The sequence below is a fragment of the Podarcis vaucheri genome (genome assembly GCF_965113315.1).
Source record: "Podarcis vaucheri genome assembly, chromosome: 5".
Taxonomy (NCBI): domain Eukaryota; kingdom Metazoa; phylum Chordata; class Lepidosauria; order Squamata; family Lacertidae; genus Podarcis; species Podarcis vaucheri.
This window is the reverse complement of record NC_138763.1, coordinates 26,040,393-26,184,571: the sequence shown is the minus strand read 5'-3', so window position 1 is coordinate 26,184,571 and position 144,179 is coordinate 26,040,393. Positions and strand designations below refer to the sequence as shown.

Genomic DNA, 144,179 nt, shown 5'->3' with positions numbered 1-144,179 from the left:
TGTCCTTGCTCTCTTTCCATCCTCCCCACTCCTGAAAGCCTGCTTTTTGCTGCTGTGCTTTGACTTTATATGGATTTATTTATTTTCCTAGCTGTTCCATGATTTTGCCTTCTGATGTTAATGGCTAACTGCGATCTACCTTAAGTTTCAGAAAGGTGATGTAGAAATAGTTTACATAAACAAATGGAACCCTATGCAGATAGTATGGGCAGGAGGTGGGGCTCAATAGCAACTGATGCTCTTCGGTGACTGCAGCGGTCTTATCATCTGGACCACCTGGGGTTGGATGCTGTACATGCCACATCTTGGCATAGAAAAGAAGGAGGATCAGGCAAGTTAGTGGCAAATCCAGAATATGGTCCATTGAAATAGGCAACTCCTCAGCCCCAAATTCTTGGGAGTGTGCTACTCATTGTTCAATAAGATATTATTGAGGTCAAAAACATAAGCAAGAAGTAATTATAATAACAGGTCAAATGAATAAGCAGCTCTCTCTAGTTCATAGAGAGAGCCTATACCCCCTATAAAAAAGGGAAGAAGCTAAATATAACCAATTCAGCAATTGACTAATTATTCCACAATTGCCCATCATAATACCAGCCTTTTAAGCATCTTTAAGTATGGACTAGCACCTATAAAACAATGATAGGATAATGATCGTGGGACTCAGTTGCTGACAGCTTGCAGTGGCTGGATGAATTTTGATCCTGAAAAAGTAATTGATGCAGCCTAGGTGTAAACAGAAACAGAAAACAGAAACCAATACTGTGCAGAGAAGCCAATAAATCTAACTCCCTATAAACCTGATGCACTCACCTTTATTATTGATCGTTTTTCACCACTGGCCTGCCCAATGGGAGTTAAGGCTGCATTTCCGCGTACACGTATTTGGTGTACGCATAATTACAGTGAAACATATTTCCATGTAAACAAACATAGGACCAGTTTGCAGATGTGTTTAGGAGGGTTCCCCCACCGCACCCTACCAGGATCTGTTTCCTAAAAAGCTCCTAATGAAAATGTTAAAATGACTGGCTTGTACTATGTGGTAAAAAAGGAGATCCTGTTGCATCTGCAGGCTAGCTACCTCAGTCAAGAGCTGAAATGCCACAATAATGGCCACAAAGGGCTCTGAAACCAGATTGACTTTCCCATATACAGTGGTACCTCGGCTTACAGATGCTTCAGGTTACAGACACTTCGGGTTACAAACTCCACTAACCAGAAAGTGGTTGCTCCAGGTTAAGAACTTTGCCCCAGGATAAGAATGGAAATCACACGACAGCAGTGCAGCAGCAGCGGGAGGCCCCATTAGCGAAAGCGCGCCTCAGGTTAAGAACCGTTTCAGGTTAAGAATGGACCTCTGGAACAAATTAAGTTCTTAACCCATGGTACCACTGTATATTCAAATAATCTCCATTATGGATCCATTAGATCACTGAGATATTGGAGCAAGCCTTCTTAGTTGTGCCATGAGACCAGCAAAAAGCTACCAGTTAAATGTGCACTAATAACATTTTACACCTGTATCCAGAGACATTCATTTTTGCACACTTGTGGAGAAGTTATACATCACATTAAACGGTTGTTATCCCACACTTTCCAGCTAATTGTCCCATCACTTTCCTTGATGGAAAAAGTCCCATTTTTTGAGGGACTTAAATTTATTGTACAAGTGCAAGTGCACCAAATCAACTGTAATTTCACAACCTGAATTTGTCAGGTGACTGAATACCACTCAAAAGTACTGACAATCTGGAAGCACCCTCTGATATAGTGTAGCAGAGAGAGAGAGAGAGAGAGAGAGAGAGAGAGAGAGAGAGAGAGATTCTTTCAGGCTAATGCAACACTGTATTTTTTCCATGCACTTACACCGATTTAAATAAATCTGTTCTTTTAATTCAATGTTTTTGTCTAGCCACAGTATCTGCAACCTAGCCATTTTCCCAGGCTCACAACTAAAAAGGAAATGACAGCTTGGACAGCTATAAACAAGTGGTTGTTTACAAAGACTCTTTCCACTCTTGTATATTGCAAAGGCAAAAATGAAATAAATAAATGTACAAATAAGGTGCTTTTAAAAGGGGAAGTGGTGGTGTCACTACCTAGGTGTAAATCATTTGAAAGGTTCCCTCCCAGCTTCAGCTTCCTCAAAAGCAGCCCACAGTTGTTGATTTTAAAAATAAATAAAACTGGATTTTAACCCTACTGGTGCTGTTCACCAAAAGGCAGATAATTTCTGTGTCCATTAGTTTATTAAATTTATATCTCACCTTTTGTGGAGCTCTAGGGGGCATACATAAAGTTCCCAGGCAATTTCCCATCTTGACACTGCTTAGTTTCAACAAAATTGTTGCACCGTGTGCCTTCAGACATGGGAATACTTAATTATATTATTATTATTATGGTTTGGGGGAAGGTTCCTACTGTGGATGGTTGCTGCTCGAGAATTTCAGGCCCCACACTCCTGTGGGTGCACAAAGCTGGTTAAGCCGTTCCGTTGTCGTCATCCACACAAGGCCAACAAACTGCTTATTGCAATAATAACTAGATACACGCAGCACTATTAATAGAATGTTCTTTATTAGGAAACAATTGTACCAAAATATGCTATGAAACAGAAAGGTTACGTTAAGAATCATGGACAAATCAATGCAGAAAGGTTTTGTAGCAGATTCATTAGTATTATTTTTTGACTGATTGGATGTTCCTTAGATATTAAAATTCATTAAATTCATTAGGTTAAAGCAGAACAAAACAAGGAGGGCTGTGTAATAATCAACAATACCAAAATTGTCTCAAAATGCAATAGAAGTGCATGAGCTGTTCAACCATGTAATGGACTCGCTCAGGAGGTTGTGGACTGTCCTTCAATGGAGAGGCTGAATGGCCATCTGTCATGGACGCTTTAACTGAGATCCCTGCATTGCAGGGGGTTGAACTAGATGACCCTTGGGGTCCCTTTCCAACTCTGATTCTATGAAATACATACAAGCTGTAAACATGATTTTTAAAAGTTTAAGAGGTCAGGGGAAGAAATTGCCAGTCAGTATTAATAATGTTGGTATCAGTTGCCCTTCCTCCTGTCTTTATTAAAAAGTTTACACATTCGCCACGATGGCAAAAACTCGGGACTATTGTAAAAAATAATAATTAAACTTTCTGCCCTAATTTTAGGCATCCTTTTTAGCTGCCAGAACAAACCGTGCCAGAACAGGCACTTTCATAGCCTGCCTGCCCAAAGTGCTTTGTTCTGCAGGAAGGTCAATCTTTTGGCCCTTCCTGGAGCTAGGGAGAAGGTGGGCAGGCAGCAGAAAAGTCGGGTGATGGGAGGGCTGGGGGGGGGGGTGTCAGCAATTCACTGCCACCCATGCTAACCATCGGACTGCCTCTGTTTGCCTAATGGTAGAAGCAGCCCTGGTTGCAGAGCTGTGTGACTGAGAGCCGGAATATAGACACCTGTAGTTGTCCCATCCATAGCACCTTCACCTCTGGCCAATCAGCTCCCCTGGAAGGCTGCCTATAAGGGAATGCAGACCTTGGCTACATCCCCCACCCTTCATCCAACTTGATTGGCAGCTGAACCCTCTTCCACAGTCACAGGTATAGATGCCTCTGACTATCCCTGAGAGAAGAAGAGGAGGAGGAGAAGGAGGAGGAGGAAGAGGAGGAAGAGGAGTTTGGATTTGATATCCTGCTTTATCACTACCTGAAGGAGTCTCAAAGCAGCTAACATTCTCCTTTCCCTTCCTCCCCGACAACAAACACTCTGTGAGTTGAGTGGGGCTGAGAGGCTTCAGAGAAGTATGACTAGCCCAAGGTCACCCAGCAGCTGCATGTGGAGGAGCGGAGACGCGAACCTGCCTATAAGGGAATGCAGACCTTGGCTACATCCCCCACCTTTCATCCAACTTGATTGGCAGCTGAACCCTCTTCCACAGTCACAGGTATAGATGCCTCTGACTATCCCTGAGATTCACCAGATTACAAATCTGGTTCACCAGATTACACCAGATTACAAATTCACCAGATTACAAGTCTACCACTCCTAACCACCACACCACACTGGCTCTCTACATGCAAAGAATTTGCTCTATTACCAAGCTATGGCTCAAGCAGATTTTGATCCGTTTCCCCCTTACCCATATTGTCATTGTTTATACCCTTTCAGATTTGAGTTTCGATTTGGACATTGATTTTTTTTAACCCACTTGAAACACAGCCAATTCTTTCTTCCGTGCTAATATCCTAATGCACAGCCATCAGCTCGGGGATCAGACCCTGCCCAGAATACATTGCTAGAAGAAGGCAGGATTCTCCAGTGCCTCCACCAGTCTCCTTTGGTGATAATTTGGCCCCGTCCAAACATGCTCCTGTTGTGCCCAGTTACGGGTGCCACCACCCTATGACCCTTGGCTATCAGTGCTTCCGTGATGTGCTGAGGGATGCCATCTTCCAAGGACACGAGCCATGCGTCCACTGTATAAAAGAAATGCATTCAAGGATTAACTGGACAAGCAATACTGCAGGAATACTAATCGATTTCACAAATGCCATTCAACCCAAAAGACTTGGATTGAACGAAAGCATTAATTCATAGCTCTAAATCAGGCTTCCTCAACCTCGGCCCTCCAGATGTTTTTGGCCTACAACTCCCATCATCCCTAGCTAGCAGGACCAGTGGTCAGGGATGATGGGAACTGTAGTCTCAAAACATCTGGAGGGCCAAGTTTGAGGGAGCCTGCTCTAAGTCATGATCCCTTGAAAGGCAAAGAGAATATTCCAACCCATTTCCACAGGATGCAAAAAATAAATAAATGTATCTATGTGTGAGAAAGAAAGAAAGAAAGAAAGAAAGAAAGAAAGACCTTAGTGTGGCATTTGTTATTTGTTGCATCTCTGTCAATGTGTGTACCAAACTAGAATAAGGCACTTCCCTGTGTTCCTGCATCTAATGAACTACATATTTTAGATTTCCCACAGCTATTAAAATAAGATGAGGTTGTACGGTGTCTGTATGCTCATTATGTGCGTTTAAAAACATGTCTTACCCTTTTTGTCATATTCGACACAAAAACGAGGCACATCCAAAGCCTGTTGTGGATTCATTCCAAATTCCAACATGTTGAGCAGTACCTACAAGGGGTACAGAATAGGGTAAGATGAACAAGGAAAGACAAGTTTCTTACATACATGTGATACATCCTTAGGAAGTCATCAATTCACAGAGCAGCAACAGCCTGGGCAAAATAGGGTTTTTTTTTAATGTCTTCGCATAAATGGTGGAAATCACAACATGACTGACAAAGCAACTGAAGATGAGTAATATTTTAGCTTCATTATGAAAAACAAAGACGGTTTCACCGTACCGAAGCAGCACTGCAAGCTGGATCAGATGATACAACACGTACCCAATCATGGGGGAAGACAGCAACAGAACACTTGCCCTCTTCAACAAGACAGATGCCCATTCATTGGCATAACATTTCAGTAGGGCACAATTGCATGAAATCAAACATGAGTACACCCAATTCGTGCAGCTGACTTCATCTAGGATGTCGATTGTGAAGTTCACTGGATTTTATGCCAGATATGCTGTATTCAGGTATTACTGCATACCCATGTACGGGTCTCAGAGGTGAGACAGGTGTGCCAAGTGGAGAGGAAGGCATGCAGTCCGGCAAGCCGACAACAACAACCAAGCAAATCCCAAACCCTGAAACAGCCTCAAACACATGAATTCTAAATGTTTGCAAACACGCGTCTTAAGACTGCAAAGGATCTTCTGTAGGGTTTGCAAATGACACGCTTACAGAGAAGTAGTTGAAAGATGCAGAGGCTCACCTGAACATGCCCTTGTGGCTGCATGAATCCACCCATTACTCCAAAGGAGCAGAGAAGCTCCCCTGAATCAGCATCAGTAGCCAGAGCGGGTATAATTGTGTGATATGGCCTCTTCCTAGGTGCCAAGCAGTTTGGGTGACCAGGCTGTAGTGAAAAATTGGCTCCTCTGTTCTAAAAAACAAGTCAGTACAGTAAAAGGCAGAGGTTGGCAAAACTACCCTGTGGGCATTAACAGGACAATTCCCTAACAATTTATGTAGTTACCTAAGGCTGTTAATAAAGGCAACGAAAGTAATTTCGTTGTCCCCGAGAGGAGGCAATGACAATAAAGATATTATTATTATTATTATTATTATTATTATTATTATTATTATTATTATTAAGGCAATAGCAAAACAAACCCACATACACTGCTAAAATAGCAGCCAGTTACAAATTATGAAGACACTACTGCAAAATGTACCAAATAGACAGTTTTAAAATTAAGGTGAAAAATTGCCAAACTCTGAACCACCTCCCTAGTGTAACCTCCTAGGTAAATATACCTCCCCAAACTACTGCACAGCAAATAAATAAATGACTCCCTCCATTAATGTAGGGACAACCCTTCCCTTATTCAACTTATTGTAACAAGATCTGATCTGATTTGATTTAATTTAATGTAAATAACATTTTAAAGGATATGAAATAGCATACTGGATAGCACTGTGTGCCAATTAATATTAAAGCAATCTTCTCTCTCTCTCTCCACTATGGATGGAGGAGAAATTCATTTCAATATGTATCTCAAGATGAATCTATCTACTTTGTACTTTCTGAAACAATGTGCAAACCGAAACATAGCTATTGTTTGATATTTGTACTCATCTCTATTTTTCAATGCAGCTCTCCAATCAAACAATATTTAAAATGCATATACAGTGGTACCTTACAAACGTTTTGGGTTACGAACTCCACAAACCCATAAGTAAGTGTCCCGGGTTGCGAACTTTGCCCCGGGATACGAACGCAATGTGCTTCCGGGGCCACGGGAGGCCAGTGTAGGCAATGCGCGCCTCAGGTTAAGAACGCTTCAGGTTAAGAACAGACTTCCGGAACGAATTAAGTTCATAACCCGAGGTATCACTGCATCAGGGGCAAATGTGTATTAGTAAAAATTACATACAAAGTGCATGGTATTAGGGGAAACTGCTTGTAAACATGTGTACATTAGACAAAACAGCATATAAAAATGTGTTTATTACGAGAAATTCACGTTAAAATGCTCATGAACTTTCATGAGGATCGTTAAAAAAAATATTTGCAGTTTGCTGCAAAATGTGGAGAACTGAATTTAAGAGGGGGAGAAGCAAAAGTGACAGATCTTTCTATTCCTGCTCTCCACACGTGTGTACATGCATGCACACACGCTTGAAAGTATTTTCTCACTTGTAATGTAAATCCACAGCCATCTGGTACCAGCCCTGTGCCAAATCCCATATAGTTGCTGTTAATGAAAGAGCAGGCATTGCCTTGGGTATCCACCACTGTGAAGTAAACAGTGTCACTTCCAACCGGGAAAGGATTTCCTTGATTATATTTGGCAGTTGCCCTGAAGGAAACAATAACAACTCAATAACTTCACACAGAAAAAAGTCATAAACCCAAATATCTGATTTCATAGGGGGTTTTTTTCTGAGAAGACCCTCCCCAGAGCCCAAAGAGGATGTCAGTGAGGGTGGAGGAAGCCCCAAAAAGACGGGAGGCGCAGCGGGGCTTTGTTTCAGTTGCTCAGCCTCCCCACCTAACAGCTGACACGTCGGGTAGCGCAGCCGCAGCCGCCACTTCCTTGTGCTGCCTCCAGCTGGCCACAGAGCTTCCATTTTGGTTTGGATTGAAGACACAGCAGCAGGGGACGTGTTTAGAGGGTTCTCCCCATTTCACATAATTTTACTTATGCGTACGGGGGCCAGAACATTAACCCCTGCACAAGTGGGGAGTTTGCCTGTAAGCCGGGTTAAACAAGGTGTGCTTATTTATAAAGTGTACATTGCATCCCGTTGTGCTCATGTCGTATTTGTGGGCTTCACTTTCGAGCATCTTGTTGGCTTTTGTGAGAACAGAGGATGCTTCTCCTAACTTTCTTAATGAGCCCAGATGCAGTAACGCCTGCGACCGTGCAAGTTTTACGTTAGTAGGATAGAGATTGTAGCTTCACCCACAAGCAGCCTTGCATCAAGTTCTTAGTAAAGTTCCCTGCTCCCTCCCCCTGGAAACAGCAAATAGCATGTCACAGAAAGATAAGGCAAAAGCAACACAGGAAAGGAACAGTGCCTGTAAGTCTTTTTATGGTCAGGTAATACCCGATCAAATAAGGGGCTACCGCATTATTTTATGAGGTGAAACCCAAACACAACGCTGCCAACAAATTTAAACAAACATTTTTATCTAAAGTACACAATAGGAGGCTAACACACATGGGTACTTTAAAAATGCCACATACATATAATCAGGTGTGCCCTACTCTAGGTACCTAGTCCCTTGGGTTTTCAAGGCCTGTTGTTTTCTAAGTATATGATTGAAGACATGGCGGGACTTAGCTATACAGCTGCAAATAAAACGTTTTAAGTGTGTTTTAAGTGCAATATACAATGTGACACTAGACGGCAATGGTGAGCCTTATGGAAAATTCAATGTATTTTTTAAATCACACTATATCTATCTATCTATCTATCTATCTATCTAAGCATTTTCTGAACTTTTTTTATATGTGTGTAGATTCCACCTTGGTGTTGTGGGCATGAAGGCTCACCAATTTACAACTATGAGAAGTTTGTTTATCTAACATTAATCTCAGGGTCGTGGGTTTGAGCCCTGTGTTGGAATACCATCCTAGCAACATTTTTTGCATGGATTTCTCAATAGGCATTCCTGCCTGCAACAGCATACTCAAGTGGTGAGTGCCAATATTTATGTAGCCAGGGTCACTGAGAAGCAAGAAGTAGGTTTTAGTATGCTTCATGGAAGAAGTAAAGAAAACGAAAAGAAATGACCTAGAAGAGGCATAAAACCCCAAACAGCCCAATGAAGATAGTGCATGTGCAATAACTCTGTGAAATAACCACAGAATGTTGAGTGTTGGTTGGAAAGGGAAAATGGTGGTATTTAGAGTGTAATGCACCAGTTGGGAGGTAATAAATAGCAGGCTTGAACCCTGATCAGAAGCAATTCTCCCCTCACACGTACATACACACTTCCACTTGCTTCCATACAAATAAACAAATGCGCACAAGCATTCTGCAGTTTTTGTCAGGCTCTCCTATAATAATTTATCTTTCGCCTGAATGCCTCACCCAAACTAGGTAATGCATTGCCGTGACTTCATAGGCTGGGGTCCAAAGAACTGTGCAACTATTTCTGGATGCTTACAAAAGTTTGGGCTTCAGTTCCCCATTCCACAAAAGCCACTTTCAAACTGAACGGGTTTTCAAAAGCAAGCTTTTGATATTGTGTTGCAGCCTGCTGTTTAAAGAAAAATGTCAAAAATCCCATTGGGCATGCCCAAATGCCTGAACTAACTCTTTGGATCCTGGCCACTGCAAATAAAAGAGGGCTATAATCTGATGTGTAAACATCAAGAAGACAGCAGCTACTTTGAAAGAAAGCCAAGGCCAAAGAAAACAACTGTTCCATATTTCAGGATCAGAACAGTATAGAAGTATACAGATTAGAGCTTCGGTTTCTGACCGTGGAGACCAATGTTCAAATCCCCGCTCAGTCATGAAGCTCACTGGATAACACTGGGCCAGTCACCAACCCTCAGCTGAAGTTACCTCACTGAGTAGTTGTGAGGGTAGAGCCATTTAAGTCATCTTGAATGCCTTGGAGGGGAGGTGGAAGATCAGTGCAATAAGAAATAAATACAAGCAGTGAAGAGATGAACCCTTACCTCTGTAAATCTATCAGTTTCGAACGGTTTCTGGCATAAGGTTTGGAAAGGAGCTTTGCTGTGGGTACAGCTACCTTTTCTGGATCTGCACAGAACCATAAAGTATCGGCAAAGCTAACTTTGACAGCTTCGATGAGGATGTGCAAATAGTGAGCAGTATTATGGCCCATTTCTAGAAAAGTAAATCAGGTCAAAAGAATCACTCACCCATGAAAACTACAATTGACTACACAAGTAATAATTGCACTGAATTCATTCACAGATTATGTTCTAGATATAGGGGCCTAAGAGAAATTGCAGTATGTGGAGTGCGCCAAAGGGAGAAATATAACTTTTTTCCCCTCCCTCTGTTCTCTTCCTCCTTCATCATCCACATTTGGCTATGAACACATTATTGGTTTAAAGCGCAGTGAGGCCATTTTTTCACCTATGTTTCCAATCACTTTTGCACATTGTTGTGCATATCAGTTTGGCTGGATGTGCCTCCAAGTCGTCCACTGTCTGTTCATGTGGGTTTTGAAATCTAATAGAACACATCAAAACGCAGTATTCCTCAAGAAACTGCAGGATAGATGTGGATTGTGGCAAATGTCATGTGGAAAGTAAATGTGGGTGTGTACACAACCGCTGCCTTGCCCTCCCTCCCCCTGCCCCCCCCACTCATTTTCCTCCCCTAGCCAGTCTCCTTTCTGCACCCTGAACATGTTTCATCTCATGTGCTCCTGAGCAATGCCACCTCCAAGGCACTGCCAGCAGCCAGGGCTTCAAGCTAGAGGGCATGCACTGGAACAATTGTTTGAGGGCTATTGTGTGACAAGTTTGCAGAGTTTGGATTGCTTGGCTAAAAGTGTCTTGAGACAAAATGGTGATGCAGAGTGAACAGAAAACATTCACACTTCCTACCCTGTTATTTATTTTGGTACATAAAAAGGTAAAGTCACCTGCAATTTAAAAAACAACAACAATTAACAGTTAGTGCAGTGACTAACAGTAGCTTTAGTTTCGAATGGAGGCTTTTCTTCACCTAAAGCTGAAACAACTGGAAAGTTTCTTCCCTATTCTTTCTCTCCCCCCCCCCCAATAAGTAATAGGACTTTTTAAGATGCTGGTCATACCTTTCAAGTTGAAATTTTCTAAAATGTTCAGGGCTAATAGCGCTGTTATTCCTTGCCCATTTGGAGGGATCTCCCATACATTCAGACCCTGGAGAAGAAATAGTGGTCACTTCTCACACACTGTACCCCAGAAAAGGAACAATAAAGAAAAGGAAAACTTTCCACGCAAGACACTGATGATTTTCAGTATAAAAGTCTTTCCTGCGTTGCTGAATCAAGACCAAGACTGTGTACACACAAAACATTTAAAGCACCGTACATTTAAAGTTTGTTAAGGGCGCTGGGAGTTGTAGCTCTGTGAGGGATCAGTGACTGTTCTCAGAATTCTTTTTGGGGGGGTATGATTTAAAAGTTAAAGGGACCCCTGACCATTAGGTCCAGTTGTGGCCGACTCTGGGGTTGCGGCGCTCATCTCGCTTTATTGGCTGAGGAAGCCGGCGTACAGCTTCCGGGTCATGTGACCAGCATGACTCAGCCGCTTCTGGCGAACCAGAGCAGAGCACGGAAACGCCCTTTACCTTCCCGCTGGAGTAGTACCTATTTATCTACTTGCACTTTGATGTGCTTTCGAACTGCTAGGTTGGCAGGAGCAGGGACTGAGCAACAGGAGCTCACCCCGTTGCGGGGATTCAAACTGCCTACCTTCTGATCGGCAAGTCCTAGGCTCTGTGGTTTAACCCACAGCGCCACCTGCGTCCCTTGGGGTATGATTTCAATGCATGTAAATGCAGTAGCATATAGCAGAGGTGACTTCTGTAATTTGGCAAGCAACTTCACTTAAGTATGCAGTCGTTCAAACCTCGATTCCCGAATGCCTTCGTTATTGTATGTTTCGGCTCCCGAATGCTGGAAACCCAGAAGTAAATGCTCCGGTTTTCAACCATTTTTCGGAACCCGAACATCTGACGCGGCTTCCGCTTGAGTGCAAGAAGCTCTTGCAACCAATGAGAAGCTGTGCCTCAGTTGTCAAACATTTTGGAAGCTGAATGGCCTTCCAGAACAGATTATGTTCGGCAACCGAGGTTTGACTATATACTATTTTAAATAAGTTTGATTTGCTCCCATATCTTCACCACACAAATGCTTTCTTATAACAACTGCCCTCATCTACATCCAATTCTTAAAGCTAAAAAAACAACTCCAGACCATTTCATACGCATAGTATATTTGCTGGTGGGAAACAATAAGGGAAAAGTCATAGTTCAGTGATCAGGCATCTGTTTTGCATAAAGAAGAGACCCAGGTTCAAATCCTGCCCCAGAACTGAAATCTACTGCTGCCAGTCACGGTTGACAAAGGCAGATCAATGGCCTGAATCAGCATATGGCAGCTTCCTACATTCCTAATATATCTTTCAAAAAACATTTCAGAAATACTTAACTAGAGTGAAAGCAATGACACAAGATTTTCGAAGGACTATGGGTCTGAGTGAAGATACATAAATAACGCATGTATATTTAACTTTTGCTTCTTTGTTTAAACACATTACTCATTGTTCTCTCTCTGTGTGTGTACACATCCAACATGACTAATAGGTTTATTAGTAAGTATGGGCTTAGAAAGGTACTATTATTGGCAGTACTGGAATGGCACGAGTGCAAAACATGACACACCTTCACTAATAATATGGTATCTGAGCTTCTCCTTTTCTTGTGTGGGAACTCAAGAACTCAAGACACTCTCAGAACTGCCCTGAGATTATTTGACACTCATGAGTGTCACACAGGTATCCATACCTGATGACGTTTTACTTGCAGTGTGATGAGCTTTGACCAGGCTATATAAATGCTGGATTGAAATCTCTCTCCTTTCCCTGCTACCCAGTCACAAAGGGGTTCCAGAGGTTTTGCCACTCAGTGATGTATGTCTATGTGCAAACATCTCTTGTTTGATTCATGCTCTCTTCCCATACCGCCGCTCACCTGTGCTGTGTGTTAAGAGATGGACTTCTTAACAACCAGGTGGAGGCTTGATGAGGGTTAAACACCAGCTTCTGAATACTATAGGAGTTTTAGACTGCAATCATCTGCTACAAACCTATCGGGGAGTAAAGACCCATTGAACTCAACATTTCACTTAAGTGGGTTGCCTTGGACTATACCAATTTTCTGAGCCCTGGGTCATGTGGCAGAGCTCTATTTACAGTGGTACCTCGGGTTAAGTACTTAATTAGTCCCAGAGGTCCGTTATTAACCTGAAACTGTTTTTAACCTGAAGCACCACTTTAGCTAATGGGACCTCCTGCTGCTGCCGCGCTGCCAGAGCATGATTTCTGTTCTCAGCCTGAAGCAAAGTTCTTAACCCGAGGTACTATTTCTGGGTTAGCGGAGTCTGTAACCTGAAGCATATGTAACCTGAAGCGTATGTAACCCGAGGTACCACTGTATTTCAATTTCAACAGCAAGCATCAACCAGTTTTCCACATTTCTGCAGCAATTTGGTGTTTGTTTGTTTTTTAAAAAATTCATTGGCATTTTGGTGCATTTTTCTCATAATAAACACATTTCTGTCTGCAGTTTTAACTAATATACATTTAGTATATCTGTCTGCAGTTTTAACTAATATACAACTAATTTCACATTTTTGGAAGCAATTTTCCAAATACTGTAGAATGCTTTTTTGTATATTATTTCCCCCAATATTTACATTTTATGTGCATTTCCCTTTAATATATGATTTTTTTGTAAACACTGCTTGGTTGGAGAACTGCATCGCAAAATCTGAATAAGTGAAAATTTCAAAGGATAGCTTTGCATCTTCTTTTGGAAAGTGTGGGTTTGACTTTAAATGTGAACAGAACTGAAATTCTCCCTCCCTCCTAGTGCAGAGTATCTAAAGAACTAACTAATTAAGCTTGTATTGGGGAAGCACATGTTTCTATTGGTAGCTGCTACTGAAATTTGGCAATCTCCCAAATCAAGCAGCTAGCAAGGGGTTTTTTTTGGGGGGGGGATGATAATTGCCAGAGGAAAAGTTAAGCATTGGTTTCCTTTCTCTATTCCAATTCAGCTTGTCTTCTCCTTCCCACCCTCTCTCCAGTGCAAATGGCTCCCTTTCAAAGGAGTTTTGCAATAGTGAAAGGGCTTCGGTATAATGTGAACTTGTTTCCTTTGCATTTTAGGATGTACAGATGTAAAATAATCCAAACCTTTCTTTTTTTGTAATTGGGGTGCCTTGGACCATGATCGCTTCCAGACAGTATTTTGTGGCAAGGATTCACACAAGTACTGGAAATTTAGGTTTGTGCAACTTAAGTGGTTCTGTTGCCCTTGCACAGCAGCAAATCCCCTTTTTAAAAAATGAACTCTTTGCAGTTAGGAAAGTGATGGGAAAATGCGCTGAAAAGCAGGAGATGAACAGATGATTAACAGGGGGGTGTATAACTACTGCACAAGCAAATCAAGATGTATTCAAGATGAACATTCTTATCATATAACTCCCTGAAAACAAATCAGAACAAATGCTTAATAAGGACAGGACATAGTCCACATAAGCAAATCGAGAAAAAGGTTGCCTGTATGAACCAAATTTCAGAGGCCTAGCTCTCTGGGAAATATCATGAATTTTAATAGACCTGTGATTCAGTCAACAAGTCCTAGGTGCCTTCATATTACCTACTGACTAGAAAAAAGAGAGGCAAAATTCAGATGGTATGCCACCAGATTATACGGCACTTAAATTGAATTTGTTGAGGGTACACATAAAGAAAGTAACCACCTCATCAGATATTTCAATCGTGAGCCCAATATGTTAGAAACACAAATTAGTGTTTAAGTCCACCTCTCACGAACACTTCAATTGACCTCTTCTCTCTCACTCTCTGCACACATTCCCTCAAAAAACTGGACACCCCTCAATGTATTTCCCATTATTTTCAAAGGAAACAACCACAGCCAAGTTCAGTTTTGATGGCATGGGTGGGTCTGGGAGGAAGGTAAGAGTCTGCCAGGCAATTTTATTACCGTATGAAAATTACAGGATGAAAAACAGAGGCTTCAAAACAAAGGGGAGGGGGGAAATCCCAAGAATGACCTGGCAAGGAAACCCCATTTTCTTTCCAACCTTGGCTGTGCCACTGGAAAGTACCGCTTTGAAGTATAAAGAGAAACACATTGAGTAAAAAGGCATTCCTGTTCACAGAAAATTCTGTGGGAGGGACAGAGAATGCAAAAGCTGGACCACCATTGTAGTGGATACTCCCAATTCTTCCATTACTGGAAGAATTCAGCTGTGCGGCTGGACATGTGTCCAATTTTTAATATAAGCATTAGATATCAAAGGCTCAAAGCTTGTTAAAAGGTACTTTCAGAGGCACTGGGGAATGGAACAGAGGCTTCTCAGCCATTGTTCGCTAGTTATGGGATGCTTTGTTATGAAGGCTGCTGGAGCCTGGTTTTTTTTTTAAATAAGGAGACTTAGGCTCAAGTAGCAGTTGTAAGGGTGTGTGTGTGTGTGTGTGTGTGTGTGTGTGTGTGTTGTTTCTTTTTAAGGTGGGCATTTCCAGTGTGAGGTTGGACAGCAAGACAGGAATACTTCTATGGTTCAGATTGAAACTCAGAGAAGAATTCAGAGTTCCTAATTATCACACTGAGGTGAACATTACAAACCTCGGAGGCTTTGAGCTCTCTGTATCTAGGTACCGTGTATCCAAGTTTCACCAATATCTCTGTTAGGGACTCACGAGACTGTGCTCTAGTTGCCCGTGATTAATTCTACAAATGCCATTCATTTTGGAACATTGCTATCACCGCCTTACCTTGTAATTTGTGACAATAGGTTTGACTTCTTCAGTGGCGTGGCTTTTCAGGTCCTCCAAATCCATCACTCCACCATTGCTCTGAATAACATCCACAACAGCTTTGGCCACACGGCCTTCATAGAAGCCTTGTTTGCCAAGTTCTGCCAACTCCTGGAAGAAGAAAATAATCTGGATTGGAAACTGCAAAAAAAGAAAAGTGTGTTTTTGGTGGGGGCAGAAATACTATGCAATGTGACCTTGGATTCTGACAGTGACGCTTGCTTGCCTGGGTGGAGGGCAGAGCGGGGTATATGAGTGTGTATATAAACAAGGAAACATGAACAAAGATAAAATTTACATTAGTTGTACTGTGCCATTTGCTGGTTGTTAGCTGGGTAATTTGGCTCTCAGGTGTCTGGTTTGCTGAAGGAATGCACTACAGACCTGAACATCATCTTAGGTCACAGTTCAGTAGCAGAGGTAATCAAAATAGTTGAGGCTTATAAGAAATTCTGACGAAAGAAGAATGGCAGACAAAATTAATAAACTGTGCAGAATTAGATAAAATGACAGGAAGGATTTGAAACCTGTGGGACCAGAGATTTACAGAAGATTGGAAGAAATATACGAACTATTTGGAGAGCAACTGTAATCAACAAATTACGCCAGTAGGACTACAAGAAGTTTTGTAAGGAGAAATGTATGAAGCATTGCAAAGTAGAGAAAGAATAGAGATATTAGTTATGAGTTAAATGTAATTGTGGAAGTAATAAATGTATATTTAGTGAATAGATTGGAAAATTTTCAGATGGAAGTCAAAAAAATGGTATAAGATATTAAAGTATGTTTAATTACTGTTGAAAATGATATGTTGAAAAACTACTAAAAAAATTATATATAAAAAAACAAAAACAAAAACAAAATAGTTGAGGCTTAAATCCACAAATATTTGAGCCATTATTTAAGTAACCGAATGGAAAGCTTTGGTAGTTAAGAGCATAAGAGTAGCCTGCTGGATCAGCCCAATGGCCCATCTAGTCCAGAATCCTGTTCTCACAGTGGTCAACCTGATGCCTGTGGGAAACCAGGACAACAGAACATGAGGACAAGAGCCCTGTCCCCTCCCAGGACTTCCAGCCACTGTCTTTCAGAAGCATCAATGCATCCAGTTGTAGATACAGATAGGTAGCCGTGTTGGTCTGCCATAGTCAAAATAAAAAAATTCCTTCCAGTAGCACCTTAAAGACCAACTAAGTTAGTTCTTGGTATGAGCTTTCGTGTACATGCACACTTCTTCAGATACACTGAAACAGAAGTTGCCAGATCCTTCTATATAGTGAGAAGGTGGGGAGGGGTATTAATCAGAAGGGTGGTGGGAATGGGAGATTGGCAGATAGCTGAGATGAGCCTGTTGACGACTCTTAACGACTGCAATAGGTCTTACAGGAAAAGGCAAGGGGTGAGATTGTAGAGGTAGAGCACAGTCATCATGGCTAGTAGCCAGGTTTTTTTTTAAGCAATGTAGAAATAAGCAGAGGAATAAATAAGCCTCAAAATATTGCTTATGCACTCCTTTGTAGTCTTTTGGCAAAAGACAGCAAGAAGTTAACGGTGGTAGTATTGGTATCATAATTATTTCAAGAGTGTTTTCTGAAAAATCAATTGGTTTCATTAAAAGAGGGCAATGACTAACCAAGAATCTATGTAGATGGAAGCGGGAATTAGTAATCCTGATAGTGGAAAGGAGGGAGAAATCATTTTTCTCGATCCTTGTGCATTGTGTGTGTGTGTGTGTGTGTGTGTGTGTGTGCACGCACATGTACGGCTGTTTCAGTTAGGCGCTTAAATAACTATGGCTACCAAAATGATGAGATGTTCAAAAAGGGTGCCATGACTGTCTCAGCAAAGCCTTGGTCACTTGTAACACACATCAGCTGCACATTACACTCACAGACTGCAAGTATATCCCTGCATTGTAGGGGATTGGACTAGAGGGCCCTCAGGGTTAAGCAATTTGCACACCATGGAGCTACAATTCTCAGAGTTGTTTACCAATCAACCCCTCTTCCCAGGAAACCCTGGGAACCGAGAACGGAAGCTCTGTGAGGGGAATAGGGGTCTCCAAAAAACTCTCAGCACCCTTAACAGCTTCCAGAAATCTTTGGGAGAAGCCATAACTACAAAAGTAGTATCTCAGGGTGGAATTCAACATCACGTTATTATGGAAGTTCCATCTGCACAAGTGTTACAGACTGCCAGACAGAACAATCATCCTCCCCACCCTGTTCTCCCTCCCACAAGCTGATCCTGGCCACCCACCCCCCACAATTTGGAGGGGCACAGGGAACATGGCAGAGGAGAAGGGCGAAGTCTTTGAGGTGATGGGCTGCATTAAATGAATGCTGCCCATTGTGCTCTGAACGTTTGGTGCAGTGGTGGCCCAAGCCTTAGCTGGTAAGACCAACTATTCCAGAACCGTCCTTTCATGTGGCGGTAAAATGTAGTAACTTTATTAAATGTTACAGCATTTTTTTATTTGTTTGAAGGGTGTATGTAGAAAGCAAGGGTGAGCTGTCGCTTTAAAATTATAGCATGCACAGTAAATGAGTAGCTTCAGAAGTAAAGAGAGCACAATTAGGCACTTATGTACACAAAAGGAAACTGCCTGTCACTCCTGACGCGATTTCAAAGAAGAGCAACTTCAACGCCAGTCATTCAAAGGGGATATTAAGTTGTTGGTACCAGGCACCAACAAGACAAAAGGGCATGTGTCATTCCCCGTGTTTAAGCAAATAGTGTACCATCCTCTACGTACCATGTTACCACCTGGCACCAATTTGTTAAATATTAACAGATGAAATTGGCAGGTCAAGAAAGGCTCATTCCTCAAGTGAGATAAATCACGTAGGAGAAGGATCTCTCTCATCTAACGCACTAACTCTTGAAAGTCATATATCCTTTGTTGTTTACGTGTCATTTGTGCACTTATTAAAGGTTTGTCTTTCATTGTACTCAAGAGCCATGGTTTCCAAAATTCCCAACAACAACAACATTGCTTATGTAGCAAAGAAATGCACTGTATTCCTGGAAGACACAAGATTTACCCACTCAGGAAGAATGGCAGATGAAAGTAATGGACTATATGGAACTGGCGGAGATGACTGGCAGAATCCGAGACCAAGGTGAAGAGTTGGTGGAAGAAGATTGGAAAAAAATTAAAATTTATTTACAGAAACATTGCAAGATCCAGGAATGTTAGAAGGATGTTGGAATGAAGCAATGTGGTTTTAGCAGAAATGATATAAAAGATTAGGTAAAAATTGATTTTTTAAGTGGTGAAACGAGAATGTAAAATTATAGTAAGGTAAAGGTAAAGGTACCCCTGCCCAAACGGGCCAGTCTTGACAGACTCTGGGGTTTGTGCGCCCATCTCACATCTATAGGCCGGGGGCCAGCGCTGTCCGGAGACACTTCCGGGTCACGTGGCCAGCGTGACAAAGCTGCATCTGGCGAGCCAGCGCAGCACACGGAACGCCGTTTACCTTCCCGCTGGTAAGCGGTCCCTATTTATCTACTTGCACCCGGGGGTGCTTTCGAACTGCTAGGTTGGCAGGCGCTGGGACCGAGCAGCGGGAGCGCACCCCGCCGCGGGGATTCGAACCGCCGACCTTTCGATCGGCAAGCCCTAGGCGCTGAGGCTTTAACCCACAGCGCCACCCGCGTCCCATAGTACACTAAGATAAATTATTAGGATAAAAACTAAGCGGAAAGGATTTGCTGAAATACTTATTTGAACTAGAATACAAAAAAGGGAGGTGTGAGGAGGTCAGGGAAACAAGTAAATGAAAGATAAGACATGGAAAGATGGAATTGATTTTAATTGTTTATATTTTCTTGCATTTTGTATTTTCTACTCTTCTTTTTTATTTTTTTTCCTTTCCTTTTCCTTTCTTTTTTGTAACTTTTTTGAAACTCTAATAAATATTATTTTAAAAAAATAATAAAAAGAAAGAAAGAAATGCACTGTATTCCCTGCTGCACTTTTGAAACATCACCTCCTGCGACAGAAAGTAGATGCCTAAGACATTGTTGTTTACGCACACAACACCCCCTAGTGAAACAGAAATACCTGAAGTTATTGGCTGGAAACAAAGAGTTCTCTGCTGACTGCTTTGTATAATTATCTATTTCAGCATGCGTAGACAATATGTTCGACACACATCACAATGCACAGTTTGTGTACTCCCAGCTTCATTTGGGAGGAAATTATCTCATGTGAAGTGTATCCAACAGAGGCTAATTTCATCATTTCTATACAGTTCTCTGTAAGAGATCCAAAATCGGCCTCGAAGATATTCAACAACAGGGATGGAGGCCTGGACTCCCTTAGGTGACAGCTGACTTTTTCAGATGAAAACAGGGTTGTATACCAGGTTGCTCACTGTTCACAGCTTTCATCCTTTTGTGAGTGAATAGCAATTCTGAATTCAAGCAGTATCAAGCACCGCACACATCGATCTAAGCAAATGTGACCAAGGCAAACAAGAAGCTCACAATTCATTTGCCATGGCAACAGCAATGTTGAACTTCTAGTTCACATTTAGTTTCCAAAGGAGATTGTAACATGGAATTCTATTCGAAGAGAAAATACCCCCCCCCCAAAAAAAAAAAAAATATCTCACTGGACATGATCTTTGGATCTATGTCAATTCTCTTCACACATTCACTGTTTTAGGGTCATACATCTGTGGGATTTGAGTTTTTATTGAGCATAAGATTTCATCTATCTGCTGGGTGACTCTGCTCACTGTAAGGCTCTGCAATGAACTGGAATATTTGTACCAAGAACAAATAATTCAAGGCCCATATGTGGTTTAAATCTGCTGAACGTAGAATTTAAATGCTAAGATCTTTGCATTTCCCCTTTGTGTTCAGCTACCTGACCCAGACCCCTCCCACTTCTCCATGCCATCACAGCAGCTAAGTCAATAACAGCTACTGGGGCCATTTGCTATCACTAGTGAAAGCCCAAGGCGACATCACAGTAGCTCAGCCAATGGCATCAAGAGATACAGAAAGACAGAGGGGACTGTCTTTTGAAGGAGTGAACAGTTTTGAGGAGAGGACCAAATATACCTGCAACCCATGGTCTGTGCATATGTTAATCGTATATTAAATTATATTTGCATGTTTTAAATGCGGATAAATGTTATCCACAACTCTTGAGTGTAGGGAAATGAATACATGTGGGTGGAGGAAACAACCCAAATTGGTTGTGAAGAATAGGTTAAATGTGTTACATTAATCCAAGGTGAACAATGGAAGGGAATTAAGCATGACAAGGGATTAGTTTGAATCCATCTTCTCAGCCTATAGTGTTCTGTTTACTGATTTCTGTGAGATTGGACTCTGAACAGCTTCTCAGCCTTACATTAGCTCCTCAGTAAGGTTAAGAGGCAGTATTTGTTAGCCTGCAACATACTGACATTTATAACTATCAGAAAAAATGAAAAAGGGAGATGTGTTGCTGAAGAATATTCAGATACAGCCTCCAAATCCCTTATGCTTAGTGGAAACCAAGTTAACCTGGAAGCAAATTCAATTGCTGCGGAAATAAAATTAAATTTGATGTACATTACTGTCATTCCCCACTAACTTCCTTACACAGCATGAAACATTTCTCTTCGGATAAATACCAGCCTTCATCATTCCCATGGACAACACATCTCACTTCCTCTCTAAAAGCACAGATGGAGCCGGGGGGCAGGGGAAGGAGTATGGGGTCTAATTCCACAATGAGTGCTGCCCTGATCTGATCCTTTCTCTGTTCAACATGTCAGCAAAATACCACTTCCTAGATGGCATGCTCCCAACATCCCTTCAAGATCAGAGCAGGAAAAGGATATGAGTCAATTACCTGCACCAGGGCAGAAACGAAGGGTCAAAGAAGACACAACATGAAATGCATCACTAGAAAGATTGTATAGAATCATAGATACGTACAGTTAGAAGGGACCAACGAGGGTCATTTAGTCCAACCCCCTGCAATGAAGGAATCCTTTTGTCCTCGAACCCACAACCCTGAGATGAAGAGCCTCGTGCACTACCAACTGAGCTATCACATTAGGATTTAAAAAGAAAAATAGTAATAGGTGCCAGAAGAGACTGGTTCTTATTGGGGATGCAAGGTATGAGGAAGGGAGAATTAAACATCAATTTAACTGAGACCACAGAATGCACGGAGGGGAGATTTAGTCCTTCCCTCACCCCCTTACTGCTCTTACCCATTCTAGTGGGGAGGCCCCACCAGTTTCAGCTACAGCTTTCTTTCTAAGGCTAATAGCAGCGTGGGTGGGGTGGTTTTCCACTTAAAATCATGGTTGGGGAAGAAAGGGTTGAATCTCACCTCGTGTGTTGCAGTCCCAATAAAACTGGCCCCTCTGCGCCAATCCTATATATATATATGTGTGTGTGTGTGTGTGTGTGTGTAGTGTTTTCTAATTATAAACCACTTTTAGGTGTTTTTTGTTTTTACAATCAATCAGTAGATGCATTTGGTATAACACCTAGTTTGACCCTTGATTCTCTCCTCCTTTTTTGAACCAATCGTGCCCTGAAAATACTGAGATTTGAGGCAGCACACCTTGTAGGCTTAAGTATCACAACACCAAACAGCTTTATTCCCTCTACACCACACTGAATTATATGGAATTTAAATTGCCATACAGTAAAAACAAAGTATATGTGAAACAGAAGAAGGAGTAAAGATACAATTAGAATTCATATGGCATCTAGCAAAGCACATTTTCAAAAGATCTGGGGTGGGAGGAGGCAGTTTGGAAATCACTGTTCTAGAAGAGCTTTGAAGAAAAGCTTCTTCGTGAGCCCTGAAATCTGTCAAGAGATTGACCAAGAAATACTTCAGGCACCAAGAGTTCATCCACCAGCAGTTCCACACTTGCAAAGGGTTGCCAGTATAGTATCGTAATACCAGCCAGCCAGCACTGACATCAGAAGTTTCCACACTGCATGGCACCTGATACAGTGGTACCTCAGGTTAAGTACTTAATTCGTTCCGGAGGTCCGTTCTTAACCTGAAACTATTCTTAACCTGAAGCACCACTTTAGCTAATGGGGCCTCCCACTGCTGCCGCACCGCTGGAGCACAATTTCTGTTCTCATCCTAAAGCGAAGTTCTTAACCCAAAGTAGTATTTCTGGGTTAGCGGAGTCTGTAACCTGAAGCTTATGTAACCCGAGGTACAACTGTATCTCCTTAGAACACATTTGCAGGAAGTACAGCAATACGCATCCCATCTCATCCATGGATGCAGAGTCACCTGAAAACAATTCCTGAGATTGCAAAAGCTGTAAAAATGGGCTGCTGCCATTGCATTGGTTGCTACCAGGATTTCTGCGATTATGGCACTCAGGCTACATGTACACAGCCATTTATTCCATTTTCCTGACATTTCCCTACCTGTTAATTTCTGAATTATATTTGAGTTTCTGCACGACGTTAAAAATGACTTCTGGAAATATAGTGGAACATAGGTCTGGCTTGGAACTCGTTTCCATGTTATTTGTGAACAGATCTTTTTCTGGAAGCAAATAACGTGAAAACGAACGCTGAATTTGTGCTACATTCCGCTGTATTTCTATAAGCAGCTTTTACACCGTGCGAAAGCTCAAATATAATGCAGAAATGAACGGCTGGGGAAATGTTGAGGAAACTAAATAAACTGCTGTTTGAATGCAGCCATAGTTCTGAGCTGAGGACACTGGGCTCAAGACAGTTCAGCTCACCTTAAAAGTGTCTGCCAAAAGGGGATTGCAGAAGACTTGTCCGTGGTCAGGTGCTTGGCCATCTATCAGCAGGTCCTTCCCGTGTGGGTTGCCAGGCGCTTGAAGAGCATGAGCATTTTTCTTCCAGCAGTAGGAAGCAATCTCTGAGACTGGAAAGCCCTTCTCAGCCAGGTCTATAGCTGGCTGCAGAATTTGCCGCATGGAAAGCTGGACCGGGAAAGATCGCGCAATTACTTTTCCATCTAGATGCAACATTTGAAATGTACGTGTGTCTGATTAAAAACATTCCCAAGGCCCTTCTCTTTACAAAAATTAACCCTATGAACAAAGATGTTCAACAGACTATCAATAAATGGTAAAGTGGGAGAAAATATTAAGCGACCAAAACACTCCCAGGTCTCTATGACTGTGAATATACGCTTGAAAATAAGCTGACAATCTGGCGAAATCTCAGAAGTCAGGTGGGGTAACATTTCTAGTGATGGGGAAGGAGATGCCGTGGCCTGTATTTCTCCTTGCATTTCCGTATATCTGGAAGGAGTGGAAGAAACTGTGCATAATAAACTAAATTAGCAAATTCAGATTTATTTGTTGTTTTTTTAAAGTGCAAAATATAGTTGCTTTAAAAGAACAAAAAATCTGCCAAAAATAAACAGTTTTGGTTATGCTATATTCCTGAATCTGCATGTTCATTTGGGGTTCACCTTTTTGCTTCCATGCAGAGCAACGGCATCGCACCAGCCAGCTGCCGCACCAGGTACAGTGACATTGTGCGCATGTAGTGGAGGGGGAGGATTTGCCTCGCTGAAGCCATGCTCTTTTAGCAGCTCAAGGGTCAGGGCCTGCGGAGACCGACCGCTGCAAAGCAAACAGAGATCCACATGGAAACCGAATTACAAGCATACTAAAAAGATAAAAGGGGGAAAAGAGCATCCATTTGACCTTATTATATATATAAAAAGTTTGATGATGGTGCTACAGTTTCTCGGCACGGCACTGTAACAGTGCTTAGAAGCCTCCTGGCAACAACCTGAAATAATGTTGAACATTTTCCATGGCATTTTCACAGAAATGATTCATCAAAGGCTGAAATTCTGCCATCTTTATTTCCAGAAACTCTTCTTAGATACACCAGCCAATCGCTCTTCTTAAAATGGTCTGTTTCAAACCACTATTCTCAACATATTACATTAATTCAGCAACACAGAAACAGATGTTCTTAACCCATACGATGCTCTTAACCCTATGAACTAGAATTGTTAGGTCCAAACCTTTGAAGAGCTTCTGTACCAGTAATATACAGGTCAGGAACTGCCAGCCTGTGGGCCAGACGTTGCCCCTGGGACCTCCCAGTGTCCCCTCTAGACTTGAAAAAAAGAAGTCTTTGGCTGGAGCCAATAGATATTTTTAAGCGCATGGAGGCATTTTCAGATTGTGTGTCACAGCTGGAAGAAGGAAAAGGTAATCCTCTCCATATTACTCACGCTGCCAACAATGCCCCACCAAGTCCGCAAATGCCCTGTTGGCCTGAAAACAAATCTATTGGCTCCGATGGGCGGCTGCCTCCCCATGCCTCATTGTTGTGGGTTATGGGTGGTTAAGTCTCCCTTCCGCAGCTACAGTCTCCAGGAAGACCACCCCTTCCCCATGAAATAAGACTTGGGGATGACACAAAACGACTTTCCCCCAAAACCTAATTGCTGGGGGAGAAACGGTATTTACTTATGTATGCATGTGAGTTAAAGTGCAATGTGTATGCCCACCACTTGCATGAGGCTCCCAGAAGGTTGGTCAAGATAGAATGCAGCCCTTGAGCTGACCTGCTTTAAAAGCTACTCAAAAGGGAACGCTCTGCCAATGGTAGTATCTTCCGTCATCGTAGTCCTTTGATCTGGCAACTGTGGCTATTGGCTGACTATTCCTGTGTTAGGCACATAGCCCAGTTTCGATGGCTAATAGAAGGTGGTTTGCTGATAAGTGGGAAATCTCTCCCATGTGTTTGAATGAGAAGCTTGAAGAAGCCAATACACATACACACACACACTCCAGCTAGCAGAGAGGAAGAGAATGTATGAGCTTTTAATAGAAAATGTGTCTGCCCCTGATGCACAGATCCCCACAAGGCTTCTCTGCCGTTCACCGCCCCACCTTATGGCTCCTGTATACATTAAAAAAGCCACAATATGGCTTGTTGCACTACCCAAAGCCAGATTGTGGTTTGTTTCAAACAAATCATGAGCAATAAGCCAGAAATAAACCAAGAAACGAACCTTCAGTTGAAGGTTCAGTTGAAACAAACAAGCCATGGTCTGGGTTCGGACAACATGACAAGCCAAACTATGGCTTGTTTGAGGTGCGTGAGTGCTGTGGGAGGAGGGAGAATTTGCATAGGGCCTGTGCGGCAGGAGTGAGGCACACTCATATTTGAAACATGGCTTAATACAGAAACTGTCACAGCACACAAACCAAGGGTGGGAGTCAACTAAGTTATTGCATTTGCAAAATGAGGTCCACTCACGCAACAAGACTTCTCCCTGCACCACCTAAATCTGTTCTGCAAGTTTGAGGGAACCACCAGAACAGGTTTAGGGGTCATGTGGGGGAGAAGAGGGTGGAAAAGTCTTGTTGCACAAGTTGACCTTGTTCCCCACATGCAATGTTGCTCTAAGGAGTTTCCTGTTTCTTTGTGAAAGGTTCCTGGGAGGGAAAAAAATAATCAGAGGAATTTCAGCATGTCCTGCTCTCTGCCCTTGGACTATAGCAACAGGAACTAAAGAGCACCTGGAGCCGATGCTATCCTTTTATAGCATTTTCCTATTAATATTCAACTTAGACCTAAAGGGCAGCTATTCCTCTGCAGCGGCGAAAAGTAGAATAGCATATGAATGTAGGAAAATCAGAACAAAACGAAAAGGAAATGAGGTGCAAAGCTGGATTCTGACCTCCTGGTTAAAATGAAAGTCTTCCCCATATGAAACCAGAACTGCAGACACTCTGTCCACCAGGATGTTTGCACAAAATCATTATCAAGTTCAGCTTAAAAACAAAGTGACATTATGCACACAAGCCTGAAGGCACACACTAAAACTGGACAAACACCATTTGTATACATTGCAAACAGGCTCGTGATAAGTGTGGCAAGCCTGAACAAAACCACTAAACTGAGCCCCGTTATATACGTGGAATTCCATTGAGAAATTCTGTCCAAGTAATCTGTATCTGCTTATTTTACAGCAGTCGAGCTAGTAGCAACAAGCTGGTTTGCTGTGCTTTAATGGCTCTCCATTTGCCACAGTTTCCAGCCACTCCCCCTCCCAAGCTTCCCATCGTTGCCAGTGTGATCCAGAAGATAGAAGGTTGAGCTTCAGTCCGGAAAACCTGAATTCAGACCTGTGCTTTGAATTCATTGTGTGTCATGAAGCAAGTCACATAATCTTGGCTGGCCAACTGTCCTACTTCAGTGGGACTTAACCCCAGGAAAGAGTACACAGGACTGCAGCCCTAGTCTAGCATTCTGTTTCCTGTAGTAGTATCACCTACAATAAAATGTATGATGTCAGAAAAGGAAGTGGCATCTCTTCACTCAACAACCTGGCTGCCATTCACAGAGGAGTTTTCGAAGAAGAAGAAGAAGAAGAAGAAGAAGAAGAAGAAGAGGAGTAGTAGTAGTTTGGATTTGATATCCCGCCTTTCACTCCCTTTAAGGAGTCTCAAAGCGGCTAACATTCTCCTTTCCCTTCCTCCCCCATAACAAACACTCTGTGAGGTGAGTGGGGCTGAGAGACTTCACAGAAGTGTGACTGGCCCAAGGTCACCCAGCAGCTGCATGTGAAGGAGCAGAGTCGCGAACCCGGTTCCCCAGATTAGGAGACTACCGCTCTTAACCACTACACCACACTGGTGTCTCTTAGGACAGTGATGGTGTACCTTTTAGAGACCGAGTGCCCAAACTGCAACCCAAAACTTACTTCTTCATCACAAAGTGCCAACACAGCAATTTTACCTGTATATCTCATTTTTTCCTGTGTGTTTCACGCTTCTTCTTTACGACTGATGTTGTAATAAATAATCCTTCAAAAAAGTTATCGCATTACATTCTTCATTAAATTATCTTTCCATTGATATATAATTTTATGGTATAAGTCAGTGCTTTTTTCTAAAAAAAAATGTTTAGGGATACTCTTGTTTTGACTGAAGAAAATCACCAACGGGAGGGAAATAAATACAGTTCAAACTGGGAAAAATAAATACAGTGAATTTCTTCTCCCGTTAACTTCACAAAATGTTTAGGAGTATGCGTCCCACTGCATCCCCACAGAAAAAAAGGACTAGTATTACTCCAAAACAAAGTGGTGTTATGAGCCATCAAACCTCGGAAATACATTTTTTCTAGAAGGTTCCATAATTTTGGCCACTAGTGTAGACTGGAGGGCTATACTAAGAGCCACCCTCTCCCAATTTTTAATATGAGAAAATAATGGTTGTCTGCATGTGCACATACAAATAAATATAAATAAATAAATAAACCCAGCCAGATGGGCAGGGTATAAATTATTATTATTATTATTATTATTATTATTATTTGCCTTTTCTTCGGATGCCGTTCGATTGCAGTCTCCACAGAATGAATTTCTCTGTTGGCTTCTGTGGGAAAGCCCAGCAAACATGTAAACCCAGCAGCCCCTTCTTTAGGCTGCCGTCTTTATATGCTTACTGATCCAGGGAATTAAGCCCTGCTGAACTCAAGGCGGCTTACTCCCGAGTAGGAAAAACAGACTGGCGGGAGGCCCGGGCGCATCAAAAGTCAATGTCTGCTTAGCCCCTCACTCACTTGCCAGGCCCTGGTGCCGCAGACTTCGAACGGTGCGAGCCCATTCTCCTCCTCCCCCCGCTCTGGCACAGAAGCTATGGCCCTGGTGCCACAGGCTTTGGACAGTGCGCATAAGCCATCCTCTCCTCCTCCTCCCCTACCCCCGGCACAGAAGCGACAGCCCTGCATACCCAGAGAGAGGGCTCTGAGTGCCCTCTCTGACATACATGCCATAGGTTCGTCACCACTGTCTTAGGACTCAGCTGCATTAGGGGTGTTTTTTAAGCATTTTAAATACTGTATGTCATAACACTGTTGACACCAGATGGCGCTGTGGAGTTCCATCTTTTGGCAATTATGAGGTTACAACACGTTTTCCTGAAATTTTTTTTGATGCGTCTAGATCCAGCCTTAGTCCTCTCATTTCTCGGCCCCTACTCTCAAACCAGCAGCAAAAAGGTGGTTTTGGAGGGTGGGTGGGGGAGCAGAAATTACAAAGAGAGAAATCCTAGATGCACAGCTTACCCCAGCATGTAACTGAATACAACTATATTTTCTAATACGTAACAGAATACAACAACTCTCTGCCCTAGTACATAGCAGAATACAACAACTGCTCATGTGCATGCTCTCTCTCGCTCTCTCTTTCTCTCTCTGGTACTTACCTTCCATTGAGACCATGTACCTGTTTAGTGCTTGCATCATAATAGAGGCAGAAGCAGTCTCCACCTATGCCCGTACTGCATGGTTCAGTCACATTTAAAGCAGCTGCTACTGCTACAGCAGCATCTGCCGCATTGCCACCATTCTTTAAGATATCTGCAACAGAGATACGCTCATTAAAAAGAACAACAACCAACAACAACTCTAAACTAATAGTGACATGCAAACCGAATCAGGGAATGCCACTTTAGGAAGCGTTAGAACCACAGGATCCTAAGAATTAAAGAAAGACATGGCATTGCTGATTTTCAACTGTAATTGAAATGATTTGAGAATGGTTTTGTATGCCAGAAGAGAGGAAGCACGAGTGAGTTACACTTCCTAAATTGTGGAAACCTCAGCCAGGAGATCTTCAGTATAGCGCTGCACCCCAGATTAGTCACAGGGGTCTAAAGAGGCACTGACTTAAGTCTGGAGCCAACCCACTGAATGTCATATACGACCCACAAAGGAAAAACCAACATTTCACCCATTAAAATAACAGCGGAACTAATTACCGAGGCCTATATTTGTTGCGAGAGTCTGGCTTGACGCAACGCAAGCGCTACTGCAAACCACCGGGGACCTCCGAGAACAGAAATTAAGATGTGGCATCCTTTTCGGAAGAATATACAACACACACAAAAAGAAATGCGTATTAAAAGGAAAATCTGAACTAATGTACAAAAATTAATGCGAACCCCAAAATAAAATGGATGTAAATGGACCCATATAAAACTTCACAGAGTTCTGCAAAACTCAAATTGTTGTGTTCAATATAGCTTACACTTATATATACTGAAGTTACATCATGTTACCATATTTTATGTAAATCTCTCGTTTTCATTTGGCAAGTGAAATGGAACTCCCCAAACAATATCATTCTTACTCCCAAATTCCCTTGTCTTCAACAATAAAACAACTGTTAATTAAATGCGTGTAATTTCCCCCCCAGGTTCAAAATTCAAGTTGAGGAACAAACTTGATCCACAATTTCCCACACACAATTTTCACCAACCGAGGTTAGGCTGTGTAAGATTCAAAGCCATCCTGATGGCTTCTTATTCAAACCTGAGAACTTTGAATACGGGAATGCTGTGTTCCGTCTACCAAAATTGGGCTTTAGAAGTAACACAGTGCAAACACAGTTGCTTATATGTGCTGATCCAAAGGCTCGGATTGTGGTTCTGTTGCTTGATATAGTGCAGCACAATCTGTCCATGCAGAGGGAAAGCTCAGTGGGTACAGGATGAGACCTTTAATCTCAGGGTCAGCGTTTTGAGCCCCATGTTGGGTAAAAGATTTCTATATTCCAAGGGGTTGGCTTAGATGACCCTCATGGTCCCTTCCAACTCTACACTTCTACAATTCTGATTCTATGCAAATGATAACAACAACAACAACAACTCCCATTGCAACAGTTTGTTAGAGCAGGCCCCACTTGTTCTGTAATAATGTGTGTATCCAAAGTGCCTTTCTTTCAGGGAACCACAGGGATCCAACAGAAAGGTGCAGGTACTTGTTGAGAAGCAATTGCAACCCCCACCACTCCAAAAATCCTTCATTTCAGGACAAGGAAGGTATCAGTGGTGCCATAGGGACAGGACCTTGGGGGCAGAGGTCCACAGTCCCACTCAGCAGAATAAGGAAGGGGTCCCAAACACAGTACGGAGGGTTGAACACATTTTGAAGTGACGTAATGCACATTATTACCTAAAGAGGAGAGAGGAGAATTATTACAGTGGTGCCTCGCAAGACGAAAAGAATCCGTTCTGTGATTCTCTTCGTCTAGCGGTTTTTTCGTCTTGCGAAGCAAGCCCATTGAAATTCGTTTTGCGAAGCACCTCCAAAATGGAAAACTCTTTCGTCTAGCGAGTTTTCCGTCTTGCGAGGCATTCGTCTTGCGGGGCACCACTGCATCATCATCATCATCATTATTATTATTTAATAATTTATTATTTATACCCCACTCATCTGGCTGGGTTTCCCCAGCCACTCTGGGTGGCTCCCAACAGAACACGAAAAACAGAATAAAACTTCAAACATTAAAAACTTCCCTAAACAGGGCTGCCTTCAGATGTCTTCTAAAAGTAGGATAGCTGCTTATTTCCTTCACATCTGAAGGGAGGGTGTTCCACAGGGCGGGCGCCACTACCGAGAAGGCCCTCTGCCTGGTTCCCTGTAGCTTTGCTTCTCGCAATGAGGGAACCGCCAGAAGGCCCTCGGAGCTGGACCTAAGTGTCCGGGCTAAAAGATGGGGGTGGAGATGCCCCTTCAGGTATACTGGACCGAGGCCGTTTAGGGCTTTAAAGGTCAGCACCAACACTTTGAATTGTGCTCGGAAATGTACTGGGAGCCAATGTTGGTCTTTCAGGACCGGTGTTATTCTGGATTAATTGCAGTTTCCGAGTCACCTTCAAAGGTAGCCCCACACAAAGTGAATTGCAGTAGTCCAAGCAGGTAGTCCAAGCAGGAGGTAACCAGAGCATGCACCACTCTGGCGAGACAGTCTGCAGGCAGGTAGGGTCTCAGCCTGCGTACCAGATGGTCCAGAGTCTACACACCACTCTTAGAAATTAGTCACTAGTGATTACGCTCACAGGTGTGGGGAACCTTTGGTCCTCCAGATGTTGCTCAATAGAAACTCTAATCATCCCTAACCCTTGACTCATGGGAGTTGTAGCCTGGCAGCATCTGCAGCACCAAAGCTTCTCTTGCCCTGAAACAGTACCGCCTCCCTACTAGAGAGTCCAGCCAATCAGTCCTGCCTAGGGACTTTTGCCAGAAGTGGAGTTTTGTGCATGAGAGATGCTAGATAAAGCAGCTCAGTTGGACGGTACAACATGAATACAGTGGTACTTCAGGTTAAGTACTTAATTCGTTCTGGAGGTCTGTTCTTAACCTGAAACTGTTCTTAACCTGAAGCACCACTTTAACTAATGGGGTCTCCCACTGCTGCCACGCCGCCGGAGCACAATTTCTGTTCTCATCCTGAAGCACAGTTCTTAACCCGAGGTACTATTTCTGGGTTAGCGGAGTCTGTAACCTGAAGAGTATATAACCCGACGTACCACTGTACTCTTAATCTCAGGGTCATGAGTTGAAGCCCCACGTTGGGCAAAAAATATATATATTAAAAACATCCTATACATTGCAGGAAGTTGGGAGTTGATGATCTTCGTGGTCCTTTCCAACTCTGCAATTCTGCAAAGCGTTTTCGTTTTTGAAACTTCTCGGGCTTAAAGAGCAGCTGTCCATCGCCTTGCGGGCACAGATGGGGGGGCAGCATCCCCCGACAGGCTCTATACTCAATTGGGTATGTTTTCCCGTCAGGGAAGGGAGGTGCTGCTTTGGGGTTTTCTTTCTGCAGCTGAGGAGAAGCCTCAGGAAGGGGGCGGCGAGGAAGCGGAGGCGAGCAGCGCTCGGGTTTCCAAGGCGTGGCTCAGCCCAGCCCTGCCAGCTGCTGCTGCCGCGGCTTAGCCGCTTCTCGCGCCCCGAGGGCAAAGGTTGCCCCTCCTTCTGCGCCTCGACGCCCGGGCAGCCCCAGCCACGCGCCCGGCTCCTTTAACGGGACCTACTTCCCCAGCAGGAGACAGAAAACAGAAGGGGGTGAAAACAAAAACGGAGCCAGCCGCCAGGGGTCCCTTTCATGCGCCCGCGCGCGCTCTCTCCTCGCCCTCCCAGACGCCCCTCCTACCTGGCGCGCGCTTGGAGAGGAGCAGCAGCAACGTTGTCCTTAGGGAGCCGAAGAAGCAGCGCTTTGGGTTCGCCTCACGTGACCGCGGAGCACGTGACTCCGAAGCCAAGGTCCCTTCGCACCTTTGGTACCCTACGAGGAGAGGAGTGTCGTTCTGAATCCCTTTAGTCCCTTCGCTAGATATGATTTGGGCGCAGGAATAGACGCTGCTTTGCAACATTTAGGGCTATTTGTGGGGTGGGGGCAGGGCCGGATTTAGATGAAGAGAGGCCCAAGGTAGGCTGCTCCACTTGTGAGGCCTCTCCCAATCCCCCACCCTCATGACTACAAGTAAATGAAACAAAGCCAAAGATGATGATGGGTATTTAAAATTCTACGATTCTCAATTTCTCCTCTAAAGGACGTAAGATGTTATTGTTAAATACCATGGTGATTTTAAAAAATGCATAAAATTAACACTGAAAAACTTTTGCAATAACTGAACTTTGTAAACCTTTTGTGGAATAAGCATTACTTTTTAGGGGAATGAAGTTGTAATGTTATTCTTTAAAAAAAAACACCCCACACATTGAGTTTACAAATTATATTGCCTGGGAAGTGTAAATAACATGACCATGATTACCTGGCAGTGTGGTACTTTTAGAATCTACGCTGTCATTAAAAAGTCAGTTTTATAATACATATTAAGAAGTAAACTACAACCATCAAATACAGTACAGTGGTACCTCGCAAGATGAATGCCTCGCAAGACGGAAAGCTCGCTAGACGAAAGGGTTTTTGGTTTTTTGAGTTGCTTCGCAAGACGATTTTCCCTATGGGCTTGCTTCACAAGACGGAAACGTCTTGCAAGTTTGTTTCCTTTTTCTTAAAACCGTTAATACAGTTGCGACTTGACTTCGAGGAGCAACTCATAGCACGCGGTGTGGTAGCCTTTTTTGAGGTTTTTGAAGACTTTGGTGATTTTTGAAGCTTTTCCAAAACTTTTCCGACACCGTGCTTCGCAAGACGAAAAAAGTGCAACTGGACTTCTCCGCGACCCTTCCCCTCTGCAGGGAGGTGGGACCGATTCAGATGGATCCAAATGGTTTCCAGAGAGTGGTAGGAGATGTTTTATCCCATGTTGATGGCCTTTCAGCTGATTCCCTGGTGGCCCGCTGGAATGTGGAGTTAACCAGGGCTATTGACTGTTTGGCTCCAAAGCGCCCTCTCCGATTGCATGGAGCCCGGACGGCCCCGTGGTTTTCCACGGATCTGAGGGCAATGAAACAATCGTTGAGAAGGCTAGAGCGCCGGTGGCGGATAACCCATTCTGAATCTGACCGGACACGGGTTAGAGCTCAATGTCGAGCCTACCAAGTGGCGATAGCGACAGCGAAGAAGACTTTCTTCACCGCCTCTGTTGCATCTGCGGAAAACAGCAGCAGGAGACTCTTTCAGGTGGTTTGCAATTTAGCGGAACCACCTGCTCCATCAGGGCACAGTACGGGCCACATGATCTCCTGCAATGACTTTGCAAAGTTTTTTGCAGATAAAGTCGCTCAGATTCGAGAAGAGGTAGACTCCACCGTGGGAGCAGGGCCGGGGCGGGAGAGTGCTAGAGTCCTGTCTAGTCAAGCTGTGTGGGATCGATTCCAATCTGTTACCCCCGAGGATGTGGACAGGCTGCTTGGACGAGTGAAACCAACCACTTGTCTCCTTAATCTTTGCCCATCCTGACTTATAAAAGCTAGCCAGGAAGGACTGGGCAATGGGCTTCGTGGGGTGGTGAATGCTTCCCTCCGTGAGGGAGCCTTCCCAGACCCGCTGAAAGAGGCGGTTATTAAACCGCTTCTTAAAAAACCATCTTTAGATGCGGCCACGATAACCAACTATCGCCCAGTCTCAAATCTTCCATTCCTGGGCAAGGTGATTGAGGGAGTGGTTGCTGAACAACTCCAGGCACGCCTGGAAGAAGCGGACCATTTGGATCCCATTCAGGCCTCATCATGGGACTGAAACTGCCTTGGTCGCACTGGTTGATGATCTCCGGCGGGCTAGGGACAAAGGTGAGAGCTGTTTCCTAGTTCTGCTGGATCTCTCAGCGTGTTTGATACCATCGACCATAACATCCTTCTCGACCGTTTTGAGGAGCTGGGGGCACTGTTATACGGTGGTTCTGCTCCCTTCTCCTGGGCCGTGTTCAGAAAGTGGTGGTGGGGGATGAGTGTTCAGACCCCTGGGCTCTCACTTGTGGGGTGCCACAGGGTTCTGTCCTCTCCCCCATGCTTTTCAACATCTACATGAAGCCGCTGGGAGAGATCATCAGGGGATTTGGGCTGGGTGTTCATCAGTATGCGGATGATACCCAGCTCTACCTCTCTTTCAAATCAGAACCCGTGAAGGTCCTGTGTGAGTGCCTGGAGGCGGTTGGAGGTTGGATGGCGGCTAACAGATTGAGGTTGAATCCTGACAAGACAGAAGTACTGTTTTGGGGGGACAGGAGGCGGGCAGGTGTGGAGGATTTCCTGGTCCTGAATGGGACCAGGTGCGCAGCCTGGGAGTCATTTTGGACTCACAGCTGTCCATGGAGGCACAGGTCAAATCTGTGTCCAGGGCAGCTGTTTACCAGCTCCATCTGGTACGCTGGCTGAGACCCTATCTGCCTGCGGACTCCCTCGCCAGAGTGGTGCATGCTCTGGTTATCTCCCGCTTGGATTACTGCAATGCGCTCTACATGGGGCTACCTTTGAAGGTGACCCGGAAACTACAACTAATCCAGAACGCAGCAGCTAGACTGGTGACTGGGAGCGGCTGCAGAGACCACATAACACTGGTCTTGAAAGAACTACATTGGCTCCCAGTATGTTTCCGAGCACAATTCAAAGTGTTGGTGCTGACCTTTAAAGCCCTAAACGGCCTTGGTCCAGTATATCTGAAGGAGCGTCTCCACCCCCATCGTTCTACCCGGACACTGAGGTCCAGCACCGAGGGCCTTCTGGCGTTTCCCTCACTGCGAGAAGCCAAGTTACAGGGAACCAGGCAGAGGGCCTTCTCAGTAGTGGCGCCTTCCCTGTGCAACACCCTCCCACCAGATGTTAAAGAGAACAACAACTACCAGGCTTTCAGAAGACATCTGAAGGCAGCCCTGTTTCGGGAAGCTTTTAATGTTTGATGTATTATAGTATTTTAATATTCTTTTGGAAGCCGCCCAGAGTGGCTAGGGAAGCCCAGCCAGATGGGCGGGGTATAAATAATAAATTATTATTATTATTATTATTATTATTATTATTATTATTATTACTAGAAATTGTGAGCCATAGGGATGAAGAAAGCCACCATTATAACATAACCCACATTGGTGGTGTGGCTACTACCCTAGATAAAAGGTAAAGGGACCCCTGACCATTAGGTCCAGTTGTGGCCGACTCTGGGGTTGCAGCACTCATCTTGCTTTATTGGCCGAGGGAGCCGGCGTACAGCTGCCAGGTCATGTGGCCAGCATGACTAAGCCGCTTCTGGCGAAGCAGAGCAGCGCATGGAAATGCTGTTTACCTTCCCGCCGGAGCAGTACCTATTTATCTACTTGCACTTTGACGTGCTTTCGAACTGCTAGGTTGGCAGGAGCAGGGACCGAGCAACGGGAGCTCACCCCGTCGCGGGGATTTGAACCACCGACCTTCTGATCAGCAAGTCCTAGGCTCTGTGGTTTAACCCACAGCGCCCACTACCCTAGATACTTCCATGCTTTTCCCAGGGGACTTTCAGGGGACCTGCGTATTGAGCATTCATCTTCATTTGTTCCCAGGGAGATCAGGTGATGTTTGCTATTTAAGGATGATTCACTCTGACTGTAGGAAGCTAGATGATGCTGCATCAAAGCAAGTGTTTTCCCGCAGTTTCCAGTGCATTTCCCCATAGTTAATTGTAAGAAGTCCGGTCTTTTGGAAGCGGGTTTGTCTGTGCAAGACCTCAACCACTATAATTGCGAAGCCTGAATTTGCTGGCGTGTGATTCAATCCCACCTGCAAATAACCCCCAATAAGGTCTCATTTTAACTTCCAGGGACGTGGTTAAGAGAACTGCGTCATACTGGCAATGTGTTTTCCAAGCAGGGTTTCTAAGCATGCATTCTGTCCTGTCATTGGAAGTTTACAGACATTCCCAGGCGTGGCCAGGGAGTCATCGCAGGCTATCAGCAACCATATCAGTCCTCATCATTTATGTACAGGGTCAAAGCTGGAAGTTCTTAGGCGGTTTCCTGTATTGATCGATGTCGGCTGCCAGGATGGGAAGACCACAACAGCAGATTAAATATCTAGAACTAATACACAGGGCAGGGAGTGTGCATCATGATTTCATTTATGAATCATAGCTTTCTAAATGCAGGCTTCTTGTACAGAAGTCTTTGTGGCCATTTACACGGGAGGCACCGTGGGTTAAACCACAGAGCCTAGGGCTTGCCGATCAGAAGGTTGGTGGTTCGAATCCCCGCAACGGGGTGAGCTCCTGTTGCTCGGTCCCTGCTCCTGCCAACCTAGCAGTTTGAAAGCATGTCAAAGTGCAAGTAGATAAATAGGTATCGCTCCGGCGGGAAGGTAAACGGTGTTTCCGTGCGCTGCTCTGGTTCGCCAGAAGCGGCTTAGTCATGCTGGCCACATGACCCGGAAGCTGTACGCCGGCTCCCTCGGCCAATAAAGCGAGATGAGCACCGCAACCCCAGAGTCGGTCACAACTGGACCTAATGGTCAGGGGTCCCCTCACCTTTATCTTTAACATTTTTAGTATAAATGTATCTGCTAATCTACTTTCCAAACCTCAGGAAAGTCTCCTGGGGCTTTGTTGCAGTGAGGCCTGTGACCTTAAAAAAACGGTTGTATTCTTGGGAGCAAACACAATAAAATGGGAATCAACCAATGATATTTCCCTGTACATTAAAGTACATTTCCCCCATGTGTGTAAACATTGGTTGGGGTACTGCATCACAAAATTCGGATATGTGCAAATTTCAAAGGATAACTCTTGTTTCTGCTTGCACAGTTTTGGAAAGTGCGAGTCTGATAAATTTGCTTTTAAACACGAACTGGAACAAATTTCTCTTTTTTTAAAAAAAAAAAATTATTGGTTTTACAAAGTTTTTATAAACAATACAAACAAATAAAAAGACAAACAGACATGTATAATTTCATCTCCTTTTTTCATAAACCTCACTTCTCTGACTCCCCCAAACCTCCCCTTTCTACATCCCAAATTCCAAAATTATTTCAGCAAATCCTAAACTTATTTTTATCAAATTTATCCCTTATTTGTTCTTTTCTTTTACTTAATCTTTTTTCGCTGTAATCTCCTTTTTTTTACTAAAAACCTCGACATTTTAGCATTCATCAATTTTGTAATATTTCTTGAGATAAATTTTAAATTTCTTCCAATCTTCATCCGCCGTCTCTTTCCCCTGTTCATGGATTCTGTCAGTCATTTCAGCCAATGTCATATAGTCTATCACCTTCATCTGCCATTTTTCCAGAGTGGGTAGATCTTGGGTCTTCCAATGCTTTGCGATGAGTATTCTTGCTGCTGTAGTAGCATACATAAAAAAGTTCTATCTTTCTTCGACACCAATTGGCTGACAATGCCCAAGAGAAAGGCCTCTGGTTTCTTAGGGAAAGTACATTTAAGTACCTTTTTCATTTCATTATATATCATTTCCCAGAAAGCCTTAATCTTCGGGCACGTCCACCAAAGGTGGTAGAAAGTACCTTCAGTTTCTTTACACTTCCAACACTTATTATCAGGCAAATGATAGATTTTTGCTAGCTTGACTGGGGTCATGTACCACCTATAGATCATTTTCATAATATTTTCCTTTAAGGCATTACATGCCGTAAATTTTATACCGGTGGTCCACAACCATTCCCAGTCAGCAAACATAATGTTATGACCAATATCCTGTGCCCACTTAATCATAGCTGATTTAACTGTTTCGTCTTGTGTATTCCATTTCAGCAACAAGCTATACATTCTTGACAAATTCTTAACATTGGGTTCTAACAGTTCTGTTTCTAATTTTGATTTCTCCACCTGGAAGCCAATTTTCCTGTCTTGTTTGTAAACCTCCATTATTTGGAAATAATGGAGCCAATCTCGTACTTTCGTTTTCAATTTCTCATGGCTCTGTAATTTCAATTTATCACCTTCTTGTTCCAAAATTTCCCAATACTTTGGCCACTTGGCCTCCATATTGAGTTTTTTCACCGCTTTAGCCTCCAAGGGTGACAACCATCTAGGAGTTTTGTTTTCTAACAAATCTTTATATCTAGTCCAAACATTATAAAGTGCTTTTCTGACAATGTGATTTTTAAAGGCCTTATGCACTTTAACTTTATCATACCATAAATATGCATGCCATCCAAATGCATTGTTAAAACCTTCTAAATCCAAGATATCTGTATTCTCGAGGAGCATCCACTCTTTCATCCAGCAAAACGCTGCTGATTCATAGTACAATTTTAAGTCCGGCAGGGCAAATCCCCCTCTTTCCTTTGCATCCGTTAATATCTTAAATTTTATTCTGGGCTTTTTGCCCTGCCAGACAAATTTCGAAATATCCTTCTGCCACCTCTTGAAACAGTCCATCTTGTCAAGGATTTGCAATGTTTGAAATAAAAATAACATTCTAGGCATTTCTCCCCCATCTCAACCAGCACAGCCATTGGTGAAAGGTGACTTAGAAAGTTCACCCAACCATTATTAAATGTTACCTAAAGAGCACTGATCTTCGACTTTCACTGTTGCTTGTTTGCTATCTTTTGAAGATACCTTTCTGCTTTATCAGAAAGCACTTATCCTTATCAGAGTATATATGCTTCATGCATTAATCAGTGGGTGTTTTCCATTTTGTCCTTATCTAATGTTTATAGTGGGTCACTATCCAGTATCATGTAACAAGGCCTTGGGTTTTAATATTCCACACATTTCATACAGCCAGTGGAATTGATTCCCAAGTACATGCAAGTGGTGCTTTTTTTCTAAAAAAAAATGTTTAGGAGTACTCTCATTTTCCTACTCACATTGAAATACTGCCCCTCAATGAAGCCAAACTTAGATTCACAAAATGTTAAGAGGTATGCATACCCCTGCGTCATTGCCCCCCCCAGAAAAAAAACACTGCATGCAAGAGATAAAACCTTGCAAAGATTGAAACAACACATTGTTACCTCCCAATAATCACATTATGATTATGATTTACAGCAGACTCTTCCCCACACTGTTCCAAGACAGCAGAACTGATCGATATTGTCAGCTAGTATACAAAAAGGGAGACCTCTAACTTAAGGTTACCAGATGTCCCCGTTTCCCGGGGACAGTCCCCAGATTTACAAATCAGTCCCCATACAAAATCCATTGATGTTGAAAAGTGTCCCTGGATTCATTGAAAAAAAATCTGGCAACCTTACTCTAACTATATATGGTGATGTTTTGCTCTTTTCACATATCAAGGTGGTGAGAACAGCATTGAGGGAGGGTGTGAAAGATAGGATGCAATTTGCTACTTTTGCCCCCAGAGAATTGAAGCACATATGAAATGGCCATCATTTTTCATGGGGTGTATGCATTCAACTAGCCCTCATCTCTAGAAAACAGGTTTCACAGATCTCTGTATTGCTTCAAACACCTGTGGAACCCTTGACGAGGTGGCAGTGGAACAAAGTAATGTAGCATGTACGCCGCAGGTGGTGATTTTTCTGTCTTTGCCCCATCAAGTCTGCTAAAAGCTATCATCTGAAAGATTCACTACAGATTAGTCCACAGAATACCATGTCATGTCATGGGTGGGCAGCCTGTGGCCAGATGCAAAAGAGGGCAAGGTCTCTACACCTTTAATTTCAGCAGGTGTCATTTGTGAAGCTGCCCCATGCTTCCATCCTATCATAGAATCATAGAATCGTAGAGTTGGAAGGGTCCCTGGGGGTCATCTAGTCCAATCCCCTACAATGCAGGAATCTCAGCTATAGCATCCATGACAGAAGGCCATCCAACCTCTGCTTAAAAATAATCAATGAAGGAGAGTCCACCACCTTACAAGGGAATCTGTTCCACAGTCAAACAGCTCTTCCTGATGTTTAATCGGAATCTCCTTTCTTGTAATCATACCCCCCAGAGCAGAAGAAAACAAGCTGGTTCCATCTGACAACACTTCAGAGTTTTTAAGAGGGCTATCATATCCCCTCTCAGTCTCCTCTTTTTCAAGCTGAACATACCCAACTCCCTCAACTGTTCCTCATAAGGTATGATTTCCAGACCCTTGATCAATTTGGTCGCCCTCCTCAGCACACATCCCAGCTTGTCAATGTCCATCTTAAGTTGTGGTGTCCAGAACTGGACACAGTACTTCAGGTGTAGTCTAACCAAGGCAGAAACAAGTGGGACTATGACTTCCATTGATCAGGTCACGATACTTCTGTTGATGGAGCCTAGAATAGCATTAGCTTTTTTGCTGTTGCATCACATTGTTGATGCATATGTAAATTTGATTAGCATTTCCTCAATTCCTCCATCCAAGTTGTTTCTAAAGTCTGAACAACAACAGGCCTGGGGCAGAACTCTGTGGCACCCCACTTGTCACTTTTTTCCAGGATGATGAGGAACCATTAATGAGCACTCTTTGGGTTCAGTCATTCAGTTACAAATCAATCTAACACTTACCTCATCCATCCCACATTTTGCCAGCTTCTTCCCAAGAATATAGGGACGCGGGTGGCACTGTGGGTTAAACCACAGAGCCTAGGACTTGCCGATCAGAAGGTCGGTGGTTCAAATCCCAGCGATGGGGTGAGCTCCCGTTGCTCAGTCCCTGCTCCTGCCAACCTAGCAGTTCGAAAGCACGTCAAAGTGCAAGTAAATTAATAAGTACCACTCTGGCGGGAAGGTAAATGGTGTCTCCATGCGCTGCTCTGGTTTGCCAGAAGCAGCTTAGTCATGCTGGCCACATGACCCGGAAGCTGTAAGCCGGCTCCCTCGGCCAATAAAGCGAGATGAGCGCCGCAACCCCAGAGTTAGTCACGACTGGACCTAATGGTCAGGGGTCCCTTTACCTTTACCTCCCAATAATATAATGGGTGACTTTGGCAAAAGCCTTGCTGAAATCAAGATACACTACACCTGCAGCATTCCCCTGATCCACCAAGCATGTAACCCTATCCCTATCAAAAAAAAAAAGAAACTTGGCATGACTTTTTTTTGAGAAACCTATGCTGGGTTTTAGTAATCGCAGCATCCTTTTCTGAATTAGTTATACCAGAATAGTGTTGTGCCTGGTTCTATCCATCGCCCCTAGCAGGTTGCCCTTGAGCGAATCCGTTCCAATAGAAAATGGCTATTGTACCCTGCAGAGATGATGATGACAAAACTTTGCTCTGCTTACACAGTTTCCATGGTTCATCTGAAAGTCATGCATTGTTTGATTTACAGCTTTTATCTTGTTTTTACTCTCAAGGTAGCATAGATTCATTATCAGGGCACTCACCCATGCAAACTTATTGGGGACTCCCTATGAAATCACTTAGGCTTGGCGATGCAATGAAACACTGATGGATTGTTCGTTTTATTTCTGCTATGATTAAGCATTTAAAGGAGGGGGCGGAGGGTCAAAGTACATCACCCAAAATAAGTCTGCATCCCTGAAAAGGGCATTTTCCAATAATCAAGCTCCAAACCACTGGCTGTCTTGTCCGTGCTAGTAAAATATTAACAGAGGTATCTGGTTGTCATGGCAAGATGAGAGGTGGTTCTGGACGTAATCTCATTTGGGGGGTGGAGGGGAGATGCAGAAAAATGAGATCATGACAATGTCAGCATATAAATGATCAGAGCACGAGTTAGCTGGCAGACTGCAACCTCTGTGAAGGAGACCTTACCAAGTGGGAATTGGAGACACAAGCGGATTGGGTTAAAATAAACCAAGAAGTTTTTGTCTCAATACTAAAGGGATCCGGGGAAAGTTTTATTTCTTTGCTCATTCTTCCCTAGTGGTGCCTGCGCTATAGTTTTGGAAACATGTGTTGTGGAGGGTGTGCAAAGTGCCTTGGAGGTACTCTCATTCCTCTGGCCGTGCTATGTACCCTTGCTAATATTTTGTTGTTTTTCCCCGGAGGAGAGGTCGAAACCAGTGACCATATTTCAGATGAAGTTTGGTACTTTGGAGGGATCTTGGGTTCTGGTGTACTGGTGAGTAGGACAACGCACTATGTTCTTCTCCTTTTTATTATTGCCTTGAGCTTTACAGTGAGCAGAAATCCGACTACACTATAGGTGTGGTGGACAGTCTGTGTTGGAAATTAGATTGCCAATGCGTTGACTATGCAAGCTGGAAATTCAAACAGATGAACTTGAAAACGAATTGAATGGTCTATTACGAAAGTAGACCACTTGCCTATTATGTTAAAAACAAGACAGACATGTACTGCTGGATTGCCTCTGATAAGTCCATAAGCATTGCTCTGCGAGATTAGACCAGTGTTTCGATTGATGAATGGATATTGATTGATTGATTGATTGAAAGCTTTTATATGCTAATATTTTAAAGATCTTTCTAAGTGATGGAAAACATAAAAAACAATAAACAATATCATTAAAAGAAAAATACAAAATAAAACCAGTAAAAGAGTAGTATAACAGCACATGAAAATAAATAAAAGCAAGAAATTGGGGTATTCAAATGCAAATATCAGGGTCTGATCTTATGGGTCAGACAAAAATATATGTCTTTCCTAGAGGTTTGAAGCAACAAATGGTTGTTTCTTTGTCTATGGCAGAGGGAAGGGCATTCCATAGTACAGGGACAATGACAGAAAATGCCTGTTTTTGGGTCACCACCCTACAATATTCTTGGGCACAGAGTTGAATTTCCTGAGACAGTCTTTCAGGTGACCTGGTCTTACATTCCTACCAGTCCAGCATTACTTAGTTTACAGCAGTAGCCAATACAGCTGAGGTTTCTTAATTAAAATTACTTCTTTGGGTGCTGGGAGACATTTGCAGCTGAGCTTTGTACCTTGTAAAATTTGGAAGTAAGTCCCATGGCACCGATACCTAAATGAAATTTGGTGAGGATTCCACTGTTGCGCGACAGTGATCCTGCTGCTTCCTCTGAGAGTAGACCTGCCAGATGCAAATGCTGGGTCTGGAAAAAGCCGGTAGACATTTTAGAAGAAATACAGTGATCTTAGGAACGACCGAACCTCTAAGTGCATTTTCTGTTGTCATCAGATGGTATTTCCTGCTTTAGTCTTCCTGGGTCTTAAGAATAACGATTGCTGCGGGTGCTGTGGTAATGAAGGTTGTGGAAAGAGGTTTGCGGTAAGTATAAAAGCAATGCCCTCCAACATCTCGCTGTCATTCCTCACCCCACCCCTAGCATTTGCCTCCTGAGGCGGCTGCCTTACTCTTATCTAATGATAGGGCTGGCCCTTAGAGAGCCAGTGTGGTGTAGTGGTTAAGAGCGGTAGATTCGTAATCTGGGGAACCGGGTTCGCTTCCCTGCTCCTCCACATGCAGCTGCTGGGTGACCTTGGGCCAGTCACACTTCTGTGAAGTCTCTCAGCCTCACAAAGTGTTTGTTGTGGGGGAGGAAGGGAAAGGAGAATGTTAGCCGCTTTGAGACTCCTTCAGGTAGTGATAAAGCAGGATATCAAATCCAAACTCTTAACATCACTGAAGCGACTCTCTCAAGGCCAAAGGGTTGAGAACCTCACTTGTGACTTCTGCCAGCATAGGATTTGCAAGGGGCAGAAGCTGGTCTGGTGAGGTGGAAACACACAGCAACAGGACTGGCACAAATGCCACTTACTGAGGGGGTGGGGGGAGCAGGGGTAAGATCAGGGTTGTGTGTGTGCACAGGTGGTGCCACTCCTTTCATTCCGCTCGCATAGTCCTGGCCCCGACACCATTTATCTCCTGATAAGCAGGAGAGACGTTGGTGTTCCTGGTGCCAGGAGGTTGGTGCTTGAGCCACTCCTGCCCACAGGATTAGGAGAAGTCTGTGGATTTGGATAAGGTGACTCTCTGATGCACTTGCCTGTGCGCCATCTGTGAGTCATCGAAACTGCAAACATGCCAGATGGATTTTTAGGATGGACTTTGGCTTTGACCTTTTGCTCGTTCTTGGCAGATGTTTACTTCCGTAATATTTGCGGCAATCGGAGTTGTGGGGGCTGGATACAGCTTTGTTGTGTCGGCTGTCGCCATGAACAGAGGCCCTAAGTGTCAAGTAGCAAACAGCACCTGGATGTATCCCTTTGAGAACGGGTAAGATTTTTTTTCAACCTCTGGATAGATTCTCCATCTCTACTGGAAGGGTTGTTGCTTTCTCGTCTTGACCTATAAATTCTGCAGCAAAGTGCTTACCAAATATTATGAGCCGCTGGATGGCCTCCAACCATCAGTGTTTCAAAGAGCAACTTGTAAGGCTGAGCAATCACATTTCTGACTGGCGGTAGGAGTTTTCCTCATAGTCTGGGTGGATAAGGTCAGCAGAGCCTTTTCAGTGGTGGCACTCAAGATTATGAAATGCTTTGCAGCTGGCCCCCGCCTTCACTTCTCCCCACACCGGTTAGTTACTAAAGACTATTTTATTCCACCTGGCTTGTATTTTAAGAAGCAGACAATGGGTGGCATCCATAAAATGGTTCCACTAGATGTTTACTTGCACAGTGGAACTTCTCCTCTCCTGTCCCCATCTGCCCTCTTTTCCCCCTCCCCATCAGTCTGCTCCAGAAGGTTGAGGAACATACTGAAAGGGCACATGAGGAGAGGAAGGGAAAGTTCTGTCATGGGCTACTTTGTTAGAGACCACCCAATGCTTTTAAACATTTTAAGACAGCAAAACCTGTGTCTCTTCCATCCTTGTTTCATAAATTGTAGTGTTTGAAGTTGTAAGGCACCTTGAGTGGTGTTTTTACAGTGCAAGGGTGAAACGAGCCATTCCTACAGGTGGCAAGAAGTTCCAGAGGAGCAGAGCATTACTCCCAATTAATATATATATATTATTTTCATTTGCAAGTATACTGCATGAGTATAGTTGAGGCACAGCTTAAACAGCCAAAGTTCACTGCTCCCATGTCAGAGAGAGACAGCCAGCACCCCAAATCCTTCCAGAATCCAGAACTCACTTATTTGTGTGTCTCTCAGTCTCCGTTAGAAGTGCAACCTGCCTCTTATTTCCTTTAACCTACCTGAGACACATGACGCACCACTAAATATTACAGGATAACAATTTGCTTGTATTTTAATGAGAAACTACTTAATTCTGCATTTCCTGAAACAATATGCAAACTTCAAAACTCGCACTTCTCCCTCTCTCTTTTTGCAGCACACTTCTCCAAGGCAAACAATGTGTACAAAAATGCATATTTTACAGGGAAGCGTGCATAAAAAGCATACGTGCTTGAAAATAGCATATAGGAATGCATTATGGTACGGAAAGCGTATTGCCAAAATGTGTATGTTAGGAGAAACTGAATACTGTACAAAGATGTGTTTATCGGGGGAAATTTGCACTGAAACGCTGAAGGAGTTTCATGGGGATTAAGAAAAAATTGCTGCAGAAATGTGGAGTGCTGAATTAAAGATTGACCGGGGGGGGGGGAATATGAGAAACTGACAGTTAAATTGAGAGATTTGTCCATTTCTGAAAGTGCTGGCCAGGTGTTCCCTCACAATGATAGCCTTACTGACAGAAATATAATAGAAAATCAATAAAGCTTCTTTTTTGGGCACAGGGAGTATCTGACGAACCATAAGTTATGGGAAGACTGCACATTTCCAGAGTCCATCGTGCCCTGGAACTTGACTCTGTTCTCTCTACTGCTGATAATGAGCGGAGCTCAATTGGTGCTGTGTGGCATCCAAGTTATCAACGGACTCCTCGGAACGCTGTGCGGGGACTGTAAATGCGGGTGCTGTGGGGTAAGATGCTTTCGTTGGTAGCAACATGTATGAGCATTCCTGGTTCCTTTCCCCCTTTGCCAATTGGGTTAACCAGCTGCTTACAGTCAAGGCCAGCCTAAGACATTTTGCTGCCCGATGCAAAGTAGACATACTGAAGCTGACCCAACCAACTGTTTGACCTTACTTCGCACTTCCCCCGCGGTAGGGAAACTCTAGCTTGCAGGCCAGTCTTGACCCACACGGATCCCAGTTTCACCTGCAGTGCCTTTCCCCCCTTCAAAACATCACCCACTTGTCAATCAGCTGGCATCACTCTGAATGATGACAGTCAACGGGCAGAGGATGAGATTCAATTCTTAAGTTGCGCATGCCAGTTCCTCACAAGGAATTAACTCATGCAGCCAAGGCACCAGGATTTAACTCCCCCCCCCCTTAGCAGCTGATGAATGGGGGGATTAAATCCTGCTTCCTGGTTGGGGTGGTGGTGGTTTACATCCTGCTCAGTTCAACCAGGACTTAGTGAAACCCTTTTCCTGAAGCAGGACGTTGTTTAATTCAGAGCCCGTGATAAAACAATTTTCCTTCCTCCATTTTAGTGACATGTGATTGATGGCCCTGCGAAACTGTCAAATATGGCCCGCAAGGCCAATCTTGATTAAAATATGAATCATGGAGCAAAAAATAGAATGGGGTTTTCCCACCCCTTTCTACTAATGATAGAGCCGACCCTACCTATGGTGTTTGTTAGTATTAACCATGCATTTTCCAATACAAACAAATGCACAAAATGTTCCCCATACGTCCCCCATTGCCTTGAAATTGCAAGGAAGAAGGGTATGGACAAGCTGTTCTCTAATACCCAGCATACTGTGGACCTTTATATGGGAAGCAGACTTATCCGTCATTTAACAGTTTGAGGGGGTCTTGTCTATGTAGTCCAACCCCTTGTTTGATGGAGAAAACCCAGAGCTAGAGCCTCCCTAAGAGGCATTTGCCTGTCCTGCGCTTGAAGACCTCAAGCAACCACCTTGCTAGAAAATTTGTTCCAGTGTCACACGGCTCTTACTGTCGAGATGTTTCTCCCTTGATGAAGTCAATATGCATTCAGATAGAGGTGATCCATTAGATACACTGTATACTTAAGATTTGGGCTGTGTACACATGGCTGGCTGGTTTAGGGGGAAACTCATCAAAATACAGAATTTTCATAAGGAACAACAGAAAAGATACGGAATAAATATGCACCAATGTCATGTGTACACCACTTTCCAAATTAACTATGGGAGCATAGAGTAACCCCCACCCAAAGAAAGCTTTAAATTAAAAAGCTATAAATTTAAGGCAAGCTAGCATAAGAGCCCAAACTATGGACAAGCTGGGAGCTTCAGCTGATGGATTCTCATCCTGAGTAAACTTAGCAGTCATGGAATAAGAAGCAAGGTCCTCTTATGGAGCAGTAAGTGGTTAAAGATCAAGAAGCAGAGAGCAGGAACATTTGGGAAAATTCTCCCAAAGGAGAGAAGTGGGGTCCTCCAAGGATCAGTATTTGCAGCCATGCTTTTCACCTTGTTTCTAAATGACTTGGTGCTAGGGGTGAGTATTGAGATGGCCCCTGTTTGCTAATGGCACTAAAGTGTCCCAAGGTGGTAAGGACTAAAAAGGGATTGCAAGGAGCTCCAAAAGGACCTTTCTAAAATGGTTGAATAGGCATTAAAATGCACGTGTGGTTTAGTCTCACTGTAAGCAAGCATAAAGTGTAAGCTGGGGAGGAATAGCAAATATGCACAAGCAGATTTGTTGCAAACTCTCAACAGTCATTTAAACAAAAAACAAAACTCTGCGGGAAGACTTAACAGCATGGGAGCAGAGCTGGAGGCTGACTGAGAAGTGTCAAAATAAGGCTCCTCCTAGCTTTGCCAAATAGAGGATGAAAGATATGACCAAATATCATGATGAGGATGATTAGCCTTTACTCTTGTCAACCAGTGTATAAGAATTCATTTCCCTCTTATCTTTCCTTTTAGGGAGATGGAGCAGTTTAAATATACAGAGACTGCAGAAATCACCTCTTACAAAGGCCGAAAATGCCCTGCCAGACCTTGATATGATGGGCCAAGCCAAGTACACACTAAACACATCTAGAATGAAGGGTGTTAGAAAGAGCCCTGACGGCATTTTCCCTTCACATCTCCCAATGAGTTTTGCAACTGTTTGGGCTATATAGCAGGGGTGAGAAGAAAATGTCCAGCCCAAGGACCTCGTTCCCTCTTGGCCAACCCTACCAAACCACACACACATGCATGCAGACACATCAGTTGTCCGCCTGACCCTAAAAAGACATTTTAGCCTGTTCCAGTTCTCATTGCTGGACCCGTGGTAGAAATCTTCCTGGAGACCACAGCTGGGGAAAGAGGTTTAATCTTTCCCAGCTGCCCCCAGCTATGCCCTCCATACTGCAAGAAGGCTTTGTCCATGCCTAACTGCAGTGAGGGAGAGGCAGTGGGAACGGGGGGTGCTGGGTGGGGTGCTTGCAAGAGCAGTGGTCTAATTAGGGTTGCCGTGTAAGGACCTGGGCAGCCTTTTTTAAAAATGAAAAGCCAGCCAGTTGATTTTTGTCTACTTCAATACAACCCCAAAATTAGAATTTCTGGCCTTGAAATGTTGGCAGCCCAGAAGCATCTCCTTGTTCCTCTTTCTCCCCAGCTGGGGGAGTTACTTTTACATGAATACTGACCTCCCTATCACCACTTATAATATAAATCTGGGATGGGGAACATTGTTCAGCCTGAGGGCCATGTTTTATTCTGTGTAACCTTGTGAGGGCCAAACGACAGTGGATTGAGGGCCAGAGACAAAAGTGGGTGGGGTCAAGAATGTAAATGTCATCTTTGTACAGTCTCTACAGCCACCCCTCTGTCCTCTACTCAGGCGAGTAAGAGGCCTTGCCAAAGGTCCAGGGCACGTTCCAGCCAGGCACAAACAGTAAAGGAGAGTGTGAAGCTGGCCCAGTGAAGGTTGTGGCCTGCAGAGTCCCAAGGGCCAGAGAAAGAGGTCTGAAGGGTCATGTTTGCCTCCTAGGTCTGAGATTTCCCACCTCTGCTATAATTATGCTGAGTCTTGTTTGCCATGTGGAAAGATGACAACCCCCATGCTCCCAGAACTGAAGCATAACTGTAGACTTCCTGATTGGACTTGGGGTGGCCAAGAGAGCCAATATTTGTATACACCGCATCCCAATGAGGCTTTTGTGCTCCTGATTGCTACATGTCAGGAGAAGTTTAGCAGAGGCAGCTGTATTGCAGTGAGAAAAGCTGCTGCTTCTCCTCCCTTCTTTTGGACATGTCTTGTTATAGGCACAGAACCTTCCTTTGAATTGATTTTTTGCTCATAAGGGTTGCCAGATAATTTCTGGGTTTGCTCCTGGGCTTTTAAAAGCAGCGTTGCAAAGAACTTCTAGAAATAGCACAGGGATTGGAAAGCTATGGTCCTTTGTTGTCTTCCCTGGTCATGGTCCATGCTGCCAGAAGTTGATGGGAGTAGCAGTCCAACAACATCTGGAGGGTCATAGGTTCCCCAAATGCTAAAGCAGAGGTCTTCTTTGGCATGAGGGTTTAAGTGCTGAAGGAAAGCTTCAGCTTTCTGCGTCTTTGAAGACACGGGAGCAAAACCAAGGGGGAAAGCTGTCAGCTCTGGCCAAGCATATTTGTGAGCTTCTGCTGATTATTAGCAGCTAATACAAATTCTGATGTTATTTTCATGATTGCCCCTGATTTATTTTATGCTCATGGAATTACAATTCTGTGACACAAATATTTCACTGTATATATTAAGACCTTTGTGCTGGGGTGGGGTTGTGTGCATGATATGCAAATAATTAAAGTGTTTTCCAATTTTCTTTTTCAGTATAAACTTTGTGTGTGTTCTGAATGTTGCGACTCGGGTTTCTTTTTCGCTGACATTCGGTATCCGTCTTTCTGAGAGCACCCCATACCTATGCATGTTTACTTGCAAGTCCCAGTGTCTTCATGGGATGATGACTTTGAGTCTGAAGTTCCATCAACCCTGGTTTCCCATTCAAATTGGTCAGTGTAGACAATACAGAACTAGCTGGTCCAATGATCTGAATCAGTGTAAGGTAGCTGCCTCTGTTCCTGGGTCCCTAATTTTGTTGGCGCCACAGGCTCACTGAGCATGGAAAAATAAAAAAATTCCTTCCAGTAGCACCTTAAAGACCAACTAAGTTAGTTCTTGGTATGAGCTTTCGTGTGCATGCACACTTCTTCAGATACTTCAGATACTTTCGTGTGCATGCACACTTCTTCAGCTTTCGTGTGCATGCACACTTCTTCAGATGTGTATCTGAAGAAGTGTGCATGCACACGAAAGCTCATACCAAGAACTAACTTAGTTGGTCTTTAAGGTGCTACTGGAAGGATTTTTTTTTATTTTGACTATGGCAGACCAACACGGCTACCTATCTGTAACTGAGCATGGAAAGTTCAATACAGATGTATTGCTAGCTCTGTTTCTTTCCATGGTAGGTCCCCAAACTGGCTGATCTTGGAGTAGATTGGAGGTGGCCTTCCTGGATCTGAAGCCCCTTCATTCACTCAAAAGGCTCCAGGGCTGAACCCACCATCTATGCCAAACCAGAGCTGGGATAGTTACTTTCCTCACACTGGTTTCATTGGGGGGTGTAGTGTTTAAAACAAGTATCTGCTAGACCTTTTCCTGGGACAACACACACACACACACACAATATTCTTGCCCTGCCTGGTGCATGGATGGATGGGAGCATGGATTTGGGAGTAATGGGACTCTCTGTCACTTCACGCACATCCCCCCAACACGGGATTGCTCAGCCTAACATCAAAGTGGACCACAGAGATCTGATATCTGGAGAAAGCCCATCCTCCTTGTCTAGGGCTCAAGCATGAATATCCAACATCTTCTACAGAAGAATGGGGGAAAGCAACCCATTTTTTAATCTGTTCCAGCATTCGTGTTATTTGGGCAGCTATCCAAGTTGGCAAGCAAAGCACAGAAACAGACCTGAACAGGAAGGTGAAAGCCCGTTGCCTTCAAAAGCAGATTCCGTCAGGTCTCAGGTTTTCTTTGCATGGTTAAGAACCGGGTTATCTGAGGCCACAAACGTCTGTAGTCAGAGACTTCTGTCAAGTTCTCAAATCACAAAGGCAGCTAGCAAAGCCATTTACAACAACAGTACCACAAGGCAAATAACCTAGAGCCACCGATATGCTCTCAGAAATATCATCTGAGCAACAATGATCTCAGAAATGCCACATTTAATTGCAATACAGCTGGGAAGGAAGAAATGTACTGCCCTCTTGTGATAAATAAAAATGAAGTCAATTTTAGCTTGGCAGCATTTTCCGGTGCTTTTCGCTTTCCTGAGTGTTCTACCGCTGGGAATGTACCTTGTTGAGAGCACACGGAAGTCGTTCCAGCTTGAACAAAGCCATCTCCAGGCATGTCTTGATGCATTAGGGAAACAGAAAATAGTATGAACAAGTTCTTTAAGTACATATTAGGTTGCCAACTCTCCTCTCCCAGTCCCATTTTCTGTGCCTTTATAATAGCAACCCATCACGTACAAATTAACGAGATGCTTTCCCCCTCTGCCAGGAGAAACTTCAGACAATTGTTTTAATCGTCATGCTCTCATTGCTAAAACAGAGGTAGCAGACCTAGCTTCATGCCAAATGAAAGAACCATTATCTTCGTCTTCTTTCTAGTCACAATATACAAGCTCAATTAGAGAAAGGAAGGACTGGACCTCGTTGGCTTTGCATGCCGGACATCTCTGGTAGGCATCGCTAGGTAGTTAAGAAATAAACCTGCCTGTAGCAATAGACAGCAGCAGCTGCCGGTCAGGGTAGGGCAATACCAAGATAAATGAGCCAATGATCTGATTTGTAGAAGGGAGTTTCCTATGAAGTTCTACCCCCATCCCCAAGAGTGACTGGACGCCATTACATTAACAAGTACATAGATTGGAATTTTAAATCCATTTCTCTATTTTATTTTATTTTTTTTCTTGTACAATATTAAAAGAAATATTTTTTTTTTTAAAAAAAGAAAAACCAGAACCAAACTCTGGATACAACCGTTTGATCTGATTGAATTTTGAAGCATACGCTATGTATGCAAATAATTCTACATTGAAAAACAAATGCTCACACAAGATGGCATATAGCATAACAAACTGATGTAAATAAAATAAAAAAGTATTAAAGTATTAGCACATAACATGGATGTAGTGTATTAAGAAAACCGAAACGTGTTTCACCACCCATTTCCCTTACTGAAAACAGAGACTTAGTCCCTCCCACCCAACTCTTTAAAAAACAACACAAAAAACCGCATTTGTTTTCATGAAGCCTTCTTTCCCAATAGTTACCTTCTAGTACAGCGGTTTTCAAACTTCTGCCTTTAGGGAATCCTTTTTACGTTGGCTGAGGGACTCTGGCAAACCTGCTACATAACCCCTAGTTGCTGCAGAGGATTTTGGGGAAACATTCTAGGGTGTAAACTCAGTGAACACGGGGCACAGACTAGGCCTGTTGGACCTCATTGCCACTTAACACGACCTGAGAACAAACCCTAGAACTCCTCCAATACCCCTCTGTTACAGGGGGAGGGAAACGGAGGCTTGAATTTTTGACTACCCTTCCATCCCAGTTGTCTTTCAAGAAGCTTCCCTCATAATGACCCTGAGATGTAGGTTAGGCTGGCCTAAGGCCACCCATGGTGCTTCACAGCTCACCAAAGACTCCTGAGCAAGCTTAGCAGTCAAGGAATAAGACGCAAAATCCCCTTGTGGATCAGGAATTGGTTAAGTAACAGGAAGCTACTAGCCATGATGTCTGGGCTTTCTATCTGCACAGTCGGGAGGCAGCAATGCTTCTGAATACCAGTTGTCGGAAACCACAGGAAAAGAGAAGGCTCTCGTTCTACTCCCTGGTTTCTCATAAGCACCTGGTCGGCCACTGTGAGAACAGGACGCTGGACTAGATGGGCCACTGACCCGATCCAGATGGCTATTATTAAGCTCTTATGAAGCAGGGAGAAAGAATAGATGGACAAGTTTTCCATATGGAAGGATGTAGGAAGTGGTGTCCTCCAAAGATCATATACAATCTAGAGTTAGGAGTGAGCAAGTGAGATGGCCTAGTTTGCTGATGATATTTAAGTGTTCAGGGTGGTTAAAAAAGGTGTGTGTGTGAAGAACTCCAAAAGGACCACTCCACACCAGTGTGGTGTAGTGGTTAAGAGCGGTAGACTCGTAATCTGGGGAACCGGGTTCGTGTCCCCGCTCCTCCACATTCAGCTGCTGGGTGACCTTGGGCTAGCCACACTTCTCTGAAGTCTCTCAGCCCCACTCACCTCACAGAGTGTTTGTTGTGGGGGAGGAAGGGAAAGGAGAATGTTAGCCGCTTTGAGACTCCTTCGGGTAGTGATAAGGTGGGATATCAAATCCAAACTCCTCCTCCGTGGTAAGATGCCAAATGCAATTCAATGTAAACAAGTGGAAAGGCACAAAAACGTATTAATTTCACACATTTCCTCATAGGGTCTGAACTGGAGCAGGACTATGGATTCATAGTGCATAGCTCCATGAAAATGTTGACCCAGTGTGTGGCAGCTGTGAAGAAAGCAAATTCCATGCCAATAGGTCAATAGGAAATGAAATGAAACCTGCCATTATAATAGTGCTGCTACCTCAAAAAGGTTGGGAAAAGTTCGAAAGCCTTGGAAAAAGTTCAGAAAAGGGCAGCCGGTACGATCAAGATGATGGAGCAACATCCCACCAGGAAAGGTTACAGCATTAGAGACTTTTTAGTTTGCAAGTAAGAGGTGACATGATAGAAGTGCACAGTATGGAGAAAGTAGATGGGGTCAAGTGTTTCTCCCTGTCTCCTAACACTTGTGGACATACAACAAAGATGAATGTTGAAAGATAAGAAAAAGTTAAAACTATAAAATCCGCTCCCACATGAGGCAGTGATGTCCATCAATTTGGATGGCTTTAAAAATTTAGGCAAATTCATGGATAAAACTATCAGTGGCTACAAACCCCGATGTTCTGCCTCCGAATACCAGTTGCTGGAGGGGAGAGTACTGTTGCTCTCAAGATTTTGCTTTCCTGTGGACATCTGGTTGGCCACTGTGAAAACAGCTTTCTGGACAACATGGTCAACTGGACTGATCTAGTAGGACAATTCTTCAGTTCTTATGGCTGAGTGGGGGTTTGAACCTTGGTCTCCCAAGTCCTAGTCCAACACTCTAACCTCTACGCTGCGTTGGCTCTACACGCAAGGTGGCAGGCCTTCTCTCTTTCATGCTGGGTCATCCACCATTACTTATGGTCTCATTGAGGAGCTCCTGAAAGGTACCCCAGGCTTCCCTTTAGTTCTTAGTTTGAAAACCACTGCTTTTAATAGCACAACTGGGTGACAAATTATAATCAGCACCTCACAATCTGCATATAAATCAGCATTTACATATGAAGTCACTCGACCTTTCGGATCGACTCGGTGCCACTCGCATATCCGTTCATTGTCGATACAAGTAAAAAAAATTAAAATTGGGTTTCACAAGCCAAAAGTCACATGTCAACGTTTTGTCAAATAATTAACAATAGATTCCACTAGAAACAAGGCTGCCTGTGTCTGCAAGCCTTTTTTAAAGTTAAAAAAAAAGTATTTGAAAAGAGGGCTTCAATGAAAGCCCCTGTTCTCTCCCCCATCCCTAAAACACACACACACACACTTCTCTGAATATTAGAACAACACCCCCCTCAAAATCTTCACTATTGTTTGGTTCATTACTTAATTTTTAAAAAAAACAAGTTTCTGGCAGTTGTTTTACAATAGTAGTTAATGTTTTAACTGCAGCTTTCACCATAGCATAACACACACTGCCTTTTTAAATCACAGTCACAGGAAACCAGAGGTTGTAGAAGCCCAGAAGGTCCCCCTCTCAGGCCTGATTCTCAGCTCTCACAGTATAGCTCTGAATGAGACTCCCCCAGCCACTGGTGGCCTCCAGACACTGCAGGACTCCAGCTCCCATCAGCCTCAGCCAGCCTGGCTGATGCTCAGGGATGACTGGAGCAAACATCTGACAGCCCCGAGGATGGAGAAGGTTGCTCTAAACTCTCCAGTGGAGATACTCCTTATTCTACAATCCTAAGCATGTCTACTGGAAAGTAAATAAGTCCCACTGAGTTCCACAGGACTTGCTTCCAGGTAAGTGTGCTTAGAACTGCAAACTTAAACCAAGCATACTTTCCTAATCAAAATGTGCCCCTCTTCACTTTCAGCTGCTTCAGACAAGAGGGAAGTGGAGCAAAGAACAGCATAATTCCTTTCTCCCAGGTTTCCCCATGTTCACAGCCCCCTGTCCAAAGATCTGGAGCTGCTCCAATAATAAAATGAACATCTCCATCGACTTCCATGGAGGAGTTCGCTCTGCAGGGTCAAAGGGATGCAGGGATGGAGATGTCCCTTCCACAGAAATGAATGGGAAAGACCTTGGTGCATACCATGTGGTTCATATACAGGATATGCTGCTTTTAAATGAGGTTTGTTCTAGAAATGGCACCACTTGTCCTGAATTTTGCCTCCCTTATAATCTTTGGGATGGTATCCATGGCACAAAGCAATACATTAATTATCCTTGCTGTTGCAACCTCTGACCCGGAATTTCTTGAGGACCTCCTCTGCCACCAAGTTCCTTCTCTAACCTGACCCCCGCTTTATACAGATGTGAACACTTTCTGGGAAATGAGCGAAGGGGATTTCCATAGCTTGTACTCCCTGAAACAAATTGTCGGTGGGTATTTTGGATATACAAACCGGCACGTGAAGTCCTTTCCCCTTTTCCTATGGCCAATGAAAATTTGGAGCTGGTCTTTCAAGTCTAAACATATGTGGTCAGATCTCCACCCCCATGGATAAGCCAGCCCCCAGATCTTATCTTGGATGCAGCAGGGAACCATGGGGTTGTTTTCACATATTGTAAGTGAGCACAAAGCCCCTAACTGGAGAACAATGATTTACATTAGATTTGGAGCTTGCCCTGGATATTGTCTGCTTTCTGAGCATTTTCAGCCCCCCCCCAAAAAAATACTAAGAGAATAAACACCTTAGGACCGCCTGATTTGCATTTTATGGCTGATATCTATAAATAATAGGAAAACCCAGGGTCAGTGTTTGAAGATGTGCTTTCTACTTTGTTAATAACCAACTATATATGGTTAGCCAGCCAAGGAGAGAAAAGCCCTTTGAAAGAAGGGCACAGGGAATGCCCATTACCTGAAAATATACTCTGTGGGTGCAACGATCTGCTAAAAGGAACGAAACTCACAAATGCCTATCTTTCTACCTGTCTTCTCACCCACCCTGGCTCTATGAGTCAAATAATGAACTTTTTACCTTTCATCACCCACATCTTAAAATATTTATAATAATAATAATAATAATAATAGTAATAATAAACCTAACCAGCCTGGTGCTGTCAGATCAGCTACCTTCAAGCAACAATTCTCCCATAAGGTAGTATTCACAGGTATTGATTTGATCAGTGGTGGTTCCACATATAGTCAGTTTCCCCCGACCTGCACTTCTGAACACTCCAGCGCTGCTATTGCCCGTTACAACCATTCTCCTTTCAAGCCCAAATTCTGACGACTTCAAACTCCCCACCCGTTTCACCTGCCTTTTTTCTTCAACTAGTCCAAAGAGAGGGGTGGGCAGAGGGGACCCATCCACTGTCCAACATTGTGCTATAGCATCCCTTCGCCAAGCCGGTGCCTGCCAGGTGTTTTAGACTAGAATTCCCATCGGCCTCAGCCAGTATGAGCTGGCAAAGGTTAGTATGCTACAGCAATGGTTTCTTACTCTTAAAACTAATGCACAGCAAAGTGCTATGCCTCTTGCCTGCCCTGCCTATTGCGTATTAAGAGGCTTGCACGAATTATAATGCCTTCTATAAAAAGATGATTTTTTTCAATATAAAAAAAGCTTAAAATTCATAATTATAAATAATATCAGTTAAAAATACTTAAGGATCTCAGGACGTCATTTGCATTTCAGGGGAAGTGGAGATTGAAGTCCTTGATGCATTCTCAGTCCCACATATCAAGCTGTTTTTAATAAAGCAACCCTATATATGAATATTATAGGTATGGAGTACAACATGTATAGTGCCTTGTGTCCCATTAAGTCAAGAATAAGAAAAAGCCATTGGGTAAAGAATCCTCAGCAACTTTGCCAGGCTGACAAATAGATGCTGACTTATCACCTATATGACAACGTGAGACTCCTGTTTCTAGCTTCTTTAAAATTTCAACGACAAAATAATTACTAAAAATAAAGAGAAGATAATGAGGCTTTACAAAATTAATTCTTACTGCATTCAGAAGTGTCAAACTTGTGCCGTATTTTTATCCTGAATTTTGGAGGGGGAGAGGGAAGGTGTTCTGTTGAGTGTCCGCTTTGTGCAGACTAAAAGCTGCAAGAAAACCATGTTCTGTTGCAGAATTGTAGTGAATATTAAGTAGCTACATATAAAGTGTACTTCTTAGGAGGGAAAACACTTTCATAATCACATTTTTAGTGTTATATATATATATATATATGTCTGTGCGTGTGTATATATAAAATGGCAGCAATTAGTACCAAACCGGTCTATTTTACAATATTGTAGTAGTGTAAAAAAAAAATTGTAATTAAAACATTTCACCTACAAATCATTCAATAATATATTGTGGGGGTGAGGTGGGGAGGAAATGCAAATAGTACTGTTTGTGTATTTGCAAAAAAAAATCTGTTTTCCATACAGCACAAGTTCACTTTTAAAAATGCAATGATTTTTAAAGCTCAAGTTATATAAGATGAGAAGCATTTGGTAGTATTGTCATAAATACAGCTGTAGAACTGCACTCAACTTGATAACGTGCAGGATTTTTGGAACTAAGCTGCCTTCTTACAATCTAAAGCTTCTTCTGGTCAGATTTATTTTATTTTCTTATTATTTGCTAAACTTTGTTGTGTGTAACTGATGGCTGTTAAGTTCAGCTATGCACCAAAAGACAAAGAGAACCGCTCATATGTAACTAAAGAGGAAAGGTTATAGATGCGTATATAAGCAGCTCTACAGTTACTGTCAGTGAAATCTAGACCGAGATTCACTGATTAAAAGGGTCTCGCAGACGTCGGTAAGGCACCAAGGATGGCTAACTGAGAGGCTTGAAGATGCTCTGCCCTTATTTTTTGTTTTGCTAGGAGGAAAAGAAATCGTTGCATTATCAGTTACAGCCAGGTGAGAAAGGGCTCGTTTTTGTTGAGGACCGATTCTACATCGTTGAGGATGGGGATCAGGTCTTCAGATTCCAATGTCCCAAGGTCAACGTTTGTTCCTGGAAGACAGTCAAGGAAGTCGGGGAAACGGGTCTGTGGTGGGTTGATATTCAGGGGAGTCTGTGCTACATTATCTCCTGCAAAAGAAGAGAAGGAATCATTGAGGTGGGAGCTTCTTAACCATGAAATTATTCGGCCTTTGATGCCAAATCAGCCGCTGTTAGCTACTGATAGACTTTGTTGCTCTCTCTCAGCTTCCATCTCCTAATCCAGACTCCCTGGGTACTTTAGTGTGGCTTAGTGGTCACAGTGTTCAACCTGGGAGACCTCTGCTCAAATCCCCACTCAGCCATGAAGCTCACTGGGTGATCATGTAGCTCAGACGACCTCACAGGGTTGTTGTGAGGATAAAATGGGGAGGGGGAGAACCATGTATGTCACCTTGAGCTCTTTGGAGAAAAGGTGGAGTGGCAATGTAATAATAATGAAATATTTGGCGGGGCTCAACTTTCAAAACAATATAGCTCACACCCTAATCAGTGCTTAGATGGCAAAACCACACTTCACTTCTCACAAACACCAAATGTAGTTACAGGACAGAGGTTTCCCTGTGTCAGTATCTGTGAAGACCCGTCTGGGATCACATTTCCGTAAGACCATCACAACTTTTGATTTCTAGTAGGCCGGAAAATACCTTCCAGAGGCAAACCCTCAAATCTGTTTCAGAAGTTCTTGTTGAACATGGAATCAGGTTCTCTCATGTAAACGACCAGCTGGAGAAGAGAGCACCTCTGATCATGTGCAGACTACCTGTTCTGCACTCCTGTGTCGCCAGTGCCAGCTCCACCCATGCCAAGGGGTTAATGGAAGGACTAATAGCTCGAATTACAGGTGGGGTCAGAATAGGGTTCCTTCACCTTTGCAATGGGCCCCTTTGCTCTCAGTTTTAGAAGGGTGTAGGGAGCTATGGTTTGGTTAAAACTGGAGGGAGTCAAGGAGGGACACTTGTGGGTTTTATTAAGGGCCTCCCTACCTCCCCCCCCCAATAATGTATAGGAAAGTTTGAACCCCAGAACCCCACTCTTCTTGTGCCCACACAAAAGTATGTGCTCTGCGCAAATGCAAAAGTAACATTGACAGTCAAGCGGATCTCTTAGGGCGTTGCTAAGAAGTATATTTTTTCCCCAAAACATCAAAATGCTTCTCATTCCTACCTGTGTCCATCTCATCTACATTGCTGAGGTAGTCTTCAGGTGTAGTTGGTATGCTGTAACATCCTAAGCCTAGGCCACTGTCTGTGCTCTGCTCCCTGGAATGGTATGGCCCACTATGAATCGAAACATGAAGAAACCTCAGTCAAGGATGCGCTCATCAGATATATGTCACCAGAATGGCTTTAGGGAAGGACAGCCTGCAGCTAGGCCTGAATGCCCTAGATAGGCCTGAAAGTACTCCCATTTGTTTGTGGGTTCCAGCTTACCAGCCTAAAATCTGCTACCTAGCGCAGAATAGGGCGATAAAAGCAAAGCTTCTAACCCCTGTGGTTTAGGCAGGTGGGCAGAACGTGGCGAGAGCTCAGAAGCCAAAAGGAGCTACTGTAAGTATGCGTTAAGGAGAAGGGTCGTAACTCGGTGCTTTGCATGCAAAAGGTTCCAGGTCGGATCCCTGAAATCTCTCTCGTTTCCGGCTCTCATCAGCCTTTGCCAGCACGGTCAAAGGTCAGGGATGATGGGAGAGGCAGCCCAACAATGTCTGGAGTGCCACGGGAGAGCCCCATCTCTGCAGTAGGCCATTCTGGGCCAGATGGACGTATATCCTGACCTGGCATAAGGAAGCTTCATATATTCATATACTGTACTCTGTGCACTGCACAGCTCCCTCTCCATACCTGCACTGTCCCAATTGCTCTGGCTAGGCTCCCTCCTTCCCATCTGACCCCCCCTCCACCCCACTCTTTGCCAAGAATTCCAAATTCATCAATAGCCAGATTCTTGGGAGAAAGCTTATGCACCAAATAAGTAGGCATTGCAAGCAGAAGTGCATGGTGATTTGCAAATAACCAAATCTGTTCCCAGCCATTCTCCTCTTGGCAGCAACAAAGGATTTTTTTTTGGGGGGGGGAATGTCACACCCAGTACTTTAACTGGGAGTCAATAACAATGATTTCCATGCTAGGGAATCACACCTCCACAAATACAAAATGATGCCAACTGTTGGTCTGCCATGTTGGTCTGCTAAAGCAAAGTTCCCAGCAAGCTTATTAGGACCAGCCAATGTTCTTAGTACAATGTACATGCTCCCCAGTTACACCAAAGTTGTCGTCAGAACGGATACCAGTCCTGTCCTGCCACACTGGAATGTACCCAGATCACAAGGATCTTTGGCCAGTTTCCGTCTGATATACATTTATAAGGTGCGAGTCATATACAGTAAGATCAGAATTGGTCATAGAGGCCTGGTTTGTACGTAATGTTAAACCATAGTTAAAACTAAACTATGGCTTATTGTGAATGTGCAGCATGGTTGTAGACGCTGCTGAAAAGACCCCGCACACTCCTCCCTTGCTGCTGGGGAAAACGTCAGCCTGGCATCTTGTGATGCCAAAACGGCGGCTCATGGTTTGCATATTTCCAAACAAACCTTAAGTACTAAGCCAAGAACAAACCTTAGCTACTGCTTGTGATTTGTTTGGAGAAGAACAGACCACAAACCCAGGTTTGAATGTCATGACACAAGCTGGACTCTGGCTTGCTTCTCAGTGGCGTGGCTGCAACAGGTGCGGGGAAGGATTAGAGCGGGAACTTTTCAGCACTGAGCACGAGCACACTGCACTGCCACAATAAACCATGGTTTGCTTTTAACTATGGCTTCATGTGGCGTGGGAACTGGATCAGAAGGATCAAACACCTGCTTTATTAAAGGGTTTGCATCTTACAAGCAAAGCTGGTGGCTTCTGTCTCAGTCTACAACCCGAAAAGCTAAATGCCTTTGCTTAGAAATCACATGCCTTAGCAGGTATGAGAATTTCAAATGCAGCCTACACTGCAGAATATAAAAAAATGTTTGTGAGCAAACAGTGTACTTGCCTGTTCAGGAAGGGATCCGACCCATTATTTGTAACAGACCTCATGTCTTGTGTCATGTTAGGAGGTGTGCTCACAGCGGTCTGAACTGGAGCCATGTTCTCAGACTCCATGGGAAGTTGTCTGTACAAATCAGCTTCCTAAAGTAGAAAACGAATACATAACTGTCAGTGCTAGGGCCGGGGGGGCCTGGAAAACAGGTTTCTAGAGGTACGAGTCCCACGTATGCCCCATCCATCCCTATTTACCAGGGATGGTGCCTATTTCCTGCAGCCTGGTCTGGTTTGCTTTGGGGAGACATTTTGTGCATGTCTTTAAACAAAAAAATTAAAAAACCGCAGGCAGACACACACGTGTGCCGTAGAATTCTGTAGGGTTCGGCTTGCCCCACATCTCCAACCTCTAGATGATAAAATGTCTAAGTCAGGAACCAAGGCATCTTAGCTCTAGCGCAGGTGGTCTGTGGATCACCAGTGGTCCACAAACTTCTTTCAGGTGTTCAGCGGCATTGTCTGCAAAAGCACCATTTAAAATCACACAGGATCTAGCACTGCGCCTTGCAATTGCTACAACAGGCAAAACAAAAAATCAGTAAGTGGTCCATTAGAAATGTTCCAAGTGATCTGTGGGGACAGGGGGAGTTTGGGAATGACCACTCAAGTGTACAAGGCATACACATGCATAGACACAAAATTGCCGTGACTTACTAACAGCCTGCAGATCACAAATGTTACAAGGCGTTGCAAATATTTTAAGCGGCGATCTTAACTGAATTTAATGGGCCCACTGAATTCAATGGGCCTTACTCCCACATAAACTGTTGCATTTTAAATCGTTGTGACCTTCCCTGGGACGGTGTGGCAAAAGGCGGGTAATATATCAAATTAATAACAACAAACAAACATGCAACAACAAAATGAGGTTAGGATTGCTGGATCTGCCCAGTTTCTTTTTCCAAACCCTGGCCCCTTTTGCTGGAAACAAATACCCTCCGTTATTTCACAGACTAGAAAAGGAAGGCAGAGGGGTTGGGGAAAGAGGTGATTCATTACATTACAGAATTTCACTAACACAGACATAAGCTTCTCAGCAGGCAGTCCCAAAGAAGCCATTAAAAAATGTCCACATACTGATCTCAGTAGGTGCATCATTATTTCCTGGAGCGACTTCTGATTTGCAGTGATGTAAGACAACGCAGGAAGCCCATGATACGAAAGTTAAGACAGCATGCATGCATCAATTGATTCAATACATGGAGTTTGCCGCTCATACCCAGGAACTAGCAAGTGGGTACAATTTGTGCCAGGATGACCTACAGTTAATGTGCAGCAGCACACCTTGCTTCCTTTCCTTTATTCGGAATATAATAACTGACTAAGGAGGAAGTAAGGATGCAAAACTTCTATACAGGAAGTACATGAGAGAATGCCAGGAATGTCTGTGTTGTTGTTGTTTTTTGTAGTGTGACAGTGACACCAAGTGGGGGAAAAGATGATGACACAGGGTGTGTTCCCATTTGTACTTGTATTCCCTAAGGAAAAATACAAAAGGAACTTCTATTACAATGGTACCTCAGGTTAAGTACTTAATTCGTTCTGGAGGTCCGTTCTTAACCTGAAACTGTTCTTAACCTGAAGCACCACTTTAGCTAATGGGGCCTCCTACTGCCACTGCGCTGCAGCAGCACGATTTCTGTTCTCATCCTGAAGCAAAGTTCTTAACCTGAGGCAATATTTCTGGGTTAGCGGAGTCTGTAACCTGAAGCATATGTAACCTGCAGCGTATGTAACCCGAGGTACCACTGTAATAGGAAAGAGCAGAGAATCCCTATTTCTCTTGAGAGTCATCTACACAACTGATTGCATACTGATCCAACTACAGATTGTAGCAAAAAAATATGAAAAGTTAAAAATATAGCACATTGCAATTCTAAGTTTACAGGTCTGCAAGTATGTCTGTGGGCATAATCCACTGGGAATTTCTCCTGCATAAACTCACAGGGCAACAATTCCCAGAGTTCCCTGTGAATGTATGATGGGAATGTGGACAATTGAATACTTGTTATTGCTTCACTCCATATATAATCTTACGCTTGCACCTGTTGACTAACAGCAGCAACAGTCATGAAATAACACAAAACCTGCCATGGGGTGGGGGGCGTTGCATGTGTCTCTGTACCTTTACATTCAAGCTCTTTGCCACTTCAGGACAAGGTAACTATCAAACAATTAAAACCCGCTTCCCCCTTCTTTTCTCCCAGCACAAAGGAATATCAGACGGCTCACATTTGCTCAAACCTGCTGTGTGTACTACACCTAAGTGGCAGTAAGTATCACAGTATGTATATGAAATATAATATCACTGGCTATTTCCTGTTGTCCAGCCGGGCAGATTTAATTACCTCTCACCCTGGAAATCTAATGACGCTGCTTCTGGAATGCAAGTGGGAACCAAACCTAGTTTGGGATGCTGACGCGGTACATCTGGCACCCTCCTCTCGGATTGCTAAATTCAAACTGTGCCTTTGAGACCTCAGAGAAACCTGTCGTTTTCATGCTTTCACCAAAATCACTTAATGTATGTCAGTAAGTGCTTGTGTTTTAATGGAAGGGCACTAGGTGATATATCTGCTTTTGAATTCTGGTGCTGGAGGAGACTCTTGAGAGTCCCATGGACTGCAAGAAGATCAAACCTATCCATTTTTAAGGAAACCAGCCCTGAGTGCTCACTGGAAGGACAGATCCTGAAGCTGAGGCTCCACTACTTTGGCCACCTCATGAGAAGAGAAGACTCCCTGGAAAAGACCCTGATGTTGGGAAAGATGGAGGGCACAAGGAGAAGGGGACGACAGAGGACAAGATGGTTGGACAGTGTTCTCGAAGCTACCAGCATGAGTTTGACCAAACTGCGGGAGGCATTGGAAGACAGAAGTGCCTGGCGTGCTCTGGTCCATGGGGTCACAAAGAGTCGGAAACGACTAAACGACTAAACAACAACATCCAAACTGGTTTGAAGTCCATATCATGATATCGGTTTCATATTTTTTGACCTGGCAATATATTGCAAATCATGGTGTGTGTGTGTGTGTGTGTGTGCACGCGCTATGCAAAAATCGCAATGTGGGAAAAACCGTGAAGCCAGCCAATGCCTCTCCCCGCCACCCCCAACACACACATTGATTTTCCCTTCCTTTGCTCTTCTCAGCTCTTGGGGAAGCTGTGGCCTAGGATCTATGAGCAGGGCTGTTGCCTCCGTTGCGCAGATTTGCAAAATTGGATAACACACAAATAATTTGCAACTGAACACGTGGAATGTGGTGTAGGGCTGGGTTACTCGCTTGCATCGCTGGCAAGGCTAGTCTGCTTGCCTGGGGCTGCTTCACACAATGATGTTCAAAGGCTGCCACCTAGATTTCAGCTGGCAGACTTCCTTATTACGTGCTCCCCATTTAAAGTAAGGGTGGGAAACCTTTTTCCCTGCCAGTGGCCGCATTCTCTCAGGCGGTGATGTTTCAGGGGGTGGGGACAAGCCGGAGATGGGTGGGGACAGAGGAGAAAATAGGGCAGGGCAGCCCCCTTCTGCTAACCTTTCCCCCCTCCTCAACTGCCCACATGGAATTAGGTCATGGGCCACACGTTGCCCACCCCCGTGGCTATAAAGCTCAGGTACCTTCTGTAATACAAGCAGTGGAAGCTTTGTGGCACTCTTGAACTAGGCCGGAAGCCTTGCCTATAGTAGCATCCTTCAATCTTCTGCCTCCAGATGTTGTTGGACTACCTTTCATCATCCGCTGGCTATGCAGGCTGGTGCTGGTGGGGGTCAGAGTCCAGCAACATCTGGGGAGCCAAGGTCGAAGAACTCTGGCCACAGCGCAACTTTTGTCATTCCAGAGGTTGCTGGACTACAACTCCCATCAGCCTGAGCAAACGCAACCAACAGCGAGGGATTGTGGGAGTTGTAGTCCAAAGCATCTTGTTGGGAGAAGGGTGAGTTAGACTAGGATTCAAGTGACCAGACTTCGAAATTCCCAGTCACAGAGTGGCGTTTGTTAAGGAGTTGTTAGGAGACCCCAGGATTCTTTGGGGGAGGTTGTGGTGGTACGATGCTCCTTTAAATGCAAGGCCTCACTCTGCCTCGTGGTAGGGCTAGTCAACATCAGAGTTTACAGCACGTATGGGAAAACCTCAAGCCTTCAAGAGTGTTTCTCTGCCTGTGTGGACTGTACACCTGAAGTCTGATTCAGGAGAGAGAGAGAGATAGAGAGAGAGAGAGAGAGAGAGAAGAAACTAGCCTACTATACAGAAGGTAGAACTCAAATTCATTCCTCTACCCTCTTTTGCACCGCAGGAATGTGTCCCACCTACTATTCTGGAAGGGAATGTGTCCCTCAGGTGAAAAGCCTTCTTCACTCCTGCTTTGCAGCAAAAGAAGACTTTAATGAGGGGTGTTTCAGGTCTGCTACGGCAGTGCCAAGCGGATGACAGGTCTGTGAGCACACAGAACCAGACATGACACTTCTGGGAGAGCAGCAAGTCATCTGGCAAAAGGAGTCCCTCCTGCAGGCCAATCATGACATGCTCAATCATTGACACCTTCTTTTCTTTCTTTTTTTAAAAAAAATGACCTTTGGCAGCCGTTGCAGTCTGTTCTCTTTGGTGGTGGTGCTGTGAGTACAACCATCTTCCAGAAAGCAAAGGGGAGAGGAGTCAGCAAAAAAAGAGAAAGGGGAGATCAAGGCAGCTGTGTGATGTTGCTGCAGCATGCTCAAATGCTCACTGTCTCTACACACACACACACAACTATTTCTTTAGACACACACACACAGAGAGAGAAGGAACAGGTGCCTTATACTGAGTTAGACCATTGGGCCATGTAGTTTAGTATTGTCTACACTGGCAGAGACGTGGGTGGCGCTGTGGGTTAAACCACAGAGCCTAGGGCTTGCCGCTCAGAAGGTCGGCGGTTCAAATCCCCGTGACAGGGGTGAGCTCCCATTGCTCGGTCCCTGCTCCTGCCAACCTAGCAGTTCTAAAGCACGTCAAGTGCAAGTAGATAAATAGGTACCGCTCCAGCGGGAAGGTAAACGGCATTTCCATGCGCTGCTCTGGTTCACCAGAAGCGGCTTAGTCATGCTGGCCACATGACCCGGAAGATGTACACTGGCTCCCTCGGCCAATAAAGCGAGATGAGCATCGCAACCCCAGAGTCGGTCACAACTGGACCTAATGGTCAGGGGTCCCTTTAGCTTTACTACACTGACTGGCAGCAGTTCTCCAGGTTTTCATGCAGGATTCTCTCCCAACCCTGTCTGAAGATGCCAGGGATTGAACCTGGGACCTTCTGCTTGCAAGACAAGATGCTCTACCCCTGAGCTACAGCCCTTCCCTGGCATAATTTACTCTGTGCAAAATGATTCTGGAAATCTCCAGCCACATTTCCTGGAACCTTTCCCTGCAGAAATAGCTGCAGATGCGCCAGCCGCTGAATTGCCCCTTTGAGAATGCGGGAAGTGTCTGGTTTCATGCTGCTCCTCACTGTACTTCCGTCTCACCCAGTCCTCTGATGGAGGGCAACAACAAAAAACATCCAGATTACACCCCACCTCCCCTGGCATTTGTATTCCTCAAATTCCCCTGTTCTGTAGTGCAGCACTCTAAGTCACACCCACATCATACATTTGAAACTCATTCAGCACATATTTATAGCAAATGGCTTACCCCAAAGAATGCTGGGAGGTGTAGTTTGCATGGGGTGCTGGGAACTGCTGCTCTGTTATGAAGTAAACTACAGTCCCCAGGATTCTTTTTTGTGAGGGTATGTGCTTTAACTGCAAACCATTCTTATGCTGCAATCCTACAGTCCCTGGACAGGGTCTCGGGAGCCCTAAGATAAACCAGATCTTTGATGCCAGAGAAAGAGAGAATGGATACCAGATTCCCCCTTGCCTGCTACTACAAAAATATTTGATGCTCTGACCCAGCCAACATTGGAGCTGCGATAGCTGTACAGATGAAAGTGGTGGTGGTGTGGATTGTCAGGGTAGTATTGGGAAACTGACTGGAGCCAACGGATGCAAAATATTTATGGTCCAGCAACACCCCACCATTACCACCACTGAACTGGGGCGAAAATTATACCAGCTGAGGAGCTGATCCGAATGTCTCCCTCAGATTTCCCTCCCGTTGCTCCTAATGGGAGGGGGAAAGTCATTTAATATTAGAAACCCTGATGGGTTTTGGCTGGGTGGTTAAGCCATCCTTCTGATTTACTCCAGACTTAGGACTGCATGGTGAGAAGATGATCTAGGAACATAGGAAGCTGCCTTATACTGAGCCAGACCATTGGTCCCTCGAGCTCAGTATTGTCCACACTGGTTGGCAGGGACTCTCCAGGGCTTCAAGCAGGGGGCATTCTGGAAATCACACCTGAGATCTTTGGCATGCAAAGGAAGCAGACGCTCTTCCCATTGCGAGCTTCATCAAGGAAACTGTTCGAAGCCCGTTTGCCCATTTTAGATCATATTGGCTGCTGTCCTCAATGTACTTACTAGGGAGTAAACCCCATGGAATAAAGGAAGTCTTAAAATTCAGGGTAGACGTTCATGGGATGACACTGTTCATTTCCGAAACAGGCAGGGGGAGCGCAGAAATCAAATTAAGTTACAACTGTGCACATGAAATATGAATCACATGCTAACTGACGAAACTAAGGCAGCTCTCTCAGCTCACCAAACCTCTTTAGCTGACAGGGTTTCCCAAACTTGTTTTTGGACTACAACTCCCATCACCCTTAGCTAGCAGGACCAGTGGTCAGGGATGATGGGAACTGTATTTTAGTGTTTTGTTGGAAGCCGCCCAGAGTGGCTGGGGAAACCCAGCCAGATGGGCGGGGTATAAATAATAAATTATTATTATTAGTCCAAAAAACAGCGGAGACCCAAGTTTGGGAAACGCTACTTGAACACATAAGAAGAGCCCGAGAGGTCAGGTCAGTGGGCCACCTAGTCCCAACATCCTGTTCTCACAGTGGCCAACCAAATGCCTATGGCAACCCTGCAAACAAGACCTGAGCACAGCAGTGCCCTACCAACTTGTTACTCCCAGCCAGAAGGCATTCCAAGGCATACTGTCTCCGACAGGGGAGGTAGTCCATAGCCACTGTGGCTAGCAGACATCCCTTTCCCTCTGTGAATTTGTGCGATCCTCTTTTAATGCCATCCAAGTTGGGGGCTGCCACTGCTCTCCGGTAGAAACAAATTCCATAGTTTAACAATTAAGTGATTAGTGATCAAACATCGTCCCAACCTTCTAAAACTGAAGCAGGATATGGGGAAGGAGAAACCCCATCAGCTCCAGAGAGCTGCTGGGCGTATCCTTCCAGGCAGGGCAGCTGCCGAGTCGGAAATTTCTGCAGAGCAAGCCTGCTGTAAGATAGCCAGGCAACAGCAGCTGCTGTCAAGTTGGGGACTCGGTACTGGAGGAGAAATAATTCCACTCCCTTTCACCCAAACCCTTCCCCCCCCCTTTCAGTCGCCTAGCAGCCAGCCCACCCGCCCCCCAACACACATCATTTTTCCTCCCCTTAAATGGGTTGCATAATACTATGATTCTATGAAAAGAAAAGGCAACAGTAAAGGATTCGGGTGGGGTCTGCTACCTTGAGTCGACCATCAGTACCGCCCAGACTGCAGACAGGAAGTTCATAAAAGTTCCTGCTGATTAAAGGCTGCGGGCCAAGGATTGCACCACAATTTCTTTTTTTAAAGCTGCTGGCGGGGGCAAAAAAAAATCTGCTCCTCATTAAAATTAGCACGCACAACTGCGACATGGCAGAGCTCGTAAGGTTTGAACAGCTCCATCCTCCCAAGACCAAGTGACTTGCCTTGCACGGCTCGGCTAAGGATTTGTCAGGGTCCAAAAGCGGGGCCTCCATCCAACAAGTGACTGAACGTGGCACAGACCAGGGAGTAACAAAGAAACACAATGCTGGGTTACAGGAAGCAGTCTTGCTGAGCCAATCATCTAAGGCTTCCGAAGTCACATCCTTGCCATGCATTTAAGGCACACAGCTTCCCCCAAAGCATTCTGGGAACTGTAGCTTGTACAGTGCACTGGAAACTGTGGCTCTGGGAGGCATAAACAGCAGTTCCCAGTGTTCTCTGGGGCAAGCCGTATGCTCCATAAACCATGGTTACAGCAACCAAAACTTGCCATTTGGGGCCAGACGGCTCCAAAGTTGTATTTTTCAATACAGTCGTGCCTTGGAACTCGAATGCCTTGCAAGACGAGCGTTTCAGCTCCTGAATGCCGCAATTGTTCCGGTTTGTGAATGTTCTTTGGAACCCGAACGTTCGTTGCGACTTTTGCGGCTTCCAATTGGAAGCCGTGCCTTGGTTCCCAAATGTTTTGGAAGTCAAACGGGCTCCCGGAACAGATTCCGTTCGACTTCCAAGGTACGACTTTTTGGTTCCTGAAATTCATTCTGATTGTGCAGATAAAATATAATGGATGGACTTCTACAGGATGCGTTGCTAGTGTGTGAAAACAGTCAAGACCCAAGTGTAAACTGATCAGGGGCAATTAACTTCTCAACAGCAACAAAAAGACAGAGAAAGCCGCTCCATTGGGATAACTGCCTACAGAAGAACCTAACGCCGCCAGCTTGCATTCATGTCAATGAAGATAAATCGGAATCCATTTTTATATTTCATTTTACTATTATTGGTCTTTGAATGGACACAGCTTTCTGATGAGGGAGATTTGACATAAACAGCTACATATATCTTTGGCTAGTTATTTTAAAAGCAAAAAAGATGGGGCTGTGCGGGGGAGGGGATTTTGCAGCACACGCTTTGATATGTCCTGATAGGGTCAGTGGCATCCTTGGTACATCTGACGGAGCGTTAATAACCCTCCAGAAGCGACATGCCAACTGGTGTCGCTGCACAAATAGAAACCATACCTCTGTTTGCTGCCAAGAAATTCGATACCTCCTTACTAAATACAGTATAAACAAATGTTACCCTGGAATAGCCAAAGGGGGTTAAGACAGAAATCCCAAAGGCAAAAGGACACTGTAGGCAGGAGAATTCCAGTCCCACCCCCATTCTAGATCTTTTGCATCCCCGTCCAATGCATATTTACCCGGAAATAAACCCTGTCGAGTTCATTAGGATGAGCTCCTAAGAAAATGAGCACAGAATAGCAACCTAAGCTGGGTTTTTTTAAAGTGTAGACAGATCACCATAGGGACTTGGTGTGATGTGTTTGTAACTTCGCTTAACTGCGTATGCTGTTAGGGCAGGCAGCAATGTGGGTTTTCAATTTTAGAAAAAAATGAATCAGAAAAATTTTCCAGAATGTTTTGCCTATGCAAATAGGATAATTTGGCTTGGCCCTCCAGATGTTACTGAACTGCAGCTGCAATCATTGTTAGGCACTGGGCATGCTAGCTGGTTATTGGAAGCTGTAGATCTTCACCCTTGCCCTAGAGAGCGATCTAAATTCTTACGTTTATTATTTTGCTTGTATTTAGTAAGCAAAGCTAAAAACTTTGAAACTGCCAAGCTTATCTAATACTGTGTATTTACAGTTGGCATCCATTCATTCTTAGAAATGGACCTGTGGAACTGCAGGGAAATAAAGCACTGAAGAACATATGAAGAAAACTTGCCCCGAATGCCGAAATTGCCTTCATAAAACTGGACTATATTTAATTCCTACCCACATTGCTCCTTGGAATAAGTGGTTAAGTGTGTTATCTAGGGAAACGGATTAATATTTGGGGCAAAACACAGTATCTTCTAAAGGGAGATACTCCCCAGTTTGTGAAAAGCATCATTTGCAATGGTTCAGAATGCTTTCTTCCTTTGACTGTGTATTTTGTGTTTTTATGTTGTGATTTTATCTTGTGAACCGCCCTAGGACCTGTGGATATAGGGCTATATACGAGTTTAGTTAATAATAATAATAGTAGTAGTAGTAGTAGTAGTAGTAGTAATTCCTTAAAGCCATATAAATGAAGCACCAGATGTGAGGCATTATAAAAGCCAAATCTTATATCATAAGTGAAGTCCAAAGTTGTGCAACACGTACATAATGAGGAAAGTCTCCAGGCAGTGTATAATTGCTAATGACATTAAGTCTAAGATATCTGTAAATGCAAAATGACATCAGTTTCACAGCTGGCCGCAAACTGCTGAAACAGACTTAAGAACTAGCCCTTGGGAGTATTTGTAGCCTTTGTCATAGGGAAGCTCTCCATGTGATGGTCATGTGGGCACTAGCCACCAATAGGAGCAAAGCACATGGGAATATTAGTGCCCCATATACATCCTGCCCCCTCCCTTTCTCTGAGTCTGTTCATACGCCATTTGGAGAAGCTAGGAACAAGTATGCATGCTCCCTCACTGTGTGAAGGAGTGAACACCCAAACCAGGACCTCTTTAATCTTCCAAAGATCCAACAGCACCAACAGGGTTTGCCTAAAAACATAGCAATACCTGACGCATGAGTTCCTCCTGGCGCATGCGAATCCTCTCTCTTTCCATCTGGATCCTCTGAAGCCTCAGCTTCTGTTGCTGCTGCTGCTGGGAAGTCAAGGCATTCGGCATGTTCAATAAGGCGGCTTGAGGGTTTGGGGTAGGGTGGTTCTGCTGGGATATAGTTGTACTGGGTGTCATTTGCGGTTGGTGCTGGTGATTCATTACTAAGGAGAAAACACAGTTTAGAAAATTATTTGTAGATTATTATTATTAGCACCTGCCCTTCAACAGAGTATTAATTACAGCTTTAAAAACAGTCCAAAGTAAATTACAGGCCAAGGCAAAGAGGTATGTCTTCAGCATACAACCCCCTTCTAATCTAGGCTTTTAAACACCAGTGTTAACACTTTGAATTTGGCCCAGAAACACACTGGAAAGCAATGCAGCTGTTTTAAAATCTGCAGCTTTGGAACGACACTGACAGGTCCTTACTACTGTATGAGTGACACTTCCCCATGCATTGTTCTGAAGATAGGAACAGAAGAATGGTTTCCTGGATCAGGCCAATAGCCCATCCAGCCCAACATCCTGTTCTCACCCAGATGCCAGTGGGATGGCAAGCAGGACCTGACCTCAAGAGCACAGTTCTCTTCCCGTGGTTTCCAGAAACTGGTGTTTGGAGGCATCACTGTATCTGACAATGGAGGCTGAGAATAGCCATTGTGGCAAGTAGCCATTGATAACCTTATGCTCCATGAATTTGTCCTTTAAAGCCCTCCAAGTTGCTGAGACCATCGCTGCCTCCTGTGGGAGTGAGTGTCATGGTTTAATTTGGTGCCAGTGGATTTGCCCCGAGCTATCCCTTCGGATTCATAACTGAACTACGACTTCAAACCACGTTGAAAGTCAACGCTTTGCGAAAGCCGTATTAAAAGTCATTGACAAGTTTTCAGCGGGGTATTACAATCACCACAAACTTAAGTGACTCGGTCTTTTAATTGAAAGTCCCCCAAAGTGGTTAATTAAATCTGACGAACAATGTCCAAGCCAAAAACCCACAGTGTTCAAGAACTCCTAATTTAATAGTTTAATAAAAAAAAAACTGAACATATTTTGCTCTCAGAGCTCAGGAATGCCCCTTTCTGAGGTCCTCCATGCTCCCCTTTCATGCTCAGCTGCCTCTTAGATCCAACCGCAACATAAGAACAGCAGTCTTGCAGGTAGGGGTGTGTGTCTTCAGCAAAATGCAATCACAGAATTTCAGAGTTGGAAGGGATCTTAAGGACCATCTAAGTCCAATCCCCTGCAAGGCAGGAATATGCAGCTGTCCCATACAGGGACTGAACTTGCAACCTTGGTATTATCAGCACCACGCTCTAGCCAACTGAGCAATCCAGGCAACTGAGTTTGTAGACAGCTGGCTGATGGGCTTGCTTGGTGGGTGGTAGCAGTAAGCAGAACAGGCAGAAAGAACAGGGGGCTGATTGCAAGAGTTAGGAGGTTCAAGGAGAACAAGCAGAGAATGGAAACATAGGCATCCATACCAGCAGGCGACAGGTAAACTAAGTGTGTTGGAGAAAGCTAGACATCTTTTCCATGCTTCTGTTTAATCTCTCTTACAGTTGACATATCAAAGCGGGTAAAACAATAATGAACGCGGAGTGAGGAAGTGACTCGGAATCTATAGGGCTTTCACAAATAACAAAAGAAGAAAAGGAAGCAAAGCAAAAGAAAGGAAAAATCAACACAAGCTCTGTGGCTGACTCTTGCCAACTTTCCCCCGAGGAACTTGTCTATACCATCTGAACAAAGAGCGCCTTCCCCTCCAAATAGCCGCTACAAGGTTTACTTTGGGTTGCAGTCGGTGAAAATCTGCCCATCTGCGATTACAGCATGCAAACTGCATGAATAGCAGAATGGTGCGTTTGACAAACTGCTGGTATGCCATACCAATTCCTTTTCAGTAATGTCAGCAATTCCTTAGGTATCCTACTATTCCCCACCCACTCGTGTTAAAAGGTAAGTTTAGACTGGTCAATTTCCAGAGCCATCAGAGACATCAGTTATAACAGCTGCAGATCCCTCTCTATGTGCCTACAGTGAAAGATTTGGCGCGGTTTTAAAATTTAGCTTAAAGTGTGGGATATTTGGCTGGTTTCTGTAACAGAACTGTGGGACACGAGAGCGGTCTGAAGTCACCCAGTGCAATTCAGTTTCTTAAGCTAAGCCGCAACCCGGATAGACCATCTGATATGAGCCACCCTGATCACCTTTGGAGGACAGACGAGATGCAAATATTACACCTCGAAAGCAACCATTTGTGAGTTATCTTACCACTGGGTATCCTATTTTTGCAGCAGCTCAGATATTGCCCCGGGAGCAATTGGCTGAAGCAGTGCTGCTAATAGTGAAGAGAAGTCCTAGAGTGTTCCCTCTGATAATCATTCCATCTGGAAGGAGCAGAGAGCAGCTGAGGCCTTCATACAGTGAGAACAGCCTTCTTCTTCTTTTTTTAAAAAGGGCCACATTTCCCCACAACCCACAGATGTGTGCCTTATTATGAAATGGCCCAGATACACTCTGTGTGACACCATATGTGTACTGCAGGGATATCCAACATGGTCTCTCCAGATGTCGAACTACAACTCCTCTGAGCCATAGCCGGCATGGCCAATTGTTAATAGATGATGGAGGGCATCTGGCTGGCTGGCTACCAATGTCCTCCCCTTGCCTTTCCCCAGGCTACGAGGTGGAAATCGTCCTCAGGGCAGGACCCACCATTCATACTGTGGGAAGTCTGGTGCATTCAGCAAATCTGCCCATATTTTTTGCCCTTGTTTCTTGCTGGCTATGAAGCAGCACAGATGGCTTTAAACCCAATTTGAGACTTACAGGGGCTCAAAAGCCCCATGAGTTTCAAGTGTATTTTAAGAACGTCAGGAGATCCTGCAGGATCAGGCCAGTCACTGTGGCCCCTCTTTTCCAGCATCCTGTTCTCACAGTGGCTAACCAGGTGCCGGTTGAAAACCAGCAATCAGGACCCATAAGCACCTTCCTTCCTGTGACTTCCAGCAATTGGTTTTCAGAAGGATTAACTGCCTCTGACCTTCCTGGCCCCGACTCATGAGCAAGGAAAAGAAACAGGGAAGTGATCTCATTTGGCACCAGCTGGAAAGCGACCTCACTTGGGCCACTTCCAGATAAGCTATTTATTTAGCATTCGTTCTGACTTGCTTACACAAAGCTTGTGGGGAAGTCAGACAACGTTGGCTATTTATCAGGCATTCGTTCCCATTGATTGGCAGGGAGAGTTGCACAATGTACGGAGCCTTTCCAGTGTGTTTTCTCATCACCTTCCTTATTGCAAAAAGTCCAGCTTTAGGATTCAAACCCTACTTGCACAATGGAAGAGTGGAGGGGAGGAAAGGAAAAGTAAGATGAACCTGAGCATTCAAAGGCATTCAGCCCCATCAGTATGGGCACGCAAATGAGATCACAAGGCCACAACCTTGACCTCTCTAAGTCCCAGGATTTGTGACCATATGTGTTTTCGTTTTGCACTTTTGCACTGTAAACTGAAGAAAGGTGATTTTTCTTCAGTCCACTGGGAAACTCAGCTACGCTTACTTTCCAACTAGGCCTCGCACAGGCCCTTGCTATATTCTTTGTAAGTTTAATGGACAAATTTACCACAGAGCAGGGTTAACAACTATTAGCAAGAATGGTCCTTTGGCAGCGGAAAGGGGCGATTTATTTGCTGGATATACGCAAAACGGAGGCTACAGGCGGAGGAGGCACCCATCAGCACAGGTGTAAAACGTCAATGACGCATTTGTTAAAATGGCTGGCGCAGTTTTTATTCTTTTGGCCTCGGCAGAGTCTAAGTACAGTTGTGGGCTAGCCCCCATAGAAAAGGTACTCCACCCCACCCCCAGAATAGTTCATTACGAACTGGCCAGCGTCAAGTGTCATGCAGAGCTGTCTGATGAAAAACACATGTCTGCAGAAGCAAAACCCAGCCACATTACACTTTTGACTTAGTCACGACATTGTGTGTGTGTGTGGGGGGAGTCTCTCTCTCTCTCTCTCTCTCTCTCTGCTCTTGCCAACAAAGAACTGCCTGTTTCGTTTACTTCCCAGAAACAGCATTAGCCTTCCAACAAGGTCAGCAAAAATACTGCTTTTCAGTTTGGAGCATGCCATGGTCCAAAATCTGTAAAGTATTAAATAAAAACACACTGCACTGTCCTACGTGCACAGAGAACCTTCTCCTTGGGAGTTCTGGGTGGAGAATAATAACCAGGCAGAAAACTCCTGGCCATTAGGAGCAGATACCTAGAGAGGTGTAGGGAAGCAAACACTCAGCATCCATTTCCTATCCTCATTGGTTGGTTGTTGAAACGATGCCGGTGCAATGCCACTCATTTGGATTAATTGCAAAACAGTTTTAACCAGGTGGTTTTTAGAGACTGTGGCCGTATTACCTTTCTTGGGTGGTCAGCAGGCCACATCAAGGACTGGATGGATCCTATCAGAGTGCAAGTATGCACCTTGGAGTTGCCCTTCTGCAGTACACCTGCTTCCTGCATATAGCAAACTGTGGTCTGACAGCAAAATCCTCCACGTTTACTTAGATGTAACTTCCAGGGTGTTCAATCGGGCTTATAACAAGCACAGCTTTTTTAGGATTGTGGTCTTCATTGCACAGGTGGAGCTGTGGGATGTGTAGGTGGGGGGTAGAGACTAAGACACTGGCATGCAGTTTTATGAATAGTATTTTTGCACTCTTAAAGGTTTTCTCTGGATTGGACTTCGCAAACCCTATACAAGAGTCTGCATTGTGAGACAAGGTGACCTAGATTCTGTGCCAAACAAAGCTAAGTTTTGGAGCATGCACATCTTTTGGAAATCTAGATAATTCTGCTCATACCGCACAACTTATTTTGCCTCCACTAGCCATGGTGAAGATGGAGCCATAGAGGGTGTTGGAGCCCCAATCACAGAAAAACACACACCACTCAGTCCATTTCCCACCCTGGCTTCTAAATTTTCGCCAGGCATTGGCCACATGCTGTCATGCCTCTCTTTTCAGACTTATGGATCAACAGCCTGCCTTTAATATGTATTTCTAAAACCAAGGCACTCAGGATGCTAAATGTCTCCCCAAAGAGCTTGAGGTCCAGCTGCAGAGTCACAGAATGTACATAGCCCTTCCAAGAGAAAACATGATTCTCCACATCAAGGTGCGTGCAGCATACATAGCTTTAAATGACTCAAGTAAATGAGCCAACCAGGAAGAGGGAAGCAGGAATTCCCTTCCAAACCTGAATGTGGCAGACACTAGAAATTACTACCCAAAATTACTCTAGACCTTACTTTGCCAAATTAGTGCCACCCAAAAACCTGTTCCCCACAGAAGTGGTGTAATGTTCAATTCCTCCTTCCAAAAGGGGCTGGTAGATGTTTAGGGTTTTTTTGCAGAATCCACTGGTACATTTCTGGGAGATTTGAAGAAGATCAGTAAAAATTATTTAACACACAAAATTGAAAGGAGGGGAGGATTATCCACCATGGCCTTCTGCCAATCATTTACCTGTCAGCTTCTATGGCCCTCACCTGCAAAATATGCATATTAATATAGCTTTTGGCTAGGTCTGTGTAGTGCTCTGATGGTTGGCTTTAAGATTTGCATTTTAAGTTGTGTTGTGTTTAGTTTTCAGGTGCAGATCTGTATTTGTAGATTGGTATTTGTAGATTTGTATGGCTCACTGAAGTGGGGTAGATAATTGGCTCTGTCCCCCGGGAGACCTTTTCTCGCCTGGTTCGTTGTTGGTGAATCTCAGAATTTCTAGTAAACAAGAAGGAAGTTCCCACAAGTCTAAAGTCTGTCCATCTCTGTTTTAACCTTCTAATTGAGTACACATTTGCACACCAGTTCTGGCCTGTCTCTAGTGACAGTTCTGACATGGATAGGCTTCATGTAATTGCTTGATGCTTACACTATGGTGTGTTCAAATTTATAAAATTTGTTCTAGCTCAAGGTGTCTCCACCCTGAGATGGGGTTAGGTCAAGAGAAAAGACGACTGGTCCAAGATAACTGAGTGGGGATTTGAACTCAGGCCTTTTTCTCTCGGTCTGACTCCACCCAGTAAACATCACACATATATTACCGCTTACATCTGGAGGATCACATTTGAGAAAGCAGGTATGTCTAAAACCAACCCTCTGATTGTGAAGCAAAATCTTTTAAGCCTGGTCTTCCATCAACTGGGTGAAAGGAAACACATTTCTACAGTGGTCTCGTAAGGTAGCAAAAGCATACTGGGAAATTATATATAGTAAGTTGGAAAAAAATGTTGAAAATAACATTTGTTTTAAAACAACAGCAACCCAGAAGCTTTTCTCTTAGATTTGGAGATATCCAAAGAACAAAGGAAATTATTTATGGAACAAAGAAACAGTTCCAACTAAGGAAGACTGGCAACAAAAACTGATGGTATATGCAGAAATGGCATATGCAGAAGATTAAGAAACCAAGAAGAGAGATGTTTTAATATAGAATGGGGAAAATTTATTGATTATCTGGAGAATTACTGTAAACAACTGAAATCACTAGCAGGACTGATATAAAAATGTGCAGTGAGAATAACTAAAATAGAACATAAAGGATGATTAGTGGATAAGATATGAACTGGATAAGCAGTGGGGAAAGATGTAACAAAATTCACCACAGAAAGGGGGGTCATCGATGACTGGATATTTCAATTGGGTCTGCTAACTCAGATGTGTGATTATATTGTAAAATGTGAAAATGAAAAATAAAACATTTTTGAAAAGGAAAAGCATTTCTACAAAATGGGGCAGAAGTTGATTCAGGTGCCTCAGAAATTATACATCCATCACCTGAAAACTGTATTATTCATCACAATCCCCATCTGGCACCTGCCAGTTCATTTCAGGATCTTCAGTGCTCAAACACAGCTTGAAACCGGAAGAGCTTTCACAGCGCAGGTGAAGCAATGATAGTGCTGAGGCCGGGGCTTTGCTCTCTCAAAATCTCAGGTCTGTTGTAGCGAACACCAGCTTTGGCAAAGGTAACTTCATTCTCCTTATTTCTGGAAGTTCCACATGACTAATGTACCCAGATCTGAACAATCGCCACCTCTGAAGGTCACATCCCATATTATCACAGCAGGATATGGAAAGTGTGGTTCACCCACTCATTGTTGTTAACAGAGGTTTGCACTATGCTTTTATCTGTAGGATTTCCTGGTGACTTGAAGAAAGAGAAAAAAATAAGTCAGAATGGATGGAAAGTATTGATGGAGCCAAGCCTGAGAAAGCCTGCCCTATCTCCTCCACTTGAGGTGGGCACGTTCAAGGCAGTTTGGAGGGGCACTAGCAGAAGCTTGTGTTTTCCCCGCCTCTCCTTTTTCCCCACCCGCTGTGAAAAATACAGCATAGGCAATTGTAAAGTGTGCCTATGTGAAGCAATGATTCTTCAACATCAACTTTGCTGGACTGGTCATGTTGTGTGGATGCCTGATGATCGTCTTCCAAAGCAACTACTCTATTCCGAACTTTAAAATGGCAAGCGTAATGCTGGTGGTCAACAAAAGAGGTTTAAAGACTGTCTCAAGGCAAATCTTAAAAAATGTAGTATAAACACCAGCAACTGGGAAACACTGGCCTGCGAGCGCTCCAGTTGGAGAACAGCCTTTACCAAAGGTGTCATGGGCTTTGAAGACACTTGAACTCAGGACGTAAGGGAGAAACATGCTAAGAGGAAGGCATGCTTGGCAAATCCACACCGTGATCAGCTCCCACCCGGAAACCAGTGTCCCCACTGTGGAAGGACGTGTGGATCCAGAACTGGCCTCCACAGTCACTTACACACTCAGTGTTAAAACCGTGTTTATGGAAGACAATCTTACTCGGCTATGAGTGATCACCAAGGAAAAAGAAGATCTATATCACATCATACATACACACACACAAATATATAGCACATATATCTTGCACATGTGCATGTGTACACACACACACACACAGCCTAATGTGAGCATGCTGCATCCCAGAGAGGAGATGGCAGGAGTAGCGTTCTTCCTCCACTTCTCCTCCTGCTGTGCTGCTGCAAACCTGGTAATGGAAAGACTTCCATTTGTCTGCATTCATAAGAATGCTTTTTTTTTTTTTTTTGCAAATTCAGTTCTTATTTATCAGCCAAGAATCGAGCACATCAAATCGTAATCCTAGCTGGGGGGGAAACCTCATACATGAATAGCAGTGTGGGTGGCCACTTGAAATGCAGCTGCATGGAGGCAGATCTATGTCATGATTGCATTTATGTGTGAAGCAGCGCCATGTGCGCCGATTCTCATTAAGATAATGCAAGCCATTTTTAATGCAGTTTGCGCTAGCATGACGCAGTTGCTTGAAAACACTGCTGCAGGGAGCTGTCACAGAGGGTGCCCTTTGCATTTCATGGACTTCTGATTCCACTAACCCCACACACCTGTGTGTGTGTGTGATTATGTGTATATAGGGTTGCCATATTTCAAAAAGGGACACTAAATCTCAAATAATAATAATAATGAGGTTTTGAGCTTTTTTTAAAAAAACAACAACGAAATTCACCCAAGTCTACACTTTCTACATGGGCTGCCATACGTCCAGATTTTCATGGCCATTTCAGCGATTTCCACCCGGATGCTGTTTACAAGGGCCAAATACCGGCTATGTCTGGGAAACTCGGAACGCATGCCAACCCTAGTGTATATCTATCTATCTCCATCCACAAACAGTTTGGGCTGTATCCACAGAGTTGTGTCCTTCATGCAAGGACTTCAGCTTGCTCAATGGAACCTCTTTTCTCTCTCCTTCCTCCACATGTCCCCTGATCTGTTCTGGGAGTTCACCCAAAACTCTGGAGCAGATTTTGCAGGGAAGTACCATAGTGCTGGAACACGGGTGGCGCTGTGGGTTAAACCACAGAGCCTAGAACTTGCAGATCAGAAGGTCGGCGGTTTGAATCCCCGCGACAGGGTGAGCTCCTGTTGCTCAGTCCCTGCTCCTGCCAACCTAGCAGTTCGAAAGCACGTCAAAGTGCAAGTAGATAAATAGGTACCGCTCCAGCGGGAAGGCAAACAGTGTTTCCGTGCACTGCTCTGGTTCGCCAGAAGCGGCTTAGTCATGCTGGCCACATGACCCGGAAGCTGTACACCGGCTCCCTCAGCCAATAAAGCGAGATGAGCACCGCAACCCCAGAGTCGGGCACGACTGGACCTAATGGTCAGGGGTCCCTTTACCTTTACCTTTTATGCAGTGTGGGGGGGGGAGTGTACTAGACGTTGAGCTAAACAGGCTTAGTGTGGGAAAATGGGAAACCTGAATTAACAGGTGAATGAAGCAATTAACTTTTCAACAGCAGGATTTACTGTAGCCATTTCTCTACTTTGGGAACCATAAGAAGACCCTGCTGTGGGACCTTCTGATCAGCAAGCCCATAGTGCTAGAAGGTGTCCCTGCATGAATAGAACGACTTTATTGGTTACCACCCTTACTGTGTGTGTATGCAATCTGCCAACAGAGGGGAACACTTCATGCAACTGATACAGTGGGCTTTTAGTCCATGGAAACTTATGCCGCTAGTCCTGAAGATACTATAAGACTTTTCTTTTTAAAGGGGAGCTCACAACCAGAGCTCTCTCCAAGTGGCTGCACTTCAAAGAGCCACTCTGCTGTCATTTGCACATGAGAACCAGGCCAAAAATCCTACTCTGCTGTGCCAAGAAGGCTGACAGAGAAAGAGTGGCCGATACATTAGCTCAACACTGCCGGCGGAAGCCAAAGGATAAAATACCTCGGATATGGAAAGCTGTCCCAGAGAACCAGTGTGGCATGGTTCTCGACTCAACGGCAACTCACTGGGCCTTTTTTCCTTTGACACTTCTACCCCTTGCATCCAGCTCAAACACCAGACCAGCTTTTCTACTTGCCGCCCATCAATCACGTCACAACAGCAACTGAAGAGGCCTACAGCCTGTCTGGCAAGCCAATGGTGCAGACTGCCAAGTAGGAAGGTCAGATCGGAATTCCTTTTCGGGTGGAAAGGATAGAAAGGGGGAGGGAGCACTTTCTTCTTATTTTCTTGCGGAACTGCCAACTGGAAGGAAAGGCAAAGTAGCATTAACGGGAACATTTTGGTGTCAGCAAGGCCTCTAGGAAAAGAAACCAGGAGGTACACAGGCCATGGCTCAGCAGCAGAGAATCTGCTCTGCATTCCAAAGGTCTGCTTGGAGGATACAGCGTAAAGGTAAAGGTAAAGGACCCCTGGACAGTTAAGTCCAGTCAAAGGTGCTGCTCATCTCACTTTTCAGGCTGAGGGAGCCAGCAATTGTCTACAGAAAGCTTTCCGGGTCATGTGGCCAGCATGATGAAACTGCTACTGGCCATTTACCTTCCTGCCACAGTGGTACCTATTTATCTACTTGACGTGCTTTCAAACTGCTAGGTTGGCAGAAGCGGGGACAGAGCAACGGGAGCTTACCACCTTTGTGCGGATTTGAACCGCCAACCTTCTGATCAGCAAGCCCAAGAGGCTCAGTGGTTTAGACCACAGCGCCACCCGTGTCCTGGAGGATGCAGAGGTGCATGTGGGTAGAAACTAGTTTATTGCACTAAGTTAACATTTAAACTATTGGTTCCGCCCACTTTAACCACTGGCGCCATCCACCATTGACACATGGCCATTGGAAGGCTCTGTCATGGATTGGCTGGAGGCAGAGGAGCGGTGGGAGGCACCCAGGGGAACCCCCAGGGGAAGAAGGCTCAGAGCCAGGGGATTGTTGGTGGGAAGACAACGAATGGTCAGAAGGAGAGGAGTTAGCAGACTGGGAGGAGAAGGGGTCAGAAGCTGAAGGCACAAGAGGGTTTGGTGAGCAGGAAGAGGCTGTGGCAGAGAGCAGTCCAGAATCAGAGGCAGAAGTAGAAGCTGGAGAGAAGGGGGGGGCAAGAGACACAGATATGGCAGGCTGCTGAAGGAGACAAGGAGTCACCTTCTCCTGCTGCAACCAGCTCCCCTCCCACGAGATCTCCTAGAACATGCAGAGAAATGAAAAGAGCAGGGCAGAGATGGGTCGTGGGCAAACACAGTTTGTGACTATTTGGGAAAGGAGGAGCCGAGGAGAGAGTGGTGGGAAGGTGGGGACCTTCATCGCTTGCAACTGTTTCATTGGGGCAAGACCTACTGGGAAGAGTTGCTGGGATCACCAGGCCTGCGCTGTTGTGTTTCTCTGCATCAGGAGTTATTTGCGGACTTGTAAAGTTTGTTCTCGTTTTCAAAGGAACAGACCATTCCATAGAGAAACTATGGAATTTGCTCCAATAGGAAGTAGTGAGTGCCGCCATTTTGGATGGCTTTAAAAGAGGTTGAGACAAATTCAAGGAGGGTAAGTATCAATGGCTACCAGCTAGTGTTCTCCCTTCACAGTCAGAGGTAGTATGCCTCAGGCTTCTCATAGTCCTTTGCCTGGCGACTGTGAGAACAGGATGCTGGACAAGATAGGCCACTGATGTGATCTGGCAACCTCTTCTGGTGTTCCTATACCATTTTTCTCTTTAAGAAGGAATACTTTCACCACACAGGTGGTTTTTTTTAATTAAAAAACAACAACAAGACACACATCTTCTTATAGTCTGGGAAACTGTTCTTTGCATATAACCATATTAGGAGAAGGAATCTATCTAGACCCAATGTAAGACAGTGCCAGTATCATTATGGATTGTAAATTGAATGCACGCAGTTAAGAAGATGGTCCTGCCATAAGCACTAGACGTCAATACACCCTGAAGAAACACAAGAGATAAACACACACCGGCAGAGATCTCAGAAATATTGAGCTGGGAATATGAGATCTTTAGCTCATAAATCTACGGCATGAGTCAGAGACTAGATAGCAATGGGAGAAGCAAAACCAGGCAATCAATCATTTTTTACCTCAAGACTTATCTACAGTGTTACTACCGTTTAGTTGCATTATTGTTGATAGACCCTCCACAGGTACTTTTGTGTGCTTCCCTGCAAACATAGATGCAGGGGAGATATAAAGCAAAAGCAACACACCATACAGGAAGAGCCAAACTTTCCATCTCATCATCGGAAGCAGTGCAAGATAAACACACACAGACACACGTGTTTGTAATTGGAAGTGCAGGCCAGGACACAGACCTGGAAAAAAACTAGGCCCCCACCTTGTTCATGGCACAACTTCAAAAGAATTTTTTAATTCCTCTGGTGCTGAATAACGCGAGGGCAACAGACAGAGGTGTAGCCTGCTTTCACTAAAAGGTTTTGAACCAGCTATTGCCAGAAGGGTGGTTTTGACTTCTTATCCAGTTTCCATTCTGCTTGTGTTGTCTGGTGGGATGTTGGCACAAGAGAACTGGCTTCGGGGCTCAAGCAGCGTTCCAAAAATCTGCTTGCTTAAATACCTGACATGAACTCAACGAAACAGATTTTACAGCATTGGGATACGGCCAGGGGGAAATGGGTCTTACTGCCACTGAACTGCAAACACCGGTGCTCTGAAAACCAGAATTTGCAAATTAGGAGACAAAACATAATTCAGCAGTAGAGCACAGGTTCTGCATACACAAGGTCCCAGGCTCAATTCTGGCATCTCCAGCTAGAGCTGGAAGTGTCCCCTATCTGTAGAGCCACCACCACTGAGAGTAGACCAATGGACCAACGGTCTGATCCAGTATAAGGCAGTTTTCAATGTCTGGGAATGCATGCTGTGGTCCCCCACTGCCAGCATGAATCTCCTCTTCCCTTGTCAGCCTTATCTCTACCTTAGTAGTCACATCCATGTAGGTATTAACCATGGTTAATGCTAATCAGGTTCCCTCTTAATCGGGTTTTAAAAATCCAGTTCAGATCCTGATTTTACATAGAATTATGATTCCCGAAATAAAAGCGTGCAGTGCAATTATATGCATATCTACTTGTAATAGGTATGAGTTACTCGTGCGTAAACTGGTGCCTTTCTCGGTTAATTTGCCTTGTTAAACCTTTCTGACTGCACAGCCCCTTCTCATCGTGGCTGCCTCAGTCACTGGCAGAATCCGTCAGTGGGTGTTTCTTGAACCTCTTCCAACAAAAAAGTTGTTTGACACCCAGTCTCCTCCTCCTCTCACTGCGCGGGAGTCTTCTGCGCAGGGAAGGCGTGGGTAGCGGAGGACCTGGGCTCTCCTCACTGATGTCCAGTGAAGAGTCCTGGAGCCCTCTCTCCAATTCCCCCGTCTGCCCCCCTTTATCCCTGGTGTTGCGCTGATTGGCTTCCTCCTCTACTGAGCTGTTTCTCCCCCTGCTGCTGGGTCCTTCGCCAGCATCATCTGGGAGCCAACCCTTCACCTCTCCCTCCGATGTCAGTTCCCTGACACTACTCAAAGAAGCTCCAACTGAATTCAACTGGACTTACTCTGGGTAAATGTGAACAGGGTTGTAACTGCTATGATTAATAAAGAGATAGTCACTTCTTTTTTCAAATAAGCACGCTCATGTGATGAAATGCCGTTGCACTCAGAAATTGCTTCTGGGCTTCCCATAGGCATTTGGTTGACCACTGGGAGATCATGAAGCTGAACTAGACGGGCCACTGGCTAATCCAGTAGGTTCTTCTCACATTCTCAATGACTACATTGGCCCAGGCTGCAAGACAACAGGCAAACCATTCAGGAAGCATTCTCCATCAGGCTTCCTGTGCACTTGGAATCGCAGTTTGTAACTGCATTGTCTAACCTGAGTATGCATGGGACTCTACATGCAACCAACCAACCAACCAACCAACCAACCAGAGCCCTATGTGAATTATAGCATAGTCTTCCCCAATCTCATTTGCTCAAATGCTGCATTGATATCCACTAATTTAAAATAACAACTTTGCATTTGTCTAAAAACTTGAATACATCCTCATCTGCTTAGTTTGGTTAGTTTTGTCTCATATAATCTGAAGCATATTGCATTCCACTTGCTAAAAAATACCCTGCGATTTTCTGTCATAATCTCTTAAAATGGTCTTAACACTTCGGTCAGTATTATTTATTTATTAAAACAATCTCTGTACTGCTTTTCCTGTAAACATCACAAGGCAATGTACAAAAAACATTAAAAGTATGTTAAAACTTAAAAGAATAAACACAATAGCAGCCAACATTAGGCCCAAATACCTGGCCACACCTAGGTTACAGCTCGTGGTTTGTCTGGAGAGAGGTAAACCATGAGCCTGAATTCAGATGATATACTGAGCCAAACCATGGCGTCACTCAGCATAGCACAGCAAGAAAACCACTAAAGAAAAGAAAAACAGCTGCAATCTTCTTTCCACGAGTCTGTATATTTGCTAATTCATACTAAACCATGGTCTGGCTTAGGGTTACATATGAGCAGGAGAATTATTACAGTCAACTGGCCTATGAAAAATTCATTTTTAGCAGACACCACAGTGCCATCAGTCTAATTCAAAGGGGAGGTGATTCTAAAGAGACCCACTTTGCAAAGAAGTATGCAAGTAGTATCTTAAGTACATTCACTAATCTGTTCAGGGAGGCCGAGAGGTGCATCTCAGGGGTGAGGGTCTGTCAATTATGGGCTTTCTCTTCCACTGGGGGCTTACCATTTTTACTATGTTTTATTAGGCCAATTAAAACCTCTGTATAGGCAACTATGTCATGACTGGCGTTAAGCAAGAAGAGTGTTAATTTCAGTTTTTAACAATGTATTACTCACTCTGATCCTTAGGATATTGCAGGAAGCAGGCTCACTATTACCATTTGGTATGACTCACTTAATTGTCCCCTAGCCTTCGGGGGTTTACTCAGGTTTATTCTTTATATTTAATTCTCATGATGCATTTGCCACTGTCCAGTGACTCAGAGAGCAATCCCACACTCCCCCTTTATGCTCCAGATAAAAGTTGCTGAGATAGTTGCCAGGAGAAAGCAAAAAGAAAGGAAGTTTATCGTAGCACAAATAACACTCATTTGGTTCGGCGTTGCAAATCCAAACACAGATCCACAAAGTGAACTTGAAGAACTCCCAAGTTATCTGCATATGGTTATGCATACCATCCATTCACAAGTTAATGTGGTTTCTCTATCCAAGTAAAACATAGCAGAAACTCCAAGTGTCCCTATTTTCCAGGGACGTGTCTGATTTATAGAAGCCGGGGCAGTTTCTGATTTGATCCTGGAATGTCTCACTTTCCCTTAAAGGTAAACGGACCCCTGGCCTTTAGGTCCAGTTGTGACCGACTCTGGGGTTGCGGCGCTCATCTCGCTTTATTGGCCGAGGGAGCCAGAGTACAGCTTCTGGGTCATGTGGCCAGCATGACTAAGACACTACTGGTGAACAAGAGGAGCACGGAAACGCCATTTACCTTCCTGCCGGAGCCATACCTATTTATCTACTTGCACTTTGACGTGCTTTTGAACTGCTAGGTTGGCAGGAGCAGGGACCGAACAACAGGAGCTCACCCCGTCACGGGGATTCGAACCGCCGAGCTTCTGATCAGCATGTTCTAGGCTCTGTGGTTTAACCCACAGCACCACCCGCGTCCCTTCCACTTTCCCTTAGGCCATCCCTATTTTCATTGAAGAAATGTTGGAGTGTATGGAGTTATCTGACCCCCTGAGCCATCTGAGCAGCCCTGTATAGGAAAGTTTTTTTTAATGTTTATGTTTTATTATGCTTTTTTATATGTTGGAACCTGCCCAGAATGGCAACCCAGTCTGATGGGTGAGGTATAAATAGTTTAAAATTATTATAATTATAATTATAATTATTATTATTAGATAGGTTGTCCCTATTTTCATCAGAAACCTGTTGGAGGGTGTGCATATTTACTATGACCTGATACCAAGAAAGACTTCCAGGAACAGCTATCAAGGGGAGGTGGGCCCTCTGATATCACCCTCACTGCCTCCCAATAAAGGCCTTAACCCAGAAGGGAAAATACATCAGTTTATGAATCATAAGTAGTTAGGCAACATTCCCCCCACCTGTCATACTGAGTGTCCATCAAAGGGGAAGCTTTTCATTCTTTGGAATCGTGCTGCTGTTTGCACAGAGTCCAATGCCCTTTCTGAACATCCTGTTACTCACCCAGGTTGGGCTGTGACATTGCCATGGATCTCTGCGATACAGGGGTAGAAGCGGCTGAAGGATGATGGCTCATGTGGTTCAATGGCTGGGTCATGGTCTTTCGAGGATCTTGCCACGTCGTAATCTTCTCTATATGGCTGCAAAACAGAAACGCAGGCATTTTAGGCTGAGAGGAACTGGGGAGATTTCAGTCACAAATATGACCCAGAGCTCCGATTGTCCATCTGTGGATGTCAGCCATTCCCCCTAACTTTTGCTAGGTCTTACAACTGTAATATTTATCAGTATCCAAAAAATTCCCATCATCCCTGACCGCTGGTCCTGCTACCTTGGGATGATGGGAGTTGTAGTCCAAAAACAGCTGGAGAGAGACCCAAGTTTGGGAAACCCCAGTTTAAGTAATTTCGTTGTCCCCGAGAGGGGGCAATGACAATAAAGATGATATTATTATTATTATTATTATTATTATTATTATTATTATTATTATTATACCATATGCCTTTGTACTCTGATCATTCTTCCCCCACTATCCTTCTCTCGTGTTATCTTCATTTCCCCTAATATTATGTTGGGTTGCTTTGTGTAAATGTAAATGCCTTATGAATAATAATAATAATAATAATAATAATGTAAATGTAAATGCCTTATGAATAAAAAAAATAGAAGTCATTCGAATATGACTTCTCAGATATACACTCGAATATGAAAAGATATACACTGTCACAACTTTTACAAGTAATTCGAAGCTTGGTTTCACCTTTACCCTACATTTTCAAACTTTGCAGCTCCAGGTCACTTTCACTTTGTACGTCTCACATGCCCTTCCTTCCAGCGACTGACTCACTTCCTCACTTCAAGGTTTCCTTCAATACTAATTCATTCTCCCTTTGTATGACACCATGCAATGTTTGCCTTTCCTGTATTCTTTAGCTTCCCAAGCTGCCGCCCCCTTCCCTCTGATTTTGACTCATTTCAGAATGAAGACTTGAATAATATATTGGGCTGAAAGAGTTCCCTTGTGAAAATAACCTGTGAGCGATTCTTTCAGTACAGTCATACTTTGGATCCTGAACGCCTTGCAAATCGAACGTTTTGGCTCCCGATCGCCGCAAACCCGGAAGCGAGTGTTCCGGTTTGCAAACGTTCTTTGGAACTCAAATGTCTGATGCAGCTTCCGATTGGCTGCAAGAGCTTCCTGCAGCCAATCGGCAGCCGTGCCTTCGTTTCCGAACGTTTTGGAAGTCGAATGGACTTCCGGAACAGATTCCATTCGACTTCCAAGGTGCGACTGTATTAGGTAAAGGTAAAGGGACCCCTGACCATTAGGTCCAGTCGTGACCGACTCTGGGGTTGCGGCACTCATCTCGTTTTATTGGCTGAGGGAGCCGGCGTACAGCTTCCAGGTCATGTGGCCAGCATGACTAAGCCGCTTCTGGCAAACCAGAGCAGCACATGGAAACGCCGTTTACTTTCCTGCCGGAGCAAGCAGTACCTATTTATCTACTTGCACTTGATGTGCTTTCGAACTGCTAGGTTGGCAGGAGCAGGGACCGTGCAACGGGAGCTCACCCCATTGCGGGGATTCGAACCGCCGACCTTCTGATCAGCACGTCCTAGGCTCTGTGGTTTAACCCACAGCGCCACCCACATTATGACCTTAAATGAGAATGCTTCTAGCAGAAATGAGAGTAGATTAATATCTATTTGACTGCTGGATAAAGTTTACAAATTTGGCAAAGGATAGGTTCCCAAAGGCATGTTTATGAGAATAATTGCGATGAAGCTCTCCTTGGTTGCCCATTTGGTCTTAGTGCCTTAAATGAGCCATGCCCATATTTTCCCCACAAACTATTTCTTAGAATCAGAAATCCAACTGTTAAATCGGAATGCGCATGCACACACAGACTTTATCATCTAGCTCAGCAATGACCGACTGGCAGAAGCTCCCTTGATTCTTGAGAGGAGATCTTGCTCAAATTTAAGTGTTTGCCCCCAAAACGGGAATGCCAAGGACTGAACCTGGGAGCTCCTATCCAAAAACCAAATTCTGAAATGAATGGATAAACTGGTAGTTTCAAAACGTAAAGACAGGTTTACACTTAAATTCCATTCATTGAGGGCTGATGCACATACAACAGTCTCCATATTGCAGTGTTTCACCATATTCTTTTGCCATACTAGTTTTAGCCAGTAATTAAGCAGATATAAGTGTACTCTCCTTTCTCCTGCATAAAAAAGATAAAAGCTGCAGGTAGTGACACGCTTGGGATTTTAGGAGAAATCAGGAACGTTACTGAAAACATACAACTTGCCTGCAAGTTGTAAATCACCAAACTCAGTTACGGAAGCTGTTTAAAATCCAATTTAGCACCTCCATTCAAAACTCAACTTTCTTCCTGAGGTCCAAAATGTAGCTGAACCTTTTACCACAAGGGTGCCCGTGTGCACAATGGTACCCTTGACGTCTTCCCATGGTGCCCGCAAAGGATCTGAACGCCCCCGTCCCCCCAAGAAAAGCACATAGAAATTAAGGAGGAAGCTGGAAGAGCAATGCTTTCCCTACTTCCTCGTTCAGCTCTACCTGTTCCCCAAGGCTTAGATTAATTCTAGTAGATTTTACTTTCACCCCAATCCCTAGGGGGAAATAATGTGAGTATGCAGATACTTTCTCTCTGTCGTTTGGTATGGGGCTCATCTGAAGGGATAAGTGACCAGAGGGTGTGGTGCCTAGAACCCGAATATGCTGATGGGCCTTAAAAAACGGTGAGCACTGTTTTACTGTTTCACCTGCATATTTGCAATAAGACCTGCACCAGCTGTTGGTACTTCCAGGAGGCTGCGGAAAAGACTTGCCATCATTGCCCACCCTGCCATTTGAATTTTGCTGCAAATGGAGGAGAAATGCGAGAGCCTATGTCATCTAGCCTGTATGCCCGCTGTATGGCATCTACTCCTCCCCACTGAACTGCATTTATGAAACTTTATTGTCGTTTAACTTTCATTTTTGCCTTGTATTTATGCAAGTCAAGCCTAGATTTTTGTTGTTGTTGTTGTTGTAATACTGGATTTATTCTGTGTTTGCTAAATGGCTGATTTTTGTTATTTTGAATTTACTAACATGCTCTGTGTTTTGTATATACAGTATGTATTTCCAGTGTTCTGATGTATTGAATGTTTGCTGTAGCACAGCTTGTTGTGGGAAAGCGACATACAGTATAAGTAAAATCAATCAATATTTGGGCAAGGTCCAAAATACTAGACCTACCTCCAATAAATGCTAGAGGGAGCAAACGCGAAGGCTTATTTTAACAACGCTGCCACTTTAAAAGCAGCCATTGTTTTCGGCAATAGCCTCTTCCTGCCCCCACCCCTGGTTGCTGGCATGCTGTAAATGTCACAGCGCCAAGTGATATCTACTCTTTTGGGAAACACATTTGTCACACAGCACTCCCTTGCTGCAGCATTTGCTTTCTTGCTCACCAATTGAGAATGAAAGGAACCGCAGAGCCTGGTGTTTTGTTTTGCTCCTCTTTGCCAGCCAATACTCTAACCCTTCATGTAATCTGGACCAAACCCACTGGAAATGCCCCTGTTTTCTGTGAAGGGATTTGAAAGGCTGAGCCCTGCCAGCTGCTTCCTGTCCCTCCTTAGCTACTGGGGGTGGGGGAATAAGGAAGCAAAACAGCACAAAGTACAGTGGTACCTCGGGTTACAGACACTTCAGGTTACAGACTCCACTAACCCAGAAATAGTACTTCGGGTTAAGAACTTTGCTTCAAGATGAGAACAGAAATCGTGCTCCAGCAGTGCGGCAGCAGCAGGAGGCCCCATTAGCTAAAGTGGTACCTCAGGTTAAGAACTGTTTCAGGTTAAGAACAGATCTCCAGAACGAATTAAGTTCTTAACCCAAGGTACCACTGTACTGAAGCTGAGGTCACACAGAAAGAAAAAAGCAAGAACGGACCCATGAAACACAGAGATAGATTTCAGGTTGTTGGAATGAGAGATGTTCCAAGTTTGACTGTCATGGCTTCCCCCAAAGACTCCTAGGAACTGTAGGTGGTTAAGGCTGTTGAGCGGTTCCTTCTGCTTGGGAGAAGGCTTTAAATGTGTGGTTTGGATGTGACCAACGCCACCCAGTGATCTTCGACGCTGATTGGGGATTTGAACCCTCATCTCCCAGCTTCTTGTCCAACACTCTCTGTCAGGTATACTGGGCTCCTCAGAACTTTAGCTTTCAAACACCCCACCTCGAACACGTAATTGTTGAGCTTCCAATTGTTGAGCTCGTGAAAAGTTTGAAAGCATGTAAGCAATGATTCTTGAAGTTTCACATGCACGGGCATCGCTCAATCTCTCCTCACTCGATTAGTCAACAGAGTGACTCATAGTTAAGCACATAAACTGCCTTCCCTGAAAAGTCCTGGGAGGTGAAGAAAACTATCTGTAGTGTGGTGTTTGCACCACGGTGCCTCTTCCCAATGTGAGAGTCATTACCTGGTGTTGCAGTCAATCAATCAATGACCACGCTTGCATCCACAGAGCGCTCACTTCCAACAAATTTGCACAACAGACAGAAACAAGTAACTGGGCATTGCTGCAGAGATTTCCAGATACGATGCAGAGCTCAACTAGAGGGAACAGGGACTCAAATATGCCAAACGGTGCAAGAGAAGGTATTCGACGCTGCCTGAAAAACTGATCAAAAGGTGCAGGGTGCATAAATCTGAAACTCTGCAGCTGCACAAGAGAGAGAGGAATGTTCTATGCAAACATGAGATGTTCAAACTGCCTGAAGCTAGAAGCCAGGGAGTGCCCTGGATTGCCCTTCTGGTGCCATCCTGGCGAAGGAAAAGCATTTCAACTTCATTCAAGAGCATGGAGGTGGAATCTATTTGGAGGGGCGGCCTCACTCTGAGATACATCTAAATGTGCTCCTAGTTCAAGGAATTCAAGGGAAAGCTGCACTTAGCAAACATGGCTTAACTTCATAAGGTGCGGAAAGCTGCTTATTTATTTTTAAAGACTGGTTTATAATTAGCCCCCAAATTTCAGCTATCCCTGGAAAAAAATGTCTAAGGCTTTTTATAGGCCAAGAAAGCTGAGGCAAGTATGAAAAAAAGGAGAGAGAGTCTTTTTATACTTGGATTCAAGAGAGCCATTCACTATCCATGTATTCAGACACGTAGAATAATTGCTCCTTGCTTTTTTTGGCGAAAGTAAGCATTCTATACACAGTTATAATCAAAATCGGTACATCGGGTAAAACCAACTTCAGTTTGTGAATGTACAGATTTTGACCCAAAATCTGACCATTATCATGCACACACCCTGAGTATTTCTGCCTAGCTGGAATATGTCCTTAAACGCTGAAAATGCTTCTTGCTTGCCTGGTTGTGTGAGTGCAAGGTCTACTGTACCAAGCTAAAATTCACATTTGTTGCTCTGGCCACTTTTGCCTCTTATCCCTACAGCCACAGGAATGAGGCCTCTGTTAGCCTGCTCAGTGGGGAATGTGGCCCCGGAGGTGAGAAAGGTTCCCCACCCCTGATTCAAAGTCTGCTGGAACCAGGACATGCCAGTGTCTCTGAAAAAGAGAGGTCACTGAAGCAATACGAAACTGCCACATTATTGATTGAAAAAGAAGGCAAACATTTGTAGGGATTAAATCCTTTAGCGGGGTAAAAACAGGGAGGGGGGAGTACGAACCCAGCATAATTCATGGCAAACTTTAAGAGAGAAGAAAATATTCGCATAAGCTTACGGAAAGCTTAAGACAGGTAAATCCTGAAGTTTGGTTGGTGACAGCAATCCGCAAGCATTGTGTCAGCAGCAGGTTAGGCAAATCTGCTCTGCAGGCGTGTCAGGCTTCTGTCAGAGTTCCTGGTTGCAAACAGGAGCGTGTGGTTCTCAAAAAGGGGCTTCTAGGCCAGGTAAGTGAAGGCCAGTAGATGGGTCTCAAAACAACAATGACAGGATGCAAGAGTACCTTACTGCAAAGTTATTTGCAGCTTCTGACATCCTTAAACTAGAATGCAGATTCTGAAAAACATCCTATTGTCATTTTATTCGTCACAAAAGAATATTCGGCGCTCCCTCTATTAGTGAATTCATTCATTTATTTATCAAAACATTTCTGTACTACTCTTCATCCTATTTGGATTTCAGGGTAGCATACAACACAATTTTGCAAACTAAATTGCACTGTAATGTAAATGTAATAATAATAATAATAATAATAATACCACCTCAGCAGACCAGGATTTGTAGAAGATGGGTTAAATTAGAAAAATAAAAAATAAAATTTGGCCTGACTCCAAAAAACTTGCACCATACGCAGGCCTCTCCTTGGTAGTGGCGTCCGCCCTGTGGAACGCCCTCCCATCAGATGTCAAGGAAATAACTATCTGACTTTTAGAAGACCTCTGAAGGCAACCCTGTTTAGGGAAGTTTTTAATGTTTTGTGTTTTGTCATGTTTTTAATATTCTGTTGGGAGCCGCCCAGGGTGGCTGGGGAAACCCAGACAGATGGGCAGGGTATGTATGTATGTATGTATGTATGTAATAAATAAATAAATATCACCGTCGTCATCTTTGGGAAGGACATTCCCTGATGAGGGGGTCACTACTGAAAAGGCCCTGCCTCTTGTACAACTTGCCGCTGATAAAGAAAGCATCTGGAGAAGAGCCTGAGCAGATATTATTATTATTATTATTATTATTATTATTATTATTATTATTAATTGTATATACTGCCCTACACCTGGAGATCTCAGGGCGGTTACTGTTATGCCAACAGGACCAGAACCCAAACCGGGCCGCTGAAACCCTGACAGTAGGTGTAGTAGACCAATGTACTTTAATGGTCCGACTTGGGATAAGGCGGCTCCCTATGTTTCCATATACCGTATTTTTCGCTCTATAACACGCACCCGACCATAACACGCACGTAGCTTTTAGAGGAGGAAAATCCGTAGGCATGCCACCCGTAGGCATTCCCTCCATAACACGCACAGACATTTCCCCTTACTTTTTAGGAGGAAAAAAGTGAGTGTTATGGTGCAAAAAATACGGTAACTGGTGATAAAGGGGAGGTGGTGGAGACATGCCAAAACAGACTGAAGAAGACTGAGCTATGTTCAACATAGCTGGGAGGGGGCCGTGGAGCAACAGCAGCACCCCTCTTTCTCTCCCTCACGCTATGGGGAGAGGCGAAGCTGCCCGGCCCCCCAATGCTTGGCTGAACAGCTGAGGGTTGGGTAAGTGAAAGGCTAAATCTCTGTCACCTCTCCCCCCCCTCCCATAGCCGTTCAACCAAACAGCTACAGCGACAGCTGTAAGGAGGGAAGGGGCAGCAATGATGGCTGACACTGCCTCTTGCCGGATGAGAATTTTTTCTCCGCCCTTCGACTCTGGTTAGCGCAAGTTAAGAGCAAGGGATCTCCTGGTTGGGCCACTTTGCAGAGCGAGCCTGAGAATCAGAATCGAGGCAGTTTGGGGCCAAACACTACATTCCCCCGCGGGGTTACGTTTCCTTTTGGAACTTCCCACTCAAAAGATCGCATGTCCTCCAGCATTTTGTACTAATGACACACACAAGATATTTTAAAAGAGGGACTAGCTTCTAATCCCTCACTTCCACTGCATCCTAGCCAAGAGAGGGAGAAAAATAACCAGGGGTGGTGTTTTCTCTCCCCAGAACCAGCAGGCAGCAGCATGAAAAATATTGCTGGTCCTTTTCTACTACTTGCCAGCTGTAATGATCCATCTCTCTGCACCAGTCTCTGTTTCCTGGATTTAATATTATACAGGCTCATGAAACCAGATTGGAATACTTACTCAACACCTAAGCATTAATTGTTTTATGATAATAATAAAAGCAAAAGAAGAAGAAGGGGAGGAGGAAGAAAGGAAATGTAGAGATTTGCAAAAATCTCCTATTTTTGTTTAAGGGGCTATTATAAACGTACGTATTGTACAGAGCTACCACACGGGGTTCCTTTATCAGGGCTCTGCCGTGTGTTCCTGGGACGGAAGGGAGAGTGGATTTTGCGGCTGAGCTACATCAAAGGAAGGCGGCTTTAGAGCAAGTGGGAAGTTGATGACTCATCAACTTCAGCAACCCACATGTTTTCACTCATTTACTGCTCTTCACAGGGTGACAGCTTACATTGTCCTGCACAATAACCCCGTCAAACAGCTTCCACCTCTACAGAGCCATTACTAAACATTGGGACATCTGTTTACAGAAAACCATTGCTCAACTGCTTTTGTTGTTCTTGTTGCCTTTGGGGAAAAAAAGAGGTGTTCGTCCCCCCCACTATTTCTCCCTCAGAATCATCAACACAAGCTTTCCTTTCTTCTATTGCAGGGGTGGCCAACTCCCAAGAGACTGCGATCTACTCACAGCCTTATAAATTGGCAGTGATCTACTCCCTTTTGGGGGGTTCAGGTCAAAATGTTGAGCTTTTTTTAGGAGAGACTAAGTTGTTGAGTGATCTACCTGTTGGACGTGCCTGTTCTATGGTATTACTATGGTGATGGTTGGCAGGCAATTAAAGGCAACATCTCTGGAGCAGGTAATTGACCTTAAGGCCAAATGCTGTGAGTCAAAGGCCTCAACTCTCTATCAGACTATCCAGCACTTGACAGATATATTAGGCAGAGTTGTGAGAAAAGCAAGAGGGAACAAGCTGGGATGAGAGAGGGAAGAAGAGGAGGGATCTTGTGGAACGGCCTTCCCTGGAAAATAGCATTAAGAAACACTTACTTTTCTGCATGCACAAGTCCACGTGAGTATCGTTGTCACCCAGCCTCCCATTCTCAAAAAATACTTTTAACGAAACAGCGGCATCAAATGAGGAAATATCTGGGGTCTTTCTTTTGGTGGCGCTGTTGTCTATACCACTGAGCCTCTTGGGCTTGCTGATCAGAAGGTCAGCGGTTTGAATCCCCGCAACAGGGTGAGCTCCCGTTGCTCGGTCCCTGCTCCTGCCAACCTAGCAGTTCAAAAGCACATCAAAGTGCAAGTAGATAAATAGGTACCACTCCGGCGGGAAGGTAAACGGCATTTCTGTGCACTGCTCTGGTTTTTCCAGAAGCGGCTTAGTCATGCTGGCCATATGACCTGGAAAAACTGTCTGAGGACAAATGCTGGCTCCCTCGGCCAGTAAAGCGAGACGAGCGCCGCAACCCCAGAGCCGTCTGCGACTGGACTTAACTGTCAGGGGTCCTTTACCTTTACCTTTTTAAACATATCCTTCTGACCCTCTCTTTTCCCCCCAGGACTTTGTTATGAAAGACAAAGATGATGGTGAGGAAAGTGGTATTATCTTGCTTACTGCTGCTCTCCGTTCTGCAAGGCAAGCTCCAGCCTGCTCTGTATACAATGCCCTCCAGCCCTTGTGACCACTCCCTTGACTGAAAGGCATACAAACTCGCTCACCTCAAGTGCTAATCTCTGCCTCTTCACCTGCATATATATCAGTGCCTCACTGGGCAGAAAAATGCAGCAATAGCCCCCCTCCAAGTACCTCAGGAAAAAGACCAGCCCTTTTGCATTTGCAGCTCCACTAGAATTCTATTCGCTGCATTTCTGAAATGCATGTTAAGTGGTTGCTTCTTTGTTGTTTTTTTGGTATTTCATTTTAACAGCACTTCAGAGAGGTATATAGTATCACAGAAGGAAGTGAGACTGGAAATATATGTACATTGTTATTGGGACCAGTTCAGGTTACTTGCAGTGGTGGCATGCCCTCCAACATTTCTCCGGTGAAAATAGGGATGTCCCATTCCATAATGATAATTTCACTATTTATATCCCACACATCTTACTGGGTTGCCCCAACTACTCTGGGTGGCTTCCAACATACATACAGTGGTACCTCTGGTTACATACTTAATTCGTTCCGGAGGTCTGTTCTTAACCTGAAACCATTCTTAACCTGAGGTACCACTTTAGCTAATGGGGCCTCCCACTGTTGCCGCGCACCGCCGCATGATTTCTGTTCTCATCCTGAGGTAAAGTTATTAACCCGACGTACTACTTCCGGGTTAGTGGAGTCTGTAACCCGAGGTGTTTGTAACCCGAGGTACCACTGTAAAAACATAATAAAACATTAAACATTAAAAAAAAATCCCTGTACAGGATTGCCTTCAGACGACTCGGGGGTCGGATAACTCCATACCCTCCAACATTTCTCCAGTGAAAATGGGGACATCCTAAGGAAAAGCGGGACATTCTGGGATCAAAACAGAAACCAGGACGGCTGCTCTAAATCAGGGATATCCCTGGAAAATAGGGACACTTGGAGGGACTGAGGTGGAAGGGTGCAGTAGATGACACAGCATAAGGGGCATTGTGGGAAATTTAAATGGTGGCTTGCTGGGCAGTGTCTGGGAGGTGGGATCCCAGCAACTATCTAAGAGCAGAGATGGGGAACCTGTTGCCCCTCAGATGTTGTTGGGACTACAGCTCCCATCCTCCCTAACCATTGGCCATGCTGGCTGGGGCTGGTGGGACTTAGAAGCAAGCACCATTGGGAGGGTCACATGCTCCTCGCCCCTGTGTTATATCCCGACATCTACAGTTCCCAAGATTCAGTGGGGAGAGGAAATGAATGTTCCGTGTGTTTAAAGCACTGGTGCAGATATTCCCTGAGAAAACTGGCTTTCCCAAGGCCAGCTAGTGTGCATGTGGATGAACTGGGGGTTCTCCAAAAGCTGAGGAAAGGGCACTAGTGAAGTCAAGCAGTAAGACGGCACATCAGCCCTTTGAGAACAGATAAAAAAAATTGCCAGAAAGACCAAGATCTATAGGATCCTAAGCCAACTCATCCCAGAATATTGCTGCACCTTATACCACACAGTTAAAACTTATTTAACGAAACTATGAACATGAGTTTGACCAAACTGTGGAAGGCAGTGGAAGACAGGAGTGCCTGGCGTGCTCTGGTCCATGGGGTCACGAAGAGTCAGACACGACTAAATGACAACAAAACTTATTTATTACCACATTTAAGAGGCCTTTGACACCGCAGAACCAGCAATTTCTCTAAGACAGGCAAATAGCTTTCATGGTCTGTATCTGTATTGGAACTGTTTTTCAGATGTTTTTATTGTTTTATTGTTTGGTTTTTTGCTATCCTGGGCTCCTTTGGGAGGAAGGTTAGGATAGAAACTATACTACTACTACTAATACAAATAGAAATTTGCTGCCTGCTGCTATGAATACATAACCTCGATTCATTCATTACAAAAGCAGTGTTGGCTATAGAATGGGGTGGTTGGTGTGGAAATAAAAATCCACCAAGGAAGTGGAAATAATAGAATTTTCTGCATTTCATTTAATCCAATCAGGGAAAGCATTCTGAGCCAATTTCACAATTGTACCCTTTTTGACAGCTGTTGAAACCAGCATAAGGCTCAAGTGGGTGGGGGCTTCCACTTTGGCTCAGAACGCTCCCCCGGACCGGATCAAATTCAGCCTATCACTCTTCATAGCAGTCCCTGCTTCTCCAGCATTTGCAGGGACATTTTATATCCTACACCTGTCTCTTTAAATCCACAGACTTTGGTCGGCACATCCATTATTGTCGTCATCGTCTTAATCCAGGCAGGGCCAAGACTGTCTTATGTTCGTTTGAAAATATTTGTATTGTAAAAGTAGCTCTGTGATGATGGCGGTGGCGCACATCCAAGAATTATCAAGTTTTCCCGGGTATCAAGATCTGCTTCTTTCTTATCCGTGATCGAAAAACACAGTTCATTAGGCACGCAGTCTGACAAGGAAGTCTTCTGTGAAGGTGCCGCTGAAATAAACAGGGATGATGGAGGTGCACAGTCCATAAAAGAGCTGCAGTTGTCCATAAATGAACACAAAGAGGAACCTTCATCCATGCATTCCTCCTATGTGAACTGGTCCAGCTCTCATTTGCATCTAACACCCTCCTCTGGGTGCTGCTGCCTTCAGAGATTAGGCAGCTGGCAACAGAGGAGAGTCTTTCAATGGCAATGCCTTGCTTCTGAAATGGCCTTGCCAGACAAACATGGGAGATGCCAAGACTAGCAACATTTAGATGTCAAGTCGTGACTCTTTTGCTCTCTGGGGATTTTAATCGTTAGCGACGATGACTCGCTTCGTAAATGAGTTTTTACTATTTTGATTGGCTGCTTAATTGCTCATTGACTGTTGCTTCTCTTTGTGTTTGGTTGTGCTATGTTTTATAGCTATGTTTGTAAAACAAGTGGTTTTTTTGGACATGGATTTTTATGGCTTTCGCTTCCTGTGAGCTGCTTCACGCGCTGGAAAATGGGACAGTGGCAAATAAGAGGGGTTGTATAGGCGAATTTCGCTGGTCAACTTCCACCAGCAAGTCACAGCTTCTATTCTTGTCCTGCTTCTCAAGAGTGCTCGTGAGCTATTTCAATCGGGTCAGAGCGCTTGAGTTTTGGTAAAGTGACGATTTAGAATGCAATATGGAACAAAGAAAATAAGGGGCCTGGAGAGGTCCAGGTTTCAGGTATTGGTTGATAAGGACAACTAAGAACAAAACGAATGAAGTCAACACATCTTGGTTTGAGCATTTCCAAATCAGAGTATAAATTTAAGAGAAAATACTTGCTTAAAGCTGAAATCCTAAAGCTGGCCAAGGGGCAGCTGGGAGGGGCTTAGGAAGAAAGGCATTCTGTGGACAGAAAGGAAAGGACTGGGGAAACTCCATGTGTAGAGAGATATTGCCTGTTGCTGGCAATAGGTCTTGGAAGAAGATGTGTTGGGGTGAGTCATAGGAGACTTTGGGTCCACTGGAAAATTGGCCAGAGTGAGTTGGGAAGACTTGGGAAGTGGGGGCTCTTCTGCCACACCCACCAATCCTACAAAACCTTGGCATTGCTTGGTAAGTAATGTGACAACAGGTTGGTGTAACTGTCACATCTTTGATCTAGGCCCTGGGAGACCAGGGTTCGAATTCTACTCTGGCCATGAAGCTTACAGAGCAACCTTAGGCCAGGCACCATTACTCAGCACAACTTACTTCATAGGGTGATTGTGAAGAGAGAAAAAACAGAGAAAGGGAGAAGCATTTATGCCACCCTGAGCTCCTTGGGGAAAAGGTGCAATATAAAACAAGATAAAAATAATCTCCAAAATGGGAAGAAAGATTGTTATGAAGGCTGGCTTGGCCTTATCATTATGTCCGGCAAAAGAATGCTAATGACTTCTTTAATGGCTCAAGAGCTTGCCCCCCAGCAAAAACCAGCAAAAAACAAAACAAAACAAAAAATAGCTAATGGTTGAGGTGTACGAAGAATGAATGGAATGTGAGAGCCATTTTGAAGAAGGCTCTCATTCCCTCTCTTCTTCCCTTCCCCTCTCATCTCACCGCACAGGAGCTGAGTGGTTGGGCTTGTCTGGTGTCTGGTCTTACAAACCTGTTAGAGTTCTTTGGGAGTATCAACAAGCACACACGTGTGTGTGTGTGTGTGTGTGTGTGTGTGTGTGGTTGCAGTATTAGAAATAAAGATGTAAAAGCCAAATGGCACCTTAAACCTAGGTTACAGTCGCCACAATGATATGTCTAGCCACTTTTTTTACACGATTTCAAAGCAAATGAAGACAAGAGGGGAGGGGATTTAGCTGAAGATTGGATAAACGCTGTGCACAAAAGACAAGTTTAAAAAAACAAAAAACAAAGACAAAATCAAGTGGAAACGCAGTCTAGAAGAGATGTGGCTGCAGTTTCATTCTAGCCAAAGTAAAAACAAACAAACCCAAACCTCTTTTACTCAATTAGAGGGGATAGTTTGCCAAAACCTGTAAGTTTATAAATTTGTGAACAACTTTGCATAGAGAATTTATTTGGTTGTTTTTGCAATTTGTGGTATTTGGAGGGTTGTAATCACAGGCCTTCAAACTGCCCACACACATTTCGCTATCACCTAATAGTTATCTCCAACCAAGTCATTCCATTTGCACAAGGACTTTCACTTGTGCAATGAAATTACTCTCCCTTTCCTCCTCCTTATGTGCACCCCCCCAAATCTATTCTGGGGGTTCCCACAACCCCCAAGAGCTGATCTGGGGGTGTATGGAAATGAAAGGGAAGGGAAGGGAAGGGAAGGGAAGGGAAGGGAAGGGAAGGGAAGGGAAGGGAAGTTCCATCGTACAATCAAGAGTCCTTGCACTAATGGAACCACTTCATTAGATACAATCTTAGGAATCTCTTCATGCAACATCATAGAATCATGGAATCTTAAGAGCTGGAAGGGACCCACGGGTCATCTAGTCCAACCCCCTACAATGCAGGAATCTCAGCTAAAGCATCTGTGAGATAGCTACCCAACCTCAGCTTAAAAACCACCAAGGACTAGAGGCCACAACCTCACGAGCAGGATGGTTCCACTGTCAAATAACCTTTGACAGTGAGACCTCAATTCCAGTCTCACATCCCTATGAATTCCTGGTCACAGAGGAACACCGGTTTGCCCTTCTGTACATGCCTGAAGCTTCCTTGCCCCTTAAAGGAGCTGTCTGATTATGTCTGTCCTTAACACATACCCACAAAATACTTGTCGGGCCCAGACAGGGTGTTATAGCAGACAGAGGACCGAGTTCAAATCCCTGCCCATCCTTAAAGCTCGCTGTGGGCACCACATCAGACTAATCCGTGGCTGCTTTGAGTTCTTTGGAGGAAGGTCAAGATAACAAATGTGATAATAAATACACACACACCAACGCTAACTACCTTCTCGTGGTGCATAGTCACAGCTGCGGCAAAGCCTTGTGGGTGGCTTGACTCAATACCGCAAAACAACTGATGGGAAACCAAGTCCCAAGCATTGAAAAAAAAGAAGAAGACAGCTGCTAGTTCTTATTATTTGCTAACTTTAGCCAGCTATTCGTCTCCTGGTAACACATCACTCACAGTTAGGAGTGCAAGCTAGAACTTCCCAAAATAACAGTGCAATCCTATATGTGTCTACTCTGAATTAAGTCCCGTTCAGCTTTGTGAGCCTTACTCCGAAGTAAGCGGGTAAAGGATTTCAGGCAAAGACAAATGCTGTGGGGATGTGGCGTCTGTTATATCGAGTTTGATTAAACGGTTGCGTTCCGTGACAGGTTCTGCCCTTTATGCTTTTAGGAATTTGATCGTGAGCCGGTTGACTGTATGGCCTTCCAAACAAGGGCCATCTGTCAAAATTATTCACATAGATAAATGGGAGAAAACTCAAAAGGAGCAGAAAATACTATTTATGTATGCAACCATGGCTGTACAGATGTTACTAGCCCAGAGATGAAAAGAAGATAAAGTTCCTACCAGAGAAGAACAGCAGATGAATTTAATGGACTATGCTAAAATGACTAAAATGACCAGAAGGGTCAGAAATCAGGAAGACCAAAATTTTAATAAGGAATGGGGAAAATTTATAACTTAAAGACCACTGTAAACACTTGAAATCATTAGTAGGATTGGAATAGAACTTGTAGTTTGATTTTGGACAAAATGGAAGAAGTAAAGGGTTTGGATTATCATAAAAGATGCAGGAGGAACTGATTAATAGTAGGACCCACATAGGGGAGGATGGAAGTCTAGGAGATTCCTTCGAATCTCGTTTTTGTAATTTATGCTTGAGAGATCTCTGTAAAATTTGAAGTTGAAAAATCAAATAAATATATTTTTTTAAGAAAAGAAAACTCAAAGCAATTCAAAAAGAAAATATAACTGTATTTTACTGAAATTCATTGCTATTTAAGCAGAATAGAGAAAGGTGCATTGAACTTTTGGTATTTTCTGTCAGGAGCTGGTTGGACACAGAGGAACGGTGAGAGAAACCAGCCGGGGAACCCCCAAGGAAAGAAGGCTTAAAGCCAGGGGATTGGGGGTGGGATGACTGTGAGTGGCCACAGGAAGGAGAGGCGGTGTGAGAAGCTGAAGAGGCAACAGGGCTCAGTGAGAAGGGAGAGTCTGTTGCAGAGAGAAGTCCAGAAGCTGAAGCAGGAGAGGGCAATGAGGGAGGTCAAGAGGCAGAGATGGGTCAGCTGGTGAACAAATGCAGGTGTCTCCTCCTTCTGCTGTGTGATAAGCTCTTCTCTCCCCTGGTCTGCCAGGACCAGGAGAGGCATGAAATGGGAGGAGAAAATACAGGCACACCGGTGTAGTCTCCAATTGCTTGGGAGGAAATCCTGGAGAAGAGACCTAGGCAACTGTGGGGAGATGGGGACCTTTAGTCTCAGCAACTGCTTCACAGGGGCAAGAACATGGAAATGAGTTGCTGTGCTCATTAGGCCTCACGCTCCTGTCTGGACTCCGTTTTGCTAATAAAGAGTTAACTACAACTCACTCAGAGCGATTTGCTGCTGCTCGCTCCTGCCATCTTCGCACTCTGAACGTCAGAGCCCCTTTTGTGTCACAAGCTGCTGGGCCTATTTAACCAACTGTGTCACAAGTCCAATTTCTCACTCAATTAACTGTCATGACAAGTTCTTATTCTGAAGTGGAACATTACTGAATTGCTTCAGCATCTATTCTCCTACACGGACCACTAATTAAAACCATTGCTTTTCCGAAAGAATTGCTCTTTTCCTGAGCTAATTTTAAGAGCATCTGCAATTATGAACTTTTAAAGAATGCCTCAGTAATTTACTGGTTTCATTGTTAGTCAATGCTGTGGACTTAAAAACATTAAACTAGTTATACAAATGGAAACAAAACATTCTTTGAGTTCTATTGACAACTTAACCTTTAAAGTTTGGATGAAATCCCAATTTTTCAGAGAAGAGGAGGAAAAGGGTATTGAATGACACTATATAGCATTGTAGCAGGGGGGTTAAAAGTTAAATGCTCACAGCACATAAGTTTAATACATTTCTTTGGCCCACTGCTTTTTGTGTAATACATGATGAATGAAGCTTTATTACCATCATTAGAGCTGTCACTTGACTGACTGATTAATCAATTAAAACTCATATAATTAATCCACACACATTATATAAACCTAAAAAAAAAATCCATCTTGTGTACTCAAGTGTTCAGTGGCCTCTGATATTTCTTTATCTGGTTTCAGCCGTCCTTAGATCATTCCACTATTTATTGAAAAATATTATCAAAAGTATATTTGCAGGTCACTATGAGCCTTTTTCAAACAGTAAATAAAATAATAATTTGCGTGTGAACAAAACAATTGTTCTGAGGTGAAGGGAAGCTGCTCTCTTTGTCTTTATAGCATGCATTCACATCTCGCAGCAAGAACCAGATTAAAAGATGGACCAATTGTGTGAAACCGACAAAGCACATGGCATACGCCCCAAAGAATCCTGGAAACTGTAATTTGATCATTGCAGCTCTGTGGTAGGTAAACTACATTTCCCAGGATGGGGGGGGGGAGTCATATGCTTTATATGTATGGTGCACACAGAGCTTTGATATAAGCCTTCTTATGTCCCTGCTGCACATGAGAGAATCAGTAACGCCTTTTCTTTTTGTAAGGACAGTGGTAGCTCGGTTTTCGAATGTCTCAGTTGATGAACATTTCGATTTTGAACGCCGTAAATGCTTCAGTTTTCGAACACACCTCAGAAGTCGAACATGCCACACGGCTTCCGCTGAGTGCAAGATCCTGAGGCCTAGCTGTCGGCTACAGTGGAACCTCGGGTTTACGAGCGTTTCGGAAGCTGGGCATTTTAGTTTTCGAACTCCGAAAACCGGGAAGTAATTTCTTCCGTTTTCGAACACGCCTCGGAAGTCAAACAGCTTCCGAGGCACGCGTCTCCATTTTTTCAATAGATTTTGCCGACCTCCCATTGCGCCTTGGTTGCTACGCCCATAGGGAGGGGGGAAGGTAACCCCCCCACCTCCTGACTAAGGGTGCAGTGAGTCAGGAGGGGTTGTACCTAAAGGTTGATGACGCCATGTAGACATTAACACAATCCTATGTTTATCAAATTCAGACTTCCGAATTTGCAGTACAGTGGTACCTCTGGATGCGAACGGGATCCGTTCCGGAGTAGAATGCAACCTGCATCTGTGCATCACAATTCTCTGCTTCTGCGCATGCGCGTGACGTCATTTAACCCGAGGAATGACTGTACAGTGGTACCTCGGGTTACAAACACCTCGGGTTACAGACTCCGCTAACCCAGAGGTAGTACCTCGGGCTGAGAACTTTACCTCAGGATGAGAACAGAAATCGTGCGTCGGCAGTGGGAGGCTCCATTAGCTAAAGTGGTACCTCAGGTTAAGAACGGTTTCAGGTTAAGAACGGACCTCCGGAACGAATTAAGTTCATAACCAGAGGTACCACTGTATTTTTCGATTATTCCTGCAAAACCAAGGTTTGGAATGGAGGCATGACCTGCAAAAGTCTGTTTAAAGCTTCGTCCTGAGGGCACATTTATCTTCACTTTGTTAGGAAAGCCACAGAGCAGGCTTGCTATACAACTTGTGAAGCAGCACCAAGCTCATGGCTGGTGGCAGCAACTTTCTCTCCGGGCAGCTGCCAGGGTCCTCTTGCCCTTTTTAACTGTGTGGGCTTTGGAGGAGGCTGCTTTTGTCAAGTCTTTGACAATACGTGACTTTGTTACTTGGATCACAGGCTGCGCAGGCCTGGTCAGAGAGGGGCAATGACGAAACAGACTCCGGAGGATTCCACAACGCCGTTTCTGCAAGAAGGCTGCAGAGCACTGCTCAGACTTTCCTGTGACAAAATCCTCCTTTCCTCCCCATTCTACTCAGATTTTCCAAATGCCAACACAATGGGCTTTCAGGAATTCCATTTCTTTAACAAACAGTTTTGCTTCCTTAGATGATCAGCATGATGGCTCCAGAGCCGTAGCAGCTGTGCAAAACAGGTCTTGGTACTAACCAGAGCTCCGCTTTTGCCAGCAACTCCTTCTCATGCAGCTCCAGATTTCAGGATAATTAACTGAGAAAATGTGGGGCAAGGAGAAGGGGAGAGACAGCACTTCTACTCTGGATTGCTCTGAACTAGAAAAGCATTTTTCATGAGCTCTAACAGTGGTGTCAGCAAGAGAGTTAGGCATTTAAAAAAACTGAGCTGCGAAGTGTGCCTCCTTCCCCGACAAAATATATATTTTGCAACATGTTGACCTTTAGCAATTTACACAGCAGTATTTAAACCAAGAGTGGGGAGCCTCTTTTCTATGAAGGGTTGTTGATCCATGGCAAGGGTGGGAAACGTGTTTTTTTTCCCATCTGAGATCCACATTCCCTTCTGAGCAAGGTCACATGCCAGAGGAGCTGGGCAGAGGCAAAAGCAGATGGAGAAATTGAAGTAGTTTTTTTAAAAAGTTTTTTTTTTAGCTTTGAACAGTTTACGCTCTCTGTCTTCCATAAGGGCAAGTGAAAGGTATTATCAGAGTCCAAGGAGGCTGTGAGAAAAGCAATGACAAACCTAGACAGCATCTTAAAAAGCAGAGAGAGACATCACCTTGTCAACAAAGGTCCGTATAGTAAAAGCTATGGTTTTCCCAGTAGTGATGTATGGAAGTGAGAGCTGGACCATAAAGAAGGCTGATCGCCGAAGAATTGATGCTTTTGAATTATGGTGCTGGAGGAGACTCTTCAGAGTCCCATGGACCTATCCATTCTTAATCAGCCCTGAGTGCTCACTGGAAGGACAGATCGTGAAGCTGAGGCTCCAGTACTTTGGCCACCTCATGAGAAGAGAAGACTCCCTGGAAAAGACCCTGATGTTGGGAAAGATGGAGGGCACAAGGAGAAGAGGACGACAGAGGACAAGATGGTTGGATAGTGTTCTCGAAGCTACCAGCATGAGTTTGACCAAACTGCAGGAGGCAGTGGAAGACAGGAGTGCCTGGCGTGCTCTGGTCTATGGGGTCACGAAGAGTCGGACATGACTCAACGACCAAACAACAACAACAAAAGGAGGCTGTGAAACAGACCTCATGAAGAAGGGCATAGCCTGGGGACAGGGTGTGGGACTGGCATGGTATAGGGAGCGTCTCGAGAGTCAGATTGGGGGGGGGGCTATGTACCGGCAGGTAAAGGCAGTGCACACCTGGCACATCCAGGTTGGCAATGGAGAAGCTGGAACTGCTCAGCCTGGGAAATGGAAAGAGAGATGGGTTTGGCTCCAAAGTCTACCCTGCAAGCTGGAAAAGTGAGAGGACCTGGCTGAGGGTTGCAGCTGCCAAGGAGGTGGCTGAGTTGGCAGAAGCAGCCCAAGCAACCAGTTTTTGCAAGGGGTAATGGGTCTAGTTCCCCATGGAAGAAGCTGTGATGGCAGCTAGCGAAGAAGGGTGCAAAGTAGCCCTAAGCTTTTCCTTGCATTACACATCTGCCTTCCCTGGCGATAAATTGATTTGATTCCCATGTGGGGTGGGGTTGGGGGGAGAGAGAAGAGGGAGTACAAATAGCTAGACTAATCTGCGAAGTTCAGAATGTTAGCCTTTCACAATCTCAAAAACTACTGTGTATCCAGGAAATCCTGCCAGACAGTCACTGTTTGCAAACGGCTGGGAAATATGGTCTCTTGCCATCGAAAACAGATGAAAGGCAGGCTCTGGTTAAACGACCAAGCCTTTGCCCAAATGAAGCCTTTCCAAAATAAAGAGAGTGTCTGCTGGCTGCTAGCTGACCTCAAATGAAGGAGGGTGACGGGTCTGTGCCAACACGGAGCCTTACCTAATTAAAGTGTGCAGAGAAGGAGCTGAAGCAAGGCTTGTACCAAAGAGACGAGGATGCTCTTGCCAGCTTTGACACTGCGGTGGAGACCCAGCCCTAAACTGCCTCCTTCTAAAGAAGGGTTGGTGAATCCCCCGCCAGTCTCTCTAGCCGACTACCACCCTTGTTCTAAAGCAAAGCCGTCTTTTACAGTGGTACTTCAGGTTACATACGCTTCAGGTTACATACGCTTCAGATTACAGACTCCGCTAACCCAGAAATATTATCTTGGGTAAAGAACTTTGCTTCAGGATGAGAACAGAAATTGTGCTTCGGCGGCACAGCAGCAGTGGGAGGCCCCATTAGCTAAACTGGTGCTGCTTCAGGTTAAGAACCATTTCAGGTTGAGAACGGACCGCCAGAACGAATTAAGTTCTTAACATGAGGTACCACTGTATTCTTATAAGGCAGGGTTTCCTACGCCTGGGTCTCCAGCTGTTTTATGGACTACAAGTTCCATCATCCCTGACCACTATTCCTGCTAGCTAGGGATGATGGGAGTTGTAGTTAACAACATAAGGGACCCCACAAGCCTGAAATCTGCCCAGCCCCCCCTCCGAACTAAATTTTAATGGTTGTACAGGGGTACCACCAGAAAATCTAAGCTTGAGAAGTTTCAAAATGTCATGCTATGAAGGAAGATGGGAACAATCTTCTGAAGAGCAACGTGGCAGGTTACAGGCCTGTGGGTGGGGGCACAGACTGCAGTTTCTCAGTGGAGGGGGGAAAGTGCTTTGTACATTCTATATTTTTCATGACAAAAGTTGGAAAGCAGCACCATCAAGGGCCCTCCCCAAAACCCAACAGAACATGGACATACACAATATGGAAGCCAGTAAGTCACACTGGGGCTGTGTACACTCTCCTCCCCACCTCTCTCACACACTTGGAGCACACTCCTTCCCTCAAAGAATTCTGGGTACTGTAGTTTGTTAAGGGTTACTGGGAACTCTGAGGGGCAATATTAGAACGCCCAGAATTCTTTGAGGGAAAGAATGTGCTTTAAAGGTTATAGTGGGTGTGTACACAGCCTAGGTAACAGTGAATTCATTTCAGTTTTCCAAAATCAAAGCAAACACTTGGTGGAAAAGGAAAACACAACAGTCCGTTCCATTGAAATGATGCATCGGTTGGGGGGAGCTTTGACTGCTTGCGCATCCTGATGGCAGAACTAAAAAAAAAGTTTTGCTTTTCTCAATTTTTAAAATGCCAGCTATATGCCATGTTAATTGAGGGCAGGATCAAAAAGACTGACCTGGTTTAAATCTCACCTCTGTCGTTTGGAGGTCAGTCTCTCTCTTTCCCATCACATCTCACCTCCTGCAATCTATAGTCACACCGGCCTGGTTATATACAGATTGCTGAGATAATAATGTATGTGAAGCTCCGCGAATGCTCTAAAGGAGGGATGGAAGAGTTCGTGCCTAAGGGCCAAAGGCAGCCCTCCAGGCCTATGTGACCCGTGGATCTCTCCCTAGAGACCTCAGGCTGCACCTTTCCCCCCACCCCCAACCAAACTTACTCCATGCCCTGCTTAAGAGCTTTCGCCTGGCTGAAATGTGCCTAACTGCAATAGCACCCCTTGCTTCCTTGGCTGGAGGATGGAGAGGCCGTTTGAGGGTGCATGCGAGGAAACCTCTGAGTTGTCCCCACCTACCATTGCCTCAGCTCACCTCTGCTCATCAGCATTATGTCAATACTAAATAATAAATGTAATACTTCTGCCCTGGTATCCGTATAAATGAACATCAGGTTATAAATTACTTTTAATAACAATTTCTAACAGAGCAGCACAGAGCAGCCATTCTACAAGCCATTCTGCTATTGGTTTTGTTTGTTTGTTTAAAGGAAGGGCAATTTGCCTTTGCCAAGCAGGGTTAAGAATATAAAGTCTCTCTTTTTCAAGCTGTTAAAGTGCCATGACCTTCAATCTATATCATTTCTGTGCCCTGGAGGCCATGACCTACATTACAGATGAAGTCAGAAGTGAACTTTTATTTAAAACATATTCCACACAGGCAGCATTATATTATGCAGTTTTTCTGGTTTACTTTGTCAGGGGTGTGGAACAATAACTGGCATTTTATGCGTATGTTAAGAGATAAAATATCTATATATAACATCTCTCTCTCTCTCTCTCTCTCTCTCTCTCTCACACACACACACACACACACACACACAGTCCACAGCTGCAGATTTGGACATATTTAAGGCATTTTTTGAAATACAGAGACTTGTTCACGTGCTATTTTAAACAATTTCAATAACCCATGGCAACAACCACCCAAATATTTGTGCTTTCAAGTAGGTATAGTTAATTACTGCCCATGTCTTGTTGCACATGTACTGCATTGGTCTTTAGGAACTGGACTTTCCAAAGATTCAGTTTAAGTTGGAACATTATTTCCTGTATCCTGTTTTGTTCACTTAGAACAGCCTTGCCCAACTTGGTGCTGTCTAAGTATTTTTGAACTACAAGTACCATCAGCTCCAGGCTTCCCTGTGAGTCAACCCAATTTCACGCAGGCACAGAGGACATTGCCTTGCTAGTATCCCACCTGGAAATGTACCCTGGCGATCATTTACTTGGAAAAGTGGCCACATCAAGATCTTCTTGCATACATAAAGCTTGTATACCAGCAGGAAAACATGTGTGGCCGTGTCTTCCAGGTAAAATTGCCAGCATTTGCTGGCAAGAAATGAAGTAAAAAAATATAGCAACAAAAGCATTCTTCCATTAGTTGGTGTGTCTTTTTTTTATAGCTCCTTTGCAGTTGGGTCTGGAAGCTGCAGTACAACTGCAAACAGCATATTAGACTTCTGAACAAAGATCTGTACTGGCTGTCATTTTCCCATCAGGCCAAGTCGAAGGTTTCTTGTTGGCACTTAAATCCCTTAACACCCTGGAACCAGTTGATGTGCAGGATCACTTTGCCCTATATAGGCCAATCTGACCGTTTCAACACACAGAGCTTGCACTCCTGCAAACACCCTATGACGTTCGCTCCACATCTGTGAGACATCAAGCTTTCCGTGTGCTTTGGAATTCCCTGTCTATTAACATTAGGGAGGCACCCTTGTGGTGCCATTCCAGGAGCCTAAAAATCGTTTCATTCTAGCAGGCCCGTAAACATGTAAACCAGTGATGCATTCTCTGTTTTTAAACACAGCTGATTTTATTTGTGTGTCAATAATTGTTTTATATTGCTCCACATATGCCATGGAACTGCTACCCTCCCTCTGTGCACCCCACTAAATGTGTTCTGGGGTTTTCCCCCAACACTCCAGAGCATATACGGGGAGGGCACAGGGTGTGCACAAAGGGAGGAGAGGGTGGGGAATTTCTGTAGCCGAAGCATAAATCTTTGGGCTAACGGAGCAGTAGCATTGGCTACCGCTGCCTGCAATTAAGTGGCTTGTGCAATCTTCTTAATACAGTAAGTATTACTACAGAAGGATGCACTGAGGCAATAATGGTGTTTCCCTGCCACAACTGGGTGTGAAAGTGCTTTGACATCGGACCAATAGTTGCCTAATTGCAAAATATTTAGTGCTTTAAGCACAAACCAGCAAAGAATCATCAGGGGTTTGCAAACTCTCAAGATTCTACAACGAACTTTACAATTCTAGGATGATTCAAGAATTTCACCCAATCTTTTATATTCAGTAGTCTTATTCTCTGGAAACAGCATGGCAACTGCCTTTACTGTACACCACATCTAAAAAAGAACATTAAAAACTTTATTTAAATGAGAAAGCTTCAGATTTCCCAGATTTCCTGCTTCTTCAAGGTGGCTTGTATTTTTTTGTATCCAGGGCAGCTGCTCCTGACGCTGCCGCTCAAATTACACCACACCACCTTGCATTGCTCTGGAAGAATGTTTGCTGAAAACAGTAAATCTGCCCTCAGTTCAAATGCTAGCTAGAGATGTGCAAACTCCCAAAGACTAAATGGATAAAGAGAGTTTCTTCACATCTCCGACAACAGGCTGTTTGAAGCAGGGAAACGCAGCATCTTTAGATTCTCGAAGAGTCTTTTCCATGTGCAGACTTATCCGATCTGTATTTTTCCAGAAGGAATCCCACCAAGTGCAGGGGGGTTGTCAGCAGTCGGAGTCAGGAGCAGGTCAGCAATAAAACACCCAGTGTCAGTGAAGTGAACTCTTTATTCAAAGAAACCCTAGCGATCACAGCAACTCTTCCCAGTAGGTCTTGCCCCCATGAGGCAGTTTGAAGGCCTAAGGTCCCTGTCTTCCACTGCTCTCCTTCCCTGGCAGCCTAATGCTCTGTGCCTTATCTCTCTTTGCTCCACCTTCTTCATTTCTGTGTTTGTTCTGGGAGACCAGGGGAGAGGACAGCTGGTCGCAGCAGGAGGGAGAAATTCCCTGGCTTCTTCAGCAGCCTGCCTCATCTCTGCCTCCTGGCCTGCCTCCTCTCCTGCCTCTGCGTCTGGACAGCCCTCTGCCACAGCCTCTTCCTGCTCACTAAATCCTGTTGCCTCTTCATCTTCCAACGCCTCCTCCTCCCAGTCTTCTCCCTCGTCTCCCTCTCATCATGGTCCCACCACCAATTCCCTGGCTCTGAGCCTTCTTCCCCTGGGGGTTCCACAGCTGGTACCCCACCACCACCACTCCTCTGCATCCAGCCAGTCCAGGACAGGGACTTGCCTCCAAAGGAGGGCATTTGTGGGTTGTATATAAAATGAAGGCATCCTAGAAGTTCAAGGACTTCTGCTTGCACAATGGGTGTCCCTCTCTGTCTTCTCTCCCCGTGTGCTCACCCCCAAAATATTTTCTGGGTTTAACCCAAACTTTCTGGAGCAGATGGGGCGGGCAGCGTGAGGAGAGGAGAGGGAGGGGAAACACTGCTGTGCGAATGAGACTGTTTCATTGGATACAACCTTGGTGAGGGTGTAGATTGTGTGTGTGTGTGTGTGTGTGTGTGTGTGTGTGCGTGATACTATTTGAGACCAAAATGTATAACACTATTCATATTGAGAGCACCTATGGAGAAGCACATCGATACACAGCTGTGAAAAACCAAGCACACAACTGATTTGAGACTGCCTATTCTAGAGCACCAATAAGACTTTGGCAAAGACGCATGTCTTTGCACCGCAGTAAGGAAACACTCTGTGTGTATTGATGTTTACTCAACAACACACAAATACACACAAAGCATCCACAGAGCTACAGAATGGCATTTCAATTACTGCGCAAATCTGACAAACCTTAAAAAGGTGGCTTCAAATTTTAGATTCAGTGGCAGAAACCAACTGGTTAAACAATTTGCAATGCCATTACTTAGTGCCAGCACAAACATCTGATGGATGTCCCTGGGTATTCTCACTAAAGGGTGGGCAGTAGGTAGGTCTGGATCTGCTGGTATATCTCCAGGTGGTTTGCGGCAAGGCTTTCCTCACTTTGAACAATGGTGGCAGGTAAATAACCCTCCTTGCCAAAATTAAGAAAGCTCAGGGGAATAACCAGGAGAATGTTTTTGTGTGTGGAAGAACTGTGAACTCATGGCACTCAAAAAGTCTAATTCCTGGACTTGTTGTTGTTGTTTAGTCATTTAGTCGTGTTTGACTCTTTGTGACCCCATGGACACCAGGCAAGGTAAGCCTTTTCCAGCAGGTGCTAGTTGTGAAACAAAGTAGACCTCACAAGCCTAAAATTTCCCCGACTCATACTCTAGATAGGTACAACTTAGAATCTGGCTTGTTAGCTCAATGGATCTTCAACGTCATTCCTTCAGGTAGGACCTCCCTGACCTTCTGTCCCTTAGCCTTGCCTTACCTGTCTCACCTGCTCTACACTCAAAGCACATGACACTTCCTGCTTCTAGCTCTGTGAGGGGCTTTCCCACAGCTCCTGTTTTCCATTAGCCCTTGCTTTCCTCAGTTCTTTGTTTCCTCTGTTTGTCTTTATATCCGCCCTCTGCCTGCTTTACCTCTCTATTCCCACTGGGCCAGTGCTAGTCAAGACTATTGTTGGTTTTGCCCAGCACTTCAGCCCTCCCCGTTTCCTCAACCCTGAGCCCTCATCCTTGTCAACATCTCTGCCTGCTTCCAATTCCTGTCAGTAGCTTACAGCCATTCTTTCCCAGAAACTCTGCGTGGCATTCAATTAAGTTTTACTCAAGAGTAGATCCATTAAAATTCACAGGCACATCTAAGTTAGGTCCATTAATTTCAGTGGGTCTGCTCTGAGTAAAATTTAGTTACATACCATCCATCTCCAGCCAAACAGACCTTTCCCCTTCCCTAACAGAACCTGCACTGTCTGTCAACATTCCGTCCACACGGCTGTCCCTTCAGAATATTCATGGGCAAACCATACTATCGACACAGCTTAGCCAATGATAGAGCAGAAAACTTGTTCCAAGGCAGGCAAAACAAGCCTCCCTTCTTAGCTGTGGCCAAGCCGAGATCAGCCACATTTCAAAGACAGAACTGCATCAGGAACCACAAGTATATTTCATTTTCACCCATTTGATGCTAGTTCTTATTGCCTTTGTGCAATACATTTTAAAGCGGAACAAAACCGGAGAATTGCACCGAGGATAAATATTTGCATTTTAAGTTGTTCTAATGATGTGTTTTAATATCAAAGTTGTGTTTTAATTGTTGTTACCTGCCCTGAGGCCTTAGCACATGGGTAGGCAAACTAAGGCCCGGTGGCCGGATCTGGCCCAATTGCCTTCTAAATCCGGCCCGCGGATGGTCCAGGAATCAGTGTGTTTTTACATGAGTAGAATGTGTCCTTTTATTTAAAATGCATCTCTGGGTTATTTGTGGGGCATAAGAATTCGTTCATTTCCCCCAAAAAAATATAGCCTGGCCCCCTACAAGGTCTGAGGGGCAGTGGATCGGCCCCCTGCTGAAAAAGTTTGCTGACCCCTGCTTTAGGTGTGAAGGGCGGCTAATAAATTTTAATAATAACAAGTGTTCAGAAAACACATGGAGAAAAAGGAGGCCACGGCATCGTTGCGTATTATGATTAGGCTACTTTCATTCCCTCATTGTTTGGTACTTTTAGAAATATTTCTGTCAGTAACAGCCATTGTCACTTGGGGTGCTTTACAGCATCCTGTTTTTCCTAGGAAAATGAACCAGACATCTGTGTTTCGCGGAGATAAAGAGAGAGAAGCCCGATAACAATATTGTTATAATAGCAGCCATCCTGATACAAAGAGGAAATGTATATGAGACAACATCCTCAGCGGGCAAGACGTCCACTTAGAATTGGCCGCTTTTGCTAGAACTGCCCACATATATGCAGAACACACTGATCTGTGTGCGTGTTCTTTGAGTGGGTAAAAATGACAACCTTGTAGGCATTCCGTGCATTTTTATTTTAAACCACGTATTCTTTTTGCGGTGCCTTCGCTGCAGAAGCTTCCACCAAGTTTGTTCCATCAATACAGCAGAGACCAAACTTGAACAAGAACATTGGCTAAGAAAGGAGCAGGGAACTCGCAAGAGATCACCTGCTCCCTTTGGAAAACCAGCCAGTGTGGTGTGTGGTGGTTGGGCAGCTATTATACATTAAGCGGGCTCATATGTTGTTGTTGCTTAGTCATGTCTGACTCTTCGTGACCCCATGGACCAGAGCACGCCAGGTGTCTTTTAATTTCGTGACTGCTGTCACCATCTGCAGTGATCATGGAGCCCAAGAAAGTAAAATCTCTCATTGCCTCCATTTCTTCCCCTTCTATTTGCCAGGTGGTGATGGGACCAGTGGCCATGATCTTAGTTTTTTGATGTTGAGCTTCAGACCATATTTTGTGCTCTCCTCTTTCATCCTCATTAAGAGGTTCTTTAATTCCTCCTCACTTTCTGCCATCAAAGTTGTGTCATCTGCCTATCTTAGGTTGTTGATATTTCTTCCGGTAATCTTAATTCTGGCTTGGGATTCATCCAGTCCAGCCTTTCGCATATAAGTTAAATAAGCAGGGAGACAATATACAGCCTTGTCGTAAACTCCTTTCCCAATTTTGAACCAATCAGTTGTTCCATATCCAGTTCTAACTATAGCTTCTTGTCCCACATAGAGATTTCTCAGGAGACAGATGAGGTGATCAGGCACTCCCATTTCTTTAAGAACTTGCCATAGTTTGCTATGGTCGACACAGTCAAAGGCTTTTTTGCATAGTCAATGAAGCAGATGTAGATGTTTTTCTGGAACTCTCTAGCTTTCTCGCTCATATGTTAGATATGCACAAATCCTTGGGTTCTATCCAGTGGTGTCTCCTCCACAGTGGGAAGACTTTTGGGTGTAGCAGAGGCTTCCATTTGGGAAAGAAAAGGAGACAATCTTCATCACTTTCCACCCAAACCAACTTCCATGCTGTTTTCAAAAGGTCCTCCAACCCCTTCCAGTATAATTGGAGGAGGGGGATGAGGAGCAGAGAGAGTCAGAATTCTCTCCTTATTTCACTGACAGAAGCTTCCACTAGAGATCATGGCACTTTCCATCGGCTGAGGAGCACCACCAAATTCTGCTTAAGAGAAGTGTGCTTCATTATCTTGCACTGGAAACACTGCTTCTGGCAACCCTGTTATCATTGCATGGAGTAATGTTTTCCACTGAAACTGCTTTTGGAATGTTCTTCACTGTTTCAGAATGTTTTTAAAGTTGTGGGTCTGCTTGCTGTTTGGGCTCCTTAGGGGAGAAGGGCAGAGAATAAATTCTACAATTCAACAAATAAATAATAATTACCAAGCACAGAAGCACATAAGAAGAAGAAGAAGAAGAGTTTGGATTTGATATCCCGCTTTATCACTGCCCGAAGGAGTCTCAAAGCGGCTAACATTCTCCTTTCCCTTCCTCCCCCACAACAAACACTCTGTGAGGTGAGTGGGGCTGAGAGACTTCAAAGAAGTGTGACTGGCCCAAGGTCACCCAGCAGCTGCATGTGGAGGAGCGGAGACACGAACCCGGTTCCCCAGATTACGAGACTACCACTCTTAACCACTACACCACACTGGCTCTCTGGCTTTTTAAAATTATGAGTGGCCATGTGTCCTGCTTTACAGAGGACAGTCCTCTGTCTGAAGGACTGCCTAGCACAAGTCCTGTTTAAACATATGCATAAGAGAAAGAGGCAAAGGCCTTGCCTATCGAGCACAGTAGACAGAGCAGCACGTTGCCTACTAATACACAGTATTCCCCATTATGGTGGTGAGATGCATCATCTTTCTAATTAAATCCTAATAATGTTTCGCCTGCACATTTTAGATTTAGCACACACACGTTTTATGCAAATCTGTGCCCTCTTTTGTTCTCTTGCTTGGCAATGCAAAAGCGGCTACCCTATTGAAAATCCATTGTTTTTTGAGTTCCACATGTTAACTATTAATGTATTATATGGCTGACTTCTCTCCTCCCTCCTTGCCTCCATTATTTGAAATGAGACTCTTGGTCTCTGAACGCACTCCAGCTTGAAATGCACAGCAAAACTGTTGGAGAAACGTCTTGTTTGCTGTACACAGTGCAACTTCGCCTATCAAACACTTAATCTAGACTTCATGTTATGACTCAAGCGTTCCCTCTCGTATTCCCTGCACGTTGCCGACACGAGATTTGCAGAACACTTTGGTAATGGTTATGAAATGGGGCAAGGGGATAGCTTTCCAACAAGTTTCAGTTCAAACGTACTTTAGTGTTTTATAAGTATGTGGACAATTTATCTTGGGATCAGTCGAATCCGCCACTCAAGGGGATTTGCTATCACAACAGCAACCTGGTCTTTGTTCATTGGGGTTCTGTGTGAAATCAGAAGAATTTTAAAGATCTCCTCTCCTTCCCCAACCACACAACACACGCACACACACACAGCATCCAAATTTGCAGGGGCACTCACAGATTATAATGCACTAAGAGCTAGTGGCCTGCCATTAAACTCTCCACATTCCTGGACTTCTGTTTCAACATGCTGTTGGCACGAATCCAGCACCTCTCTTCACCATTCCTCCACAGTGCTATGATGATTACAGGGAACCTGGCAAACAGAAACCTTATACATAATGCAGCGTCTCGTTTACATGCACGTTTTAACCAGTCGATCCCCAGTTCCCAGGAAGAGCACTGCAGGTCTCAATAGACTAGCATACGCATCTTGTGGCTTCCATGTGGCAACCAATGCATACTTTGGTTACAGATAGTACATGGGTAAAGGGACTCCTGACCATTAGGTCCAGTCGTGACTGGCTCTGGGGTTGCGGCGCTCATCTTGCTTTATTGGCCGAGGGAGCTGGCGTACAGCTTCCGGGTCATGTGGCCAGCATGACTAAGCCGCTTCTGGTGAACCAGAGTAGCGCACGGAAACGTTGTTTACCTTCCCGCCGGAGTGGTACCTATTTATCTACTTGCACTTGACATGCTTTCGAACTGCTAGGTTGGCAGAAGCAGGGACCGAGCAACGGGAGCTCACCCCGTTGCGGGGATTTGAACCGCCAACCTTCTGATCGACAAGTCCTAGGCTAGACGAGTCTAAAAAGCCCAGGGCAAAAAAATTCACATCCCTCTTGCGACAATGGTGGCTCGGATACCAGAAGTAATGTATTCAGTGTTAACTCTGGAAGTGTGCACTCGATTCTGACCAAACTAAGCCTCCTGGTGTATATTTTGCTCAAGGAGGCTTAATTTGGTCAGAATCGAGTATACACTTCCAGAGTTAACACTAAACACATTACTTCTGGTAAATGAGCCACCATAGTCACTAGAGGGCCATGAAAATTTGTGTCCCGGACTATTTAGACTCGTCTACCCATGTACTATATGAAACCCAAGCGGCACATTGGTTGCCAAATGTGAAATATATTGACATTATTTTCAGCTCTCCTGCCTTATCAACAAGGTCCACTTCTATGATATCTCAGGCCCCAGCCATACCTCGGCTTCATGTGGACTGCAAATCTCTTGTGCCTTCTTTAATTTCCCCTCGTCCCGAATAGGAGAGCTATTGAGTCATTATTTACACACGGAATCTTTCTTCCCAATACATTTTCAGCACGCGGGAAGGAAGCACAACTGCTGCTTTGCAGATTATGCTAAGCAAGTGTTGCAGGTCAGCGTCACACACGTTCCGTGAGGCAAGCTTTAAAGTTATTCAATTCAGGTGCCTTAAATAGATCTCTTGACCTTCAGGTCTTCTTTTCTAAGGCCTTGTTACTTGAGTTGCAGGAGCAACTGCTGAGCATCCATTCCCCCACAGTTAAATCCAATTGTTCCCTAGTTTGTTGCAGTATATTTAAAGGGGCTAGGCTGAGATACCTTGCAAATAATTTCTCAAAGAGCAGAATCTTCTAGGAAAGGTAAAGCACTCTACAACCAGTTTTAGACTGGTTGCCTACATATATCTTCACCCTTAAATACACATCTTGGTTTTTGTTCTGACCCAACATTTTCACAGGGTGGGTCTTTTAAAAGGAACATGTATACTCTGTATGCACGGGGCCCCTTTTAAAGGACTCTCCCTGTATATGGGAATTCCTCTTAAGAATGTGCCCAAGTCTTCCAAACTTAACAAGCGGTCCTCATTCACACTCATGATTTACACCAGCCTCCTCCAGCTGGTGCCCTCCCCTCCAGATGTTTTGGACTTGAACTCTCATCCGGCTCAACCCACCCTTTTGCAATTACGTTTCTGAAGAAGACTGGCTTATCTAAAAAGAGAATATCAGCCAAGAGAATACAGATAGGATGGAATGTGGCACACACATGCATTTAAAAAGATTAATTAAAAAGAGGAAGACTGTGTGCAGAAGACTATAAAACTTCATCCTGTTTTTTAAAACAACACAATCCTTTTATAATTAATATTAATCCTCCTTTGTACCAGGAAATTCTCCAGCAGAGCTTTTAGCAGTACTTTCATAAGATTGTAGGTATGATAAATGAAAGTTTAAAGCCTACGCAAGTAATTTGTCAGGCAGTATATTTTATTGCATGCTTTTGCTATTTTCCAGTGCCTTTTTGAACCACCAACAACTGGGGGAATTAAACCACTGAGCTAACAAAAAACCCCTACTGACATTAATTTTTTTTAATCAGCTCTGCACATTTGTTCTGGCATATTTGCCTGTAGTGTTATCATAATGCCATTGCAGTGCTAATGCAGTATTTTTCACTGTGACGTTGGGCTGGCAACACAGTTAAGACTTGCTCTCTGTAAGTGCTTATTTACTTGGTGGAGCCAATCTAAGAAATGGCCCAAAAACATTCTCAGTTTAACTTGTTTTGAAAAGTAAGTCGTCTTGCTAATGAATAAGTGAGAAGCCAGTAAAGGTTTCAGAAACTCGCTTTATCACGTGATGTCTTAAACATATCACATATCCTGACAGAATATTTAAATTTAAGGCAAGGAACAATAAAGAACAACTCCTCAGGGTATAATATGGCAGTTATCTTGCTGTACACAATATTCTTACTGATTCAGATGCAACAGACTCTCTTGTTGGGGTGACGTCAATGCTCCTTGAGCTTACAATTCTCTGAGAAGGCCTTGACGGAAAAAAATCAGAATGGCTTTCAAAACCAAGACTCTCAGACTTAACTCTAAACTTTCTGAAGGTATCTTTTAAAAAGCTGCTCACAAGTACTGAGGAATACATACAGTGGCATGCATGGGGGGAAATTAATGAAAAGTTCTAAGCAATGATAAGTAATAGAAACTCACAGCTTTAAAGAAGATTGCTTAGAAAGGTTTTGTGGGTGTTTGGGGGGGCTTAAATTGGATCTGCATGCAGACCTTTTTGGAAAAAAAATATTAGCAAGAGATTCTTTCTGAATCTTCACCCTGAAAACATCGGGAATCACAAATACGATCTCCTGCTTTTCTTAGGGATAATGTTTCATTTTTTTCCAACTGAACATTCCAGTAGATTTATTGTGTAGCAAACATTACCAAAACTAAACAAGAGGCAGTAAAAACTGTTAAAAGCTTATCTCTGTTTGGCAGCCATTGTTTTAAAGACAGAAACTGCATTATAACGTACAGGTTTTTCAAGGTTGGCAAAGCTACAAGATTCTGTCAGAGATCTATTTTCCTCGCCTGCTTTATTTTTTAAAAAAGCATTTTAATATTACTTTTAACAGCAACAAGAGACACAACAAGAATGCATATTGAGAAGTGTTCTGCGGTAGTAAAAGATCTGCATTTGACGCAGTTGATGTTTTGTATGCTATTTCAAAGCCTATCATTCACAGTGTCTTAATGAGTATGCATATGGTTAAAAGGTTTACATTACTGTCCAATACATGTCTGTTCAGAAGTAAGTCCATCTGTTAGTCCTGGAAGACCTGCTCCCTGCCTTGTATATCTTTATCCACCTGGCCTAAGAAGGAGGGGCCCTCACTGACTCCAACTACAAAAGTTGAGACTACAAAAGTTGAACAAAATCTTGGACTGGGGTATTGATTAGTGGGGGTTTGTTGGGGAGGGGGAGTTGTTGATATTACTTTTTTGTATCATGATTTATGTGGAAATTGTTCTATTTTGTTGTGTACTAGCTGATGTTTTGTTTATGACTACTTTTGTAATATTGTTGTAAGCCACTTTGAGCATGGTTTTAACTTGGGAAAGGTGGCATACAAATAAAATGATTGATTGATTGAAGTCCCATTGTGTAAATGAATAAGGATAGCCGCCTAAAACCACAACTCTGTGTCAAGACAAGCCTGATCCTGTACAACAGTGGTGGGGGGACCTTGAGGTTTGGTGGCCTTTTACAAATTGTACAAATTGTAAAACGTATCTTTACTGGGATTGCCTTTTGCAGAGCCTTGGTCTCTCGCATTACTTACGTAAAACTTCTAATGGAAGACAGAGCTGGCCTCACCAGCAATAAATGAACTTACAACATTGCATAGCCGGTGCTGAATGGTTTGAACTGTGAACCGTTGTCTGAGAATATTGTTAAAGGTCAACATTTCCAAGCCAAGAGGACCAGAAATCTAGTGTGGGAGTTTCTGTACAAAAGATCTTATTCTTCACAGTGCTAATTGTTTCTGAGGTTCCCCTTACCCTGTTGCCTCCTTATTGAAAGCAAGTACGATTTAGCCCAGTGGAGTCAATTTCAGAGTAAAACACACTTAGGATTCTTCCTTTGGGTGAATCATGCAAACTCTTTAACACTTGCAGGAGCCAGCAATTCCCAACATGTGGGCTACAGCAGCTGCGGCTAATCTGAAGCCCTCTTAGCCTTTCTGCAGACCCTCACAGCCTCTTTCCCCACTAACTCAAACATGGCTGGAGACAGAGGCCATCTTGCAACAGTGCAGCCATGATGCAACATCGTTGTCCCAACTCTAACCAAACAGAAGGGCTTGTGGGAAATTACAATTAATTTTCTGGCGTCAATACTTCGGCCAAAAAGCAAAACCAGTACAGTCGTACATTGGTTCTCGAACACCTTGGTGGCTCAAATGTTTTGGCTCCTGAACGTCGCAAACCCGGAAGTGTTCTGGTTTGTGAATGTTTTTTGGAAGCCGAACGTCCGACGCAGCTTCCGCTGCTTCTGATTGAGTGCAGGAAGGTCCTGCAGCCAATCGGAAGCCGCGCCTTGGTTTTTGAACATTTTTGGAAGTCGAACAGACTTCCAGAATGGATTCCGTTCAAGAACCAAGGAACAACTGTACAGTACTAGAGAAGTTTATCCAGAGATTAAAGCCTCGAGTTCAATATGGGATCAACTTCCTGGAACTCTGGGACTCTCCCTCTCTTGCTCTCCACTAACCCACACCCACACACAGCATATTATACACAGTCTTAGCTCTTCAGAGGTCTCAGGTTGCCATTGCATGCAGATTTGTTTTTCTTAAATAAGACTGGGTAGTTGCTTCCTTTACCAATTCCAGTTGTACAAGTTCATGCTCTAATATAAGTCTGTCAAAACTAGAGCATCAAAACTCCTTCATCCGAGGGCACAGGTATTTGCTGATCCACTGGGGGTAAAGAAGGAACGGAATCACAAATCGCTTTGAAACCAAAACAAGAGATGACTTGGGAGCGAGGTGCATTAGTTGACCACAAGGTTACAGTTCTATTATTCTCTCTGTCCAACTCCAGGTCGTGCCTCCCCTTCAGCTCTGCTCCCCTTTGAGAACTTTGCCTGGCTGAAATGTGTCTTCAAACTGTGATAACACAAAATAAAAAAATTCCTTCCAGTAGCACCTTAAAGACCAGCTAAGTTAGTTCTTGGTATGAGCTTTCGTGTGCATGCACACTTCTTCAGATACACTGAAACAGAAGTTGCCAGATCCTTCTATATAGTGAGAAGGTGGGGAGGGGTATTACTCAGAAGGGTGGTGGGAATGGGAGATTGGCAGATAGCTGAGATGAGCCTGTTGACGACTCTTAACGACTGTAATAGGTCTTACAGGAAAAGGCAAGGGGTGAGAAGTTGAGAAATGGCTTAGTCATGTATAATGAGATAAGAATCCAATGTCTTTGTTCAGACCAGGTCTCTCCATGGTTTTAAGTTTGGTAATGAGTTGCAATTCAGCAGCTTCTCTTTCCAGTCTATTTCTGAAATTCCTTTGTAGTAAAACAGCTACTTTGAGATCTTGTATAGAATGTCCTGGGAGATTGAAGTGTTCTCCTACTGGTTTCTCTGTTTTGTGATTCTTGATGTCAGATTTATGTCCGTTATCTGACAATCTTGCCTTTTCCTGTAAGACCTATTACAGTCGTTAAGAGTCGTCAACAGGCTCATCTCAGCTACCTGCCAATCTCCCATTCCCACCACCCTTCTGAGTAATACCCCTCCCCACCTTCTCACTATATAGAAGGGTCTGGCAACTTCTGTTTCAGTGTATCTGAAGAAGTGTGCATGCACACGAAAGCTCATACCAAGAACTAACTTAGTTGGTCTTTAAGGTGTTACTGGAAGGAATTTTTTTTATTTTGACTATGGCAGACCAACACGGCTACCTATCTGTAACTGTGATAACACACTTTGCTTGCTGGGATGGAGAGATGTGCATGAGTCTAGGTGCCTATAAATCTCTGAGTTTTGCGTGGCTAGAATGTAGTCCATTGTGCAAAGGTAAGAGTATTGCTCTGCCCCACTTTGCCTCTGGGGCTCACCTACCCCTGGCATGCCAACCCAGGAAGGAAGACCATGAAGTAATGCAGTCCTCTGACTCCTTTAAAAGCAGCCTCCCCAGTATGTAAAAGCAAAGTAAAAATGGAATAAGGATCTGACCTAGGCTTGAAGAATATAACAAGGAATTCTGTGAGAATTCCCTATAGCTGCTCGGCTGAAGGACTTTTCCCTCTTCTTGTTATTTTCTTCAAAGATCCCTCCCTCCCTCTTTTTACTCTTTCTATTGCCATTCTTCATTCATTTCAGGATAAATATAATCGCTCCAGGGAATTATCTTACTGGATATTGTATGAGAACGGCATAATATTTGATCAGTTTGGATGGAACATTTTTTTTAAAAAAATAGTCATTATCTCTTTCTATAAAAACGAGGAGGGAGGGAATCAATGCCACAAGCCTGTACATTTAAATTCCGCCTGTATGACATTTCCTTCTACTTTAATTGCTTCCATACAGTTTATATCTGCTAGTCACGCTAGGCCTCCGAGTGCTCCATGCACCCTGCTACAAAGGCGCTCTTGTCCTATAATAACCTCGGCAATCAAAGTGAAGGAATTATGGGTAAGGCAGAACAGCCAGAGTTATTGAAATAAACAGGTTTCCAACTGCATTCAAAAGCACATTTCTGTCAGGAAGCAAGTCCGCCCTAACAGCTAGTTCTTCTGTCAGGATCTAGAGAGAAGTTAGAAGAAAACTGGGTAACAGCGTTAACTGCACACTGTCTAGTCTACATCCGCCTTTGGAAAACCTGGCTCCCCTCCTCATGTTTTGGACTACAACTCCCATCAGCCCCAGCTATGCTGGGCAAAACAAACGAAGACTTAATTAATTTTACTCCATGCCTTCCTAACTTCATTTCAGCTGCTGTTATCACATCAGGCAGGTTGCTAAGAAAGCCTTCTGAAACTTTAAAAAAAAACTACCATGTTTCTTTAAGGAAACAGAAACAACAGCAGCAACAACAACAACTGTATTATCTAGTCAGCCCACTTACTTGTCTATTTCTCAAGTGAATAAAACTGATTCTGAAATTACCGTATTTTTCGCTCTATAACACGCACCCGACCATAACACGCACATAGTTTTTAGAGGAGGAAAATCCGTAGGCATGCCACCGTAGGCATTCCCTCCATAACACGCACAGGCATTTCCCCTTACTTTTTAGGAGGAAAAAAGTGAGTGTTATGGTGCAAAAAATACGGTACCTGTTCCAGGTTTCTCCTGAGGACCTAGTATTTTAATGGAACTGAGCATTGTTACACATATTCCTCACTCCGCCACCCTAGCCGCCTTTCATTTTACTCTAAAATTGTAATTATGTTTTAAGCCTCACACTTGGCAGACCTCCTTCTTCATATACAAAACAGACATTGTTAAAACAGCCCATTGGAAATCATCATAAATACGATCTATCGTTTCAGCTGCAGCAGCTCGAGAGAATCGGTTTACAACACACCAACTTAGAAGTGCCTACTCTGCTCTTTTCAGCCCGAAATAGATACCTATCAGTCCAAGCAGGTATCGAATGGGCCTTCTCAGAACTCCAGAAATTGTTTCTTCACTTCCAGCCCAGTTTCTGCTGGATGAGAATAGCCACCCTAATTAAAACTCTCCTACTTATCTGGGCTCATAGATAACCCTCCGCAGGGTGCCAAAAACTATATAATACTTCCCTACCCCGTCAAAAACAAACAAACAAAAAACCCACCCCCAAAACTCTATGCCATTTCATTCACCATGTAGAATATGGCCACCAACTTGGATGGCTTAAAAAGAGGATTAGACAAGAAAAATGTATTCCTCTATGCAACAGCAGCAGCCAGAATATTGATTGCAAGGAATTGGAAGGGGGAGAAAATCCCATCATTATTAGAATGGCAAAACAAACTCTGTGAGTTTGTAGAAATGGCAAAATTGACGGCAATTTTTAGAGGCCACTCAAAACAGAGAATAATTAAAGAGTGGGATGGAGTGAAGGAATACATGAAAAAATATGGTTCCGGAATTGAAATACAAATAGATGTGTAAAACGTGCAGGGGTAAGCAAGAAAATAACAACAGAATTAATTGGACAATTATTAAATTATAACAACACAACAAGACGGAAGAAGTAAAAATGGAGATCACACATGGGTGAAGGGAGTGGGGGGTATAGGGGAATTTATAATATTATCTATAATATCAATTTTCCAGTTGCATTGTATTTATATACAGCAAAGGGAAGTTTAGAGCAATTAGGTATATTTCAATTTAGGTAATTTATGTAATAGGTTTATGTTGGAAAACGAATATGGATTTTGAATTGATGCTTGTAATTCTCTTTGGTTTTGAAAGAAAAAAGAAAAAGAAGAGAGGATGAGACAAATTCATAAAGCTATCAATGGCTACTAGCCAGGATGACTGTGTTCTGCCTCCACTGTCAGATTGTACCATGCTTCTGTATGTCATCAATTACTGAGAATCACAAATGGAGAGGTTGCTCTCTAACTCTAGCCTTGCTTGCGGGCTTCCCACAGGCATCTGAATGGCCACTTTGAGAACAGGATACTGGACTAGACATGCCTTTTGTCTGCTGCAGCAGGGATCTTCATATGTACTTACTGTTCTGTTTTGCACAATTGATTTGACTGTTCTTCCACACAGCTACCCCTTGGCAGCAACTGGAAGTAACAAGAAGTCCCTAAGCCAACAAGTCTGTGCTTTGCTCCTCCCACTGTTGAGCCCAGAAACAAACCATGGAGTAGCTCAGTGAGGGGTTGCCGTTACATCTGACCCTGGGGCCATCGTTTGTTTCTCCCAAACAAACAGGAAGCCAAGAACAAACCAAAGCATTTGTAGGGCACCGGTTGGAGAAAGCTAACCCAAACCTTCCCTCCCACACTCCTCTCTGGGTACCTTAATGCTGTGGCTGGGCTGTGTTCCACAGTGGGTAACAGTTTAATTGAAAAAGGAGAGCTACTTTTAAAAATTAGCAGTGCAAAATGAGCGGTCATTAATAAGGCAGTCTTGGTCTGCGGAAATTCTTTTGATCTCTTCCATCCATGTTGAGCAGTGCAATGAGAAGGCAACATTTACACAGATAGAGAAATGCTAATCTTACAACCCAGCAATAGTCTCTTGTCACAAGGCATATAAACCTGGAAGTCAGGAGCCTACAGTCCATGTGTCATTTCTGCACAGAAACTATGGAACTGCTACAATGGCTGCTATTAATGGGGTGTAAATGAGCTATATCCAAGTTTCAGAAAAATCCGACAAAGTTTTCTCCAAAGTTCTCCACATGGAGCCATTCATAGAGGATAAATTCATAGAGGATTTATCTATGAAGGCTATATCGAGGGCTACTAGGTCATCTAAATACTTGCCATGGAACACAAACAGAAGAGAGGTCTTGTGGGCATCCCACAGGTATCTGAGTGGCCAGTATGAGATCAGAAAGCTGACTGGATCGGCCCTTAGTTTCATTCAGTAAGTTTCTCCTTATGTTTAGGATATATATATCCCCCATTTTCCATTAGGGTTGACATATTTCAAAAGGTACAAATCCAGACACAAAAAGTTGTTGAGCTTTTGTAGGGCAATTGCCTGATAGCCCCACAGCCACCGCCGAGACCACGCCAGACCCAGAGACTGAACCGAGCTGCCCACACACACACCCCAAATTATTATTTAACCCAAAATCCAGGACATTTGCTTTAAAATGTACAATTCCCCCCCCCAGATGGGCATGTAGGACCCCCAAAAGAGGACATGTCCAGGAATTCCTGGGCGTATGGCAACCCTGTTTTCCATACTGTCTTCCATACATTCCTACCCACGATCATGAATGCCACCATTCAATCTGTTGCCAGGCACAAAGCAGCTTAAGTTAATAATCACCCATAATCAATGATTACTTAAGTATAAGTGAAAAGCAAATACAAAACACAATTGCTTTACTATACGAAGTCCTGATTATATCTGCCTCAACACGTTGCTGCATATACAGCTTTTTCCAAGGTTCTCATGTATGACTGAATGCTGGGAGATGCCCTGTACTGTATTATCGCAACATGTCCAAGCGCTGGCAGTTGGATTTAGCAAGAGCCTTGAGAGAAATTAGAAGCATCTCATTTTATGGAGTCTTCATCAGGATCAGGTGAAGCCTACTTTGTAGTAATAATAATAATAACAACAACAACAACAACAACAACAACAACAACAACAACCATTTACCGTTTTACGTTGTGCACATTCAAACTGCTTCACACGTTATCTGCTCCATACAACCCTTGCAACAGCTTTCAAACACAGGGCAATGTTATTATCCCTCTATTGCAGCAGATTGTGGATTGAGGTAAAAAGAATAGTCACTTGCCTAGGAGCAATAAGTGGGGAATTCCAGTGCTTTTTTTCTGGGGAGACGCAGGGCACGCATACCCCTAAACATTTTGTGAATCTAAGTTTGGCCTCATTGAGGCGCAGTATTTCAATACGAGTAGGAAAATGAGAGTACCCCTAAACATTTTTATTTTTTTTAGAAAAAAAGCACTGGGAAATCCTATGCACAAGAAGCTGAGATAACGCATGTAAATTAAGCCAAAGTAAAGTTCTTCTTCTTCTTCTTTGGCGATCACTCGTAGCCAAATAAAATTGTCTTCCATAAATACTGTTTTAACAATGAATCCGTAAATGATAGTGGAGGCCAATTCTGGATCCACACGTCCTTCCACAGTGGGGACATTGGTTTCCGGGCGGGAGTTAATCACGGTGTGGATTTGCCAAGCGTGCCTTCTTCTTAGCACGTTTCTCCCTTGCCTCCTGAGTTTGAGAGTCTTCAAAGCCCATGACACCTTTGGTAAAGGCTGTTCTCCAACTGGAGTGCTCACAGTGTTTATACTACATTTTTTTATATTTGCCTTGAGACAGTCTTTAAACCTCTTTTGTTGACCACCAGCATTACATTTTCCATTTTTAAGCTCGGAATAGTGTAGTTGCTTTGGAAGACGATAGTCGGGCATCCGCACAACATGACCAGTCCAACGAATACAGCAGAACCAAACCCTGTTCAGAAATGTGAGCTGCTGCTGTTTTGCCTAAAGCCTGGAAACATGCCTTTAAAATACTGCTCTGTGCCAGGTTGCCAGGTCACAGGACCAAGCTGAACAGGCTTGGGATCTCGGCTAATCCTCTGCCCCTGCACCACCAAACCCTGCCACTGCCACACCCCAGAAGAATCTTGCCATAAGATTGCCCCCTACTGAGTGTGCATGGCTCGTATCAATTTTGCAGAGGTATACTTTGAAGGCTGTCGAGAGAAGGCTGCAATACCATACACGTTTATTTAGACGTAAACCCCACTGGACATAATGGGAGCTCACCACGTCTCAGAACAGAAGCTTTGATCCTTTTCCCAGGCAGTATAGGCAATGGTGAAGGATGATGGGAATTGCAGTCCAACGTCTGCAGGACACCACTTTGGGCTACATCTACTCTGCACCAGGGTTCGAAATCAGCAGGGCGCCGGGCGCATTTTGCTCCTAAAGGTTCTCCATTTGCAAGCACCTCAAAAAGTTGGGCACCATTTTTTTGCGCCCGGCTGACACTCAAGGATCACTGAAATGTATGTGCTCTGAAGTCTCAAAGTACTGGTATATGTTAAGGATAATAATAATAATAATAATAATAATAATAATAATAATATCTTTATTGTCACTGCCCCCTTCGGGGACAACGAAATTACTTGACTGCTCCATAAAAACACTAATTAAACAATACAGTATAATACAGCAAGGGAGATTAGATGACTTTCAAAGTCCGGGCTTCCTATTCAGGGCCGAGATCGCTCTGGAGAAGAAGCTGTTCTTAAGACGGCTCGTTCTTGTCTTCATCGCCCTGTATCTCCGTCCCGACAGCAAGAGCTCGAAGAGACAGTGACCAGGATGCGATGGATCTTTTACTATGTCCAGTGCCTTCCTATGGCACCTTGTGGCATAAATCTGCTCTAAGGTGGAGAGTGGGCAGCCAACAATGCTCTCTGCTGCCTTAACAACCCTGCACAACCCCATCCTGTCCTGGGCAGTACAGCTTCCGTGCCACACACATAAGCCATAAGTGAGCATACTCTCAATGGCACAGTGATAGAAGGCAAGCAGCAGTTTCTGCGGAAGATGGTTTTTCCTTAGTATTCTCAAAAAATACAGTCTCTGCTGCGCCTTCTTCACAAGCCCCCTTGTGTTGACACTCCAGGACAGATCCTCTTGTAGACAATATACATCTGGGGACCCAAGGCTGAGAAACACTATGTTAAAGGGTTTAACAATAAAGAGCAGAGTGTTTTGAAAACTGAAGTACGGTACCAATATTTTTATTGTAAACACCAAATTAAACATGTGTGAACCATGTCTGTTAAAAATGTGATATTAACAACATGTCACTTATGTGTATTGTGGATTAATTCATGCTTATCAAAATAATAAATAAAAAGTGTTGCTGACCACCCCAACGGCCTGGCATTCTGTTTTGGCGCCCACAACCCAGGTCCCAGAAGCCATTTGGCTCCTAGCTTTTCTATCCCAGTTGCTAATACTGCTTTGCACATACCTTAAAAAAAAAGAATAGATCACATTTATCAAAAATTGGCCTCTTTAGGGCAACACTCAATAGCAAATGTGCAGTGCAACCCCACACATAGCTACACAGGACGCAATGGGGCTTACTTGTGAGTAAACATACAGAAATGCTGTACACTGTTTCAAAGACTTGCCTTGGGATTTGCAGGTAAAGCAAAGGAAATGAGATGAGGCAGTTAAAGTTGTACGTTTGCTCACCCTCAGTATTACAACTGCTACCCCAAGTTAAAACATGCCTTTAGGAAACCGAGCTAAGCTGAATTAGTGCCTCATCTGCTCTATTATTCTTGACCACTCCTGCTGAAGCTACATGTTTATACAAGCCCTGAATGCAACCAAGGCAATGTACTCCTGCTAGTTTGCAAGATATATCAAGATGACCTTTAAACGCCAGTGTAAGATGGGAAGAGTACGTACTCAGGCCTACCAGAAAAGCAGCTTTTCAGGGACAAAATACTTTTAAAGTACCAGAAAGTCAACTTTTCTTTAAGGTGCAATAACAAGAAGTTCAAGGACCTTGGAAGTAATTTTTTAAAAGGGGGACAAAGGCCTTTTAACAGTATGCAATCAGCTTTTCTTATTGAAGATTCTGGTTCCACACAATGCAAAAATGGGTGTGTGGGTCTGACAGTGGAATGGACTCCCTTTCAAGGTGGTGCCGTCTTTGGAAGTCTTTAAACAGAGGTTGGGTGGCCATCTGTTAGGAATGTTTTGATTGTGATTCCTGCATTGCAGAGGGCTGGCTAGATAATGGATCCCTTCCAACTCTACCCTTCTATAATTCCAAGTCTAGGCCTTGCTTCTACAGGCCTTCTAAAGAACCCAGTACAGTGGTACCTCGGGTTACATACGCTTCAGGTTACATACGTTTTAGGTTACAGACTCCACTAACCCAGAAATAGTGCTTCAGGTTAAGAACTTTGCTTCAGGATGAGAACACAAATCGTGCTCCAGCGGCACGGCGGCAGTAGGAGGCCCCATTAGCTAAAGTGGTGCTTCAGGTTAAGAACAGTTTCAGCTTAAGAGCAGACTTCCGGAACAAATTAAGTACTTAACCCGAGGTACCACTGTAGATCTGCAGTACAGACTGACTGAAGCCCTCTGCTACATGAGATCTTGTATAAGGGAGACTGGCAGAATTTAAACAAACAGGCCGAGCCTCTGAACTGCAACCAAAGGCCATTTCCAGACTTTATACTGGCACGCATTTCTGCAGTTCCGGCGGTCACACCAAGCTCTAAATTCACAGGAGCAACACAGCAGCGGGCAAACTACTCAGTCACAAAACTCAGCTGCCAACATTTCCAGAAGCATGGAAGCCACTGTGGCAGAAATCCACAAGCCACGGACTCCTTTGCCAAGCAGCCCTGCAGATTCAGACAGAGGGACAACTCCCAACCACAGGAGCAGCAATGTCTGGAAACTGCTTGAGGCAAAACCGGGACATTTCTGCTGCTTCACACCCTTCCTTGTCACAGAAAGGTAAAATTGGGGGGGGGGGGAGAGAACAAACTCCTAAACGGACCCACAGAAAAAGATTTCAAGCACGCAAAAGGGGAATAAAAAGTCGTCTCCCCACTTCTTGCAATATTATGTTCCTTCTTGCAACGTTATGAATATATTTTAGTCAGTTATTAAACACATGCATTTTTAAAATGTAAAAAGCTGTCCATCAATAAGTATCCCCGGGCATCTTACAAACAAAAGAATATTAAAAGCACAGTGCATGATCATTAAACCAATATGCAGTCCTTGGAAGTGGGGAAGGGCTTTCTTTGCACAGAGGCAGCAAAACAGTTTACAGATCAGATTAGGCTACTTTAAATTCACCTCTGGCTGCTGTGGCCTAACATACAATTAGAAGGCGGGGGTGAAGAAAAAGGTATTTGAATGGTGCCCCAAAGATCAGAGAGAAACACTAGGTGCAGCAGCGGAGCAAGCCGACTGGGTGCCTGGGCCGGCGTGTGTCCAGGGGCGGTGCCAGCTGCCCGTAGGGGCGGCGCCACCGGCCTGTGGGGCCTCAGAGGAATCTGCCTGGCTCCTCCCACTCAGCCGCCCTACAACTGAGGGGGAGGCGGCGGGCAGACAGTTTGGGACAACGCGGAGCCTGCACACACCCGAGCCAGGAGAGTTGTGTGGCTCGGGTGCGCTGCAGGTCCTGCGGTGAGTGCCGCCCAGCATTTTGTCATCCCCCTCGGTGGTGACACCCGGAGTGAAAACCCCCCCCCGTGCACCCCCCTTCCTCCGCCCCTGACTAGGTGAGCCTCTCTGGGGTATTCCATTGTTAGGGGTGCGACTAGCCAGACTATGCAGAGTTAGATAAATTAACAGGAAGGATTCGAAACCTGCGGGACCAGAGATTCTCAGAAGACTGGAGTAAATATACAACCTATTTGAAAAGTAATTGTAAGGAACAGATTACGCTAGTAGGATTGCAAGAAGTTTTGTAAGGAGGATTATTTGAAATATTGCAAAAAAGACAATGAAGAAAATGATTAGTTAATGATAATTAAGAGTAATAGAAAAATTAGGAAATGCAGAATAAACGGAAAATCACCAGAGGAGCTGACGGAAGTCAAAAATATTGTATAAGATAAGAAATTATGTTATATGAATGTTGGAAACTATATGGTAAAAAAACTAATAAAAATATTTTTTTTTTTAAAAAAAGGGGTGCCACTAGCCAAACAGCCCTTGCTTTGGTAGCTACCTGGCTCACCACGTTGTGAGGCTGGGCTTCCAAAATGGATCTTAAGGTCAGAACACACACAGGAGATGATCTTCCAGGTCACTTGCTGGCTACCAAGCAGTTTCAGGCTTTATAGCTTAAAACCAGTGCAGTGGTTTTAAGTGCCTTGGTTCTCGAACTTAACCCGTTCCGGGAGTCCATTTGACTCCCGAAACCGTTCCAAAACCAAGGCGTGGCTTCTGATTGGTTACAGGAGCTTCCTGCACTCAAGCGGAAGCAGCGTTGGACGTTCGGCTTCTGAAAAACGTTTGCAAACCGAAACACTTACTTCCGGGTTTGTGGCGTTCGGGAGCCGATTTGTTCGGGAACCAAGTTGTTCGAGTACCAAGGTATCTCAGTACTTCAAACCAAAACAGATTAAGCAAAACAACGTTAAAAGAAACTGTGTTCAATTTGCAACATTTATACGGGCCACAAAATCTGGGTAAGATGTCATTCTGAGGCTATTCTAATGTATACATGTTTACTATAATTTGAGACTAACTATACAATGATGTTTTTGTTTTATTGACTGGCAAACATTCTGATGAAATGCACACATAGTAGTCAAATAAAATACAGAGGTGCACTATCAATTTCTTTTTTCGCTGTAGAAGACTGCTTTCACACTCTTACGAACTAGAAACTTGCTTTAAAAAAATGAAAACTGAGATTCTCAGGAAGCAAAAATTCGGTGACCTTTGCAGAAATATATATAAAATATTATATATATATATATATATATATATATATATATATATATATATATATATAAAAAATACACTCTGACAGTGATTTCCTTCTACTGAAAACTTGTGTAAATATATTCAGCTGGCACAAGAAAGCATCTGGATCAATTATGTCTTTAATAAAGTTGGGAATGGGAAATTTTAATTCAACCATTCCTAGATCTTCCGGGTCTCCTTTCTTCAGGTGTGTTAACCACCCCTTTCCAAGTTTCCCATGTTCGAAAGGGGGGCAGAGGCAATACTGAGCTCCCAGCCCTCGAATGTAAAACAAGTTGCACCTTTTGGAGTTGCGCCAGGTAAGCCAAACGTAATGCCAATTATGTTTTCCTCCAGTTCTTGCCGGTCACTATTGTTTTACCAGTGACTGTTCAAGGTTTGTTAAATATCTAAACATCTCCAGCCAAGTACAGCCAATACCAAAGGAGAATCGTTCCTGGTAAACACACGCAGCTTTGTTGTAAGTCTGTTTTCCACCCCCCACTTTTGAGACCCGCTGTTGCGTTACAGTTTAGGGTGGTCCTGGGGCTACTTAAGTTTCTTACAGTCATCGCCAAAAAATCTCCACAGGAACCGACATGCAAAACTGTGATTTCTATAAGTCACAGCTGGTCCTGGGTAAACAAAGCAAAGCAAGACTTATTGTCAGTACAAAGTTCCAGCTCCACTTTCTTCTATTTGCAAGTGGAAATATATACCATTTGAGAACTAACCAGTGTCCTAATATAAACACAAATTGCTTTACAAGCCTTTAAAACCTTTGTCAAGGCCAATGGGTTGGATCTTATGCACACAGACTTGAGAACAGGCCCCACGGGACACAATGGAGCTTACTTCTGAGTAGACCTGCACTGGTTTGCACTGGTGAGTTCAGCAAAATTGACGCCTATAGATTTCAGAGAGGACCGAGACTGCGAACCTAACCCCACTTGCTGGAGCCAGCCTCAATGAATTCAATAGGACCTACTTCTGAGTAGACACAGATAGGACTGTGCTGTTAGTCAGACCTAGCTTGATTCATTCATTTCAACTAACTTAGGCTCAAGTCCTAAGCACACTTACTAGGAAGTCAGATTCATTAAACACAGAGGAATTTACTACTGAGTAAGCATGCAAATGATTATGCTGCACCGCTGGATCTACCCGAATGTGTTGTATGCGGACCATTTAAAACAGCATGAGTTCATGTTTTATACAGTGGTGCCTCGCAAGACGAAAAGAATCCGTTCTGTGATTCTCTTCGTCTAGCAGTTTTTTTGTCTTGCGAAGCAAGCCCATTGACGGATTAGCGGATTAGCGGCTTTTAGCGGCTTATCTGCTGATCGGATCAGCTGATAAGCGGCTTAGCGTCTTAGAAAAAAGGGGGGAGGGGAAAAAACAGCAGGAACTCGCAAGACATTGTCGTCTTGCGAAGCAAGCCCATAGGAAATTCGTTTTGCGAAGCACCTCCAAAACGGAAAACTCTTTCGTCTAGCAAGTTTTCCATCTTGCGAGGCAGTCGTCTTGCGGGGCACCACTGTATGTTGGAGGCCGTCCAGAATGGCTGATATTGTTATTGATGTTGTTTCCACCACTTCTTGATTCTTCCAGTGGGAGCTTGTCTCCCATTGGAGAAAACATCCAGAGTGGTAGCAGAATTATTCTATTGCAACAAAAATAAGCAGGAGTCTTGCAGCACCTTAAAGACTAACACATTTACGATGGTACAAACCCACTTTGTTAGATGCCTGACGCCTTATTCTCAGCTGGAAGAAATTTATATATACTGTGGTGCTAGGGCATGAGGGGAAGTGAACAGGGAAGTCGAATGCTCTCTGTGCTTTATTTTGCACACTTTTTGTGCTCTGATAGATACCATGTACTTTTTGGATTTCATTACCATCTGATGAAGCAGCCACTGGTCCATGCCACAATAAATTTCTTACAGTACAGTCATATACGTATTTGAACCAATGATGCTTACTCTCAGGAAAGTGCATATACTTCACTTACCAGGGAGTAAGCTCTGCGGAAGTCAACAGGAGAAACATTTGTTGAATGACACTATGAATATTATTTTTGGGAGAGAAAACAACAATAACCAATGAATCCTCCTTATATTCACTTGGAAGTGAATCCCACTGTGCACAATGGCCCTAATTTCCAGGTAACAATGCGCAGGATTGCATCTTAGCCAACACTTTCTACTCAAGAGGCCAGACGTCATTGTATTCTACTCCCACACGGGTCTTTCAAGCACCCAATGCAGCCCTGGAGGACAAGGTGTGGCTGTTACATGGAGCCAACACAACATTAAACATGTATTTTAATTTAATGTGCACTTAAAATGCAAATGGCAGCTGCACAGAGGGGAGATTTCTCAATGCAAATAGCAGCTCCAGAGAGGCAATTTCTTCCAGGACCACAGCAGGGGAGGGAATAGTTAAACTTCATCTCCCTGCCAGCTGCAACTTTGATCATCATCTCATCATCAGTTCCCCAGTGGCTGCCATTTGTATTTTTAAAAATATGCACAGTAAATGCAAAAGACACTTTTAATGTTACAATCCAGTTTGGGAGATACACGAGAAAACACTCTCGATGGCACACTTGGGAGTTAGCAAATGTGTTCTTGAAATATCACGCTCAGGATATTTGTTTCCAGAGTTTGAAATCATCCCCTCGCAAAGCGCTGATGAATGCTGACAGACTACCACAAATGCCCTCCATCTGGCAAGAGCGATGCACAGGCGGAAAGCAGATTTCCTTAACACATCCTCTGCTTGGATAGGAGCTGCACAAGTAAAAAAAAAAGCACACTGTGTGGTACAGGGTATGTATCTGGGTCACATAGAAATGCACACACAGATCCCAGCACAAATCTGGGACCATGTAAAAAGGTAAAGGGACCCCAGACTGTTAGGTCCAGTCACAGAGCCTAGGACTTGCCAATCAGAAGGTCCTGCCCACCTAGCAGTTCGAAAGCACATCAAAGTGCAAGTAGATAAATAGGTACCACGCCGGCGGGAAGGTAAACGGCATTTCCATGCGCTACTCTGGTTCACCAGAAGTGGCTTAGTCATGCTGGCCACATGACCCGGAAGCTGTCTGTGGACAAACGCCGGCTCCCTTGGCCAATAAAGCGAGATGAGTGCCGCAACCATAGAGTTGGCCACAACTGGACCTAATGGTCAGGGGTCCCTTTACCTTTACCTTTTAAAGCCATCCAAGTTGGCGGCCATCATTACAACTTGCAAGTGAGCTCCATATCTTTACATGTGGAGCGGGGACTAGCTCAGACTGGCGGTGGCTCTCCAGCCTTTCCCACCATTGGCTTCCCAATGTCCTTTGAACTGGGAAGGCCAGCGACAGAACTGGGACCCACCGCATACAAAGCATGGGCTCTACCGCTGATTTATGGTGTGCATCCCCCTAGCCCAGGATCCTGTGATTCTTCTGCACCATTCGTCCACAGTCTGTTGTTCCATGATGGAATTCAAAGCAACTTCCTTCTGAGCAACATGTGAGCATCGAGGGTGCAATTCAAGCTGTGCTCCTCTCATCCCTTCCCTATCTCACCCTTCTTTTCCCTCACTGCAGCATAGCGATGCTCTCTATAAACATGTTCCTCCCATGTTTGTTTATCTCAATGTATAAACTGACTTTGGGGCCCACACAGGCCCTGAAGGCCATACAGATTGCCCGTGTTTTAGATTCCTGTTTCTCTACCCACACACAGATGGCGTTGGGAAAGGCCCCTTTCATCCATTTTCCCATCACACTGTGGCCTTGTTTGCAGGTGATGCTAAGGGAAAACTGCAGGCATACAGTCTCTGGGAGAGCAGGTTGCAGCTGTTTTGCTCTACCCTGGTTATTTTGGTGCTGTGCTGAGCCAAGCAGTGGATTGGCCTAGCCTGTCATCCGAACCTGGGCTGGTGGAAGAAGTGGCTCTCCAGGTGGGAAAGAGCCATCACACTAGCATCCAGACAGGTGGGTCGCTGTTGCTTACTGGCACAGAGAGCAGCAAGGAAATGGGATGGTTGGTGCAGCACAAATGCACCAGCAGAGCCAACCCAGTGTTCCTGCCAGTGCCGCTGCACTGCACTGACCTCCCTCCCCCTCCCTCCTGATAAGCAACATCAACTCTCCTGTCAGAAAGCTAGCATAGCAACTCCACCAAGCGAGCCAATTCTAGCTGATGGGTTAACTCTCTCCGGACTAACCACACACTATAGTCAAGGTATGCCCTATGGTTAACAGCTTGTGGTTTGTCCAAGTTGCACTAAACCATGGCTTAGCACACAGTTAGAAACAGGCCAGTAGCTCCTAGGGTTAACCTTCGCCCCTTCTTTGGTATATTTCGGGATATATTTTAAAGCCTCTTCTCCTTTATCAAAAATAATTTATCTGGAATAACATCAATAGTGTTGTTCTCTCTTTACTCCTTTTTTTAAAATACAGATAAAAAAAATCCTTTTAAATATTATTTTTGCAGTCTTCCTGGTTGCCTTTACAAAGTAGTGGAGAACCTGTACTGCGCAAAGAATTCTTTCTATTTAATAATACTGATTTGAGCCTTCTGGTGTTCATGTAAGGAAGACTGGGCAATTTATGCAAAAGTGACAGTTATCAGCAGACTGAAGATAACCCCGAAATGCATATGAGAAAATTTGCAAGGGGGGGGGAAACAAATCCATAACAACTGTAGCATAGACTTTTGAGAGACAGGAGGTTGCAGGGTGGGAAAGAAAACATCCCTGCCAGCTGGGTGGGGAGTGAGAACAGAATAGAGTGTCTGGAACAGGAAGACAGGGACACAAACATATATATATAAACACATATAAAGTGTAAAATAAAACCATTGTCTGGATAGGCCACTTCCTGTTTCACTCTGAGAAGCTATTTTTAAGACATTCCCAGGAGCAGAAGGAGTTGCCCATCGACATCAACAGGGAAATTAAAGAATTGAACAAGCTTGTCCACCATCACCCCACTCCCCCAAACAGCAACGGCAGTGGCGGGGGAGGGAGGAGGAAACCCCACTCAAAAAAGAAGTCTAGTGAGAACTGAACAACTCAAGTGGGTATGGAATGCTGGCTTGACTGCTGGGAGGCAGGGCAAGGAAATACCATGCGAGGAAGGGGAATGGAGTAGAGTGGAGCCACTGGAGACATCAACGTGGACACGGCACACCTCAAGATTTTGTTGCAGCACCTCAACTTATATTGGCGGTAAAGTCAAATGTACCGTTTCCGTTGACTTGCTTCCAAAGAGGTTAAACTCCAATGGGCTACACTGCGGCTTTTGATTTGTTCCAGGACTCACCCCCAAGGACTTAAGCCCAGAATTAATTTTCAGTGGTACAACTCAGCCAAATCAAAGTGTCCCTAAACATGCACTAAGCAGCAGCATCTAGTCCTAGTCCTCACACACCTGAGACCCCCTAGCAGGGAAAGAGGCCTTCGCTTGCACATCACATCCCAGCAGGGCCTACTAGCGCTGATGCCCACCTGAGCTGTGGCCGTTGTAAAGCCATTATTTTCATGTTCCCACAATGCCCCCGAGGCACATTACACCAGGACATGAAAATGGAAGGTGACTCACAAGCACCCATCACAGATGCTGCCTCTTGCTTGCTCCGAGTAAACCCGCCATATGAATGGCCCTGCAGGCAATGGAGGGGGCTCACAGGAGGGCATTTTCTCAGGGGGTCCTTCACTCCCAGTTTCAACTTTGCACACCTGCTCAAGTTTACGTGTGCAGAGGAATTAAAAGAAGCATGAAGAGGTTCATGAAGAGTTGATTCACGTCTGGCCCTAGGGGGGTGAGCCCTGTTTTCTGTGCCAAAGGTGAGGTATCAAAGATATCACTCTGAGAACCAGGGCAGTGTAGCAGTCAGCATGTCAGACTTGGCCCGGAGAAACCCGGGTTCAAATTCCCACTCAGCCGTGAAGCTCACTGGGTGACCTGGGGCCAGTTATACCATTGTAGCCTAACCTATCACAAAGGGTTGTAGCTTGGATAAAATTGGGTGGTGTTTGAATGAGACTGGGTGGTGGAAAAAAGATGCACACTAAAAAAAATTGAGGTTATATCCCACCTTCTTCCCCATAGAGCTCATGATTGCTTGCATAGTTCTCCCCCTCCTCATTTAATCCCTACAATAACTCTGTGAGGTTGGTCAGGCTGAGAGTGAGTGACTGGCCCAGTGAGCTACATGGCGGAGTGGGGATTCGAATCCTGGTCTCCAAAGTCCTAGTCCATGAAACACACATGGATTTGTGTGAGGTCATTTCCATGTAGGAAATAGCACAAAACTCTACACCAGATGAGAGTGCTCAGATGTACTGTTTCATCTTTGTATATCTTAACAGACCCACCTGTATTTCTCAACACTGGACTACACACAGAAACTGCCTTATACCAAGTCAAAGCTTTGGCCCCACTTAGGTCAGTACTGCCTGCTCGGACTGGCAGCAACTCTCTGGGGCTTCGGGCTGAGGAGGGGGGGGGCCTCTTCTCCCAGGCCCGTCCTTCTCTCCACCACTGATCTTACACGTCCCAGCCCGGCCTAGCGTTGCCCCTGACTCTTTTGAGTCGCCTCCCTGCACTCAAGAGCAGCCCCCAAGCCTTCACTCTGCCCGCTTCGCGCCCCCCCCCCGCAAGCTATTTCCTCCCCAGACTTACTTGAGGAAGTATCTCTGGCCCGTGTGCGTGAGCGCCATCTCCCAGCCGGGAGGCAGCGGCAGTTCGTCCGTCACGTCGTAGGATTGCTGGCGAAGGTGCGCATGTTGCTGGGCCTGGCTCGGGGTGGCCCCGGCCCCGGCGCCCAACTGCAGGGAGGCGGGCGACGAGTGCGAGCGGACGTGGTGGGCTCCGACCGCAGCGCTGCTGAGCCGCGGCGGGTGGCTGCCTGAGTCGGTGCTGGACTGCCGGGAGTGGGAGCCCGAGTCGGGCTCCTTGAAGAAGGACTCCGGCAGGATCTTTTTCCTCCACGAGCTGGGCTTGGGGTTCATGACCGAGTTGAAGAGAGCCTCCAGGTCGGTGTCCAGATCCTGGGTGACATGGATCACCTGCTGCCCCGGCGGGGGAGGGACGCCAGCAGGGTTCATTTTCGCCACCTTTCCCCGAACTTTTCTTTCCTTTCCCGAGTCGAGTCTCTGGAGCAAATCTCTGGGGTTTCGCCCTCTTAAATCGCCAGTTTCCAACCCCCGTCGCACAAAATAAGTATTTTGCAGTGAGGGTCCAAAAGAGACCCGAAAGTCATCCGAGACACGAGATGCAAATAATGACGAAGATGATAAGCTTCTTCAAATCCTTCCAAAGCAAAACTTATCCGAGCGCCCTTTTTTTTCCCCTTTCCCCTTCTCCCCAGAGGCCCCGGCGGCTCCAAGGCAGCCGTCCCCTCCCTCCCAAAACTTTTTATCTCGCAGGATCTTCCAGAGTACACATGAAGCACGTCCAAGTCAGGCCCCGGCGGAAAGTTATGCAACTTTTTCTTTTCTTTGCTGTCCCTCCCCGCTGCAACTGCAGAGATTTGTTACAATTCCCTCCGAAGAAAGCAGCTCCTTTAAAGGACTAGTTGGCGTGTTGGGGAGGTGGGGGGAAGATCTGCAGCCGCGGCTGTCACGGGAGGGAGGAAAGGAGGGCTCAGCCTCGCCGCCCGGAATTCCAGAGGAGGCCTGAGGCTCGAGTGAAAGCTTCCGAGGGGCTCGAACGTTCTGATTTGGAACGCTGGCGCTCCCGCGGACGTTCCGATTTCGAACGCCGGGGTTTTCCCGAGGGTCTCGCCAGCGTTCGGTTCCCAGGCCTGACCGAAGATTCCTCCCTTTCCCTGGCCGAGCGCAAAAAAAAAAGTTTTTGATTTTTCTTAAAGGGCGGGTGGACAGAAAAGCGATCTTTTGCGGGGGAGAAAGAGGGGAAGGGGGTCCCCTTTCCCGTTCACATACCCATGGTCCGGATCTTGAAGAGCCTGAGTACTTCCCGCCGTGGTAGTGGCGGCAGCGGCGGCTGCTTTCGGACTATCCCAAACAAAGTTACCCAAAACTCTCAGGGCGGCGCAGAAAGTTTGGCAGCTGCATTATTCATGAGCTCAGTGTCTGGGACCAGCCCGATTACACGGTACACCCACTGAGAGTCCTCCCACGGCTCAGCTGAGAGCCGGACCCTGCTGGTTTTTTTTTTCCCCCAGCTGGGCTAGAGGAGCCTCCTGGGGGTGGGTTTAGGGAGTTTTACGGGGATCTTGGACGGAAATCCAGCGGGGTTATGACTAATACATCGGGCGAAGGAAGCGTGCCACCGCTTCCTGCGGGACTCTCCTTAATAAGGAATCGTAGAAGGGGGGGAGGGGGGGTACCGTGCAGTCCGTCCCTGTCGCTCGTTTGGGGGCGGCCTCGCCTTTATCAGACTGGCCGAAACTACCATTAAATACTTCCCTGGAGCACTTGGCCGCTTTTTCCTCAGATATTCAGTGGGGCTTTCATATGCAAAAAGGAGTTTGAGCACAGCTCAGGGTTAGGCTTTGACAGATCCTCCATTGAGAGTCGCATCGCAATCGGCATGGTAGGAATGTGTGTCCCCCCCCCCCGGTGCAGGTTCCCGCAGGTGCTTGGTGAGTGTAAGAGG

The 144,179-nt window shown here is 44.4% G+C and overlaps 3 protein-coding genes and 1 long non-coding RNA gene across 6 annotated transcripts; 2 read left to right on the top strand and 2 right to left on the bottom strand.

The window, feature by feature from the left end:
• Positions 1–4,028: 4,028 nt before the first annotated feature.
• Positions 4,029–32,948, bottom strand: LOC309533104 (glutathione hydrolase-like YwrD proenzyme). Of its 3 annotated transcripts, none has more exons than XM_082224190.1 (13): positions 32,640–32,948; positions 30,550–30,655; positions 29,461–29,558; positions 28,906–29,059; positions 24,135–24,288; positions 23,431–23,637; positions 15,644–15,826; positions 10,888–10,975; positions 9,773–9,944; positions 7,273–7,435; positions 5,845–6,015; positions 5,052–5,136; positions 4,029–4,479 (listed from the first exon to the last, which is right to left on the bottom strand). In XM_082224190.1, the coding sequence occupies exons 1-13, from the start codon at positions 32,857–32,859 to the stop codon at positions 4,241–4,243; spliced, it is 2,040 nt and encodes a 679-aa protein (XP_082080316.1). In that variant the 5' UTR covers positions 32,860–32,948; the 3' UTR covers positions 4,029–4,240. The 3 variants fall into 3 exon arrangements, with proteins under 3 accessions (XP_082080316.1, XP_082080317.1, XP_082080318.1); XM_082224191.1 differs by having other exon boundaries at positions 15,644–15,796; positions 32,640–32,944; XM_082224192.1 differs by lacking the exon at positions 30,550–30,655 and having other exon boundaries at positions 32,640–32,741.
• Positions 32,949–42,475: 9,527 nt separating this feature from the next.
• On the top strand, positions 42,476–50,454 carry TM4SF4 (transmembrane 4 L six family member 4). The gene is made up of 5 exons (XM_082224815.1): positions 42,476–42,839; positions 43,881–43,970; positions 44,782–44,918; positions 46,391–46,577; positions 48,584–50,454. Exons 1-5 carry the CDS (start codon positions 42,669–42,671, stop codon positions 48,599–48,601), a joined length of 603 nt encoding a protein of 200 aa, XP_082080941.1. The 5' UTR covers positions 42,476–42,668; the 3' UTR covers positions 48,602–50,454.
• A 2,119-nt stretch (positions 50,455–52,573) lies between these two features.
• Positions 52,574–143,761, bottom strand: WWTR1 (WW domain containing transcription regulator 1). Its single transcript, XM_082224513.1, has 6 exons — positions 142,242–143,761; positions 88,675–88,811; positions 72,530–72,735; positions 62,032–62,168; positions 60,160–60,272; positions 52,574–59,082 (listed from the first exon to the last, which is right to left on the bottom strand). The coding sequence occupies exons 1-6, from the start codon at positions 142,664–142,666 to the stop codon at positions 58,898–58,900; spliced, it is 1,203 nt and encodes a 400-aa protein (XP_082080639.1). The 5' UTR covers positions 142,667–143,761; the 3' UTR covers positions 52,574–58,897.
• Positions 62,344–66,663, top strand: LOC309533397. The gene is made up of 2 exons (XR_014220210.1): positions 62,344–64,357; positions 66,376–66,663. It is a non-coding gene; the product is annotated as an uncharacterized lncRNA (long non-coding RNA).
• Positions 143,762–144,179: the final 418 nt, after the last annotated feature.

Excerpts from the sequence above, each read along its gene's own strand:
- LOC309533104 (XM_082224190.1), bottom strand. The coding sequence starts at position 32,859 with ATGTTGCAAAGCAGCGTCTATTCCTGCGCCCAAATCATATCTAGCGAA. Across the intron at positions 29,060-29,460 it reads CGCAACAAATATAGGCCTCG|ATATCTTAAAGAATGGTGGC; the intron begins GTAATTAGTTCC and ends TCTCTGTTGCAG. Across the intron at positions 6,016-7,272 it reads GCTGTGGATTTACATTACAA|AACAGAGGAGCCAATTTTTC; the intron begins GTGAGAAAATAC and ends CTTGTTTTTTAG.
- TM4SF4 (XM_082224815.1), top strand. The coding sequence starts at position 42,669 with ATGTGTTGTGGAGGGTGTGCAAAGTGCCTTGGAGGTACTCTCATTCCT. Across the intron at positions 42,840-43,880 it reads TCTTGGGTTCTGGTGTACTG|ATGGTATTTCCTGCTTTAGT; the intron begins GTGAGTAGGACA and ends TGTTGTCATCAG. Across the intron at positions 43,971-44,781 it reads GTTGTGGAAAGAGGTTTGCG|ATGTTTACTTCCGTAATATT; the intron begins GTAAGTATAAAA and ends CGTTCTTGGCAG.
- WWTR1 (XM_082224513.1), bottom strand. The coding sequence starts at position 142,666 with ATGAACCCTGCTGGCGTCCCTCCCCCGCCGGGGCAGCAGGTGATCCAT. Across the intron at positions 88,812-142,241 it reads GGCCAGAGATACTTCCTCAA|CCATATAGAGAAGATTACGA; the intron begins GTAAGTCTGGGG and ends TCTGTTTTGCAG. Across the intron at positions 60,273-62,031 it reads TCGGATCCCTTCCTGAACAG|TGGGCCATACCATTCCAGGG; the intron begins GCAAGTACACTG and ends TTCGATTCATAG.